Consider the following 144,179-nt stretch of genomic DNA (forward strand, 5'->3'; position numbering starts at 1 on the left):
AGTGCAGAATTGGGTGGAAATGAGATTTTATTTACATAGTACTCTAGGTTGGAAAATTTAAAAGAAAACAGAAAAAATATATGAAGTGATTATCAGTGATAGATTTTTCTGGTTACTTTCTTTATCATTTAAAATTATAATTTCAGTAAGATTCAGTATGTCATTGAGCTAAATGTAAAAACTCTTAAATATTCAAGTAATTGAACACTCTATTCACTCTCTTTGCATGAGTTGAAAAGATTTCCAAATCTAAAGAAGTCATAAGAGAGTGAGAAGCCCACAGAACATGGTCCTATTTTGACAGTTCACTAAATGTAGAGCTAGAACGCTTCTTCTCTTCATGTATGGAGTCCTCTACAAACATTGGTTGAATGAATGAATGGATGTTGAATCAGAGACAAAGACTATTCTTCCAAGAATAGACTGTAACAGAAAAAGATATAGGCTGATATCCAAAAGGAAGATACATTCAAAGTGTTTTTGTTAGACTGTTTATAAAACCAGAAAGGCAACTTGTTATTTCAGAATAAGATTATGTTATTGAGAAGAAAGGATACTCGTGTTTGCTGATCAGCACATTCTTTTCCTGGGGCAAATATGTGTGGGAAGCAATATTATAATCAGATAGTTATTGTGAGCCAAAGACATTAGACGGATGATTATAATGGCTGGTGCCAGCAAGCCTGAAAAACTGATACATAGCTTTTTATCATAAGAATATACTAAACCCACAGAATAGATATGTGCTTTTTATGGGTTCAAGGCAAATCTTCAACTCATCAGTACAAGAGATTTTATTACAATTTGCCCTTTTGATTCTTTTTGTTATTTTTTTCCTTCTTTTGGAGAAAGGCTTAGAGTGGAAGAATGGGTTGAAGGAGGCCAATTCAATTAACAGCCCTTTGTTCCTGTGTGTGTTGTGGGGGAGGCGGGGTGGGTGTCCCAGTTTTGCTGACTCAGGCCTCATTGACACCTACTCAGCATTTATCCAGATTTTTCATTTCTATCAAAGCATTAGTATTAACATTTATATAAAATAATCAGGAATGAGTTTGCTGGATCTACTCTTTGTCTTTGCAGCTTCTGTCATGGTCTATCAGAAACATGGTGATACTTTTAAAATGACCTTTAATAATCACCTACCTTTTCCTGCATCTTTTCAGAGTCAATGTAAATAACACTTCCCTTTCAAGGACAGCATGGGGATGCTCACTGATAAAACCAAGTGCACTTGGACCTGGGTGGCTAGGGACAGTTCCCTCTTTGCAATTTAAGGTGGTGATGGGAAAAGCGTTTGTATTTTTCAGTCTCTGCCAGACAGTCGAAAGACATGAAGCTACTAGTTAACAGTCTATATGGTCAACAGGAAACAGAAAATTAAAGGTTCAGTATACAGAATCCTTCTGTAATATAAAAAGAGTGCTTAATTCTTTTCATTTTTAATTGAAGTATAATTAACATACAATATTACATTAGTTTCAAGTGTACAACATATGAAGTCAACAATTCTACACATTTTTCAGTGCTCACCATGATACGTGTGGTCACCCTTTGTCACCCTGCGACATGATTACAATATTAACAGCTATATTCTCTATCCATCTCATCTCCATTACTTATGTATTTTATAACTGGAAGTTTGTATCTCTTAATTCCCTTTATCTATTTTGCCCATCCCCCTACCCACATCCCCTCTGGCAACCACCAGTTTGTTCTCTGTATTTAAGAATCTGATTTTTTGCTGTTTGTGTTTGTTTGTTTTGTTTTTTAGATTCCACATATAAGTGATATCATATGTTTGTCTTTCTCTGTCTGACTTATTTCACTCAGCATAATGCCCTCTAGGTCCAACCATGCTGTTGCAAATGGCAAGATCTCATTCTTTTTAATGGCTGAATAATATTCCATTGTATATCTATACCATATCTTCTTTATCCCTTCTTTTATTGATGGACACTTGGATTGTTTCCATATCTTGCCTATTGTAAATAATGCTATAATAAACATAGGGGTACATATATCATTTCAAGTTAGTGTTTTTGTTTTCTATGTGTAAAAAAACAGTAGTGGAATCATTGGATCATATGGTATTTCTACTTTTAATGTTTTGAGGAACCTCCATACTATTTTCCACACTGGCTGCACCAATTTACATTTCCACCAACAGTGCATGAGGGTTCGATTTTTCTCCACATCCTTACCAACACTTGTTATTTCTTGTCTTTTTTTTTTTTTTTCTTTTTGCTCTAGCTATTCTGACAGGTGTAAGTGGATTTCTCATTGTGATTTTGATTTACATTTCCCTGATGATTAGTGATGTTGAGCATCTTAACATGTGTCTGTTGGCATCTCTAGGTCTTTGGAAAATGTCTCTTCACATACTCTGCCCATTTTAAAATTAGTTATTTGTTTTTTCATTGTTGTTGTTGAGTTGTATACATTCTTTATATATTTTGGATATTAATCCCTTATCAGAGATACCACTTACAAATATCTTCTCCCATTCATTAGGTTGCCCTTTCATTTTGTTGATGGTTTCTTTTGCTGTGCAAAAGTCTTTTATTTTAGTGTAGTAAAAATAATTTATTTTTGCTTTTGTTTCTCTCACTTCAGGAGACATATCCATAATATGTTGCTAAGGACAATGTCTGAGAGATTACTGCCTATGTTTTTAGAGATAGTACTTTAAAATATCTTGCTATAGAGGTTTGGTAATTTATTGAATACTGTAAATTACGAATGTTTATTTTATTGTTTGGTAAAGCTCTTTTTTTTTTATCTTGCAGTAGACTCGTTTGGCAGCAATGAGATCAAAATATGAAAAAAATATTTAATGAAAACTAGTACTACGTATCTACTTCTCAAATAAGTGAATACTTAATGTGAACTTACCCAAAAACAAACTTATCAGTGCAAACCATTCACTATAGGGGCCTTAGTAAAGCTAGTAGTCACTTCGGAGCCAGAAAACACCTCTCTGAAGAAACAACATGTATGTCAAAAATTAATACTTATTTTAAGAAGAATGTTTCCAAAGACAACGATTTAATACATCTAACTCAAACATTTTATGCTGAGAAGCATGAGTTTTCATTTAGATCAATTGTTTTTGGTTTGTTTGTTTGTTTCATTTAGTTTACTTCAATCCCAATTTTTCTTGACAACATATGAAAAGTGAAGCAATAGTGATGCTTCAAATAAGAATTCATGTAGGTTACTTCTGGGGCACCTGGGAGGCTCAGTCAGTTAACCATCTGACTCATGATTTCAGCTTAGGTCATGATCTCACAATTGTGAGATCCAGCCCCACCTGGAGCTGGCTCCATGCTGGGCTTGGAGCCTGCTTACGATTCTCTCTCTCTCTCTCTCTCTCTCTCTCTCTCTTTCCGTCTCCCTCTGCCCCTCCCCCACTGGTGCATGCACGTGGGCATGCGTGTTCTCTCTCTTTCAAAAAGAAAAAAATAGAATTCATGTAGCTTAATTCCAATAATACTTCAGATTTTTTTCCACCCTATTTATGGAGTCAAAGTGGAAATTTTGGAGAAAGTGAAACATCTGACATTTGCAAATGACATGAAAGTTGCAAATTCAGTTAAAATGTTCAACATTTAAGATGCAATTTTTTATAATGATTATATAAATACGATTTTTGGGTAGAGTAAGCCTTGTGAGAAAAACAATGTTCTAGCTAATTTAAGAAACCTGTTGTGTCCATTGGCCATTGCCACATTAATGCTGCATAATGAATTATACCAAAATTCAACAGCTTGAAACAAACATCCATTCATATGAATGTGTGATTTGCTGACAGCAGGAAAACCAGCTAATAGATGAATGCAATAATCAAGAGTGAAGTGATGGTGGCTCAGGCTGGGATGAGAGGAGTGAGGACTGGGTGGTAACTGGATTTAAATACATAGGTCAGCTTCGCTTCAGACTATAGTAGTTCAGGGTCAGCTAATCTGGGTGACACTCAGCTGACACTCCATGTGTCTCTCATCTTTTTCCTGGGTCCAGCGGGCCACACAAGGACCTGTATGTCTCATGGTGATAGGAAAGGCTCTGGAGCACAAGCAGAAAAACACAGTCCTCTTTCTTTTTTTTTCAGTTCATTTATTTTGAGAGAGAGAGAGAGAGCATGATCAGGGGAGGGGCAGAGAGAGAGGGAGAGAGAATCTCAAGCAGACCCTGAGCTGTCAGTGCAGAGCCCAAGGCAGAGCTCTAACTCAGGAAGCAATAGCTGGACGCTTAACCATTTGAGCCACGCAGGCACCCCTAAACTGCAGACCTCTTACACGTGAAGCTCAGAACTAGCACACTGTTAAATCTATCCATAGGCCACTGGCCTAGGTAAGCCAAGGGGTGGGGAAGTAGACTCTAATCAGAATGACAAGGCTATGCATAGAAAAAATCAATCTGCAAACCCGTTTGGAAGCAATGAGCTCAAAAAGAGATATATTTGAAATTGGTTGTGGTCACAGGTAATTAAGTGAACAAAAGTGCAATGCCCTATAGGCAAAATAGAGGATGCAGATGTCAAATTTCATGCCTTTTAAAGTATGTTCACAGAGTAAACTACAAAATTTGGGAAATAAAGCTGATGTTAAACACATGTAAACATATTTCAGCCTTGAAGGGTGTGTGTGTGTGTGTGTGTGTGTGTGTGTGGTGCTTATCAGCAGTACGATTTTAAGAAATTTTTGATACTTGAAAGAGAATTTGTAAAACAGCTTGAAAGACCTGCAGTGGAATTAAAGTTCCATAAAAACAAGTACATTTTTAAATGTGCTTGTATTTTGTTCAAAATTAAAGTTGAAGATATTTAATGCCAACGTAACAATAAAGAGCTTCAGCTTTTCAAGGTTACATAAAAATAAAATTGAAAACTGTTAAAATCAGGAAGGCATGAAAATGTATTTGTACAAAAGCAAGAGAGAGATTGAATAAGTTAAGGATGAGAGCTCAGACAGGGTCATGATTTATTTTTTTAATTCTACAGTTGCACTTTGGACTACCTCAATTTGTGGAATGAATATTTTGATAAAAGTTTTCATTTTAATGGATAAATTTATAATTTCTATCAAAATTGAATGAAAGTCCTACAATTTCAAAGATGGTGAAATACCAAAAAATAAATAAATAAATAAATAAAAATAAGAAGAAGAAAGAGATAACTTATCTGACAAGTTTTTTCATATAAAATACACATCAAAGAAAGTTTTTTCTAATTGGAGACAAAAAATCAAACCTGTCCAAATATTTAGGTTAAACATTTGCACATTTCAATTGTAAAAATACAAAAAGAATTAACAGTATCCTCCATGTAGCAAAAGATGCTCAAGTCTTACCAAGGAGCTTAACATCTATAAAGAGATTATTTGTTTAATTAAAAATATGTTCTACAGAGAAATAGTAATCTAAATTATTGACAATTTCAAATTTAGTAACTACAAAATACAACATTGAAGAACATTGCAGATAATTATAGGAAAACTGAAAATAATTAAGATATTCTTAAGGAAAAAATGCTGAAAAATACATTCCTAAGAAAAACATCAATGGCATTATATAACAAGCTGATTAAAGAACATGAGTATATTCCAAGAATAATGATTCTGATATTTGTAATATTTGCATAATCAATATAAATAAATGTTAAAATTTTTGCTTTAATGAATGCAGATAGAGGCTACTTTTATTTTTAGAAACCATTGTATGGTTTCAGCATTACAATAAAATAATTTGGGGGGCAGAGAGATAAGCAGTTCAAGAAACTCTGTAATTATTTTGGTACCCTCTTTCATTCTCAAAAGTATCCCAGACTGAGATCTAAAAGAAATGGTCAAACCTCTATTTCAGAGATAGGGACATGACACGATAGTCATCTGAACTAGGTAGATAGATGGTAATTGTCAGAGAGAAATACGGAACTTAATTACATTTAAGAACAGTCAATAGGAGGTGAAATAGATATTTCTAGTTTTCAAATTTTGATTAATGGAACTAGTTGATTCGTGGAACTCCTCAGTTAATAGATGGTGTCGGCTTTCATGGGATTTACAAAACAGAAAAGGCAAAAAGGCATACCATTTGGCAGGAGATCAGTTTTCAAGTGAGAGCATCAAAGACATTGAGGTTCTTGAGAATGGTCTGAAGGCTCAGAGATGAAGTTTTTTTTATTTTTTTTAATTTTTTTAAATGTTTATTTTTGAGAGAGAGTGCATGTGCATGAGAAGGGAAGGGGTAGAAAGACAGGGAGGGAGAGAATCCCAAGCAGGGTCCACACTGAGATGAGGTTTTGATACAGACTGATGGAACAACTTCTTCCTTAAATGACCATCTCAAAGGCATCTCTCCTTTCAAATGCACAGAGGTTTGCTCATTTGAAACCTCTGAATGTACTTATTTTAGGTGTTTTGAAATAAGACAAGGAAAAAGAGAACATTTTCTGTGTTTATGTTGGTATGACAGATTAGTTACAAGGTAATAAAAAAGAAAACACATACTCTTCTACATACTAATCTTCTGTGAGACCTAGGCCAATCAATTAAGAATCCAGTGAGATAATATAAAGATAATTTTATAATTCCATTTACCCAGTAAACATAATGCATAATTCAACTAAGTAATACATCCATTGGAATTCAGTGCACTAAGGAAATTAAAAATTAATATATTTGCACTCTATTGATTTATTTTTTTACTCATGAAAAAAATCTTTGTCATGTACAAACATTCGTGCACATACATATACTGAAATCACAGCCGGCATAATATCCCAGTTGAAAATGCACAGCTACAACCTGTAAAGCTGAGTCCGATCTGGCATTTTAGATGTATTTTTAAAAGGGTTTTACATTTTAACCTGGTTAACTTTATTTATTTAGTATATTTAGTAAGACGGTAGAAATTGCTTTAGCACACATTAGGCTTTTTATGTAATCTCATTTTGATTTTCTAAAATCCATATTTTTGTGAGTTATATCCTTTAAGATCTTAAATTACAGTTTATTTTATTCATTTATTTGGATTTTTTGAAAAGACATTTTCATGCGTATGCCTAAGTGTACATTTTGGAAAAGCCTTGTGGAAAATATGATGCAGACCCTTCAGTAACATAATGCCTGAATTTACAGGACAGTAAGTGATAGTTCTCAGACTTCTCATTATATCTGAGGAATCCTATTTAAATATCACTCTTCACTGAAGATATTTAGACATTGAGTCTAACCATGTGTCAGTATGTATACATAATCAAGGGCTTCCCAGAGTACTAAAGATGGAACAGAAAATAAGTGAGCTAAGCGGAAACAGAATCAGATTCTAACAATTATGAGAAAGCTAATTCTAAAATTAACACTGGGGTTTATTTTTCTGAACCCTTAGAAATATGTCATTCGTATGACTTGATGCACTCCTGTTTCGTGTCTGGAAAAGTAACTTATTCATAATGACATTAAAATATAACAGAACTTTCCTTTCCAGGGCCTGGTGAGAATATCCCCTCCTCCACCCGAGGTCATTACTTATTTCATACTTGCCTCCCCTCTCCCACAGGCGTTAATTCTCAGCTGATGCACTTCTCACCTCATGGTTCACTGAGAAAAGTTACTATAGGGCAACTCCCTCACATTCCCAGCAGCAAATCTATTCATTCTCTCTGCACTTTTCTATTGATACAGAGGAAATGTCCTTTCTAATCTATTCTTATATGTGCTGGATTCCAACTCTTGCCTTTTCAAGGACTTCACTGCCTCAGTCATGCCTCCTCTTTTCTACCTCCTCAATCTCTTCATCTTTTTATCACCCATCCCTTCCTCTCTACTGGAGTAATTTCATCAGCCCGTAGATATTCCATACTATTTCTATTTTCAAATCTCTACCCTAACCCCTCATTTCCCTTAGTTACAGTCTATTTCCCTGCTTCTCTTCCTCGCAAACATTCTCTCTTTAGTTTAGCCTTATCCTCTCCAACGTTTTATTTCTCCAATTCATCCATCAGACTACACATATTTGACTTGTTTCCCCTTTCCACTGACTCTGTTCTTTTCAAGGTCACCAACTACCTCCAGAGTTGCCGATTCCAATAGTAATTTCTCTGTGTTTAACCCACTTGACCTCTTGACAGCATTCAACACATTCGTTAGCAATGTTGTCCTGGAAACCCTCCCTCCTGAATTCCCTGACCTAACAGTTCTGGGCTTTTCCTCTTACTTCACTATTACCTCAAAGTCAGTCTCTCATTTATGTCCTTTCTTTTCCTTCTGGCCCAAGATTCAGTTTGCCTCCTCCTCTTTATTATCCACATCTTCCTAGGTTATTTTTTTTCTTTCTCATAGCTCTAGATAGCATTTCTGGGCTTCCACATCCCAAATTTATTTGTCAGGTCCGACCTATCCCCCAGGTCTGAATTCTAGATCACGCATTCTAGATGCATGTGTTCAACTGCCTATCTGACATCTTCAATCAGGTTCAAAAGGTAGATGAATAATTCTTGTCACTGACCCACGTCACTTCCTATTTTCCCACCTTATGCAAGGACTCTGCCACATAATGAAGGGAAAAAATCTAAAAATTATGCTTGATTTCTGTCTGTTCCACACCATCAGCCGTTGTTTACCAGGTCCTGTTAATGTAACTCTAAAATATGTCTTGAATTTATCTAAAAGTTGTCAGTTGTAATTCTGAACTGCACCTGCCCTGTTCTAAGTTATCTTCCTGTGTTTGCTAAGATGATGCAAAAGCTTTCTAATTCTTCTCCTTGCTGTTTTTGACAATTCTCCCATTCTCCAAAATGTGGCAAGCACGATCTTTGAAAAGAAATAAGGTCACATCACCTCTCTGTTTTCTTCTAATTGTTCCCTCGTTTGTCTTTCCATGATCCAGCTCCTATTTCCTTCTGCAAACAGAACCTGTCAGCCACTTAGCCTCCCTACTGCTCTTGCACTGCCCATGTTCCTGTTCTCTGCTTGACATGGTCTTCCTCCCACCCTTACCCTTCACCTGGATCCCCCTCATCCATCATATTTCAGCTTAAAGTTCTCATTTTTGAAGAATCCTGCCCTCCCCCATACCATTTAAAGCAGCCTCTGCCTACCACTCTTTATCTTCTCTGTTTCTTTTGTCCTACACTTATCACTACCTAAAAACATTCTATTTGGTTTCTTGGTCACTATCTATCTATTTGAATGTCCATGTAAATGGGAGCTAACAGAGAACAGGGACACGATTTCATTATTTCTCTGGATCAGTGTTCTACTTTTTTAGGCCCAGGCCAGTGTCTGCCCTGTACAGCACTTGATAGATAATTATTGAATAAATGTGTGACTAAATGAATAGATAATTTATAAAGCATGTTTGCTATATGATAAAAGGCCAAGGAATGTGAAACTGAATGGCATCCCAGTCTAACTCAAACTAAGTGGCCCAATACCCTCACTTGTCTAGAAAATTCAGAAAAGAAAAATAATCCAAGAAGACATGGAACAACAGCAGAGCTGAGAAAAATAAAAATAAAACAAATGGGGCACCTGGGTGGCTCTGTCAGCTAAGCATTTGACTCTTGATTTGGCTCAGGCCATGATCTTACAGTTGTGAGATTGAGGCCCAGCATGGGGCTCTACACTGAGTGTAGAGCCTGCTTGGGATTCATTCATTCAATCTCTCTCTCTCTCTCTCTCTCTCTCTCTCTCCCCCCTCACTTGCACTCTTTCTCTCTCGAAATAAATTAATAAACTTCAAAAGATTCTATTTCAGACAGTTCCAGTTGAGAAAATATGTTATATGATGAGTTCACCTCTCTGAGAGCACTTTTAGTATAATTTTAGATAAATACTGCTATTTTGAAAAACAGAATATGAGTTCATGGATTTAAGGGGCTAAAGGCTCTGGCCTATACCTATCATTGTTGCCTGTCTCTAAGAAGATGCCCTGGGTACAATTTCAGAAGATAAAGAGCCTGGTACCCTGGTCCTGCCCTCCTGAGAAAGTATGTATTATCTCTATTCTGATGTTTAGCCTCCTATCTAGGATAGTCCTAGGGGTTTGTGGAGGGATGGGGAATGGAATTGTTCTCAGACCATTTCAGGGAGGACTTTACTCTCTGTGTTCCATTCTATTATATCAACTCCAGATAGCCAGAATAATAGTGGTACCTCCAGAGAACTTACAGTGCACTCCACATTAGCTGAAATAAACAGAGTAGGACTATCCGGATTTTCCAAGTATTTTTAGTACACTCTGTGCTTAGTGTTTCTGTATTGTGCGAATTATATAACCCCAGTGTTCCAAGGCCATTCTTTGGTTCCTAGACAGCAAAAGATTCAAGTTTAATACAGAGAAAATTATAGATGCAGGAGAGGAAATATTGTATGGTATTACATAAATTACATATGGTATTACATAAATACTGCAGTTAACATTGCTAGGAAAAAGCCTTTTAAAACTTGAACGAGTTATGCTACATGAGTATAAATGAAATCATGTGATTTTTTTGGATAGGAACAGTACAGTAGTCTTTTTCATTTGTCTCATCAATAAGGGTTTTGCCTTCTATGTCCTACACTGGAATTTTACTACAGTTTCCTTCAATTTAATGTGTAGTAAGTGGGATTTAAGAATTGTTAGATTTCTAACAGTTACAACTTTTATATCAATGTATTATAAATTCAGTTAAAAGCCACTCCTCCCTGCATCATCTCTGGGATGTCATAGAAGTACTCAGAAGCCCTATCCTCTCTTTCTGGCTTGGCTAATTACTATTTTCTTAAGGGTATGCCACTTGATCTCTCTGAAAGTCAATTTCCTCATTTATAATCTGGGACATTAAATCTTATGCTGCCTACATCACAGGGTTGTCATGAGAATCAGATGAGGTAAAACATATAAATACATTTAGAAATCAAGAAGATACTATTCCCGGAAGCTTAGAAAAAAATTAATAGTAATTACAAGTTCTCATTTTGTAAATATTTCTTTTATTAGGAATCGTACCATTGCAGGCAACAGAAATCAACTCAAAGTTGCTTAAGGGGAGCAAAAGATAAAGAAAGAGTTGTATTATAAGGATACAAAAGCATCTCCTGGTATCTGAAACCAGGAGCATATCAAGGTCTCAGGAAATAACTGGAAACAGCGACCTCTCCTTCTCTCTTCTACTTGTACTGTTGCTTTGAAGCATTAAAACAAAACAAAACAAAACAAAAAAAACACCTAAAGATTTCTTCTTCTCCTTGAATGAAAATGTGGCTACCCACACAGCCAGAACATATATTTTATAGATATAGCCACCTAAAGATGTTGATCTCCCATTTCCAACTATAAATTGACAGGGAATCTCCTTATGTTGGGATTATGTGCCAACCCATAATCCTAAATTGTGATGAACGATGAGAGCAAGTTAGAATGCCTGATGAGAACTGCTATTCTCCAATAGATTGGAAATATAGACCCTTATTTCCTCCCAAGAAAATGGATTGTCAAACATAAAATCCCTAAAGTATCCATTACTATCCTAAACTTCCAAAGCACTTTTTCATGTGAATGAAATGAAAAAAAAAAGTATTAATGGATAGAAACAATTTCTCTATGGGATAGAACTATTTTTGTTGGGGGAAAATAGCTTGGCAAGCTATTTGAAAGAGACATGAGATCCTGAGGGTGTGGGTGCCAGCTGAGTTCTAAGAACAAAAGAGTGCTTGAGGGTCCTCTGCTTCACAAAATGAAAGGTGTTAGATTTTTCTCCTAGGAGGATTGGAGAGGAAAAAGAGAGGAGGAGGCAGAGGAACCAAGTTAAGCTGGAAAACAAAGCTGCATGGAATAAAGAACTTGTAAAAATCTCCCTTATGGTGGAATACTCCAGCATTCCCATCCCGCCCCCCAAAAAATACTTTTAAGAAAAGAAATAACCAATATGTGATTTTTAGTGGTTCCTGAGTAAGCTGGGCTATATGTCTGCTCTGTGGACATTATAGGAATGAGGGGTGTGTGTGTGTGTGTGTGTGTGTGTGTGTGTGCGCGCGTGTGTGTGTAAGTTAAGCATGTCTGGACCCAAACAGTAGGAAACAGAGGAAACATGTACAAAAGCAGAAGCAGAGACAGAGCATACACCACCCAGGATTTCAAGGGCAGAGAAGCAGCAGCTGACTCAGGGTTATAAATGTATTATTTCCTATGATCCACCCAACAACTTGTCAAGTAATTACAACAGATATCATTACCTCTTGACAGATGAGGAAACTGAAGATAAACATTTTACCTAATTGCTTAGAGCAAATTAGTTTCAGAGCAGAACTAAAGCCTACATGTCTCCTCACTCCTGGGCTCATGTTACTGCACTGGACTTATTTTGCTTCCTTCAAATGTTAGGACAACAAAACAGTGGGAGCATACTTTATTGGCAAGAAAAGAAGATATTTCTTTTAATAAGATGCCTTTAATGCTTTCAATGAAACCACTAAGATTACCTCTTACCCAGTCATCCATTCATCTAATAGATCTTTGCTGAATTCCTGCTCTGTGACCAGCACCATGATATGTGATAATTCTTATAAGTAAAAAATCGTTTGACCATTGTGAAAGAAAATGACCAAACAGTAATAGAGGATCACGCAATTCATGTTTCAGGTATTCAAACAAATACTTGCACATGAAGGTACTTATCATCCCATTTTGCAATAGTCCCAAAGTGGAAATAACCCAAATATTCACCAACTGATGAATGATAAAACAAAAGGTGGCATATCTAGACAACAGAATAATATTATTTAGCAATTAAAAAGAAATGGAGTGGGGCACCTGGGCGGCTGAGTCGGTTAAGCATCTGACTTCGGCTCAGGTCATGATCTGGTGGTTCACGGGTTTGAGCCCCGCATCAGGCTCTGTGCTGACCGCTCAGAGCCTGGAGACTGCTTCGGATTCTGTGTCTCTCTCTCTCTCAGCCCCTCCCCTGCTCTCTCTCTCTCTCTCTCTCACACACACACACAATCTCTCAAAAACAAATACACTTTAAAAAATTTAAAGAAAAATGGAGTACTGATACATGCAACATCATGGATAAGACTCGAACTGTTATGCTAAGTGAAAGAGGCCAGATACAAAATACACATTGTATGATTCCATTTATATGAAATGTCGACAATAGGCAAATCCATAAAGACAGAATGCAAATTAGTGGTTGCCAAGAGCTGGAGTGAGTAGGGGATTGGGAATAACTGCTAAAGGGTACAGGGTTTCTTTTCTGGATTGATGAAAATGTCCTGGAATTAGGGGTAATGATTGCATAATCCTGTGAATATATTAAAAACCACTGAATTTTCTACTTTAACATGCTGAATTCCATACATGGATTATATCTCAATTAAGAAAAAGCTAATCACATCACATGTCTTTATGTGTACAAACTCAAGACAATAAAATTACTATCAAAATGAACACTAAACCACACTGCAATCACAAGTACTTCTGCTACATTTTTCTTTCCACTGTTTTCCTGTGCTATCCAAAATGCCCTTCAGTGAGTTGCTTCCTGCTAAAGAAAAGTCTCAATTTTATGGAAGGTGGACTTCTAAAAGGAGCTGATTGCCTTTCTTTACCTTTCTCCATATTCCGGCTCTGTCTCAGAATAAACTTTTTGTTGTTGAAAAACCAATTTTTAGTGGCTCAACATAGTATAGGTCAGTTGTCCATTTCTGCCTTGAGAAACTGCTGGAGACTAGGGTAAAGCTTTGAAATTATTTTAAATTTTACTTTCTAGGCGCAAGAAATTCTTGAAAGTGCCTTGCTGGTATAAACTCTCTTCCTCATCTAGGAGTTCCCAAAGAGCTGTTTTCAAAAGGAATTAGAGTACTTTGTGAATCAAAATCCCACACTGTCAGTAGCTGTGCAACCCTGGATATCCCAAGTAGAGCTTTGTAAGAGGATAGGGGACTGAAGTTTGAGGGCTGAGCAGTACCTCTCAGGCAACACATATTAAAAATTCTTGGGCTGATATGCTCAGGCTTCTTGTGAAAAAACAGTGTACTCTGGGCAGGCCTTGAGCCAGTATGTGTATTTTACTCCCGTCTTTTCACAGGACATTTAGAATTTGATCTTCAGTGTCTGACTATTTAACTCTCCATTTTGCATGCTGCTATAATTGGATACATGGAAAAATCTGGAGAGTTCATGTCTTAAAGTACCTCATGTGTGATTTGTCCCCCCCATTCAGTGACCCTGAACTCTCACAAAGAGCTCATTTCTTAATAAAATAAAACTTGTTTTGTCCCATTTAGTCCCTAATCCATACATAACCTCATAAGGTGCTGATATTGAACAAATTTGTGCACAACTCTTTACTACCATTATTTGGAATAATATTGCCAGATAACCGTAATTAGGACAAAAAAGGCACTCAGTGCTTCCCTGAATCCCATTGGCCTGGCTCCTACTCCTAGTCCCTATCAACCCTTCTGTTGCATTTCCTGCTGAGCTGAACAAGAGACACACATGTCAGTTTCACAGCTTAAACAGAGTTAGAGTGAAAGGGAAACAGCTGAGCCAGCAGGAAGCATAAACTGAGGGGGAAGTGTCAATATAGCTCTTTTTTAATCCAATGTAGTAAATAAACACTTAGACTTTAATAAAGCCAGGTAGGTCTCTCCTTGAGACGCTAGCCTTCGCTTCAAGCTTGGCCCAAGGCCTGGTTGATTCTTTATTAGAACAGCATTTTAGGAATTTTGTAAAGTCAAATAAACATGGGAGAAAGAAAAAGCCACTCTTAGGCTTATTCTCAAAAGGAAGAGTAGGAAGCTTGATAACCATGAAAATACAAGGCAGATAGGAATCACAAAACTAGATTCCAAAATGTAGCATTTTCCATCAAGATACAAATGTGTCATGAATTTGACTATGACCTAATCTCTCCTCTTTGGATTTTATGTAAATCCCGGTGTTTTGGCCCTCAAAGACCTGGATTGTCTTCTCTCCTTAATCTCCTCTCTTTCCTATTCTGCTAAAGAGTGAAATAGTTAAACTCTTGGATCTGACAAAGCAGAAAGAAAAGTACTGTAACTCTGAGCGCATGATGTGCCAGGAATTATGTTATACATTATGTTATTTAATCATCACAGCACTTCTGCTTATATATTCAGTTTTGAAGAAAAATTTTGAAGCTTACAAATTCTAATTTAGAATAAAATTAAAATAAATTCTGTCCTCCTTTGAATGGTCTACTCAGCTCTATAGGATCTGGCCCCTGCCTGCCTCAGCTCTATTGGATCCGGCCCCTGCCTACCTTGTAGCCCTATCTGTCTCATCTCCTACCCCCTTATCTTCACTTTTACATTTCAGTTAAACTGCTTTTTGAGTTCCTTGCGTGGGCCAACCTCAGTCTACCCCAGGGACTTTGCACTTGCACTTTGCCAGTGAGAGAGCTTAGAATCCCCTTTCTTCAATCTGGTTTCTTCTTATCATCCACTTCTTAGCTCAAAGGTGTCACCTCCTAAGAATGATCTCTCTAAACAGTTGATTGAAAGTACCTACCTCTTCTCTCAGAGTAACTTCCTGTTGTGGCCATGGAATTGTATCACTCAGATAACCCTTTAGGGGAGTGCCTCCAAGTGCCCCACCTTGAGACCCACCGGAGTGTTCACAGGTATGTCTGAGGCTTTACTCTTTTTGAGGGTAAAGTCACTCCATGACTAAGCAAGGTCAGGGTACGAGACCCAGGCCATTTCTGCCCAAGGCAGGCCTCCTCCCGCGAGCAATATTTCCTAGGGGGTGGGAGAAGGTATCCCCACTGGCCTGCTCAAGATTTTCTCAGAGTTGCACCATAGTCTGAGGCTATTCCTACCCAGTCCTTCCTCTTTTCTTTGCTCCATCTCCAAGTGTCAGAGCTGCATCCCACTTGAAGGAGCATTTCCTGTTCCCCTCTCTCCTTTATTCTCCTCCTACACTTCCCCCCGCTCCATAAATCTCTTGCATATTTAATTCAGTCTTGGTGCCTTCTTCTCAAAAGACCCAAACTAGTGTGCTCTCTTGTAAAACACTTGGTTCCATTATCTTTGTAGCACTTACAACTACTTTTGATTGCATCCCGTTTAATTGATTAGCTTACCTATGTATTTAACATCTCTCTGTGACCACTGTCCCCATTCACAACCCGGTATAATATATTTTATGCACCACCTTATTCCCAGTGCTAAGAACACTGTCTGGCTCATGATGGGCCTGCAATGAATTTTGTTGAATGAATTACTGAATAGCTTAGAAGACTAGATTTATGCTCTAAATCCAGCTTCTCCCCTTTATTCACTTACTATGGGTATTTACTGTTCTAGCTATTGGAGATGAAACAGTAAACAAAAGAGGACAAAGTCTCTGCTTTTTTGAATTTATATTCAAGTGAGGGAAGACAGGCAATAAACAAATAATCACGAAAATAGGTGTGTCGTGTGCAAAGTGGTAGTGCATAGTAAGGGAAAAGGAGAGTGACAGGTGGGCAGTGAGGGAGTCTATTTCCCTGATAAGGTGACATTTGAACAGAGATTTGAAGAAAGAAGGGAGTGAGACAAGCAGAAATCTAGCAGAAGTGTGTTCCATTCAGGGAGAACATTAAGTGCAAAGGCCTAATGATGAAGTGTGTTTGGCAAGTTCAAGGAATAGCCTGGAGGTAATGAGGCTGAACCACAGAAAGCAAGAAGGAATGTGGCAGGAAATAATATCAGGGTGAAAGAGCTGAACTTGATAAATCAGGTGAGTCCTATGTCATCATAAGAATTTTAGATGGGATTTTCCTCTAAGTAAGATGGAAAGTGAATGGATGGTTCTCAGTACAGGAGTGGCAATATCTGATTGACATTTTTAAAGGATGGTTCTGGTTGCCAGCTAAAGAATAGCAGGAGATAGTGGTGGACACAGAGGAAGTAGGAGAGGGCTATTGCAATACTCCATAGATAATTTGAACTAGGGTGTATCAGTTGACGTTGATATTTGGCCATGTCCTGGATTCACTTGGAAGCAGAGTGATATAGGATTTCCTGATAGGCTGGGTATGTTGTGGTTGGAGGAAAGGGAGGAATCAATGTTGACTTCTGATTTTTGGCATGAACAAATGGATGGTTGGAGTTGCTGACTACAGTCTTTTCCTCCAGTCAAGCCCAGTTGTACACATATAGGCAAAGACCTGATTTAACAAAATTTGAGGTTTTCTTCATTGAACACAATGTTCAAGGTGTTTTGAAGGTATGTGGCAAAAGACTGATGATCCTGGTGGAGGATGGAATATAAGTCGCGTAATGAGAGAACTTAGCACATGACGAGTCATGAGGGACAGGGGAAAGGTAAATAGTCTGTGGATGGGAGGCCTCTATGGCATTAAAGAATTGGTGGCACTAAGGTATCACAGGTAATGAGATGGAAAAATCAGAGGCTGAGGTCAACAAGTGGACCAGCTATGTTCTTTCCTTTGCACCATAACCATTTCCTTTCCCACACCTGCATAACGCTTGAGAAGAGGAGTCATGGCCAAAATGAAACAATACATCTCAAACCTACTTCTCCATCCACCATCTCATGTGTCTACCATTCTTCATGATTAAGATTCTTAAAGGTTTCCTCACTAAGGTCTGCATTGTCAGCATTTATTTAACCCTTAATTTTACACACTATGGATTCCACTCATAACAGTACATCAGAGTGTTTTGTATCTTTGGCAACCAGCTTCTGTTGAAATGATAGACTCATAGGTCCTCAGGATTATTGGGACCTTGCAGATGATCTAATTCAACAAACTCACTTTTATAGATAGGGATACTGCAGTTTACAAAGCTTAAGGGACTGCCAAATGTGCGAAAACAGAGCTCTGAACTGCTCTAAAGTTATCTGATCACCTGCCTAGAGCTTCTTCTACCATACCACTATTGCCAATTCTTTTCTTTTTTTTTTTAATTTTTTTTTTAACGTTTATTTATTTTTGAGACAGAGAGAGACAGAGCATGAATGGGGGAGGGTCAGAGAGAGAGGGAGACACAGAATTGAAACAGGCTCCGGGCTCTGAGCTGTCAGCACAGGGGCCCGATGCGGGGCTCGAACTCACGGACCGCGAGATCGTGACCTGAGCCGAAGTCGGCGCTCAACCGACTGAGCCACCCAGGCGCCCCGCCAATTCTTTTCTTTACACTCGTCCCTGGGGATTTTTTCTGATGTATTTGAAATCACATTTTACCCTTTTTCCTGAACCTCTCCCTCCTTCACTTATGTCCTATTACATTCCTCAATGTCCCTTGGCCTCATCAAAAATAACTTCAAGACTTACCTGCTTTAGCAGGAAATCAAGCCTCCTAAAAATGTTCCCCAAATATTTCGCTCTGCTCCTCCCCCACTCACACTGTCTCTCTCTCAAAAATAAATAAGCAGTAAAAAAATATTGGGGTCACCTGGGTGGCTCAGTTGGTTGGGTGTCTGACTTCGGTTCAGGTCATGATCTCACAGTTCATGGGTTCGAGCTCTGCATTGGGCTCTGTGCTGACAGCTCAGAGTCTGGAGCCTGCTTTGGATTCTGTGTCTCCCTCTAGCCCTGGTCCTCCCCCACTCATGCTCTGTCTCTCTCTCAAAAATAAATAGGGGCGCCTGGGTGGCTTGGTCGGTTGAGCGGCCGACTTCGGCTCAGGTCATGATCTCACAGTCTGTGAGTTCGAGCCCCGCGTTGGGCTCTGTGCTGACAGCTCAGAGCCTGGAGCCTGTTTCAGATTCTGTGTCTCCCTCTCTCTCTGCCCCTCCCCTGTTCATGCTCTGTCTCTCTCTGTCTCAAAAATAAATAAATGTTAAAAAAATTAAAATAAATAAATAAGTAAATAAACATAAAAAAAATTTAGAAATGGTTTTGGTTTGGGCCTTTATAACTCTGGCTAAAGAGGGCTACAGATGCCATGCTAGCCCTTCTGTTTTTCTAAATTTTTTTAGCCTCTCCCCAAACCAAACTCTTTCCTTCTCACATAGAAGGCAAAAATCTCAATGTAGGCAATGGAAAAGTGTCTATGTGTCATGTCTGTTCTCAGTGAGCCAAAGATACACACTGCCCTTCTGATCTCCTTCTCTCTCCCTTTGTGTGTGTGTGTGTGTGTGTGTGTGTGTGTGTACACATGTCAGGTTGTCCTGACTCTTCTTTGGTTCCTCCTTACCCCTACACTAATCCATCAATGTACCAAGCAAACACATCTCAGATACACTCCCTTTCCCTACTTTTACACATCTCTCATATAGCAGGATAAGTAGGGAAAAGGTTGGAGGCCAGAAGGAATTTCTGAATTTTAATCTCATTTCTGACACTAATCCCATCTGACTTCTGAATAATATAAAATCTCAAAGTTGGAAGGGATCCTAAGAGTTTATCTATTTCTAGATCTTTCCCAATATGCAGTCACCCAGTCTAGATGTTTCTATCTTCATCAAGAATGAATATGTTTCAGGGAACCTGGATGGCTCAGTCCATTCTCAGTCCAACTCTTGATTTGGCTCAGGTCAGGACCCCAGGATGGTAGCATTGAGCCCTGGGAGGCTCTGTGCTGAGCATCAAACCATCAAACCTGCTTGGGATTCTCTCTCTCTCTCTCTCTCTCTCTCCCTCTCAAAAAAAGTGAATGAATGAATATGTTTCTAAGGTTGCCTATTCTCTTTGTGGGGGATTGTGCATCATTTTTCCTCACATCAAATTCTTCCAATACTTTCTTCCAATACTTCTAAATGTACCACCTTATAGCCAGACAGTTTTGAGTTATAACACAGTTTTGAGACACTTTAAGACCTAAATACTCTCAGCTGAATGTGTCCCAGTTGGTCTTAATAGGTCTCTTTTTAAATTTAATTCTAATATAGGTAACATACAATGTTATATTAGTTTCAGGTGTATAATTAACTCTCTTAACATATGATGCTTATTAGTACTCAGCAGTAAACAGAAATGTAGTCCTGATACATGCTACAACATGGACGAACCTTGAAAACCTTATGCTAAATGAAAAGAAGCCAGTTGCAAGAGACCATATACTATATAGCTTCTTTTATATAAAATGTCCAGAATGGGCAAATCTATAGAGAAAGAAAATATATTAGTGGTTGCCTAGGACTTGGGGTCAGGGATAGAAAAATTGGGGATAATGGCTATGGTTTATGGGATTTATTTGGGGGGTAATTAAAATATAATTGATTGCCATAATGGTTGTGCAACTCTGTTTATATGCTAAAAGCCCTTCGATTGTATACTTTAAATGGATAAATTATATGTACATGAATTATATCTCAATATAGTTGTTTAAAAATATGATGTCCAGAAGGGAAAACAGTATTCTGAAGTAGATTGCTTTAACCTATGTATTTCAATTTCATTCTATAAAATAGATGAGTTAATAATATCTGCTCCACCTCCTTGACAAGGTTATTGAATCACACTTTGCAACCTCATAATTATGTAAGTTATTAGTCTGAGTGACTCTCACCACTTCATATCTGGATTACTAACACTATCCACTTACTGGAAACTCGTGTGTTTTGTAGGGTAAGAGATTATTTTTCTTTTAAACACGTGTTACCCAACTCAGGAGAATGTAAGGAACATTTAGTACCCATTGCATAAAGTCTAACACTTCACCTTAATATTTAAAGGTTTCTTCCAACTTTGTCCCACACTTCCTATCATTCTTCACAGCCAAACTACATTTCAATTATAAAACAATTGGCCTTCTCCAACATGTATTTTACCTATTAACCCTTTTAGCTGGTTATTCATGGCAAACAAAATACATTGTTTTATAGATTGTCTTCCCTTCCCCCTTTCCTCCAAATTCATTTGTTGAAGCCCTGACTCCAATATGATGGTATTTGGAGATGGGCCTTTGGGAGGTGATTAGATTTGGAAGAGGTAATAAGGGTAAGACCTTATGGGATTAGTGTCCTTATAAGAAGAGAAAGGAGAGACTACAGCTCTACATGGAGGGCACCCATGTGGAAGAAGGTGACCACCTGCAAGCCAGGAAGAGAGTCCTCTTGGGAGACCTAAATTGGCTGGTGCTTTGATCTTGGACTTCTCAGCCTCCATAATGGTGAGAAATAAAGTCCTGTTGTTTAAGCCACTCATTTGTCCTATTCTGTTATGGCAGCCTGAGGTGACCAATACTTACCCCTTGAACCCTTCACTAATTCCAGAAATGGCCTCCTTCAATTTTTTTTTTTTTTTTTTTTTTGCAGCTTTGTTTTCTTGGACTTTCCCTCCTTACTGATCACTCTGAATCCTCTAGGAAGTTTAGCTTCATATAAAGCTAATTTTCAATTCTTATTCGCCTGTGTATTTTAACTCATCATCTACTTGACAAGATTGTCAAATGAGAGAAGGAATGTGTATAATTCTGTTGCACCCTCTATTCTCTAAAATATGAGATTTATAGTCATTATCCCCACCATGGTTGCTTCCTCTTTTCCTGCAGTTGTTGGCCCTTCACTTGATATGGCCTGAAGCTTATAGAAAAGACCTAATAACCAATAATCCAAGATGGCTAATACACAAATACTATGTTGAAAGTTCATTCTGTCAAGTTTAGTTCCAGAGTTTCTGATGAACATCACCATTTAAAGTGCCAAGAAAGGGGCGCCTGGGTGGCTCAGTCGGTTAAGCGTCTGACTTCGGCTCAGGTCACGATCTCGCGGTCCGCAGGTTCGAGCCCCGCGTCAGGCTCTGGGCTGATGGCTCAGAGCCTGGAGCCTGCTTCCGATTCTGTGTTTCCCTCTCTCTCTGCCCCTCCCCCGTTCATGCTGTGTCTCTCTCTGTCTGAAAAATAAAAATAAATAAACGTTAAAAAAAAAATAAAAAAAAAAATAAAGTTCCAAGAAAGGGGCACCTGGGTGGCTGAGTTAGTTAAGGGTCCAACTGTTGGTTCCATGCTCAGGCATGATCTCACAGTTCGTGGGTTCAAGCCCTGCTTCTGGCTCTGCGCTGACAGTGCAAAGACTGCTTGGGATTCTGTCTCCCTCCCTTTCTCTCAAAATAAATAAGACTTAAAAAGATAAATTACCGAGAAAAACAAAGGGCATACAAGGTGATTAAGTACAATTTAAAGCTTGCTCCCTTTTGTTATGTTGCGAAACATCATAGGAAAAGTTGAGGCAGTTCTTGAAATTGCATCTCTTGAGCAGAGCAAGTTTGACTATTGTAGAACAGGAGAGGGTATGTCCAATAAGGAGACTGATGATCTCTGCCAGCCAACAAGCCTGGCTTCAGTGACCCACTCTACAGCTGTTCTGCCTACAGCATCCGCTCAGCCTTACCTTCATGGAAAACTAAAGCCAGTTTGTTTGTTTATTTGTTTGTTTAGTTTATTTTTTACAAATACTTTTTAGAAAGGAAGACTTCCAGATGGAAAACAAAGAGCAATTTTCTAATTTTTACTACATCAAAGAAGATATTTTACTTTTTGCTACCAGCCCATCTTCTAATCAACCAACATTTCCGGCGATGTCTGTAAGGGAAAAGTGTAGTGTAACTGACATAAGCCCAGACCTTAAACCTGTGCTCACTCACTCCTGGACGAAATAAATCCCCCGGAGAACCCGAGAGTAGTTAGCACTAGAAGCATGGAGTCATAATATGGATCAATTTCAACTCATTTTGGGGGCAAGTAAGGCCTTTAAAAAAGGAATGATATGCTTAGTGGCTTCATACTTACTAAATTGGTCAAAATTTGGCGTGGAAGCTTACATGCTGCCCCAGAGGAGGTAAGTTATGGTGCAGAGCAGATGTATCTGTGTAGGTGTGTTTTATTGCTCTTGTCATTTTAAAATATACTCTGAATATTGTCTCACATTTCCTCAATCCATTAAAATGTTCCGTGAAAAGAAACGAAAGAATGGATGGGAGGGAAGAGAAGGAAGGAAAGAAAAACCGGAAGGAAGAAAGTTAATCTCTTCACCCCCTCCCAGTCTTGTTCCCCCACTGTCTCCATCTCTGCTTTCGCTGTGGCTCCGTTCCCTTCCCAGCTCCCTCTATTTCCCACAACCCTGAAGGCCAGCCGACAGGGGTTTACATTTTGAACACCCGTGCGTGGCTGCCGGAGCTGGGCATGCTCAAACGCCCAGGACTGGCTTTTTTCAGCTTCCAACTTTGGCAGCTCTCCCACCCGCACCCCGAAGGGGCAGGTCCGCACAGATCCCTTGGTGTGAGTAAGCGGGAAGAAATTATCCCACTCTCGCGGAGGAAGCGAGGTAGGGGAGCCAGCTGGGCACCTCAACGTTCCGGGGTCGCTTCCAAGGGCCGCGCGCGAGGGCGCCGGGCCCTGGGGGCTGCGCAGAGCCGGGGTCCGCGGATGCGCGGGCGCGCGCGCCCGTCCGAGGGGGCGCTGTCCGAGGGCACGTGCGCGGGAGCGCGCCCGGGGAGTGGTCGCGGAGTGGCTGGCTGGCTGGCTGGCTGGCTGGCGGGCGGGGCTGGTAGGGGCGGGGCCGCGGCGGCGCGCGGACGCCGAGCTCCGCCGGGCTTCTTGAGGCTGCGGCGCGGCCACCAGCTGGAGGGCGGCGGACGTTGTACCCAGAGCCTGAAAACCTGGGACTTGGGGGGCGCTGAGGGACGCAAGAGTGGAACCTGGCCGCGAGGAAGATCCGCGCGGTGCAGCTCGCTGCTTAGCAGACGGCGCTTTCCTCGCTCCATTTAGGAAGCGGGTGGGGGTGGTTCGTGGCCAGCGTCGGGAGGTATTCGAACGCCCGCGTCCGGAAAGAAAGAATTCACCTGTGTTTGAAGGCAGCGCGCCGGACGTGGAGGGAGCAGCGGCGAGCTCTCGCTTCTGGCACAATGGGCTGTACGCTGAGCGCCGAGGACAAGGCGGCGGTGGAGCGGAGTAAGATGATCGACCGGAACCTCCGCGAGGATGGCGAGAAGGCGGCGCGCGAGGTCAAGCTGCTGCTGCTCGGTGAGGGCGGCCGGGCGCGTCCCGGGGGGCCCTAGGGTCGGGCGGGTTGCTGGGCGCGGCGCCCCGCGGTGGCCGCTGCGGGCCCCTTGCGTTTGGAAACCCAGAGGGGACGTGTCTGAGCGGCCAAGAACGCGACTTGGAGCGGTGGGGATGGTTTCCGGGCGAGAGCGGGGCTGGTGCGGTGCAGAGCCGAGGCGGGTGCTCCTTTCCCTGGTCTCCTGCTGCTCTCCTCCCTTCTCCCTCTTCCCTGTCCAGTGAGAACCCGCCGGCCCTGGGCTGGCGCTTTACCTCACTCACAGGCGTTGGTGTGGACCCCGCGAGGAGCCGAGGAACGGGTCGCGAGTAAATGCTGTTTCTTTGAAGTTAGCTCAGCCTTCTGAAGATGAAGGGGCATTCGCGGCGCACACACACACACACACCGCCACCTCCACCCCTCCCCCCCCCCCCCCCCCCCGAAAACCCTTCCTATGGGATGTCGTATCGCGGTTGTGGTTTTCCCGTGTCAAGCGTGTCACGTTTTGTGATATTAGTGCATCTTTTGTGGGGTTCCGTGGGATTGAAATGTGTCTTTCCTGTTAACTTCCTGTGGCGACACAGTAAGTGTTAAAGGAGCGCAGATTATATTTACCTTGCCTAAGGAAGTAGGCTATGTTGGATGCTTGATTTTTTTTTATTACTGTGGAGACATGGAAACCATCAAAGTTGGGTAACGTTTGCTCTGGTAGTAGGTAAGACAGATACTCGAGCGGAGAAAACCTATGTGAAAGGTGCGAGAGGGTCACGCGGAAAACAGTTCTCTCCCAGCTGCCACGGTTTCTGATGAATGAGCTTTGCCAGGTACACGCCAGGCTTTTATTTGTTCTTAGTATTGTTCTCATGGTGAAACGCTTTGTGGAAGTCTTTTCCAGGTTTTTGAAAGGAGAGACCAAAAAAGGAGTAAGCCAGGGTTTTGACTGAAGGATACCTTATGAAAATATTAACAGCATAAGACTTGTACATCTATGAGTTAAGATTTTCTTTTGTTTGCTGCCCCCCCCACCGCGTCCACCATACATACACACACTATAGCTATTTATTAGGTAGGTGAAAGATTTCTTAGAATCTTCATCTGCAATTCCAACGATTGCTTTTGTTTTATAACAGTTATAATAAAAGAGAAATATTGCACAGACCTGTTTTCAGTAAGCTTCTGTTTCATTGGTTTAATGACTGCAGGAAAAATGGTGGGTTTTTTTTCTCCATTACTAGTAGGCTTAGAAGCAGCAAACTTGGCATGACTAAAAGTAATAATGATCTGAGTCATTTTGCTAACAAACTGTGAAATAACTTTGCATTTTAAAGACCTGGGTGGCTTTCTTCACCCTTGCCACCAACACAAATCTTTCTCAGTTAATACTCTCCCTAAGTTTTTACGTTAATAAGAAATAATGTATTTTGCCTAGGTCAGTGTATTTTTAGCGTATTGAGCATAGAAGAGATGCACCTTGATGTGGAAACATGTAGATACTCCTCTTAGGAAGTGGATGTGTTTGAGACAAACATGAAACAAAAGGAAGATTACAAAGTTCTTGGAGTTTCTGTACTCCTGCTCTGATGTATTCTTTTAGTGTATTTCGGTGTGACTCTAGTTTGAGCCAGCCATCCACCATGTTTAAAGCAGCTGAAAAAAATGAGTCCTCTGGTGGTGTTTTAGGCTTTAATTAGATGTCTATTAGAGAGCGATGGACTAGGATAAAAGGTCAGAGGAGTTGGTTTTTGCTTATTTTGAGAAGACATCAGTGTTTCTTAACTTTAGCACCATTGGCATTTGAGGCAGGATAATTCTTTGTTGTGCAGGCTGTCTTCTTCATCGTAGGATGTTTAGCATTGTAGGGTGTTCTTTGGCCTTTACCCATAGATGCCAGTAACAGCTCCCTCAGCCTTTGATCCTTGAAAAATGTCTCCAGATAGTCCCCAAAGTCCCCAACCTCCAATGAGAGCCTAGATTAACAGAGTTGAATGTATAATATAAAAGTCAAAGTTGTATCTCTAAAACCAGCTATAGTGAGAGTTATGAGAAAAGTGTAGCAGAGTCATGATTTTTGGAAGAAACTGAGATTTTTGTTTTTCTATACCAGTAACATTAGAAAGATTTCAAAATGATTTTTTAAAAATCTTTAGGTAACTGAGTTCCTTCAGCTGTCTTTTCTAGCTTTGGTGTTTTGCTTTTCCCTACATCTCTCTCTGTAGAAATCCTTTAGCACCCCTGCCTTATTGGCCCAGCTGTCCCTCCCCTTCCTCCTTAGGTCTTACTCCTACTCTACCCTTTTGCCGCAGGGTCCCGGCACTCTAGTTCCTATAAACAAAATGCTGGCTTATTTCATAAATGTTATTCTTGGAATGTTTCAAAACATTTTTCTTTCCCAATTTGCCTTTAGCAGTGAAGTTCTGACCTTTGGTTCGTTTTTGAATGTTTAAAGTCATATGTGTAAACAGCTCGATGAAATAATTCCATATAAAACAACTGAATCAACTAGAAATAGAAAATGATTTCTAGGTAATCTGTAACCACTGTCACTCCATTTATAAAAGGTCATCTTCTTCAATTATTTTGTTTTTTTTCATCAAATGAATTTTTTCCATTTAAGACAAAAGCCTCCAAAGATAAATAGTTCATTATATTGCATTTTTTCTTAAGGCATTTATGCATTGTCTTTTAGACATCTGGGTTGAGAGATTCAGGTATGAGATGAACATCATTAGTAAAAAAAATTTGGTACTGTTACAATTAAAACAATTTTTTTTTTTTTTTAATCAGACATATTTCACTGTCCTTATTAGGAGCAGTGATCAGGCTTTAAAAAGAGAGGACCTAATCTAATCATTGACCTAAAGAAAATTAGGACAGGGTTTGGGTGATTCAGGTCTTTAGGTTAGTTTTCAGGCATTGGTATTAGAATAATAATACTAAATAGTGGAACTTGTTTTTATAATCAAAGTTTTCTTTCCATCATAGATGGCTCATTGTCTCAGGGGAAACATTTTTTTGTTGTCAAACCTTTGAGGAGGTTGCAATTTATCATTTTTTAAATGGCAGCATGATTAGGCTTTGCTGTTTTTTCAGTGAGACTATATTGTACATATGAGCATTTACTGAATATTATTGTATTATAATTTTCAAAGATGTAAAGGGTTAGATTATATGAAAGTAAAATTTTCATTTACATAAGTTAGTCTAAAGGTGAGTTTTAATTCTTTACTCTGCCTCATTATCCTCTCCACTCATCCTCACAGACAAAAATCCACACCCTCTTTCTTTCGCTTGTTTTAAATATTATAGGTTGAGTGAAAATGAGGCGAGGGAATAAGATCTCTACTACTTAGTGAGTTTTTTCCATTGCTACCAGCAAGCAGCTATTTGAGAAGCTACATCATTAATCTTTTTTGTTCCCTGTGAACTTGCTGTGTGACTTCCTTAGTTGAGAAATTCTGGCGTTGCAGGATTTTGGATTTTGCATTGCTTTCACTATTTCTTTAGCATTGGCTCAGGATCCTAAGTGTCAGAAAACCCATTTCCTTGAATAAATGGACCTGATATTTCAACATGGGTTATGTGCTTCTCTCTCCTTCAGCTGCCTTAAGAACAGTTACTTTGATAGACACTGCAGATGACATTAACGAGTGTTTTGAAAAGACTGATTTTTCTGTATCTTACGTTTTTCATTCTTAAAATTTATAGTTCAAGTTCTCTGATGCCTCTGGCAGCTTAATTCCAGAAGGCTTCTGATCTTTTGTTTCTAGGCTGCTCTTCTATCATGCAAATTACTGGCTCTGAAACTTTGTTGATTTCTCCATTGCCTGCTCAATAAAAACTTTCTTCTGGACCTTGCTTCCCTCTATCCTTGTGCTCTTTTCCTCAGGGCACCCTCCTCCTCCAGACAGAACAGTGGGCATATGGCGAAGCATATTGCACTCTGGTTTCTAGTGTTGTTTAGGCTTGTGCCCTGTTTTGCTACTAGTGTGAGCACTTCAGGGGCAGAATCATTGTAAGTTGTACTTGTATCCATCCCTAACAACCTTTAACTTTTTCATGTGCTTAATTAGTTCCTAATTATGTTAATATCTTGTGTAGAATTAGGACTTCCCTAGAATACAAGCCACATACTTTGCCATTCTCAGTGTTAATGGGAATAAATGACTACCTAGCCAAACAGAGTCAACAAAAAAGGAATAATAACAGTATATGATGACCAAAATAAGCACATGGTATCTAAAAGCAGATTGTTTGGTTTAAGAATACTTTTCCATTTTTGTGAGAACTTTTCACAGTCCTTATATTATTTGGTAAAATAGAGAAAATGACAGCAAATATTCATTGGAGGAAGGTCTGCTATGTTGCAGTTGTAGTGTTCTTAATTTTTTTTTCTTTTTTCAAGATCTCATTTTCTAATCTTTATTACTGGCCTATTTTAACCATAAATAAAGACCATGAGTCTTGTTAGATTTGTCAATGATAGGAAATACAATGCCTATGTTAGAGAATTTAATAGAAGATATTAGGAAATATAATGCCTATCTTACAGAGTTTAGTGGGAGATGCTATTGAAACCTGAGAAAGATTCCTATAATTTTTTAAACAAAAAGTGAACATCCAACCATAATCTTAATGTTTTTGTTATGCATGTGTTGGCCTTGGAAAGTTCAAGCTACCACACATTCACATGGGAGGACCTGAATGTATTTGTTGCACTTCTAGGTCACATATTTCTTGGTCACATGTTTTGGCATGCAGTTACCCAATGTGTGACTTCCCGTAGTGTGACATTGGTGAAGCTCAGATCCCAGATGGCATTTGAGCTGTATGAACTAAGGTCAACAGCACCTAATCTTGTAGTGCTGAGGCTGCCTCTGTCATGACTTGTTAAATACTAATTAAAAGCGTTAGCAGAAATAGCGCAAAATAATTTTAAAGTGAACGTTCATTGCCATAAACTTAGTGGTTTAAAACAATGTAAAATTATTAACTTTACATTCCTGGGGGTCAGAAATTCAGAATGGGTTTCACCAGGCTAGAATCAGGAGGTCAGCAGGGCTAATTTTCCTTTAGAGTTTCCAGTGGAGAATCCATTTATTTGTCTTTTCCAGCTTCCATCTAGAGGCTACCTGCTTTCATTGGCTCATGGGACCTTTTTTCATCTTCACAACCCCAGTGGCTGGTAGTCTTTCCATGTAGCATTGCTCTCGGAAGCCTCCTTTCACTTAAAGGACCCTGTGATTACATTGGCCCCACCTGGATAATTCAGGGAACAGCCTCATCTCAAGATCCTTGTCTTAACCACATCTACACAGTTTCTCTTGCCATGTAGGATGGCGTGTTCACAGGTGCCAGGGATTGGGACGTGGGCATCTTTGGGAGCTATTACTCCACCTCCCATAGTCTTCCCTTTGGCTGCTGAAGATGCACGTGCATCTTACCTGCAAAATGCATTTACCAAATTCCACCATCTGCCAAAGTCTCAACCCATTGCCCTATCAACACAATGTCCAAAATCTCACCCACATCTCATAATCTAACTCAGGTATGGGTGAGATTCTCTGTGTAAGTCATCCTGGGACAAAATTCCTCTCTACCTGTGATCCTGTACAACTTGGAAACATGTCATGTGCTCCTATAATACGGCAGTGGAGCAAGCACAGGGTATCAGTTATAGACAAACCTGTTCGAAAAGAAAGTGGAATGAAAAAAGGAGTCATCGGTCCCTTGAGCTTCTCAAACTACATTAGGTTTCAGAGCCTGGGAGTAATCCTCTGTGATCCTGTTCCACCTTCTGGGAGCCGGACTCCGCCCTTCCTTTTTAATGAAAGGTAACACAGGTCTGCCGCTGAGTCATTTTATCAGCCCGTTTCTTGCCTGTGGAATTATTGTGACCTGACAGCATTCTTCCATTTCGGACTCCCTTAATTTATCTTTCTTCTTTCCCATTTTACTGTAACCACAAGAAAGAAAACAGCTTGCACCTTGAACAAAACCAGTTTACTTAGAAATCTCCTTATCTAAATATTCAAGTTTATGGCTTGTAAGTTCTGTTTTCCACATAACCACAGGACATAATTCGCTTAAGCTTTCTGCTGTGAGGTGACAGGGATCCCCTTTCTGCTCGTTTATAATAACATGTTCCTCCTTTCCATCCAAGTCCTCGCCAGCAGCACATTTAATGTCCATATGTCTATTAGCAGACTGTTCATGACAGTGAAAATATTTTCTGAGATCACGTATGTTTCCTCCAACATATACTCACGTAGGTGTTAAATTTTGTATTTCTACTGTGTCAGGCAATTTAGGCTTTTTCTGTCTTATTCCTCAGAATTTTAGCCTCTGCCCATTGCCTGATTCCAAAGCCATTTCTACAGTTTTAGTATTTTTTTGCAGCAGCACCCCACTTCTAGATATCCTTAACATCTCATGTATAACTTAGGGCATACAGAATGATTGTAATTTTATTTTCTCAGTCCTTTGCAATTTATGTGACTATTATCATAACAGCAAAATCACCAGTTTCTAGTGCTCCATATGAACCCATGGTTAGTATTTCACTGCAGTAAGTTAAAGAATAAGACTTTTTTTTTTTTTTTTGGTATGCCTCCTCATCAGTGAAGTTTTTCTTGACCATCTAGTCTAAATTTATCTTCCTTTTCCTCCCTGCCTAATTACACCATTTTGAAATCATCTTGTGCATTTACTTTTTTTTATTGTCTGTTGTGCCTCTCTGTGGGATTGGTTTCCTCTGAGCATGAATCCCGTCTGACTTGTTTATCAGCTAATAGCGCAGAGTAGTCCTTCCATAAATGTTGATTAAATGAATGACTGGTTACATTATTGAACATTAATTTTGACTAGTAATCTTTTAAAGTGAAAAAGTTGATATATTTTCTTGTGCATTGGGCAATTTTTTTTAAGTTTTTTTTTTTTTTTTTATATTTTATTTTTGAGAGAGAGAGTACAAGTGGGGGAAGGGCAGAGAGTGAGGGAGAGAAAGAATCTGAAGCAGGGTCTAGGCTCCTAGCTGTCAGCACAGAGCCTGATGTGGGGCTCGAACTCACAGACTGCGAGATTATGACCTGAGCTGAAGTCAGACGCTTAACCAGCTGAACCACCTAGGTGCCCCTGCATTGGGCAATTTTGGTGAGTTTGGGCCCAATGTATGCTCTTTTATTTTTTTAATATCTTGCTGGTTAGAGTAACTAAAACCTACTGTATTATTACTCACTTCTAAAACCTGGAATTAATTTGAGGTACCTAATTCTTGTTTCAGGATCAGGAAAATATTATAACTCTTGGTAAATTAGGTGTAGAGTGAAATGTGATTTTTATATTTGTGTATTTTGGACAGTATTTTCAGCAGGATTGTTGCATTGCTGTTTCACATGTTATTCAAATACTTTCTTAAAATGCATGCAGTCATTCAACAAGGCATCAAATGTGTTCTCTGAGTCCTATCTACCACTGCAGGACAATGTGATTGTAACTTTGGCTTTCTGGAGCCAGCAGGGTGCTCAGAAATGGACCACAGTCTGTTCTTTATGTCTTGCCTGTCCTCATGTGGCAAGAATCATCATTGGTGACATTTTGCAAAGTGCATTCTATATTTTTGGTGTTGAGTTATGCCTTGGGTTTACCAAATCCTTAAGAAAATTTACAGTTCTTCAGAATGGCAAATAGGGAAGAAAGAAATGGTATAATAATAGATACTGGGGAAGGTGAGCTTTAATGGGGTCTTCATTGTTGACGTTGTGGGATGCGGGGTGGAGGTCACATATCTGTCAGAAATTACTGTGGTTATAAATCTGTTCATTTCTATGCATTTCTGAGGTTATTTTTTTTAAATCATGATTGGCTGTAAGCAGTTTATTGTATAGAAACCTGCATTCTGGAAGAGCCTTTGCTGCCTATAAGTTTTCTTACATTCCCCCACATAGAAGGACTTCTGGTCTTCTGAGGTTTATTTAGCTCTGTCCAGAGACTCTCTACATGGGGAAAGGCAGTTGACCTAGGACTCTGGCAGTAAAATGTTCTCCTTGAGATCTTGGACATGTTATCCCAATTCTTTAAGGTTTAGTTTTCTTTTCCATAAATTCCAGATGACAAATGTACCTACCTCATAGGGGTTGAGGGCACAATAAACTAAAGCATCCAGAGTTCTCAGACTTGTACATGGTGCAGAAATTCTCAATAAATATAAGCTGTTATGATAAATACTTTAGAGCCTCTTTGGGGTCAGCCCTCCCTCTCTGCCTCCTTGCAGTTTGATCCACTTATGGTCATAGACATTAAATCCTTTTGTTGGCTCCTCTTAGCAAGGGGTATGTATATAGGGAAGACATAAGGAAGTATAAAATCAATCTTTTTTAAAAAGTTTATTTTGAGAGAGCACACACTCACAGGGGGAGCAGAGAGAGAGAATCCCAAGCAGGCTTCACGCTGTCAGCCCAGAGCCCAGGGGCTCCACCCCACAAACATGATCATGACCTGAGCCAGAAGGAAGAGTTGGACACCCAATCCGCTAAGCCACCCAGCTGCCCCTAAAATCAATTTGCGTATCTAGTTTTTGATCCTACTATGGCTCCCTTGTGGGACTTGGCTTTATGTTAATAGTTTCCCCATTGGGAATAGACCAGGTAAATACATGTGTTATGTTAGGAATTCTAGAGAGAGTGGATTTTAAGTAATGGGAAAACTTTATAAATGATTTAAAAGTAATTTTGTTCTCCTTTTTATTACCCATTTTTAGAACAAATGGAGTAATTTCCTGCAAACTTTCCTTTTATCTTTCTTGAAAATAAAACAAGGCTGTTAGTATAAGTTATGAAACATTATTTGAGTTGACTCAAATGAATGTGCCATTTCTCAGGGGAATTTACGATTACTTCCCACAAATTTAAAAACCTTTTGAAACTTTCTGCACTGATGACTCAAATTCCTAATAAAACTCCAAAATTATCATGAATTTACTTTTAAGAAAAGCATCTCTCGAAAAGTGGTAGTAACCCTGATAAACAATGAAGCATTGAATCTGTGGTAGTATTTATCTCTTTTAATAATATTTCAAAGGAGTCTTCTTAAGACTTAGCTTTGAATTAACTTGGTGACATTTGCCTTTCTGTTTACTTTGCCTTTGGAAGGCACAGTCTAAAATTTTTTCTAGTAATTTATTTACCTAATCTTTATTGTATTTTTGTTTGTTTGGGCACATGTCTTTTATTTGACAGCCTTTCATGATACTTAAGAAGCATGGGACCTGTGAGTAAACTGCATTTAAGATCAGTGTAATAGGAATTAGAAGATAACTGTCTTCTTATTGGTAGTTCTGAAGTTAACCTAATTTCATGAGTTACATTTATTTCTAGTGCAATTAAAAATTGATCTACTGAGTTTTCACAAACTGAGCAGTCAGTGTTATCAGCAACAAGATGAAGAATTATATGCAAGAGATGTTCTGTGACTGTAATAAGTCATTAGTCTGGTCATTTAAGTTGCTGGAACCGATGAGATGATTCTCCTTGGAACCAGTGCTGTGCACCTGCTTCCACTCGTTCGTCCTCTCTTGCTTCCCAGAACCTTCTTCCGTCCACCCTGGTTCTCTCTGCTATCTTCACATTTCTCCAAAGACTCCTGCATCCTCGTCTATAAACACTGTCAGATCATGCCCAGCATTAAAAGTAATGAAATCTAAGCAGAAGTATCCACACTCTCCTTAAATCATTTTTAATTCCTCATTTTTCACCTAAACATTTTAAAATGTTAGGCTGCATTCCCATTTTTACTTTTTCACTTTCCTTCTGCTATTTAAATTGCTTTTTATTTTAAAATTGTGGACTCTTTCAATTATATAGAAGTATTGAGAAATAAAACGGGCACTCACATAACTCACACAAATATATATATTTTTACAGAGAGCTTATGGTTGATCTCTGTCTTCCGGATTTTCTTCTATAATTAGGTCAGGCTTCTCATTGTAACTTCCTATCTCTTACTTTGTCTCCGTTTTTTTTTTTTTCTTTTATCTCCTTATCTTTTTATGTTCCTTATATATCATTTTACTTCACTTTTATCCATTTAGCCATAACCTCATCTGACTTTTAACATACTGAATTTTTAATTTTATTAGTAATATTTGTATTTCTAGAAACCATTTTTAATCTTTTGGAAATAGTTTATTCTTATATTTTCCACCTTTTTTAAGAAGCCACTTTCATCATTCTGTACTTTTATAGTCTCTTTGTGAAAAATTTATTATTTAAAATTCTTAAGGTTCAGATACTTGTAGTGTCTTGACTATTTCACAGTAGGTAGATTGTATCTTCTAGTAATTTTTTTATTGTGAGCGTATATTAATGAGCACATTGTCTCCATGAATCCTGTGCACCCTGGTATCGTGGCTTGAGAGTAGAGGGCAGGTTTACTTCAAATATACCTTATTAACACAATATTCCAAAGCTGAAGGTGTCATCTCTCACCCACTTAATCACTTTCTTCTTCTCCCTGTTTCCTTTATTTTAGTTGGTGGCAAGAAATCAAGAGATCCTTGATTCCTTATTTGCTTTCACACCCAGGTAGTCCAAAGCTCCATTGAGTTTGTTTTCTAAATATTCCACTTATTTTCCTGTCTTGGTTTTTATCATCCGGCAACAGTGAACTTATGGTTTCGCTTCATTCCTGTGCAGTTTTGTTTGTGTGTTTGTTTTTGCCTCCCTCTACCCTTTACTCATGTGGTCTCTGCTTAGGATGAGAGGTATGTGATTATGTGATTGTGTGTGCATGTGTGCGTGTGCATGTATGGTGGGTTGCATCTCCCAGTACTGTTGTGGAGATCCTCATTAATTCCCATTGTGTCCCTGTCCCTGGCAGTCAGATTTTTTCTTGCCTGCTAGCATCCACTGCTTATTGGTTTATTATGTCTCATTTTGTTCACAGCCAGGGTCATCTCCTCTTCTGTCTTGGCCCTCCTTTGTGTCTCATGGGTATGGTTTTTCCTGGGCAACCCTTTGCTGCAGCCAGTATTGGTAGCCAGACTCTTGGCTACCTTGAGTGCTCTGCCTTCTCTGGTCACACCCAGCACGAGGAAAATCATGTCCTATCAGTGTTGCCGATATGCTGCAGAAAGATGAGCTCAGGTGTTCCCTCTGCTCAGCCGCACTTCTCCACTAGGCTGCTTGGATGTGTTCCTGCCTAGGTGACTTTCTTCTCTTAGGATCCCAAATAGGCCCCTCTGCTGTTAGCAGTCTCTTCATCTTCTCTGACATACTGTTCATCTCTGAAACTATGGCTCAAAGAGGGATATCAAGATACAAGTGACTCTCTGCCTTTCTTATCTGTAGTTGCCTTCAGCAGTTGCCACTGTGCCACTGATTGCCCTGTGGCTGCCAGGCTTACAGTCTCTGCCATGTGATGCCTGCAAAGTAAGCCACTTGTACTCCTCCGTTTTCATCTGATGGCTTTAATACAACCTGTCTGCCTCCTCTCCCATTATTCACGTAAATGCAGAGGAGAAAAAAGGAAACACATCAGTAATTTTCAAAATATTTCTCACATTACTTTCTCCATTGTTCTTTACATTCATGCTCTGAAGTTAGGTTTTTATCACACTTGTCTTTATTGTATGCTCTTGCTGGACCACGTATGTTCACCTTATTTTCATAAAGCAACTCTTCTTAGATTTAAACTTTAATATGCATAAAAAAATAAGTTGGAATCTTTTAAAATGTGGATTTCATTCTAGGTGTGGGATGGGGCCTGAGATTCTACATTTCTCACAGGCCCTTGGGGGCTGCCTTTGCCAATCCCCAGTCCAGTCCATGCCTCGGGAAGCAGAGTCCTAGAGTGGGTGATTCTCCTGGATGATTCCGTTTATCCATTGCATAAGTATTTTTCACGATTTATCCCATCTTTGCCACCTTCATGAAATCTCCCTTAACCTCACCTGTAAAGTTTCTAAAACAGTGTTTTGCACAAAGTAAGTGCTCACTGTAATTTATACACTTGCATGTCTGTACATGTGCATATGTGAAGCCTATCACACTTAGTAGTTAAGCTTTTATGTTACTCTGGAATGGTTTTTTAATAGAGCATTTTGAGAAAAACTATTTGATATTATCTTGCATGGAAACATGCACTTCCTGGAGAGTGATCATAAAGTATAATTAGTCATAGTGAATCTTCTGTGTATTTAGCCATATTTTTTAAAGTGAATTTCTTCTTTTAATGATAGGATTTTTCAGGTCAGGTTGAATGTGACCTTACAAATATGTTTTTATGAACACTCTCATCTGGTAATGTCCATGATGAAATTCCTTTCTCAGAAGTAAATAAAGGATGATTGCAAACTCTGGGAAAGTTTATAGGCATTGGTCTTGAAATAATCATACTATTTTTACATAACCTCAACTAATCTAATCTAAACCTAATCTAGCCGCATATACAACATGATGTCCATTCCCTTTAAAAGGCAATTCTGATCTTAGACAGTATTCTTTACGTTAATATTTACTGGCAAGTATTACAAAATATGTAACATTTTGTGATTAAATATAGCATAAATGATTTACACTTTTTTCATTTGCTGGTTAGGCTCCGCTGTTAGGTAAGTTATGACACCTGGTTCTTATGAAACATGTAAATTCATTCAACAGATGTTTATAGGATGCCAGCTCTGTGGCCTGCATTGTCTAAGTATCTGGAAATGGAACAATGTTTGGGAAGCCGATATTAACTCAAGTAGAGAAAACATTCTTTAAGTGTTTTAACCATAAGATGAAAGCAATACGCTTACTTTGACTTGTTTACTTACAATTTTAAGTATTTAAAACATGGGTTCTGGATTTCTTTTCTCTCTCATTTGTCATACTGTGCCTTTGTAGTAGATCCTTTTAACTTTTTTTTGGATTATTGCATTTATACATCAGGTTGAATTTTACTGCTTTTTGCACAGAGCAAAGAATAAGTAAGAAACTCCAAAGTAATTTACATTGTAAACCTGGTGACGATGCTTAGAATTTTAGAACTAACTTCTTAAAAAGTTATCAACCAACAGTGTGGCCCATGGTACACATCTGAGATAACTTAAACTCTAGTATCAAATGTAAGCAGTATAAAAAGTTCTGAAAAATAGAACACTCTTAACAGACTCTTAACAGTGGCTATCTTTGGAGAACCAGTCAGCAGAACCTTTGCTTTATAATTCATAGACTGTGTAGATTTTTGAATTATATTTGGGTGCATGTGGATGTTTTTGTTCATCAGTAAGAAAATGTTATTTTTTTAAAAAAGGTAGAAACTATAAGCATCAGACTGAGTCTTTCAGATAAAAGACTCATTTTTATATTTTTCTGAATAAAAGTAGAAAATGCTTTATAGTTTTTGTAGAATGAATCCATATACATGGGGGACTCAGTTGAGATCTCAACTTTAATATTTTCAGAATTGCATGATATTCTAGAGATCATTTGGCATAATGGTTTGTGTGGATTTTTGAAAGTTAAGATTAGTTATTTAGATTTATGATAGTTTTAACCATTAAATATTATGTGGATAAGTTTGCAACAGGGTATTCAGTGCATTTGATAGAACATTTTGAGTAAGAATATAGAGATGTCACTTGTCATGTATTTCCTATGTATATAGTCTGATTTAAGAAAGGTTGGTTTTTAATAATGTATCATTTCCGTTTGGGGCATTTTCCAAGTTTAATTTACTGCTATTAAGATTCTAAAGCTTGATATGTGAGTGCCTTAAATTGAAGCATTCAACCAGAGCATTTCTGTTGTTATAGTAAAATTCTGAATGTGTTTCTTCTAATAATGGATTATGTGGTATAGATCCAAGATTGTTTCATACTTTAATGCAATAGTAGTGTGATAACCTCAGTATAGAGCCTTCATGAAAAATGCGTTCTGCAACTTTCTTGGGCATAAAATATTCATAAAGTGTTTTTCTTCCTAATTATCTTTGTTTCTCTTATATTTAATATTCATATATTATTCTCATAAAAATGGCATCTGTGCTGGTAGATAAAGTAAACATTGGCATGGTGAGTGTGTGAAGAGTACTTCTGTTTATAGGCAAGGCTTTTTATGTGCTAGGAAGAGGTACTCCTCAGGCTAGCTCCAGCAAAGAACATATTATGACACAGACAGCTCAGAGGAAACCCAAGGCTGAAACTTTAAAGCTGGTGGGTTGGGAACCAAGACTGTGCCTTTGGCTTTGGAGCTGCGTGGCATTGCAATGGTGTCCTTCCAGCCTCCTAGTTTCCACACTCTGTAAGCTTTATGCTTAGTTTATACCACTCACTGCCTCAAACTCTCATTTAGTTTTCCAAAATCAGACAGCTTTTGATCTGCCCATCTCACCTTTTATCCCCAGCTATGGAGCGCTTGGACTACCTTTTGGTCAAATACTCAATCCTCTCTGGTCCAGGGACCTGTGGTAGGGGAACAGTTCAGAATCATGGAGCCTGCTCCTCAGAAAGCCAAGGAAAGGACTGTTAGGTTCTGTTTAAACAAACAAACAAACAAACAAGTTTGGTGCTCCTTCCTTTGTACATCTAGTATCAAAAAATTATTTATTACCTTCTAAACAACAAAGAAGTGGCTTTTTCACCAGGCTGTTCATCACCAATGGCACATATGTTCACTGTCTCACATGTTTTGTGTTGTTTAGTTTTGAGACTTATGTGAGATGTTACTAGTATCTCTAAGTTGAAAATCTGCAGTTATATACAGCATTATTTTATTATAGGAAGAAAATACAGGCATTGTTCTCTTGTGTTCTCGTTTCTAATTATTTTTGAAGGCTGACTCTAAGTATTGCATGTGTTTTTTGAACATTTGGGAAAATAAACATTTGAGTAAGCTTCTTTTCTGTATGCATTTTGACATGATAGTGTATATGTATATAGCTGTATATTTTTTTGGCTCGTACAGTTACCTATCATTAAGTAGCGCCTGTGTATTCTCATGTTTAGTGTCTACATAGTAATCCGTCTTATAGATGTGCCATAATTTATTGAGTCACACTAATGTTGAAAATTGAGGTCTTCCAGCTTTATAATCAGATATGCTGTGATGACCATCTTTTGTGCATATATCTTTGCCTATATTCCTGATTATTTCCTAAGATTAGTGGCTTAGAATGTTTGAACTGTTTTTAGACTTACAATATGTACAGCTAGATTGCTTTCCCCACATGTTCCATTTTCCACCCCTGCAGGTGGCATGTGAGGCTGCTGTTTCGTCTTACCCTCATTAGCATTGAGGGTTCTTGTAATTATCTGTACTAAACTGGTGAGTAAAAATGCTTCACATTGTTACTTTAATCTGCAATCTGGAATTTGCTGAGGGGTGGTGGAAGGACTGTCTGTTCTAAAGAAGTGAGTCTGGTCCATTTTGAGATTCATCAGAACCTGTCCTGTGATACTTTGCATATTTGTTGCATATTATTTCCCCAGTTGTGTGCTTCTTGATTTTGTAACTTTTGGACATACATTCCTTGTTTTACTTCAAGTTCAGTAAGAAGATTTAGAATTGCTTGAATTGTTGGCTCTGTATCTGTGCCTTGAGTGATTTTGACAAACGACATTTTTGTGTTCGTTATATATGCCTTTTGAATATAAAACCTGCGAACTTTTCTCATCAGTAGAAGAGAAGACCTTCTTAAACAAGAAGGGAAAAATGCAAACTGTAGTAGACAAAATTGATTCATCCATGGTAACTTTGATGAAATAGGTACTATAAACAAAATGGAGCAAAAGCATACTAGGTACCACCTATTATGATGGAAATGCAAATTAAAATGACATGCATTTTACACCTGTCAGAATCAGACAACACCAAATGCCGACTGGGATAACTTTAATATACTATTGGGTGGGAACAGCGGTTGCTAGAACCATTTTGGGTAAAGATACATATCCCTTGGATGTAATAATCCCACTCACAGGTATAGACTCCAGAGAATGTGTTGTATTTTACCAAGAAAAATGTTTCCTGCAATATTGCTAGTAGTAGCAAAATTTTGAAATACCTAACTTATTTACCATCAGGTGTGATTAAATGAGAATGAATAAATACATGTTGAACATTAAATACTATATACAATTACACAAATTAAATATTAGAGAAAATGAATGTGTGATAAATCTCATTGACATTGTTAAATACGCAGTTTGCAAGAATAGTATGTTCTGTGACACGTTCACATAAAGTTAAAAAATCTTCAAAACTGTTTCATGGTTATGTTTGTAGGTAGAGCAAATATAGCAAAAGTATAAGGAAATGCCTGGTGAGGCTACACGTCAAATTGAGTGAGAGTGTTGGTTATATTGAAGAAGGGAAAAAGGGAGGTAGAAGAGGGAGAGGTATCCAGGGTGTTGTAATGTTTTAATTCTTAATTTTTTTAAAGTTTGTTTATTTTTGAGACCGACAGAAAAAGAGTGCCAGTGGGGAGTGGCAGAAAGAGAGGGAGAGACAGAATTAAGAGTAGGCTCCAGGCTCTGGACTGATAGCACAGAGCCCATGTGGGGCTTGAACCCATGAACTGTGATATCATGGCCTGAGCCGAAGTTGGACACTTAACCTACTAAGCCACCCAGGAGCCCCCTGTAATGTTTTAATTCTTTTTTTTTTTTTTTTGTAATGTTTTAATTCTTAAGCAGGGTGCTGAATGCACACGTTTGTTCTCTTATTTTCTGGATACTTTTGTATGATTGAAGTATTTCATAAGTAAACAGAAGTTTTGTTATTGTAGGCTAAATCATGTCAATTTTGGAATCTTCTTTTTCTGTGCTCCCACATCTGGTTATTTCCCATCCCTGTTTACTCTCATTTCCATTGCCTTGTTCATCATCCCCTGCCTTCCATTTTCACATAAATTAATCTGCTGTAATACCCTCCTACCTGGTCATCCTACCTCCACACTTTCCGCCCTTCATTCTAAATTAGTCCTCCTGAATGACGGTTTTGATCTTATCAGTAATTTCTCAGAAGTCTTTAGTAGTTGTGATTATTTACAGAGTATCACCTTGTTTATTAGTATGGTATTCAAGAGCTTCTTTGTTTCGGCTTCCACCCTGCCTTTCCATATTTCCTGTGACTGTCCCTTGGCAATTTCTGAGTATGTCTCATGCTTTCCCATCTTGATACCCTTGCTCCTGCTGTTCTTTCTAGGAATACCTTTCCATCCTTACCAGTGTCCAGTCCTGCCCACTTATGAGCAGAGTTTGGGACAGCGTTTATCAAAGTTGAATAATATCTGGGTCTTTCATAAAGAGGAAGCACTTCTTACAGATTCCTAATATTGATTTACGTTTATTGCAGTATCACTTAAATAGATACAATTATGCAATATATATAAAAATCATACATATCTAACTTCTAAGCACTCACAAAGCCAAAAATATTACAAACAAAAGTACAAACTATACAGTTCTTATGAACTTTACTTTTTCTGTGCTGATTGTGATATGAATGAAGTATTGACTGCTTTTGCATTTGGCATGCCTATACTACCAAATCCCACACGATGTCTCAATTCTCTCCTCCACTTTCTGTAATTGAGCTGTTGCAAAACCCTCATTCCTGTGGTGCTCCCACCTTCCTTGGAATAAATGCCTCATTGAAAAATCATCTGTGAGTATCATGAATCATAAGGCTCAGTAGTGTTCCTACCATGTAGCCTGATTTTATACATGAGGAAAATATCTCTGGACCTTAATGCAGATATCATTCAGTAAATATTACTATGGGCTATGTCAGGTGTGTGGATCCAAACATGACTCAAACGTGGGTCCTGTCCTCAAGGAGTTTAGTGGCAAAATAAGACAAAAGGAAGCATTATTCATGGGAGGAATAAATTCCGGGGGTGGGCTTTGAACTTATAAGGGGAGGCACAGTTTCAAGGTCAGAGCTGTTAACTATTCAGCCCTTTAGCTATTCAAGGGCACAAATAAGAATATTAAGTTGAAATGTTTGTATTGAGTTGATTACTTTTATATTTATGTTCTTCATTCTCCTTTCATTGCTCTCCTCATTTCTTTTTTCATGGACCCTGTTTCTTCGGTTTTTTAGAAGGAGATAGGGAATATTAATGTCATATTGCAAGGTAGGAAATTGTGGCTTAGATAGATAGTAATTTGCCCAAGGTTATGTGACTGGTAAGTGGCCAGGCTAGGTCTTGTCTGTCTCATCTCCTCATCAAATTCCAGGTTCTTAACTCTCTTGGTATTTGTCAAGTACTTTCTTAGGCTTATATCTAAAGTAAGCCCCCATCCTTATGTTATTAAGTGGGCTTTTGCATCTGTGAAAGTAAATGGATTTTTTTAAGGGAAGAATAACTCCTACCTATACATTAAAATAGTGTCAGTGTTTCATTTTTTAAAAATGAGAGAAACCAATTTCAGGGTACAATCTGGGCTTAGTATAGATTCGATCTTCTCTCTTACATCTTCTTTATCTAGGGTGGAAGTATTTCAAGTGAAAAATATGTATATTTTAAAAATACATGTACAATGAAATATCCTGAATCTTTGAAGAAAGAGTTAATTGTACTTACCAACTATATTCACCAAAGAGTAAATGTGGATCATTATATTTTAGAAAGACCTTTTTTGTGTCAATTACTTGCCCATTAACCAAAGTAGCTAAAATATTATATGCTACAATGTGAAAATAACCCTGTCATTGACAAGCTGGCCCCACCAAGCATGATGATGACAGAGACTCTACGTGGGAAGATTACATTAGACATGACAAGCTTGATTAATTTATCTGTTCATTTTAATTTTGCATCCTTTTTCTTTGATATAGGCATAATATACAGTTTTAAATCCCTGGTTTAAGTTTTTTATTTTTTAATTTTATTTTTACAGTTTATTTATTTTGATAGAGAGCACATGTGCACACATGAGCAGGGGAGAAGCATAAAGAAAATCCCAGGCGGGCTTCACACTGTCAGTGTGGAGCCTGATGAGGGGCTTAAACCCACAAACGTTGAGATGATGGCCTGAGCCGAAATCAAGAGTTGGCCGTCTAACCAACTGAGCCACCCAGGTGTCCCGCTGGTTTAAGGTTTTGATTATAATATCTGTATCTTAAAAATTGGGAAGCTGTAGTTAATGCTTGTATAGTATTTTTCTAATAACTTTGGAAGTATATTTGAACACTGATATGTCTAATTATCAAATTGAAGTTAAGACGATTTCCCTTTCTACAGGTTAACCAGGAATATGTTGGGAGTAGTTTTGCTCTGATATAATTGAAGAAAAAGAGTGAGATGGTTAATAACTCAAAGATGCCTGGGATAGATTGTTCCACCCAAACTGCTAAAATATAATAAATGTACAAAGGAGTGCTTCTGGTCAGCTTATTTTGAGGGTTCATATTAGATAATGGTCTTGTCCTGAAACAGAACCCTGGGTACTTTACTTAGAAACTACAAAAAAAAAAAAAACCAAAAACAAAAAACAAAAGAAAAAGAGTTTTTGTGCCATGGGCAAGAAGAAGAAAGAAAAATTAGTGAAATGAAAATAATACTTTCCTTGCATTTAGAAAATTATTTAGTTTTATTAATCTTCTTTTGTGATATCTGTTCTGTTTCCTGTACTGTAATTCCTAGGAAGATTTCATGCAGCCAAACTACATAAGTTTTTATGGAAATCTGGTTTATATACTCATTAAACTGATTTTTTTTTTTTTTAGGAAAGCAATAAAGAGGTATACCTTTATTTGATATTTTTATTATTATAATGTCTTGTGTTTATTTGAGTTTGGGATTGTAAATATTTTGTTAAGGGTGTGTTTTTAAGCACCTGTAAAAATATGGCAAATTTTATATTTGGTACAGTTATGGTAAACTAGGATTGAACTCAGTGCATAGGGACTTCAGAAATAAAGCTTTAATCTTTCCCAAACTCTCAGGAGTTTGCCCTGGAAAGAATGGCAGAGTTGGGGTAATAGAGCTTGATTCTGTTAACTCTAATGTATGTTATTTTCCAGACTGATATTATCTGGGGCATTCATTTTCATTTATTTAGGTTTTTTTTTTTTTTTTAACGTTTGTGTGTGTGTGTGTGTGTGAGAGAGAGAGAGAGAGAGAGAGAGAGAGAGCGCGCGCACGCGCGAGCGAGCGAGCAGGGGAGAGGCAGAGAGTGGGAGACACAGAATCGAAGCAGGCTCTAGACTCTGAGCTGTTAGCATACAGAGCTCGAACTCATGAGCCATGAGATCATGACCTGAGCTGAAGTCTGATGCTTAACCAAATGAGCCACCCAGGTGCCCCTAGGGCATTAATTTTTTATTTGGATAAATACGCTTCTACCATAGTTTATATTCTTTACTAGAGTAGCTTTATTTAGGTTTATGGTTCAATTGCTACATAATTGTTTAGGATTGTTTTCTTTACAGTAAAGCAAATGATGGGTATGTTTTACAGTTGAGAGAAGACTATTAAAACCTCTTGAAAATGGTATTTTCTCTGAGTTGAAGAACTTCGAAAGATTTCAGTTATTGAAACTAGAGCTTTGACCTCAGCATTAGCTTTCTGGGCTGTGCTCCAGAATTATATGTAGGGTCTAATTATGAAAGACTTGGATTTATAGTTTATTAGGCCACAGATACAGTATTTTTAAAAATAAGTTATCTTTATAAAATATAGTTTTATCTTTAGTGAGAAATATTACTGCAGCAAAAATACGTGTCACATATAAAAAAATGAAGTCATAGGTCAGTTATTCTTTATAACATTGTAATATGCTTTTGAAAATTTATTTTTGTATGGATTATCTATAAATGTATTTCTACCCAAAGCGCAGAGATTTTTCAAAATTATTGACTCAATAAGTAGGATTATGAAACTTTTCAACTATTAAGATTTCTTTGGTAAAAAGAAAATTTAATGCTTTGAGTCTCCTTGCATGAATAAGAACAAACCATTCAGGGTTGCTATTAATCAAATAAATTGTTTTGATTTTTTGGATATTTAAGTCATAACTGAATTGTTTTTTCTTACATAGAAATGGAAACAAAATTTCCTTTGATAGTGTTGCCAATTTAAGTTTCGAATTCTGTATTTCTACCAGACAATACATGTATAAAGTGTAAAAATGAATTTTGGGCGGGGTGTGTGTGTGTGCCAAGTCTATGATAAAGGTTTTCATGATTTCAGAATTTGGTTGTTGGAAGTACTGTTTTTGTTTTGAAATCACATGATTTCATCAAGGTTAGACAAAAACTACATGCTTATCTTCTTTGAATATATTTTATGTAGTCTAGTTTTCAAGACTTTGCACTCTTAGTCATTAAGGTGTCAAAGTCAGTGAGTAGGCTGGTGTCTTTATTACTAAAGATCAGTGATTATAATTGAGGTTTTGAAATTTTAAGTAGCAATGGCATTCCAGAAGGAATGATAACAGAGCTATGTAGTTAGATGTTTAAGAAAAAAAATTTCACCGTGTCACTGAGTAGACTATTAGAAAGCTAATGTATGTATGAGCAGGCAATTCTGTTGGAGCTTATCCTTAGCCATCTTTTAACAAATACTGTTGGAGCAGGCCTTAGTTGTTGAGAATGCCATGTTGATTTGCATAATTCTCCCAAACACTTTTCCCCTGTCTTAAATACATATGTTATATTCTGTAAGCACATATTGCATGCTTATCACATGCCATGTATCCTGTTGGAAGAAGTGAAAGCAAGGAAAGAGAAAGTTCTTGTACCCTGGATCTAGTGGTGAGTGAGGGATTTAAGATATCCTCTGTAAGGTGAAATAAATACCCAAGCATATATTATAAGTACACTTATTCCATATCAACATAATAAAGGCCATTTACACAGCTAACACCATACTTAGTGCTGAAAAGCTGAAATGAAAGCTTTTTTTCCTAAGATCATAAATAAGACAAGGGTGCCACTCTTCCCACTTTTATTCAACATTGTATTGAAGTCCTAGCCAGAGCAATGAGGCAGGAAAAAGAAATAAAAGGCATCAGATTAGAAAGGAAGAAATAAAACTCACTATTGTAGATGACCTGATATTATATATAGAAAACTCCATTAAATAAGTATTACAACTAATAAGCAAATTCAGTAAAGTTGCAGGATAAAAAATCAACTTAAAAATAATCTTTTACATTTATCTATACTAATGATGAACTATCAAGAGAGATAATTTAATAGAACAATCCCTTTTACAATTGCATCAAAAAGGATAAAATACCTAGGAATAACTTTAACCAAGGAAATGAAAGACCTATATATTGGAAAGTATTGGACGTTAATGAAAGAAATTGAAAGGATACAAATAGGTTTTCTGTCCTCATGGAATTGTAAGACTTGATAAAGTATCCATATGACCCAAGGCAATCTACAAATTCAGTGCAATTCCTATCAAATTTCCAATGACATTTTTCACAGAACTAGAACAAATAATCTTAAAATTTGTATGGAAGCGCAAAAGACCCCAAATAGCCAGTGATGCTGAGAAAGGAGGACAAAGCTAGAGATACCATGTTGCCTGATTTCCAACTATTTGCAAAGCCATAGTCATCAAAACAATATGGTATCTGCATAAAAACAGACATGTAAATCAGTTGGAACAGGATAGAGAGCCCAGAGATAAACCCACACATAATGATTTATGATAAAAGGAACTGAAAACATACAATGAAAAAAGGCCAGTCTCTTCAATAAATGGTGCTGGGAATATTGGGCAGTCACATACAAAACAAACTGGAGAACTGTCTTATATATAAAAATTAATTCAAAATGGATTAACGACTTGAACCTAACACATAAAACCATAAAACCCCCAGAAGAAAATTTAGGTGAAAGGTCTTGGTGCTAATTATAAGTTTATTTTTGAGAGAGACACAGACAGCATGAGCAGGGGAGTGGCAGAGAGGGAGAGAGAGAAAATCCCAGGCAGGCTCTGCACATCAGGCTTGAATTCATGAAATTTTGAGATCATAACCTGAGCCAAGCCAAAACCAAGAGTCGGACATTCAACCGACTGAGCCACCCATGAACCTTGGTGATATTTTTTTGAATTTGACACCAAAAGCAAAAGTAAACAAATAAGACTACATCAAACTAAAAAGCCTCTGCACAGCAAAGGAAACCATCAACGAAATGAAAAGGCAGCTTAATGAATGGGAGAAAATATATGCAAACCAAATATCTAATAAGGTGCTGATATGCAAAATCCATAAAGAACTCCTACAACTCAGTAGCAGAAAACAAACAAGCTGATTAAAAAATGGGCAAAGGATCTGAACATTTTTCCAAAGAAGACATACAGATCTTTAACAGGTAGTTGAAAAGACACTGTGCATCACTAGTCATTAGGAGAATACAAATTACAACCACAACAATATGTCACCTCACACGAGTCAGAATGGCTAGTATCAAAAAGATTAGAAATAACAACTGTTGGCAAGTATGTGGAGGAAAAGGGCCCTTTGTGTATTTTTGGTAGGAATGTAAATTGATGCAGCCTCTACAGAAAATAGTATGGGGGTTCCTCAAAAAATAAAAATAGAACTACCATATGATCCAGCAATTCTACTTTTGAGTATTTATCCAAGTAAAATGAAAATACTCAGATATATGCACACCCCCATATTCATTGCAGCATTATTTACAATAGCCAAAATATGGAAACAATTTAAATGTCCATCAGTGGATGAAGAAAGAAACTATGATATACACACATGCACTGGAATATTATTAATGCATAAAAAAAAGAATGAAATTTTGCCATTTGGGCAACATGAGGGTATTATGCTAAGAGGTAAATCAGAGAAAGACAAATGCCACATGATTTCTCTTATTTGTAGAACCTAAAAATCAATCAGCCAACCAATCAACTTATCAAGCAACTAAACTCTTAGATACAGATGACAGATTGGTGGTTGTCAGTGTGGGGAGGGGAGAGATGGGTAAACCATTTTTCTTTTTTTTAATTTAAGTAAATTGAATTAAAAACACAAGAGAATGGGTAAATTTTTTTAAAAAGCTGAGAAAGGGTAAAAAGACAATCAAGTTACATAAATTAAACATTGTGTTATATGCTGTTAGATTATGTGGAGAAAAATGAAGCAGGAATGGCAGATAAGTTATTGGGGCCAGGGGTTGAAGTATTAAATATATTGTTGAGTGAGAAGGTAACATTGGAACAAATACCTTAAAAGAGATGATGGAGTAAATTACACAAGTCACTGGGATAAAAGTTCCAAGGATTAGAAACCACGAGTGTCAAGGCCCTAATGTGGAAATATGCCAGGTGTGTTTAGGAATAGTGAGGAGACCGTTATGGTTTGAATGGATCCAACCAGGGGGAAATAGGGCATTGGATGTAAGTGAAAGCCAACATTAGAAGAAAAAGGTTTCTTTTTAAATAAAGATTAAAACTCTTCACCTGAATTACCTGTGAAGCCCTGAAAAGCATTAAAATTCTAAGTTTCCTTATATTACATAATCACTAAACCTTCGCTCAGTGCTATTGATTTCTCCCCCACCCAAATATTTTTATTTTTAAAAAAATTTTTTGGCTAATTAATACTCAGGGATTAGATGTTTAGAAACTCAACTCTCTTACTTATTTTAGGTGGAAATAGATTGGATAATCTAAGTATAGTATTGAATTAATTTGGCTTTCTGGAAGTCCATTAAATCCATGGTGGTTTGTTTTAGAAAATCAAATATACATTGTTTTCATATTTCCATAGCCCTGCTGTATGTCCACCTCAAATTCCTTTATGAAATTATCATAGATTATAAAGGCTAGTAGGTAAAGGACAGAGAAAATAAAGATAACTCTGGAGAACTTCTTGAGAATCAAGTTGAAATTTCTTTTAAGGTATCAAACATTTGAATAACCACCACCCACTGGGGAACTTTCTCCTTACTCAGAACTGAAAGAGGTGTTTATTTCAGTTGAAAACCTATAGAGTTCCCTGAAGAGAAACTCAAGTTGTAGGGTAAACCTAGACTGTTAAACTTTTTGGGTAACTTTTATGCACCGACTAAAATCACTAAAAAAACCCAAAAACCGCTTAACTCTGAAGGAGAGCATTGAGTACTGATATTAAATAATTTCTGTCTAATTTGAAACTCTTAATGGTGGGTTTACATGCTTATCAGTCTGCTAATATTTAACAGTGTTTCTAAATACTAAATTTTTTCTTTGTCAGAGAATGACCTTTAAATAACATGTCACATTGCCAGTGGTGAAATCTATTTTGTCAATATGCACCAAGCTAATCTTGCCAGCCTCAGAAACCCATCCCTTTCAGATTCTTCCCAATCCGTCCTGGAGACTCTTTTAGCCTTGCCTTTGCTCTTGGCTTCCTCACTGACTCTGTCATTTTCTTCCCCTCTTGCTGTGACTCCCCTTAGGGAGGTCTTAGCAAGCCATTGAGATCAGAGGTGGCCTGGCTTCTGCCACTCTATACTACCCACCTCAGACATGCTGGGACTGTTGGTGCCCAGGCTTGAGTTTGCCCTGTCTATCTTGTGACTTCACCATGTCTCTTGTGGGTCAAGTTGAGAGTACTGTCCTGGGCCACAGCTGCTCGTGCCTTGTGCTGTCACAGTCCCATAGACACATTTATGAAGACCCTTTTAGGTTTTACTTGCTCATTTATTGCAGTGCCCTTGTGCTCTTTTCTGGCTCAGATCCAGATGGCTTGGGTTAGTGACACCATAGCTCTGAGTCTGGTCTCCTTTGTGTTTGAGCCAGACTGTGTGACTTGATTCCTCCTCACTTCTCTGTGGTTTTGAAATAGTGTCTTGTAGTGTCTAGAAAAGTCAAAATCTTAGAGGACAGCAGCTTAAGTTCAATTAATACATTCAGTGGGTAGTTCGTTGCAGACACCTGAGACATTTCTATTTGTTGTTTTCATTTCCGGCAAACTGTTGGTATTTTGAAATGTGTTTGTTTCCTTCTTGGATGGCCAAGAATCTTTAGTTGTGGTTGTATCCAGGTAGGTTTTCTCCATTTTAGTTTTCTATACTAAAATATCCCAGTCTTCAAACAGGCAGAATTCAGTTTGAATCTTGACTTAAACACTTTAACTTGGGGGTGGGGGGTGATGACCATGGCACCTTTCTAAATTTCTGAGGAACTCAATCTTCTCATCTGTGAAATTGGCAGAAAACATCTGTCTCATAGGAATTGTTATGAGGATTAGATACGTGTCAAGTGCTGGGCACACGCTAGATGCTCATTACCTGCTAGTTAATGTTGACCTCCCTGAGTTGGTTGGCTCACTCATTAACCATCAGTAAAGAAGTAAATCCCTCCTGTTACTTTGCCTCATAGATCTGTGCTTAGAGACATCCCTGTTGCATGTCTGTTCCCTGCAAGCCTCTCTGGAAGATGGCAGTTTCTCAAATGATCCTACCATTATTCCACAAGTGACTTTTGTATATTATAGGTAGCCTCTCTTTTAGGTTAGCTCACTGGAGACAGTTTTCCTTGAAAATGTGGGGAATGATATTAGAACTGTTTGCACGTGATGTGAGAGCATGTGATAGTCAGCGGAGTGTAGATTAAAACATGAACTCAGAGAGCCCAGTTTCTCTGTAGCTCTCTGGACCTCAATTTAGTTATACGAAAAATGGGAGGAATGAACCAGGTGATTTTTTTAAGAACTTTTATTTGTTGAAAAAAATATGTTGTTTTATAAGATCTACTGTGCTCAACTTTGTATTTTAGGAAGGTGGTTTGCATTTAAGGAGGATGTATTCCGGTATTCTCATCATGGAATAATTAAGTGTCCAGGAGCAACTCAGTAGAAGTCAGAGTTTGGAAATTGATCAGACAGCTTCAAACCTCTTTTGGTTGTTGCCTTCAAAGTTTTTTATTTTAAAATGTATACTTGTGATATTCATTTACAAATCAGAGGCTTCATTTCAAGTTATTTGTCAATGTGTTATATGGAGTGATTTTACCAGTTAATACTTTTAAGATGAAGAATATTACCTTGAATTGTTATAACACATTATATTCTTGAGAGCATTGTGAAAATCTATTAAAGAGGATATTGGTAAAACAACTTCATGTTTCCTAAGAAAGGCAGGGAGTACATTTTTAATATTCTTTACATTTAGTAATATTTTTTTCAGAAAAAATATTTTGATAGCTAATAGTCGATGTTGTATTGTGTGGTATCTTCCAGTTTTCTCCAGAACACTGAATTTCCATAAATCAAGTAAACTGGCTTATCATGTCTAAACAGTACTGAGTTAAAGTTAACAGACTTTTGGGGCACCTGGGTGGCTCAGTGTGTTAAGTGTCCAGCTCTTGGTTTCAGCTCAGGTCATAATCTCAGGGTTTGTGAGTTCGAGCCCTGCATTGGGCTCTACGCTGACAGTGCAGAACCTGCCAGGGATTCTCTCTGTCCTTCTCTCTCTGCCTGTGTGTGTGTGTGTGTGTGTGTGTGTGTGTGTGTGTGTGTCTGTCTCTCTCAAAATAAACTTAAAAAATAAGAATATTTTTTTAAAAAGGTTAACAGATTTTTAAATGTAGGACATTTTTGAATGTTCACTATGCTAATGTGCATTGTGAATTCTCAGAAAGTATAGTGCACACTTTATTGTAATATGTAGCCTGGTATTCACAGAACACCTCTGGCTATTCTTCATAGTATTAGTACTCCAAAGATGCAGTTTGTGAGAAGCTCATTCATATATAGTATTTGGCAGTTTGTAAAGTACTGTTACATTATTACCTCATTTGATTCTCTCAAACCTGTTAGGTATTGTTTTTACTGGTGCAAGTAAATGAGCGTTGGAGAAACTGGCTACATCGTGAAGGCACATATTTATGTATTTGGAGACTGTTTTATGTCGAGAAGGAAACTAGATCTCAAAATAACATGCTATTGCTGATTTAAGAAGTATTTGAGAAGTTAATTGAGTATAGCTTTGGTGATTAAAGAGAAATCTGTTAGAAGACGTTGATTTAGAGAATGAGAGCTTGAGAATGGCAACTATTTATCATTGGCATGCTAGTGAAATTTTCCACTCCTTAATCGTGTTTGTGTCAATAAGAAAGAATTTTTAGGGGCGCCTGGGTGGCTCAGTCGGTTAAGCGTCTTGACTTCAACTCAGGTCATGATCTCACGGTTCATTAGTTCAAGCCCCATGTCAGGCTCTGTGCTGACAACTAGGAGCCTGGAGCCTGCTTCTGATTCTGTGTCTGTCTGTCTGTCTGTCTGTCTCTCTCTCTCTCTCTCTCTCTCTCTCTCTGCCCCTCCCCTGCTCACACTCTCTCTGCCCCTCCCCTGCTCACACTCTCTCTGCCCCTCCCCTGCTCACACACTCTCTCTCTCTCTGTCTCTCAAAAATAAGTAAATGTAAAAAAAACAAAAATAAGGAAGAATTTCTTTAAATGTCACATGTTTTTAGAAATTCATTAAATGACTCTACAATATAACCTCTCTGGGTTCTTAGTAAATTAGATTTAAAAATGTAAGTTAGTCTGTAGTGTTTGTTAAGGCAGGCTGTGTTTGTTTATAAAATGTGAGCTGCACTATCCCAAATACACTGAATCATAGCCTGATAGGAATTTTAGTCCAGAGAGATTTTTGTTGTCTCTTAGTCTGTCCTCTTTTCCAGAGAACTGAAATTGTCCCTGCAACATTCCTTGTGGATTGTGGGATTGTATAGCATGAGCACTGGAAAGGTGCTCAGTTGTTTTATTTATTAACAGGTACTTACACAGTGCTTCCCATTTTACCGTCTCCTATGGGATCTGTAAAAATATCAGTGTATTTCATTAACAGTCATTGAATGTCTGCTGATGTGCCAGATAGTTTGCCTGGATCTTTAAGATATTTTATTAAATTCTACAGCAACTTGCTGAGGAAGCGTGTAGTAGTATACTCATTTTATAGATCAGGAAACTGATACTGTTCTCATGGTGAGATAGGTCAGGAAATACATTCTTCTCAAACTGAGGATACACACCTGCATGCTAAGATTAATCTAAACAGCAGGAAGAGAACTATGCTACATCTTCCAGAATTGGCTTTGTTGATGCACAAGCAAAATCAGAATTCTCTTCAGTTTCATGTTTTCAAAGAGATTTTGCTCTTGGAACTACCATTTCAGTAGCAATGGGAAATCTGTCCACCTAGGAGGAAACTTCTTGGATTGAATGAATACTTTGAAAAGCTCCCCAAGGTAGGTGGAGAGGGGTTTTAAAAAGAAATAGTAAGTGGTCATTATTCAGCCACTGACTAGGATTTGGTGTGGCTGAGCGTTGTGGATGGTTTTTGAGACACTGTGAGAAGAAATGGAAGAGAGCTGGAGTGACTTTCGGTGAATAAAAGCAGGGGAAGGAAGAACGGATATCTGTGGGTAATATTGTTAGGTTTCTGGTATGCATGGTGTGATACAAATCTTATTCCTTATCTTTCCACAAAAATCTTTGTTAAGCTTAAAAAAATTGTGAAGCTGGGCTTCTTTTAATTTTTTAAAAATATTCTATTTATTTTTGAGAGAGAGAGAGAGAGAGAGAGAGAACAGGAGAGGGGTAGTGAGAGAGGGAGACACAGAATCCGATGGAGGCTCCAGACTGTGAGCTGTCAGCACATAGCCCTACGTGGGGCTTGAACTCACGAACTGTGAGATTATGACCTTAGCCAAAGTCGGATGTTTAACCGACTGAGCCACCCAGGCACCCCAAGCTGTACTTCTTTTCGAGAATGTGGCCAAGTACTGGCTGCAGCTTCAAGGCAGGCTCAGGGCTGACTTGAGACTACCCAGGGGAGGCTTACACATCTAAGTGTCCTTGTCTTTGTGGTCCTTGTATTCACTTCCCTCTGGCATCTGAAAGGGTTTTAGATGAAGTACAAAATGGTCTCTACCCTAGAACCCATCAATTTTTTATTTAACATAAGAAATTTTAGCTCAGTAATTATCTTTATACATTACCCCCCGATACCTTAGTGTCCTAGTAGCCCTTCTGTGGGTGGGCCCATACCGTTTGTAAACCCAGGTATACTTGAATGATAGTAGGTACTTAGACCGTGCTTGATCTCCAGATGTCCTCTAGTAGATTCTTCATCATTCTGCTTTGTGTTTAGGAAACTCTTCACCACTGGCACTTTAATACCACTGAAATTCATGATGTAACTTTTTCTCAAACCAGTAACACATTTGAGAAACGAGACATTTTGCATCTAACTTCTATATCTTACATCCATTTTAACATGTGAAAATATTTCTGAATTTTAAGATATTTAGAGATAGAAGTTTTCCTTCTGTTTTCTTGCCCACCTCATGATTAAAGTGTGGGTTTTGTAGCACATGATTAACACACTGATAGTAATTAATTAACATTTTTAAAACAGATTCTAGATTCAAACCCACCTAAATGAACTAGAGTCTAACTCTGTGTTCTTGCTTGTATTGAGCACAAATATATTATGAGATACATTGTTAAAGCTTTGCTGAAATTAAGTTATTTTAGCTCTCAGGTTTGGCCATGCCTTTTTCTCTAGTAATCTTAACAAAACAGGACTGGCTTTTTTTTAGTGAACCTATGCCACTTCCTCATGCCCGCGACTTTTCTGAGTGCTCACAATTTACCTTTTAATAATTTATTTTTATTTTTTATTTATTTTGAGAGAGGGAGAGAGGGGGACAGAGAATCTGAAGCAGGCTGTGTGCTGACAGCAGAGAGCTGGACACAGGGCTCGAACCATGAACCTTGAGGTCATGACCTGACCCAAAGTCAGATGCTTAACTGAGCCACCCAGGTGCCCTCAGTGTTTACCTTTTAATGAGTTGCCTTCAGAGTTGTCAGAAATTGATTCCAGACTCGTTTTCCCACCCCTCCTTGCCCATCTCTTCTCTTAACATTCTCCATAGTGTCTCAGCTTTCATCTTATGATCTTACAAAGATACCAGCAATTAGAGAAGCAAGAATGATGGAGTAGTAATAGCTGATTGACGTTTCAGAGCATGAGAGTACCACCTGCTTGTTCATTTGGCCTCTTAAGAGTAATGGAAAAGCATCAGAGAAAAGGATTTGTAAGAGGTTAGAAAATAAAGCCTATGAGAAAAAGCTAAAGATGGCATATTTGTCCCCCAAAAAGAGAAAGCCGAAGACTTTATACGTGAAGATGTATTCTAACAGCCAACTGCTGTGCACTTTCCACAAAGACTGTACAAAAGGTGATGGGTTTAAGCTGGACTGTTCAGGGATTTATATTGAGTATAAGTAGGAATTTTATGATTCTAAATATTGTTGATCTCTGGGGTGACTTTTTAGGGGGAAGTTGGATTTCTGTCTCTATGGTCTCCAAAAATGGCAGCTTTTTCATTTCTCAGTAATGGTGTAGTCTTATTGCGCTCCCAAAGGCTCACAGAGATGCTGGATGACCTTTCCCAGTCTTTTCTTGCTCAGTGATTTTTGTCTTTTCATAATCTCACTTCACATCTAGAGATCTGTTGTGTTAGAGGCACTTTTATTCTTTTCTTTCTGTCATTTAAAGTGCTGTTAACATTCCATCATGCATCTGCTAATGGAGAAGTGACTGTGCAGTTCAGCATGCTATTCTCAGTATAAAAAGCAAACTATGTTTATATAAAAGAAATACCTCATGTAATTCACTAGTTTAAATGGTACAAGATACTTATTTTTAGTGACAGTTTTTATTTTCAGTTTATCTTTAGAGACTTGGCACAGTATTTTGTGTGTGTGTTTGTTATGAAATTGAATATGCCATGCATTTATTTTCTCCTTCAAATATTTCATTACTAGTTTGCTTTTTTAGCTAAATTGTTCTATAACTGGAGGTATTTCTTACTATAGTACTTTTTGGAAACTGGATTAGTCTTAGGCATGTCATATTATGTATCCCAAAAGAACAGATGCTATTTGGGAATAGCCTCCCAGGTTTTTTGTTTGTTTGTTTGTTTTTGATTTAGAAATAACACAAGGCATGGATATAACCAAAATATTAAAGTAAATGTGGAAAATATTCTCATAACAGTTACTGTGCCATTAAGACAGTGTCAGCTGACTTAACCTTTATTATATTTTATTTCATTGAGAATTAAAGACAGAGAAGGTAAATTAATAAGAAATCTCTGGCTTCTGATTTCTGCTTACAAGTGATATAACCTTGGGCAATTTGATTTTTATTAAGCCTCAGTTTTACCATTTATGATAGACATGGTGATGTCACAGTACTTTTTAAGATTGGTGTTAAAAATGAATGCAAAATGCTTAGCATAGTCCCTGTCACACAGTAAGAACTATAAAGATAGCCATTTTTATGCATTGGCATAAACCGATATGGTTTGCTTACCACTAGGCATTATATTGGACACTGAGTATGTAAGAATGAGAAAATCCATCCTTCCTCTGGGGGAGCTCTCATTCTTAGATGGGAAACATAGGAAGAAACTTGTAATTGTGATAGGAGAGTGATCACAGAAATGGAGTCTTTCAGAAAGTGTAGTTGGATAAATGTCTTAACTGGCTTATTGGGAATAGCAGAGGTTCCAAAGTGTTAAAAAAAAAAAAACGGGGGGGGGGGGCTGCTATTTAAATTGTTTTCCTTTGTGCAAAGTAGATTGATAAATTGTTCTTGTAAATGTAAATAATCATAAGGTTAGTAAGAAAGATACATTTTGCATTTGCTTGACTGTACATGATTATGTGCAGAACACTATTGGAAATGAGGCGTCTCACAGGTAATAACATTGTGAATATTTGCATATTGATAATTTTAGTATTCTAGGTTGACTTTATGATTACTTCTATTCAGTTTTCATTCTAATTTCGTTTCTCTGACTCTACATATTATAATTTAACTTTAGTGCTTTCAAACTATATGGGAGTTTGGCAATAATATATATTTATAAAGTTATTTCAATTTCATTTTCCCCCATTATTACTAATGTCATTGGTTGGTGATGGGTATGGATCCTCTTTTACATGTAATGCTCTATAAAAATGTATACCTGTGATTCTTAAGTGATTTGCTACAGTTGCCCAAACAGGCTTCAGATGTTCCTTTTAGTTGACATGCTCTATAGAGGTTTCATGACAAGTTTGTCATCATTGGTGTTTATCACCTCGGGCATCGTGTTGCATGTGAGAACTGATGAGGTAGATGGCATCATTATAAACAGTAATCAGTGGGAATGAGTGGGTTAATGCATGTGAGTGGGTTAATGGATTGCTTTTTTTCTGGTAGTGTTCCTTAATCTAAAATCACCTAAGAACCATTGATAGTTTCATAGACCTTTTGGAGTTGATCCTTGTCCAGCCTTACATTGAATGTAAGAATGACTTCTAAAAAATAATAATAATAACAATAATAATGGTTTTTTTTTGAGAGAGAGAGAGAGAGAGAAAATGTGAGTGGGGGAGGGGCAGAGAGAGAGGGAGACACAGAATCCGAAGCAGGCTCTAGGCTTTGAGCTGTCAGCACAGAGACTGATGCAGGGCTCGAACCCACGAACCGCCTGAGTGGCTCAGTCAGCTAAGTACTTGATTTGGCTCAGGTCATGGTCTCCTTGTTCGTGGGTTTCAGCCCCACATCAGGCTCTGTGCTGACAACTCAGAGCCTGAAGCCTGCTTTGGATTCCCTCTCCCTCCCTCCCTCCCCCTCCCTCCCTCTCCCCCTCTCTCTCCCTCCCTCTCCCCCCCTCCCCCTCTCTCTCCCTCCCTCCCTCTGCTCACATTCTCTGTCTTTCTCAAAAATAAACATTAAAAAAATTTTTTCAAGTGACCTTTGTCATTCTACATCTTATCTTGACTCTGGGCACTGCCTACAGGTTAGACGAAAGGAAGAGAAGAAAGTTCTTCCTTGCATTGCTTCACATTCTGTGGACAACAGACATTTACAATATCTGTAACATACATCCATTTTGTAGCAAATAGTTTTAATGTTACCCATAATATCCTGAAATAAAATGTATAGATACTAGTAACCTATCTTTATATACTTATTAAAAACAATCAATATAATACCTACTGTAATGTATAGAGAAATAATTTGTCATAGGGTATGCCATATGTGGTTGCTCAGCACCACATTATAAAACTCAAATACATTTTTTTTAATATGTAGAATCATTTGTAGTTTGCTACACATGGAAACTGCAATAGCTGTGCTTCTGAGAATGTCATTGTCAGAAATGGGGCTCCACTTCTGTGAAATTTCTGAGTGATAAGGATATAGTCTTCAGTATATATTTAAGCCATGCCAAAAAAAAAAGTCTTTGTGTTTGTATGGAAAGTGGGTATTTAGACTCAGATTATGAACCTTTCTTTTTTTTTTTTTTAAACCAACAGGGAGGTCCTTAGGGTCATTTGGAAATTGTGCAGAGGAGAGGACAATGTTTCATTGATAGGTTTTGTTTGTATGTTGCATACAGTCACTCTAACAACAAAAATGTTCTCATAAATTGCATTACACTGCCCACGGAGGTACTGTCCTTTTTGAGAATCACTGCCCTACACTGACTCCAGTAGGACATCACATAGCAACTTGAAGCCCTAGGAGCTACATTCAGTCAGAAAACGTAACATGAATCTATACGTGTGAAAGGTGCTCTAGAAATTTCTAATTATCTATTTAACTCCTTTCCACCAATTTACTAGATTTTAAGATTACTGTGAAATTTATTAGAAATAAGCCCTCATGCATACAAAGGCCATGCATACCTACAGCACTAGATACACTCGAAAATTTTTTTCTATTACGATAAAATGTACATAACATAAAATTCACGATTTTAACCATTTTTAAATGTACAGTTCAGTGGCATTAAGAATAGTCACACTGTTGTTCAACTATAACCACTGTCCATCTTTAGAACTTTTACATCATCCCAGACTGAAACTCTGTACCTATTAAAATTAACTCTCCCCATTTCCTCCTCCTCCCAGTCCTTGGCAACTACCATTCTACTTTTTATTTGTATGAATTTGTTCTGTGTATCTCCTAGAAGTGGAATCAAACGGTAATTGACCTTTTGTGTCTGACTTATTTTGCTTAGCATAATGTCTTCAGAGTTCGTCCATGTGGCATGGATGTGTCAGAATTTCCTTCCTTTTTTAAAAAATTTTATTTATTTTGTAAGAGAGAGCATGCATGCACAGGCATGAGCGAGGGAGGGGCAGAGGGAGAGGAAGAGAGAGAATCCCAAGCAGGCTCCACACTGCCAGCACTGAGCTCAGTGCGGAGCTCGGTCTAAGGAAGCATGAGATCGTGACCTGAGCCGAAATTAAGAGTCAGACGCTTAACTGACTGAGCTACCCAGGCATCCCAGAATTTCCTTCCTTTTTAAGGTTAATATTCCATTGTATGTGTTTATCATATTTTTATATGATATGTAAGTATATAAATATTTAATATACATGATACATATATATCAGTATAAACACATACAATGGAATATTATCCACTAATATATTATCCATTTGGCCATTGATACACATTTTAATTCTTTCCACCTTTTGGCTTTTGTGATTAACGCTGCGGTAAACGTAGGTATACAGATATCTCTTTAAGACTCTGTTTTCAATTCTTGTGGGTATGTATCCAGAAATGGAGTTGCTAGATCACACAGTAGTTTTATTTTTTATTTTTATTGTTTAGAATAAAAAATTCTATTTCTTTAAATTTTAAACTGCCAGATTGTTTTCTGTAGTGGCTGTACTATTTCACATTCCCACCAACAGAACACAAGGGTCCTCCTTTCCCCACATCCTTCCCAACATTTGTTATTTTTTCCATTCTTATGATAGCAGCTATCCTAATGAGTGTGAAGTGTATCTCAGGATAGTTTTGACTTGTATTTTCTAGTAATTAGCGATGTAGAGCATCTTTTCATGTGCTGATGGGCCATTTGTATATCTTCTTTGCAGAAGATCCTTAATCAAGTTCTTTGTCCATTTTTTAGTTGGGTTATTTGTCTTTTTGTGTTGAGATGTAGGTTAATATATGTGTGTGTGCCTATTATATATATATATCTATATATCTATATATATAGATATATAGATATATAGATATATAGATAGATAGTCTGAATATTAATCCCTTACCAGGTATATAATTTGAAAACATTTTCTCCATTTGGTGGGCAGCCTTCTCATTTTCCTTTTCGTATTTTTTGATGCACAAGTTTTTAATTTTATGAAATCCTATTTAATTCATTTTATCTTCTGTTATCCTTTTGGTGACATATCCAAGAAATCATTGCCAAATACAAAGTCAAGAAGCTTCCCCCTCTGTTTTCTTCTAAGAGTTTTTTATCCCCTACATTTAGACCTTTGATTCATTTTGAGTTAATTTTAGTATGTGGTGTAAGGTAATGGTCCAGCTTCATTGTTTTGTGTGTGGTTATCTAACTTACTAGGTTTTTAACTTCTAATTTTCAAAATTTTTGTTTATACTCTTACCATTTTAATCTCTTAATATCTTTTCACATGTAACTTTTTTCTACTTAATTTTTAAAATATTCTAATTTTTCTTATTATGAGGTTATTTTTATTCATAAAGATGTGCACATTTTTGTGTGTTTATGAAATTATTTTAGCTCTCTTTTTCTACCTTTCTCTTTAGCCATCATATTTTTTTTTTTTAATTTATTTTGAGAGAGAGAGAGAATCCCAAGCATGCTTTGCGTTGTCAGCGTGGAGCCTGACATGGGCTCGAAGTCTAACTGTGAGATCGTGGATGAGCCAAAGTCAGGAGTCAAACACTTAAACAATAGAGCCACCCAGGCACTCTTAGCCATCATATTTCTTCTCTCTTATCTTTTTGTCTTGCCACTAGATTCTTATTTACTTCATTTCAGTATGTTCCATTGTAAGATTATTACTATTATTAATATTAATGTTTATTTATTATTCAGAGACAGAGACAGAGCATGAGCAGGGGAGGGAGGCTGGGCAGAGAGAGGAGGAGACACAGAATCTGAAGCAGTCTCCAGGCTCTGAGCTGTCAGCACAGAGCCTGATGCAGGGCTCGAACTCACGAACTGCAAGATCATGACCTGAGCCAAAGTCAGACACTTAACCAACTGAGCCATCCAGGCGCTCCTAAGATTATTATTTTTATTACAAGATGATATTTGATTATTATCAAAATAATTTACAATAAGAAATATTAATCAGAAAATTAAAAGCACTTATAATCTTAGCCTCAGAAGGTAACAGGTTAGTGTATATCTTTTCAGATATTGATAATATATGTACATATCCATATATATTTGATCTATTCATATACTTTTGTAGCCTGCTTTTTCCCCTGCATAATGTATTCTGTACATTTTTCTGTGTTGATCCATGTTAAAAACATCACATTAAAATTTAATTTTTTAATTTATTTCTTTTTTGAAAGAGTGGTCAGGTGAGTGAGGGGCAGAGAGAAAGATAATCCCATGAGGGGCACAGAGGGAAAGAGAGAGGGAGGGAGGGAAAGAGAGAGAAGCGGGGTTCACCTGGGCTTGTGTTTTTACCCAAAGTGGGGCTTATCCTCACCTGATGTGGGACTAAAACTCACCAACTGTGAGATCATGACTTGAGCCGAAGTCAGATGCTTAACAACTGAGCCACCCAGGTGCCCCAAAAATATCACATTTCTAATGCTTATATAAAAATATATTCATATGGCTCTATCATCTTATTTAATAAAATCCCTATTCCTGGACATTTAGGTTGACAGTATTCTTCTTTGTATTGTTAAAATGCGTAGTTGTGTTTAGGACAAATATCTAGAAAAGAGCATAATGTTTAGATTTAGGCTATGTTCAAAAGTTTTAAAAAATGCATTGTTTATTGCCTTCTGAAAGCTTGTAACAGTTCTATTCTCAGTAATAGTATGTGAACTTACTCAAACTCCCACACCATTTCCTAAAATTTACTATACTGGTTTGGCTAAAAATATTTTATCACTGTTTTGGATGATCATTGAGATTATTTTTTTATGTTTACAGAGTTTGTATATTTCCTTTGGCCAGTTGTTCTTTGTTTTTTGTTTCTTCACCGTTACTTGTTCTATCCTTATTCTGTGCTTATTGGTTTCATCTTATCTGTTTTAAATAATAATTTTCTCATTATCCTTTTTCCTGCTGCTTTCCCTGATTATTTTTATTTTCATTACTTATTTGTCAGAATTTTAAAAAGTATATTCTTTTTTCTTGGATTTAAACTAGGGAGCAAGAATTGTGAGTTGAGAAATGACAATTGTAGGAAAATTCTGTGTCCTACGTTTGGCAGTTGGGTGACTTTTTCTAGTCACTTCCTTCTTTGTGAGCCCTTCTGGTTCTTTTTATTAAAAGCTTTATTAAGCTTTAAAATTACTATGTGTAAAATGATTGTCTTAAAAGCTTTTAACTTTTTCAAGTCCACAGGCTCAAATTTCCTCCTTCATGAATGTTTTGCTAGTACTAGAATAATACTAAAGTATAGAACTTACATCATTCTCTCATATCAAACACCACCTGTCTGCTTCGGTATAAAATCTTTGTACTTAACGCTTTAGATAAAATCACTAGTCTTCCAGCAAACTGTGCTGTCAGAAATGCTACACCATAGCAGAGGAAGGGGTGTAGAATGAAGGTTCCCTTTAGAAAAATTTTAATCATACTGAGCAAGAAACCAAGTGTTCTTGAAGGTTTGGGGAAGATTTTGTGGAAAGGAGGTAAATGGAATATGTATAATCAGGTTTTTAAAATATTATTCTTAAATTAGTTGTTGATTATTTTACAAAGTTTTTATTTTTTATTAATATTTTTTTGATTTTAGTTATTTATTTTGAGAGAGAGAGAGAGAGAGAGTAGGAGCCAGCCCAAGTAGGGGAGGTACAGAGAGAGAGGGAGAGAAAGAATCCCAGGGAGGCTCTGTGCTTGATGTCACAGTTCATGAGATTATGACCTGAGCTTGAAGTCAACAGTAGGGCACTTAACCAGCTGAACACCGAGACACCCCTTATTAACTTTTAAAAACATCTTCATTGAGGTATGATTCACCAAACACAAAATTTGCCAATTTAAAGTATATGAGTCAGCGATTTTTAGTATATTCACAATGTAGTGCAGCCATTACCGTAGTCCGTTTTAGAACATTTTTATTGGGGTGCCTGGGTGGCTCAGTCAGTTGAGCATCCAGCTGTGGCTCAAGATCATGTTCTTGTCGTTCATGGGTCTGAGCCCAGTGTCAGGCTCTGTGTGGACAGCTCAGAGCCTGGAGCCTATTTCAGATTCTGTGTCTCCCTCTCTGCCCTCTCCTGCTTGTGCTCAGTCTCTCTCAAAAATAAACAAACGTTTAAGAAAAGTAAAAAATAAACATTTTTTATTACCTCAAAAGAAACCTCATATCCTTTGTCAATAACCTTCCATTTCCCCTGAACCCCGCCTTACCCCCAGTTTTAAGCAACCACTAATCGTTTTGTCTCCAGATTTGACATCTTTGAACATTTCATGTAAATGGAATCCTATAATATGTGGTCTCTGTGTTTGACCTCTTTCACCTCTTTCACTCAGAATAATGTTTATAAAGTTCATCCATGTTATAACATCTATTGGTACTTTATTTCTTTTTATGGTGGAGTGATATCTATTGTTTGCATATATGGATTGGCCACATTTTATTTATTTGTTCATCAATTGATGGTAATGCTAAGAATAATGGTGCTAGGGGGCACCTGGGTGGCTTAGTCATTTAAGGGTCTAACTCTTGATTTAGGCTCAGGTTAGATTCAGGCTTCAGGCTTACTCACTGTTAAGAGATTGGGCCCCATGTTGGGCTCTGCTCTGGGTGTAGAGCCTGCTTAAAATTCTCTCTCTCTAGCTCTATCCTGGCCTCTCTCTCTCAAAAAAAAAAAAAAAAAAAAAAAGCTGCTATGAACATTCAAGTATGATTTTTCCTGGTTTTATGTTTCATTTCTCTTGGGTATATATTTAGTAATAGAAATATTGGATCCAATGACAACTCTTTGTTTAACATTTTGAAGAACTGTCAGAATATTTTCCAAAGTGGCTGTCCCATTTTTACATTCCACTAGTGTATGACGAGGGTTCCAATTTCTCCACATCCTCCCCAATACTTATTATGATCTTACTCTTTGATTGTAGCCATTCTAGCAAGTGAGATAGCATCTTAGTGTGATTTTGATTTGCATTTCCCAGATGACTGTTGATGGTGAGTAGTTTTTCATGTTTATTAACTCTTCATGCTTAAGTATACTAAGTCCCTAGCAGAAGCCCTAACCTGGTGTTTAGATCCACTAGTGAGGATGAAACAGGGGACAATCATATCTCTCCTTCATTCGAAGAGACACATTTTTCACATTTAACACCATGGTATCAGTGCATCTTATGCCAAGTGTTAATTAATATGGTTTTAGTGAAAACAGCTTGAAAAAAAAAATCCAGTTTTCATTTAAGAAGTTTACTAATCATGATTCCGTAGCCCTAGAGCAACTAGTTCAACTGGACACTAAAGTAGTCTCAAGTTGGGATCATATAAATTTTTCTCCTGCACTTCATCAGACAACACTTAAATAACTCATGATGTGAAGCCGTTTTGTTTTTATAAACCTTTCTGATTAGTGTGCCACTGCTTGCGAACCTGTTTTGTCATGTCAAAGGCAGTGATTGGGTGCATTATTTATCCTCATTTTTTGAATAAAAAATAGTTCCCTGTTTCCTGGTAAAAAATTAATATTGGGAAGGGGATATTTATGTGAGAATTTTTGCCTTTTTTCTTCTTTATAAGTTTGAGGTCTGTGTGTGTCAACGTGCATGAAGAAGGGCAGGGATTTAGTTAGAGCTGCCCCATCATTTATCATGGTTAGACTTGCTCTTGTTTGGTAGAGACAGCTGATGAGAAAAAACAGTAGAGCCTTGTCTTGTATTGATCTCCATGGAACTTTGACCCTGTATAGAAACTGGGAATGGCCAGAATGTATGAACTCAACCAAGTCTTTTATTAATGTTGTTTATATGAAGCCTACATTTTAACACAACTGCATGAGTCAGGATGGTACAAATAATTTTAATGATTTCCAGCAATGTAATACAGGGTTCTGTTGTGCCCCATTTCCTTCCTTCCTCCCTTCCTCCCTCCACCCCCTCCTTTAATTGTGATAAGAACACCTAACATGAGATTGACCCTCTTAACAAAATATTTAATGTACAATACAGTATTGTTAAGTATGTGGGAAATGTGGGGTTGGCCCATTTCTTCTTAATTTATATCTGCTGTAAAATGACATCTAGCAAAGCCGTGTATATGCCTTCTGTAATAGAGAACTGGGAGAATAACAATCCTATTGACAGATGATATTGTTTTATAGATTCTGACATCACATTATTAATAGATTATTACTTTTACTGAGCCAGATTTGCTTCTTTGTGATTTCTGTTATTGATCTTAATTCAGCCTTCTCTTCAGCCTTCTCTTTCTGCGTGATGGCTCCTCAGCTGTTTATCAGACATCTTCTTTTCCCTGTTTTTCTTCTTTTAACTTTTGCCTTTCTTGGAATGAAGTAGTTATAGACCTGTATGCCACCTCTCTGGACATCGTCGCATTTATCAATGTCCTTTCTAGAAGAGTGGTTAAAAAGAGTATTTCAGATGTTAATGGAGCAATGGGAAAGTAGAATAGGTTATATAGTTCTTATATTTTGGAATTATATGTACTTGTATATATCTTGTTTGTATTAACTTTTCTGTAACTTTCTACTGTCTTTTTATTAATTTAGTTCTTCTAGTGAATTACTAGATATATTCATTTAAGATACCTTTGTAGCACGTGTTGATAAGTGAACACCTTATAAGGTTTTAAGTGGACTGTGTGTATTAATCATTTCCTACTAAGTAGCCTTTCCTTATCACACAATCTGCAGTGTTTCTGCCACCTGTTTCTCCCCCTCATGAAACCAGGGACCACAACTCTCATTTCCACTCACTCTGTCCTGAGTGTCTAGCATCAAGCCTTCTGTATAGAGGGTACTTCATATATGAAAGAAAAAAAATACTGTGATTGTTCATTTCCTTGACTGTCTACTTACATTCTGGATACAACTTCCTAGAATCAGAACCTTTGTCTTACTTAACTGACTTGATTGCCTAACAGTGTTGTTGACATCAAGATGCAAGAATTCTGGTGGTGTGGATTAGATAGATTATTTTGAAGATTTACAAGGCTAGAAAATGGTTGCAGGCATGTACAGAGGTAAGAATAAAAGGCATTTGGGTTCAAATCCTTTGCCAGGAATGCCGCACTGAGAAATTTGCATTGGGAGATTGAGGTAATTAAGTTTTGAATATGTTGATATGCAGGGGGAAATTTCCTCTGCACTGATGGGATTAGAATTTATCTGTCAAAAACTACCTGTCTTAAGAGGAGATCCTTAAAAAAACTGCAAACATACCTTGAGCATTTACTTTTAGTTAAAAATATGTAAGTATATTTTTATACCACAATTTTTTGATGTGGGATTGTATGAAAAACCCACAGCTAACATCATAGTGGTGAAAAATTGAGGGATTATGGCCTTTTTTGAGTGTGATTACAGTTCAGAGTTGTCTCTTTTGCATATCCAAAATGGACCCCTTATTTTCAATTTCTGTTTCTTTCATGTGAGAATTTAAAGATAACTGCAAAGGAATCTGAATGAAAAATTCTACTAGATTTAAAAAATGTTTTCCTCTCTCTATTTAACAGTGTCTCACACTGTTAAGGTAGAACAATAAAGTAAAAGGCACTTGGATCCCTAACATTATCACACTGATCCTGAGCTCCGAACTGCTTACACTTGGACTGCTGTGTGAAAGAGAGGTGGTATTCTTTCTTGTTTAAATCATTTCTTTTGCCTAAACCAAAATTTTTTGAAAACTTTAAATGTTTATATGCCAAAAGTATGGTGTCACATAGAAATGATTTACTTATTTACTTTATTTTTTCATAATGGTAAGTGTAGTCTTCAGTTCCCGTCTCCTATATCCCCATCTCCCCACCCACCTTCCTCTGGTAACTATCATTTTGTTCTCTATAATTAAGTGTGTGTGTGTGTGTGTGTGTGTGTGTGTGTGTGTGTGTGTGTGTCTTTTTCTTTGCTCATTTCTTTTGTTTTTTAAATTCTGCATATGAATGAAATAATCCTATGGTATTTGTCTCTCTCTCACAGATTTATTTATTTCACTTAGTATTATACTCTCTAGCTCCATCAGTGATGTTGCAAATAGCAAGATTTCATTCTTTTCTATGGCTGAATAATACTCCATTCTATGCTATTCCATTCCAGTATACCACTTCTTTATCCATTCATCTATTCTTGGACACTTGGGCTGCTGCCATAGTTTGGCTATTTTACACAATGCTGCATAAACATAGGGGTGCATGTATCCCTTTGAATTAGTGTTTTTGTGTTTTTTGTGTAAATACTTAGTAGTGTGTTTCATGGATAATAGGGTAGTTCTGTTCTTATTTTTTGAGGGAACCTCCATACTGTTTTCTACAATGGCTGTACCAGTTTACATTCCTACCAACAGTGTACTCAGGTTCCTTGTTATCCATATCCATGCCAACACTTGTTGTTTTTTGTGTTTTTTATTTTGGCCATTCTGACAGATGTGAGGTGATATCTCATTGTAGTTTCGATTTGCATTTCCGTGATGGTGATTGATGTTGAGCATCTTTTCACGTGTTTGGCCATCTGGATGTCAGCTTTGGAGAAATATCTGTTCGTGTCTTCTGCCCCTTTTTTAAATTGGATTATTTGTTTTTGGGGTATTGAGCTGTATAAGTTCTTTATATATTTTGCATACTAACCTTTTTTCAAATATGTCATTTGCAAATATCTTCTCTTATTCAGTAGATTGCCTTTTAGTTTAGTTGCTGTTTTTCTTTGCTGTGTAGAAATTTTATCTTGGTGTAGTCCCAGTAGTTTATTTTCGCTTTTATTTCCTTTGCCTTACGAGACCTATGTAGAAAGATGTTGCTATGGCCTATGTCAGAGATTAATGCCTGTGTTGTCTTCGAGGATTTTTATGTTTCCAGGTCTCACACTTAGGTCTTCAGTCCATTTTGTGTTTATTTTTGTGTGTGGTGAAAGAAAGTGGTCTAGTTTCATTCTTTGGCGTATGGTTGTCCAATTTCCCCAGTACCATTTGATGAAGAGATCGTCTTTTTCCCATTGTGTATTCATTCATTTCTCCTTTGTCGGAGATTAAATGACCATATAATTGTGGGTGTATTTCTGGGTTTTTCTGTTCTATTCCATACTACCAAAAGCATGGTGTCACAGAAATGATTTCATTTGAGTTGGTGAAAATACAAAAGTAGAATGGTAGTATATGCATTGGATTACTTTCTAGAGGAAAACTTTTAAAGTGGTGTTATACATCACGTGTATAACAACACATGCTCATCTGTGTCCCTTTTGATAATTTGTCAGAGCAGTCTGTGGTGGTGTTTGGGATACCATTTTTATTTTAGTTTAGCCTAAAATCAACCTTCCTCCTGCTAAACCCCTACCTGCTAATTATAATTAGTAGAGAAAGTTACAAAATGTTCAATGTTGCTTAAGCCTTAGTCCAATATGATTAAACAGCCCATTTATTTTTTTATTGAAGTATTATTAACATGCAGTGTTGTATTAGCTTGAGATGTACAACATTGATTTCACAATTCTATACATTACTCAATGCTAATCACAAAAGTGTGGTCACCATCTGTCATCATACAGTGCGATTACAATATTATTGACTACATCCCTTATGCTGTACTTTTTATTTCCGTGACTTACTAATTTAGAAACTGGAGGATTATACTGCTTAATCCCCTTCACCTGTTTTGTGCATCATTCCCTGCCCTCCATACAAATACACACACCTCTCCTCTGGAAACCATCACCTTGTTCTCTGTATTTATGAGTCTATTTGTTTTTGTTGTTGTTTGGTTTTTTGTTTTTTAGGTTTCACATATAAGTGAAATCATAGGGTATTTGATTAGCATAATACTCTCTAGGTCCATCCATGTTGCATATGGCAAGATTTCATTCTTTTTAATGGCTGAGTAAACAGTCTGTATGGTTTTCCGATGAAAATGTTTTATCACTTGCCATCCTCCCTTCCTGGCTGTTATCCATAATTGGTGTGAGGGTCAGTGTGTGAGTGGGAAGAAAGGGCAGAGTGACTTACTACAACTCATTGTAACGGGGACAAAGTAGTCCCTTAGATGTATTGTGCTCTGTCTCTTCTAGTCATGAACATGATAGCTCTTACCTAGGTGGCCCTGGTATCACAATCAAAGTGTCTGGTGCAATCAGTGATGGTTGCATAGAGCCTTCCTGCTTGAGCTGCCTCTAACTGCGGGCCTCATAATCTCTCACCTAAGTCTGTGTAGGGCTGTGGTCATCCCACCTGCTATAATGGGCCATGTAGTAAACCCAGTGTCTGTCAACTTAGTTTCCACATTTCCTGAAAATAGGATGTGCCTTGGTTGGTAAGGAACAACCTCAGATGCTCCCCCACCTAAACATAGTGTGGTCCTTTTTAGTGTCCATGTTGATAAAGGGCTCCATTTAGGATAAAGTAGGGGGCGGTAGGGATGATCATGAAAGTTTGGGTAGTAAAAGTAATTTGCTGTGATTAGAATGTGAGATTTATATACATGAGTGATGATATGGGGATATGAGTTGAAGCAAAGGAGATTTTAAAAGATAATTTTATTCATATTCAATCGAGAGATATGACCCAAGTTTTTCTAAATAAAGTGCATAATTTTGAGTCAGTATTATTATGTACAATGTAAAAATTTAGAAATTACAGAAATATTTGCAGAATAAAATTGTCTTACTCAGATATAAGCATTTTTTGATGTATTTATTTTAATGTAATTTTTTGCATGAATATATATTTATAGCTTAATACTATATATGTTTCTTTTTATCTACAAATTATTTTTTTCTTGGTCAGTTAATGTTAATTCATTATACATTAAGTCTATACTCATTAATTACTGATTTCTTTGCCTTTCACTTTATTTATGGTGATGTTTTTAAAAAAATGTTCATAGGTTTGGGGAATTCTTTATATGGTTATATATTTGCTTATATATTTAAACTAGACAGCTCTTAAAAAATTTGTCAGCATAGTGGTGCCTAGGTAGCTCAGTTGGTTGAGTGTCCAACTCTTGATTTTAGCTCAGATAATGATCCCAGGGTCATGGGATTGAACCCTGTGCCCTGCACTGTGCTGAGCATGGAGCCTGGCTGATATTCTCTCTCCCCCTCTGCCCGCTCCCCCTCTGCCCTCTCCCCAGCTCATGTGCTCTCTCTCTAAAATTAACTAACTAAATAAATAAGTAAACTCATCAGCCTAAAGGCGGGGAGCCAAGTTTCTGCCTTCTCATTGCCCCAGCATCCCCTGAGCATTGTCTTAATATACATGCTTAGAAGAAGACCATAGGCACACCTAATTTCTGGCTCATACAAAGGATGAGGAGAGAGAATCCAAGTTTACATTTTTCTTTTACACAAATCATTTCCTTTGATGAGAAATGTGTTGATGTGGTTTACACCTAGCAGCAAGTGAGGACGGAAAATATAGTCTTTAGTTGCCATGTTCCCAGCCACTACTCCTGTTACAATAGGTGAGAACCCGTTTTAATGGGCAATCACAAGCTTCCACCACACTTTTCCTTTATTTTTTCCGGTTTTTAACAGAATTCTCCCTTTCCACAGTTCATGGAAATATTGTTACATTTTCTAATACTTTCTTCATGGTGTATTTCCTGCCTGCCTGCCAGCCAGCGAATATGTTTACTTCACTCCTGCCATGTGCTAAGTGTAGGAGAAAACTTGGAGGACATCATGGTGAAAAACATCAGGGCTCCCTTCCTTCATAGCTTATAGTCCAGGGCGTGAGAAAGACATTAAACCAGCAATTCTAGGAGTGACCCATGGGCCTAGGGGTCTCTGGACCGTTTTCATAATTGTACTAAGATGGTATTTGCCTTTTTACTTGTGTTGTTATTTGTTGTGATAGAACCAAGATAATAATAGGTCAAAATACTGAATCATGTCAAAAGCACTAAATTGTACTAATAGTCATTGTATTCTTCACTACTGTGCACTTGTGATAAAAAATGCTCAAGTTGTAAAAATCATTGTTAAATCTTGACCATTAGGTACATACCTCTTCAATATGCTGTGTAACCAAATATGAAATATACCAAAGTATGCTGCCATATTCCAAACCATGTTTGTTATCTTGAGGAAAGATAGTTGTAGGATTAAGTTGTGAATTGAACTAGTTGCTTTTTTCCTGGAATACCATTTATACTTGAAAGAAATTGTGGTATAGTCCTACTTGGGGATTTGGCAGAGTTAGTCTGTCATTGCAAGGAAAATAGCTAACAGTGTTTGTTGCCAATAATAAAATTAAAGGTTTTAAGCAAAAAAAAAATTTTTTTGAAAATTTAAAAAACTTATCCATAGCACTGAGAGCTTGATATCTTTCCAAGACTTAAAGTCTTTTCTGATGATTATGGGTAATATTAATAAGATGATTATATACATATAATATAGATAATATATATTGTTATTATTTGGTATTAAAAATACATCAACATTCAATTCTGCACAGCTCAGTGAACTAATTTTCAAATCAAACATGGGTAAAATACCCATCCAAGTACAAGATAGACCAATGAGCTGTAATGTATCAAAGTACGAAAAGTTTATAGAAATGCGTTATGACCAGTCTTTAAACTACCCTTTTTTATTTATTTTTTAAATCTTTTTAAAAAATGTTTTATTTATTTATTTTTGAGAGAGAAAGAACACAAGCAGGGGAGGGGCAGAGAGAGAGGGAGACACAGAATCTGAAGCAAGCTTCAGGCTCCAAGTTTTCAGTTCAGAGCCTGATGCAGGGCTTGAACCCATGAACTGTGTGTGAGATCATGACCTGAGTCAAAGACCATTAACCAACTGAGCCACCGAGGTACCCCAAAGCTACCCTTTTTAAAATTTTGGTATAGAATCAAAGAAGGCTATCTACAGTTATCTGTAAGTGCTGTTAAATTGCTGTTCCCTTTTCTAATAATTACATAATTATGTGAAAATAGTTTTTTTATGTACCTCAACCAAAGTAAAAAGTAAAAAATAGTTTTTTTTATGTACCTCAACCAAAGTAAAAAGTAATTGCACTATATTAAATGCAGGGAATTGAGAACCCAGCTGCCTTTTAATAACCTATTTGCAGAAATGTAAAGCAATATTACTTATCTCACTTTTTGGAACAGGGGAGACCTAGTCAACAACTAAATGATTACAGTTACTCTGATCACTAATCCAGAAAAAAAAAGGAGGTGACCTTTCTTCTACCTCTTTCGTCTACCTGGTTCTTTGTCTTTAGCTTCCATCAGAATCACTCTGAGGATTTGTTAAAATACAGATTGTTGGGCCCCCTCCCAGAGTGTCTGATTCAGTAAGTTCTGGGTGGGTTCTAGGAATGTATATTTCTTAAGTGTTGGTGATAGTGTTAGTCTTGAAATCATACTTTGAGAACCATTGTTCTGTTCCTTTGGATTTACTGAACAAATGTGTATGAGTTTACCATCTGTGGGAAGAAAAAATTAAGTTTATTTTAAGAGTGTGTGTGCAAGTGGGGGAGGAGCAGAGATAGAGGGAGAGAGAGAATCCCAAGCAGGCTCCACACTCGGCATGGAGCCTGATGCAGGGCTCAGTCTCATGACCTTGAGATCATGACCTAAGCCGAAATCAAGAGTCAGATACTCAACCAACTGAGCCACCTAGGTAACCCAAAAGATCAGAGCTTTTAAAAGGTAAGTAGTACAGATATAGAAACAATGACTGGAAGTGTTTGTAGTTGCCAGACTTGGGGAGTTAATTAAAAATTAAACAATAGGATGTCAAGAACTATTCAATATTTGAGGCTTTACCTTACTTACAAGCTAACACATTAGCTTACTGCAGTTGTATGCTAACTTCTGTCTTCAGAAGACAGGAGTTGCCTGGTTCAGAGATAAAAAGGACTTTATTACAACAATTGTAGTTGCCAGAAGATCTGTATTTATGGCCATTTACCAAACCCCAGTACCTTAAGAGCAACATGAAGAGAGCCACCTGATGACCGCACAAGCATTGGGATATGTTGGGGTAGAGGAAACCTGAATTGACATGGTCTGCCAGGAAAAAGCTTCCTGTGCTGCCCACAGTTGTCTCCTTTTGTCCTACCTTTCTAGAGTAGTCTTGAGTGTGCAGTCATTCTTGCTCAGTGTAGTAGTATGGGACCTATTTCAGGCATGAATGGCTTAGGGATTAGTTTTATGGAGAGTTAACATTGAGAAAGTCCAGGGACTCCTGGCTCATTTGGTTAAACATCTGACTTCAGCTCAGGTCATGATTTCCTGGTTCACATGTTTGAGCCCTGTGTCGGGCTCTCTGCTGACAGCTCAGAGCCTGGAGCCTGCTTCAGATTCTGTATCTCCCTCTTTCTCTGCCCCTCACCTGCTGGTGCTGTCTCTGTCTCTCTGTCTCTCTTAAAAAAATTGAGAGGGGCGCCTGGGTGGCGCAGTCGGTTAAGCGTCCGACTTCAGCCAGGTCACGATCTCGCGGTCTGTGAGTTCGAGCCCCGCGTCAGGCTCTGGGCTGATGGCTCGGAGCCTGGAGCCTGTTTCCGATTCTGTGTCTCCCTCTGTCTCTGCCCCTCCCCCGTTCATGCTCTGTCTCTCTCTGTCCCAAAAATAAATAACAAACGTTGAAAAAAAATTAAAAAAAAAAAAAAAAATTGAGAAAGTTGGTCATTTGGGCAATCTAGATTCTGGTGTTTATAGTCATTATCAAATTGTTATATCTTAGAATGCCAGATATATTCCATAAATATGTATATATTTATTTAAATAGTTCATAGCTTCTTATAGCCAACTTAGAAAGATTTTTAGGTTATGATTCCTGTTGAGGAATGATAATTAGAAACAAAATCTTCTCCCAACCCAGACATCCTCCTTACAAAGGTAGCAGAGAAAGAAAACATTTTTATCAATTTTTGAATAAGCATTGAACCAGAGTTTGGTGTATGTTAGAGGCAGTCAACTAAGAGATTGCAAAGATGGAAAGGAATCTCATTCCATATATAGCCAAATGAATACAATTTAACTACATACATGTTTTCAAGTTAGATTTAACTAGTTTTTAAGTAAGAGGCTTGACAGCCTTATACACATACTTCATCTTAACTTTGTTAGTTGGATAGACCATTTGTGTTAGCTAATTGGCCTTACCCAAAGGAGAAACACATCTCATATCTTTATGACAGGAGGTAGCTTTGCATCTTGGAGCAAGGTACCCACCCAAGTTAGGCTCCTACCCTTCCACAGAAAATGGAAGATAGGGTTGCTATCTCTCTTGATGTTTACATTTCAAAGAAATGGCTGCCAGTCTCTTGAGAAAGACATTCTGGGTCATAAAGCTGACCAAAACAAGGCCTATTTGTTTTTCTTTTCGTTTTTTTTTTTTTTTTTTTTTTAATGTTTATTTGTTTTTGAGAGAGAGACACACACAGAGCATGAATGGGGGAGAGTCAAAGAAAGATGGAGACATAGAATCCGAAGCAGGCTCCAGGCTCCAAGCTGTCAGCACAGAGCCTGATGCGAGGCTCGAACCCTGAGCCAAAGTTGGACACTTAACCGACTGAGCCACCCAGGCTCCCTGGCCTGTTGTTTTTCTGAAGTGTGTGTGTGTGTGTGTGTGTGTGTGTGTGTGTGTGTGTGTCACACACACAAATTTGAAAGAGGAAAAAAGGTACTTACAATTCTAATTTTTCTGAAGTAAATGTTCTAAGGATAAGGAGGGGACCATTATCTCTACCCGTACTTTCAGAGGGTTTAATAAAGCCTCATATCTTTATTTTTATTTTTGTTTTTATTTGATTTATTATCATTTTTTATTTTAGAACATGTGAGTGGAAGAGAGGGGCAGAGGGAGAGAGAGATGCTCAACCGACTGGGTCACCCTTGTGTAGCACCATGATAAACAGAAGTGACTTTAAATGCAACTTGTAATTTGGTTTTATTCTCATTTAAACTAAACTGTAATGTAGTTTTATTCAGTGTAAAATTTTGAAATTGTTAAATTCTACATGAAATTTGCATTTCTTAAAAGTGGAATGTCAGGAATTCAGAATAAAATAACTAAATCACCATTTTAATAGCTGAATCGCATGTGATACTGGGCAGCTTGAATCCTGAACCGAGAAATAAATGTTATAAATGTGACCCTAAGCAGAGAATTGGACAAAGAATATTCTTGGGGGCAGGGGGGAATAATGAGTGTTTGGAAGAGGTTAGAGGTTCTTTGTCTTTAAATTACTTGCAGTTAAAACTTCAGATTTACTATACTGCCCTTTAACAAAATCAGGGGCAGATACTATTTGATTGTTATTTTATAATGGTAAATTATATAATCCTAGTGAAAGAATTAGAATCTAGGCAAGGGTTACTTTACTTAGATCTTGATTTGGTTTTTGGTTCCATCCTCCTGCTTGTCCTAAGTGAATGTGTTTCCCTTTCCCAAATCTCATTGTTAATAGGTGGCTATGCACATGTGACCCCAGACTGCGATGAATTTCCTTCCTCTCAGTGTTACTGTGGTGGTGCTCTTTGCTACCATCTGAATGATGCGTTATCATCAGATGCTGAGCTCCATTTCATACACCTGCTGGGTTTATTACTGTTTGCTCTCAGAGATGCAATTTTCTTTCTTTTTTTTTTAAGTTTATTTTGAGATAGAGCAAAAGCAAGGGAGGGGGTAGAGAAAGAGGCAGAGAGAAAACCCCAAGCAGGCTCCGTACCATCAGTGCAGAACCTGATGTGGGGCTTGAACTCATGAACTGTGAGATCATGACCTGAGCTGAAACCAAGAGTTGGATGCTTAACCAGCTGAGCCACCCAGGTGCCCCAGAGATGCAATTTTCTATTAGCCACTTCCTCCTTAAAGAGAGGCCCGAGGGACCCTCTCAGTGATCCCAACTTTGACTTTATAACTATTGGCTTACTGGCCTACCATGATCATATTGCACACCTCCGTGGCCCTTTGCGAGTTAAAATCTCCCTTCCTAGAACTCTGAAGTCTCTCATTTCACAGTGACCAGCTTGTTCACAGTTACTTCATAAAGTCTCTTAGTCACCTTGACCGGCCTGACCTTGCGACCACAGTGGTCACACACTTTGATCTTTCCATACGTACATAGTGTATATTCCTTGTTTCTCCTTGAAAGAAGGGTGCTCCCAACTCTTTATAATCTGCCTCTGGTTTTAAAGGGAAAAGCAATAGCTGCCTAGTTAGGTATTGCTAGGAAAATTGATCCTTTCCTCCTTTCCCCTGCCCTTCCACTACTTCGGAGATTTTTTTTTTTTTTTCCAGTATCGCTTCATGTCAGTCTCTCAAACACTATTGTGCTAAGATTTGTAAAGAACAACTTTTAACTCTTTCCTGTGTGCTGTGTGGGAAGAATACCAGTATTTAGAATGTTGGAACCCTAAGCAGGCAGCATTTGTAATTTTCCTATTAGGAGAATGTCTGCATGAAAATGAGAACTGAAAACTAATTACATAAATTGCTAAGCTTTGAAAGACTCTTTTCAGCATTTTTCCCTCTAGGATATCTATTCCTCAAAGAGCACCTTGTGACTAACGAAGAAATTAGGTGGATATCCAATTAATAACACTCCCATCCTCAATCTTTAATGGTAAACAGATTTCAGGATATTTTGAACCACAAGCCATTGACCAAGATGCTCCTTGCAAAGTAATCTAAGTGTCCCATGTTATTATTTTAAAAGATATGAAATGAATCAGAAGTTAATATTAGGAAAATTTTTTTTCTTGTTAAGATTATAAAATTCTCATGTTAACTCATAATTTTTTTTTTCTATTTCTGATTTTACCCCACTTGGCTCTCAGACCTCACTGGCTTGTATAATGTGAGCCTTTCTCTGGGCCTTTCAGTTGTTGAGTTTGACTAAGAATGGTCTGTGGTTCATCAAAGCTCACTATGCCAGTGGAATCACCACTTCTGTAGGTGGTTATGGGGATCTGGAAGGTCTCATCTTCACACCATGGCTGCTACTGACTAGCTTGGCAGTGCTCTAGAAACCCAGAGGGCCGTCTTGAAGATAGCCCTGCCGGGAACTGCCTAGGGTATGTTAGGTGGGTGGATCTCTCTTGAATGAGAGAAATGTGTGAGCCATAATGCCTACAATGGTGCTTTTCACAGAGCCAAGTACACTGTTGCTGATTAATAAATAATGGATTGTTTATCTTGGAATTGTTTTTATTGGCAGATGCCCTGAAAGAATCAAAGGCTGTCTATAAATGAAGAATGCCCTCATTATTTATTCAGCTCCCGCTTTTCTACTTAATGTGCTGGTATCTTGAGAAAATTTCTTAAATATTAAATCACAAGTAAAGTTTAAGCAGCTTTTTTCCCCTAGATTTTCAAATACGCCGTTTAACTATGATCTGTTCTCAGATGTCTCTGATTGGGGGTGTGTGTGTGTGTGTGTGTGTGTGTGTGTGTGTGTGTGTGTGTGTGTAGCTGGAGAGGGATGGGAGCAAAAGGAACAGCGCCCAGAAGTTTGACATCTAATTATAATAGGCACAAATAGCTTAAATAAATGCAAGTACATTTTGGGGTTGATTGTGTGTCTAGCACAAGTTAGGGACTGAGACTTCAAGAAATATTCACGGAAACGTGCAGAGTGAGGGGCAGCAGGGATCACAGGGGTAGTGGCTCAGGAAAGGTTGATAAAGGAGGTGAATTTATGGTTGGTGGAGGATAACCAGGGTGGTAATAAGAAGCAGAGTAAATTAAATTTCGGCAGGGGAAACAGTATGTTTGAAGACTTGTGGTGTGGTCACAGTAGGTATTCTCGGAACTGTAAGTTGTTCAGTAATGCTGGATCAGAAAACACTGTAGGAATGGCCGTAGGAAAATGGGGCCCAGATAATAAAAATCCTAGCTGTGTCTCTCAAACCGTGATAAATAGCTCTATGATATGTAGCCCTGGCCAAAGACAACATGAAGGGAAATGATAGACTTGTCTTATCTTCTTTGGTGTCCTTTGCTCAGATGTTCTCTGTATCTAGCAATCAGAACGATCCTGACAAATAGTTGATATGATGTGATGTAAAGGTATCAGCTACTGTTAAGTGTGAAGGATAAAAGGGCTCTACTTTTATGAAGGGCTGTTTCCTTAGTAATATTTTTATGTTATGATGGCATAATGCTAGGAACCCAGATTGTGAAGAGACCTTGCGTATATGTAGAAAGTGAAGGAGCATTTTGAAAATGGATTTTTGACTTGGGTGACAGGAAAGCTGGAAGAACATGGGGGAGAGACATTTCTGTCCTCCATACCATTGGATCACCATGCTAGCACATTATGTTGGCCTTGTGTCAGATGTTTAATAACGGTGGTTGAACATGCATTGCATAGACATAACTTTTAATAATATTTTTAAATTATTTGTTGTATGGTTTGGACACCACTGCCATCTACTTCATATCTGTGATGAAGCAAAGGTTAAAATTAGAATAACTGACCAAACAGAACATCTTCCAAGAAGGAGCAAAATTTTAAATAAAACTAATTTATAGTGCTTAAGTTTAAGTTATAGAATTGAATATTTTTATTGCTTTAGTGAATATACACAGACAGCAATAAAAATATTTTTTAGTTGAGTTTATTGAATTTAAGTATTATGAAGTAATAAACAAAAGGGACTTATTCTTGATAATTTTTCTATATGTTTGGAAACCATTAAAGATTGTTTTGATATCGAATAAAATTCAGCTGTTCAGAGACAGAGAAGGTGTGTATGTGTGCCTGTTTTGGATTGGATATAGCACAAGGATGCAGTTAGAAATCCTTTATTTTACTTTTTTTTAGGTGCTGGTGAATCTGGGAAAAGCACAATTGTGAAGCAAATGAAGTAAGTAGACTTAAAATATTAAATTTGTTTTTTTATGTTTAAGTGTACCCTTCCATCAAAGGAAGTAAGTTGTTTTGTGTTTTTCTTTTTGTCTCATTAGAATTATCCATGAAGCTGGTTATTCGGAGGAGGAATGTAAACAGTACAAAGCGGTGGTCTACAGCAACACCATCCAATCAATTATTGCTATCATTAGGGCCATGGGGAGGTTGAAGATAGACTTCGGTGACTCAGCTCGGGCGGTGAGTTGTTAAATTCATTAGAACAGGCCTGTTGGAGTACAAAGAATAACTTTTACATGATAATACCATACTACATAACGTAGATTTATCCACGGTCTCGGGACCCTTTTATAAAAGGACAGTGGTGAATGAAGTGAGTCAGAAGCTTTACAAGTGAGGACCTAAGAATACACAAGATTGTGTAATCTTCTTTTTATAACTAGAATTTTTTCCTTATCCATCAGGTGATTTTGACAACTCCATAACCATGCAATATTTTCTGTATAACATGAGATACTGGGTACTCATGTATTTCCATGATGATTTTTAGTAGTTACTGTGGAGTTTAGTAAACTTCCTGTGCTGATTCTCTTCAGAATTTTTTTTTTTCATAATTTGGAATGCTGATATAATCTAATTATTTTATTTATGCCCAGCCTAAAAAGCAATCTAATCTCATATAGTGGAAATGGTATAAAATCTTGCCTGTCTTTGAATAGGAAAATATTGGCTGTTAGAAAACATGCATCAGAATTTCAGAGCTAAAGGGATTGAGGACCTTAGGAGACCTGCAAGTTCCACCCCTTTATTTTATTGGTAAAGAAACTGGAAGCCAAGACTTGACAAGATAGGAAGACTGGTAACCAAGGTGAAGATGGTAACCAAGGCACTGGGCCCACACTTACTTCTTTGGCCTGATAACACATTTTGCATTTGATGGCAGCAACCCTGGCCTAATCCATATGACACTTTATTTTTCATTTCACTGCACCCGTTTGCTTGCTTAATCTGTTTATTTAGAGTTTATTATTTGTGTGTTTTTTTAAAACTGATTTGTTTTTAATAACTGATAATAAAAGTTGACCTTCCCATAAAACTTTAACTGAAACTCTAGCTTAAATTTTAACATTTTTTTTTGTGCAGAGTAGGTGTACTATTACTACTACGGCTGCTTTTTATAGTGCTTTGTATTTGTGTGTGTGTGTGTGTGTGTGTGTGTGTGTGTGTGTGTGTGTGCGCGCGCGCGCGCGCATGCCATCTACCTATACTAATACCATGAGGATTTTTTATATTGAGACTTTTTCTTTTTGTCTTCTTAGTGTCTGGTCAATTTTTTTTTAACATTGAGGCTTTGTTCATGCTTATAGAAAAAAATGAAAGAAAACAATATTAGAAAATATGTATTGGGGAAATCTAAAATAAAACTGGTTTATTATTTATAAATTATACTAACATATCTTTGTAAGTTTTTGGTCCATATTAATCTACTAACCATTTCCTTTTAAACAAGAATTTAAAAACTTAGTGTTAATGAACTAAAATGTTCAAGTAGATTACAAGATTATTTTTAATAGTAATTCATTACATTTTCCTGAATCCTTTTTTTATGGAACAAGATTTGATCATATCCAGACATTTATGCCTTATCTACTATTCATTTAATCATTTTTATCTTTATTCATTTATCATTGATTCATTCAACAAATGCTTTTGTTTGTCTTTAACAGTGGGGAACCATCCTTAAAGGAGAAAGAATTGATGTAGATTATAGTTTACATCAGTTCCACTGACAGTGATTTAAATCGTTTATTGTATCACATATAGGGTATTCTGCATTTAGATGTTATATGTGATAATTTAGAAAGATTTTGTAGCCTCCATTTTAGGAGGTGATTGAAGAGTCAGTGCAAGCAGTTTTTTATGAAGTCTATTTTTATTTCATATTTTTCTTTCAAGGACTTAGTGACAGGTCTGACTTGAAGTAACTGCTCTGTCACTACAAACTTTTTTTTTTTTTTAAGTTTCCCTGCCTGCCTCTCCCCCTCACTCCGATCCATCCTTCCTTCCTTCCTTCCATCCTTCCTTCCTTCCTTCCTTCCTTCCTTCCTTCCTCCCTCCCTCCCTCCCTCCCTTCCTCCCTCCCTCCCTTCCTTAGTTCTGATGCTTTGAAAATCTACGTGTGGGACTTTTTTTCTCCTCTTTGTTTCACTTAGTGCTAGTTTGAGTCACTCTTCTTAGACTGTCTAGCTGTAGCCTAGTAACTGTTTCCCTCCTACCCTCAGACTATTCCTTCTGTTTGCTTTAGCCATTATTACTAACTCCTTCACACATATGTCTTCATGTTCTCAGGCTGGTTTTGATTGGTTTTGTGTTCTACTTAAGCTTTAAAATATTTGGAGGCTTTTGGAATTGTGCTAAGAAATACAAAGGTGAACTAAACATGTACATAAGGGACATTGGAACTTGAAACGTGTAAGAGTTTTCTAGACAAAAGCCAGGAAAAAGCATTCTGTGAATAAGAATATATTCAAAGGCTGAATATATTTCTATTTCTCAAATACCAGTTCTTGGACATATTATCCCTGAGTCGAAGGGTAACCAGATATTTAGTTTTGATAGGAACAACAGATGAGCTCTCAGAAAGTGATGTGAATAATGTTTTCTAACAACTGTGTATCAGTGTTTACCAGAGTCTTGCAAACTTAGATATTATCAACATTTTGATTTTTAATGTCTCATGCCTGAAAAATATTGTCTTCCTTTTTTTTTTCTTTTTTAGTTTTTATTTTCCTGTTAGTGAGGTGGGAAATCTTTGTCTTTTAGTATTTCTTCCGTGAATTCCTCTGAGTATTCGTCATTCAGTTCTGTTAAATTACTTGTTCTTTTCACATTGATTCTCTTTAAATATAAGGTATATTAACCTTTCTTTAAGTTTTCCAGATAATTTTGCTCAATATGTTTCTTTCAATTTTTTGAAATAGCAGTAACTTTGTTTTAGAACTCTTAAATTTTTTTGCATTAATTCTGACTTTGCTGTATCTTATTAGAGAGATCTTTCTCAAACTTACAATTACTTAAATACTCTTATTTTTCTAGAATGTTTATAGTTTTATTTTTTAGACGATCACTTCACCCGCCTGGAAAAGTTATTTGTGTCTCTTGGTGGGTGGGATCTAAATATATTTTATAATCTGATCATCCTTTGCCCCTACAGCCATTCCTTAGTGACTTGAAAATTCCTCCTGTAGCAGCAAAATGGATGTTTTTCTGAACCCCATTTTTTTCCATTGATGTATTCTTTCTTTTTTTTTCCAGATCAGTCACTTGTTAAATTACTTAGCCCTTATAAGTGTCTTTTATTACAATAAGATGGAAATAATAACATCTACCTGGGAGGGTTGTGAGAGATAATGACATAATGAACATCAAGCTTTTACCATGTCTTGTTCATAATAGATGCTCACTAAATGTTTATTGCTCCTATTGTTGTCATTTATAATTATTATATTACTGTCATCCTTCTCAGAATCAATGTATTTTAGTTCCTCTTGCCTCATAGGGTTAATTGGTATTTGGTAGGGTAAGAGCACTCATTCCATTGTTTTTTTTGTTGTTGTTACCAAAATATGAAGTTGGTTTTGCGTTTCTCTCCAGGTGAACTTGAGAATCAACTTAATGCCCCACATCCCTGTTGAAACAAAACAAAAACAGTCTGTTGGTATCTTGATTGGAATTACATCTTAATATGTAGGTTAATTTGATGAGAATTGACTAAAAAGATGTAAAACTTACAGAAATGGTACTAATTTGCTGTGGTATGCTTCATATTTGGCAGTTACCAGATTTGCAAAGCAGATTACACATTAGTTATTTAAAATCAGAGGAAACAAAATTGTTTTCAAGGATTGCATAGAGCAATCAGATTTTGTGCTGACTATCCTTTCAAAACTCTCTCAGAATGAGTTACTCAATCTGTGGATGATAAATTATTGTTTTTAATAATGGGGAGTTAGGGAAGCATTATGTAGGAGCCTATTAACATGTCTCAGGCATTGCATCATTTAAAATAGTGTTCTCTTCAAAATGTGGTTCATGAATCTGTGTCTGTCCACAAGCATGCACATGAGTACAGGAATTAAGGAGAATTTACATTTAATGCAATTGGCAGAGTAATTTATATGGTAACTTTGATAGTTTAAGAAAATAGGTTTATATTTTGAGCGATTTAAATTTTATTTTGAAACAGATTGGAAATAAAAGAGAACAAAACATAGGACTGGTCCTTTGTCATGGATAGTTTAAGAAGCACTTACTTGGAGTAATTTAGGAAACTGATTTGAATTGACTGAAAAGACCTCCCTTTCTCCCCCCAGCCTCAGCATGCACCTGCATAATGGCTACTTTTCAGTTTTTCTAATTTTGTAGTGTATTTCATTAGTTAGTTTCTGTCTGTCTGCCTAAATTGCCAGATTGTGTCTGAGAAAGGTTGTAACAATTTACCTTCCAGTCCTGTTTCCTAGAGTGCCTTTTCTTAGCACTCTGGGTAGCCAAAATTTAGAAATCTTAACATTTTAAAAATACTGGCTAATTTATTAGTACCTGTTATCTCATTTTAATGTGCATTTTTAATTTTTAGTGTAATTGCAGTTTTCCATATCTCTACTGACTATATTTTTCTTTCTCTTTGTCAGTGACCTGTTTTATGCCTTAGTCATTTACCACTTGGATTCTTGGTGTGTTGATTATGTATGAAACCTTTGTCCACTAATGTTCTTTCACATGTTGCTTATTGCCTTTAAATCTTAGGGTTTTGTTTTCTTACATCTTCCTCTGTTATTTCTTCCATTATGTTTAAATTTAGAAAATCTCTCCAAGATTTACTAAGTATTCATACTATTGTAAATGTTTTTTTTTTTTAGGGAAGTGAATTTTAACATTATTTCATGTGTTTGTTCTTTAATTACTCTAAAATTTACTCTGTGGTATGCATGAAGTTGAGATCTACATTATTTTTTTCCTCTTCAGGCGGCTATCTAATTATCAAGTAGAGTTGTGTTTTTTTCCTTAATCATATCCTATCTACTAATTTACCTAGCCACCTTTATCATGTAATAAGTTCAGATTTGATCTTTTTCTATTGATCTGCGTTAATACAAGAGTGTTCTACATGTTGTAAGCTTTTAATATCTGATAATTTTAGCCCTCCTTCCCCAGTATTCTTGCTCAAAATGTTCCTAGTCATTTCTACTTGTTATTTCTCCAGGTGAATGTTTGAATTGGTTTTATATTCTGGCTTATGTTTGAGAACTAAGAGGTTGTTATAGGATTATATTATTTTTGATTCTGAGGAAAATTGATTTTTGTATGTGGCTAAGTGGTATTAATCTTCCTTTGAAATGTAATATGTACCTCGAGCACTGTTTTTCTTTTTTCCTCAATTCACATATCAGCACATATTTTTATAGCTCTTGACAACAAGTTTTATTGTCCATCCAGAAAACATTTAAGTATTTTTTTTATTTTATGAACTTGAAAATAAAAAATACACGTATTTATAAGCTTCATAAGTATACGTATACAGGCTAATTTTATGTAGCATATTTATTATAATCTCTTATCTTGATGTAGAGAAGCTCATGTTCACTGCAATTTAATGAGAAATTTTGCTCTCTGCAATTTATTTAAAATTAGATTATTTTATTTTTAGCATTCCCCCATCGTGTTAAGCAGTACTATCGGAAAAAAGAAAAATGACTTCCTATTTCCTTGCCTCAGTCATTTTTACTTTGATTATATGTGTGTTTTGAGAGGAAAAAAATTTAATGCCTATGTATTCTTAAAGCAATTCTTGAAATGTCTGGGATTGGCACCATGGGCCATGGAGTGGTGACTTCCCTATTCTCAGGATTTCTTTAAAGGTATACTAACTTTGATAAAAGCAGTATAGTGGACTTAAATTTATAGGAATGATTATATCCTGTAGAAATTTGGCAGATTAAATATATGAGTAGTTCTCATATGTGGTATTCACTAATGTTATTAATGAAATAACTGAGTTAAGCCATTGGAACAAAAGATTTCCATACTTGTATCAATCATGACATCAATATATTATTGGGGCCAAAAATTTAGAGTTGTCACTATTTTTAAGACTATTTTATCATATTATTTAATCTCTATTATAGAAGGGCTTTCTGATTTTTTCTGTTTAAACTCTTAATCTCATTTATGATTCTGTCTGCTATATTAAAATAATCATCTAGCCTTTGCTTAAAAAACTTAGTCTCTCATTTCCCCTCCTTTTTTTTTTTTTTTTTTTTTTTTTTTTTTTTTTTGGCATGGCTTTGATTGTTAAAAAGTGTTCTTTGTATGGAATTGAAATCTGGTATCTTTTGCCCTAAGAATTCTCTTTTTTATGCTTTATATCTAAATATGAAGTCTACTCTTACCTTTAATAATCCTTACTTCAAATGTCAGAAGACACCTGTCCTGGTCCCTCAGAGTCTTCTCTTCCCCATCCCAAAAGGACTCTTCTGAATTCCCATAAAGTAGGGGACAGCCTCAGATGAAATGTGCTGTCACTAAATAAATACAGCATGCCAAGTTCCTGACCCTCAGTGGGAAAAGCGACCCTGTTCCATGTCCCTTCACACGAAAGCCTTGCGTAACTTCTTCCTGAGTTCCCAGAGCACACAGTTGTATAAAGAGGCACTTACATTCTCTCCGCCATCTTATTTTCATTTAAGTCTTAGTAGCTTGAAAACATATTAAACGTGGCTACATCCAAGGATTTTTCCTTGCTACTCACAAATAATTGCCTGGCAAATAACATTTCTTTCAACACACACAGAAGAATGCCTGTGCTGCTTTACTCACCTGTATCCTTTCTGACTAAACTTCACTCTTTAGCAATCCCAATCTTTTTTCGACCCTATGTCACACGGTTTTGGTACACCCATGTTTAGCGTTCTAAATGTTCTTAGGTAACATTATGTTACATACATTTTGAAAAGACTTCATTCCATGGCCAGGTAGGATTGTTGTTATCATTCTGTAGTTTTAACATTTATCTTGTCTTGGACAATGGCTGTTGACTGATATGTGTGATTGGATGACCGGTTAGCTGTGAAACATCAAATGAGTTGCTTAACCACTCTGTGTTCAGAGTCTTTTTATACAAAACAAAAGTTTAGGTAGAATGATTTCTAAAGTACTTTTAGAATAAGTTTAAGAATAAGATAAGTTTAAGAATAAGAATAAATTTAAATAAGTTTAAATGTATTACCAGAAGGTGTAATTGATAGACTTCTGAATGTCCTCCTAATGACACGGTAGTGAATATTCTAGTTAGTTTTTCAAGGAAAAGAGACTATTTTACATTTTGTGAAGAAGAGACATTTTTGAATGTAACAGTACAGTTTATAAGTACACTTCCAAAGTTTCTCATGTCTTTTTCTTCAGGCTTCTTCCTAGACAGTTTGAAGAGAATGGGATCTTAAGACCCATACCAGAAGGCATTAGTGTTTTCTGTCAAGAAATTTTAATGAAATTGAATAAATATATCATAATGAAAGCTCATTAAAAACTACTTAAGTGAAAAGTGCTTTTCTGAAATGGAGAAAATTCTGTGTGATGTTAATAACAATGGCCAAATTTAGAAATTTCTCATATATAGACAGTTATTTGGAAAACTGAATGTTTACTGTAATTAGGTAAATGGTGCTACGAATGAACTTGAAACCATGTTATATTGGGTTTTATTAAGGTTATTGTACATGTGTTACTTGCTTGCATGCATTTCTCTTGTGATTTACTAAAAAGGGAAACATATGCTTGAATAATATGTTCCCATGCTGAGATACTTAATTATTTTTCAGTATGGGTTCTATCTGGAAAAAAAAAAAAAGAAAAGGTTCACAAATTGGCAGCAGAATGAATTTTACTGTCAGCTAATACGTTTGCTGTCCTGTGTCACCAAATGGCTTCTCTACTGTATACCTTATGTGTGTCATCACTTCATAAACATTTACTGTAGTACTTTGGGAAAATGCCCCTTGTTTAGAAAAACTAGGGATTGTCCACTGACTTAATGTAAAGCTGTAAGTCTTAGGCTACAGAGAATCTCTATGAAGATAGCAATTTCATATCTCCCCTATTTTTAGATTAACTATGTTCTTACCTGAAAACTATAGTTAATCCAGTTTTATACTCTTTTGCTGTTATCCAGCAGTGTAGCCCCCACCCACATATGGTTATTGAGTATTAGAAATGTCTCATCTGAATTGAGATATGCTGTTTGTAAAAATAAATGTCAGATTCTGAACACTAAATATGTATAAAAATGTGAAATATCCCAATAATTTTATTTTGATTTCATGTAGAAATGTCATCTTAGGTAGAGGTTAAACAAAACATCTTATTATATTAATTTCACCTTTCTTTTGCTTTTACAAATATGGCTATTAGAAAATTTAGAAGTACATCAGTGTCTCATGTTGTATTTCCTTTGGACAGCACTAAACTAGTGTGGTTGATTACCTGTGGATCATAATACTAAATATTTGTAGCCTCAAAACGTAAGGAAAATTTAATTAACTTTATACACAGCATTCCTTCACTTAAAATATTTTGCATGCTGTCTTCAGTATGCATTGTATTTCTACTTCATAGCTGTGTTTATTTTGTTTTTTTCTATGCCTGCGTGAGCAAACACCTGCCCCCCACCCCTGGCCCATTGATTTAATACATATATATATATATATATATATATATATATATACACACACACTCACACACACACACATATACATACATATATATATGTATATACATACATATATATATATATATGTCACAAAAAATATATATACACACACACACACACACACACACACACACATATATAAGGTCTCCTGAAAATCTGAGAAAATAGTTCTATGTGAAACTGCCTATTCCACATTGATTTCTCCCTTCTCTGAATTAAATCTGTTCCTTGTGTAAAGAAGATCAGAAAGCTAACATTTAATTAGATTCTATCTTAAAATAATCTTTAATGGTGTTAGTGTGTTTCTTAGAAACATTTTGGGAGGGAGGGGTGACACATATATTATTTCTCTGTTTTCAAAACTGATCATTATCAGTGCACAAAAAAACTGTGAGAGATCATGAATAGTCACTTAATGGATCCCCTCTTGAGTTGTAAGTGTAGTCTGTCATTCTTCCAGTTTTCCTAGTGCCTTGATAGCTGTTACTGATATTGTAAAACATAGACTCATGATTGAAGATTACTCTTTTAGTTAAGCCAGTTTTTTAAGTGGTGCTATTGAGAATTAACTTCTGACCCCAATGAAAAACAAAGGAAGTTCACTGTTGCACTTTTCTTATAATCTGCAATGCCTCCCTTTGTAATTTTACCCTGTAATGTGTCTCTCTTCACTTAAAAAAAAAAAAATGGTCTTTGAATGTTCAGGATGATGCCCGCCAACTGTTTGTGCTTGCTGGAGCCGCTGAAGAAGGCTTTATGACTGCAGAACTTGCCGGAGTTATAAAGAGATTGTGGAAAGATAGTGGTGTACAAGCCTGTTTCAACAGATCCCGAGAGTACCAGCTTAATGATTCCGCAGCATAGTAAGTAATCATAACTTTAGAACTAAACTATCATGAATAATTACTTGGAAGTCAAATATACCTCCAAGTCAATGCTATTGCAGAATTGGCTGACACATTCTTGTAAAACTCAGGATATTCAGGATGACAGTATTTGAAAACTTTATTTTTTATGTGTAGATAGCATTGCAGTTATTTTCTCTGCCTTCAGAAGTGTCGCAAGAGACTCCTGCTTATGTAACTAATTGAAACATGCAGAATGGACTTTTTCCAGTGAATTTCCAAGAAAGTAATTGGAACTTCACAAAGTTCACTCTGAATTTGGGTATATCTCTAGTTTTCCCGGGACTAGCCCAAGGGGAGGGTAACTTATTTTGTTCTTTTTATTATTTTTTAAGTTTCATTTATTTATTTTTAGACAAAGACGGCATGAGTGGGGGAGGGGCAGAGAGAGAGGGAGACAGAGAATCCCACGTAGGCTCCTCATTGTCAGTGTGGAGCCAGACACGGGGCTCAAACTCAACGAAATTGTGAGATGATGACCTGAGCTGAAACCAAGAGTCAGAAAGTTAAATGACTGAGTCACCCAGGCAACCCTGATTTTGTTCTTTTCATTATACTAATAGTGCCTGAGAAGAGTTACTCATCCAGTGACAGGCACTTTGTGTGTATGGTGAAGGGGTATATGGTGATCCCAAGATATCTTCTGTAGCTGTACACTTGAAAATTATCAACTGTATGTTCCCTGTTGCACTAGACATCAGTATTTTGTAAGAAAAATCTACCCTGATTTTTTTGGATGGTGGCCACAGAAAGTTCATAAAGCAAGTTGTGATAAAACCTGGTCAGGGAGCTTTCTGCTTGGTGATCTAGCAGATCACTTGATAAAAAAATCAAGTATTTGTTTCCGTTATTTGGCACACATACTCAGCAGAAATGTCAGATATGAATGGCCTTGATTGGTCTTCAGACATGTGCTCTGCTGCACTCATTTTGCTTCCCAAGGTTGTTCCATTTTCTTGAAAGAGCTATTGGCTTTTAGGGACACAAGTGAGAATAAGATAGAAGATGATGGGTATTAGTAAGATTTAGGTAAATACACATACTTCACAGTGAAAAACAAACTGGGTATGGCTCTTCCTGATTACCACGTCGCATGTCATTGGTTACACATCAGAGTACTCAGTATGTGTCACATGAGTGGTTTAGTGCAGATGAGTAAATAACAGACATTTTTGTGGAACCCATGCCCATTTTTGTCATGCTCTATTTTCTGGTCTGTGTTTTAATGCTTTGCCACTCTATACACCATACATGTTAGTATGTACGTATTTTATACACGTATAAGTCACATGTTACTGAATATGTAGTTCCACTGGTGTCATCTTTGCCTTTGTCATCTTTTCATCAGTGAGTTTGACTCACTGATTAGGTCTTTGCCTCCCTGTTTTATATACTTACAGTACACAAAATTTTTTTTTCAGAACGCTGACAGATTTACATTTACTTTGAATAATTTGATTTGTATTTTTGTTGAAATTATTTACTTCCTGCCTCTGCCACTACACTGTAAATTCAGTAAGTGTCTTCAGTAACATCTACCGTATGTTCTTTCTTCATTGCCTGACACATAATTGTCATTCACTGTGCCTTTGTTTAGTAATGAATGAACTAACAAACCATACTTTACAGAAGGTAGAAGAGAAATTAGAAAAAAAATTATTTACAGAAGAACATAACTGTTACACCATATTATTTGCTTTAGCACCACGAGCACCTGCAGAAAGATCTAAATGGGAATCCCTGTCATGTTGAGAAGAGTGCTCTTAGCCGAGCCCACCAAGGGGAGCTTTTTCAGTAGTAAAGGGGTGCTTCTCGGGGACAATCGACCGAAGTGTGTTTCCCCATATGGTGGTACTTCCTGGACCCCTGCAGTCTAATGGCCAAGGCTTGTCTCCTGTGTACAGTGCACTGAGAAGAATAAGCCATTTTGTCTCCCCAGTAGTTCATTACTAGTGGTTCTGACCTTAAGATGGCAACAATGGAACCATTTTCCAAGAATGAAGGAAGTCACAGAAATTTTCTCCTCCACAGTGGTTACAGTACATCTTGATTTCCGAGTTTTTGACTGGGGGGGGCGGGGCAGGGGGGGGGAGGGGCTGCCAAGTTGCCCATTACGACTGTCCAAGCACCAGTTTACTTTAAATTTGTGATCATTTAAAACAATTGGAGTTTTTCATAGTGCCAGTTTTTCTTATTTGTCACGTTGAAATATAAATGTGCGTTATCTTTAGAGGCAATTCTGAAGCAGTTTTAAGCAAAGAAATGAATCTGAGTAATCAAAGCCCATTTTGAGAGTAACACTACTTAAAAGGGACAATGAGTAAAATCTTGCCATGGCCTGTTTATTAAGTTAGATTTTCTTACAATAATACATAACGTTATATATGTGGAATTAAAAACACAGATAAGTACTGGGGGATTATTACCAGTGCAGTTAGATAATAAGATTCTTTTAAGTTCAGCAAATAATACAGATAACTCAAGGTGTCCTCTCTCGTTGTATTCTAGTATCACATACATATACTTAACTGTCTTTAAAACATTTTTGATTACTCAGTGTTTGGATAGCTTTTGACCTCCATGTCTACAAATCAAATATTTATTAAGCTCCTTTTGTTCGCAAGACCTGTTGTAAATGGCTAAGGAACAGTTTCAGAGGATAACCTCAATTAACATTGCAGTAGTTAGTGCCTCTCTGTAATAAACATAGATGTGTCTTCTAAATCGTCATTGACTGATTACTCTCAGCTATTAGAAGACACTGTAGGGATGGTCCCCACGATCAGCTGACCTTAAGATTAAGTCCAGACTTCTCTTTTGAATTTCTGCATCACCCTTCCTAGGGGCCTTGCTTTCTGAGAAACGAGATGTGACTGTTCCTGTCTCCATACTGTTTTACTCATTCTCCTCATGTGGATGGCATTCTCTTTTTTTTCTGTCCCATCATTCAGATTTCTGTTTAAACCCCTCACCACCCATGAATGCTTCTTTAACCACCGAGGTTCACATTAATCTCTCTATTTGGACATTCTACAATATTATTTACTATATAAAATGGCATGAGATAATTTACACAGAATAATTTCGTGGTATGACACCGCTACATTTGAATAGCACAACATATTTGGCATCATTGGCAGAGAGTTTTGAATGGGTGGGTGACTAAAATCAGTGAGAAGTAAAATACGAATATTGATTTAGAGAGCCAGTAAAATGCAGAGTAAAAGCATGTGTGCTGTTTTCCTATGTGTAACTTAAGGCTGGTTGAAAAGGAACAGTGTTGAATTCAGCCTTCGACTAGAGGTTACTCATTAGTTTCTTTAAAGTGTAAGATTCTCAGAATCCTCAAGAGTAATGTCTGGAAAATAAACACAGTGCTATATAAAAAATGTGTAGTAAAGAATTTTAAGAAACAAACTTGTAGTGTACAGTTGGTTTTGTGTGGTTTTTAAGAAGTTGTTACTCTGTTTTGTTTCCAACAAGGAGAATGACTAGTGTCCTTAGGAAACAAAGAACACAACACTTGAAAAGTGTTAAAAGAGCTTTGTGGCTGGAGACTTATATAAACGTTTTCATTTCAGTGGGAGTTAATAGAACATATAAACTTAAATTGTTTTATTACCGAGAAATGTAACGATTTCCAGTAATTTGAATATTGCATGCATCAAAATGTTTTACTCCTTGATTGAGGAGATCTTTAATGGCTGTATTAACGATTAACTTATTGTCTTGTTTATTTTTTCAGCTATTTGAATGACTTGGACAGAATAGCACAACCAAACTACATTCCAACTCAACAAGATGTTCTCAGAACTAGAGTGAAAACTACAGGAATTGTTGAAACCCATTTTACTTTCAAAGATCTTCATTTTAAGTGAGTAGCTGCAAAGCATAGAATTTACAAATTTAGATATAAAACACCTTGTTTAGTAAAAAAGTGGTAAAAGTATTTAAAAACTGAGCTAAAAATTACAAAAGAAAACTTTTCTTAGGTTATTGGACAAAGCATTTTTGGGTAAAAGAGGGTAACAAACATTCTCAGAAGGAATATTTGTATTTTTATTTGAGAAAAAATGGCCATGCAGTCTCTTTTGCCTAGATTTTTCAAAGTGATTTAAATAAAAATAGTTTTTGACTTTTATTTCTGAATAGAAAATATTACTCTGATATTATAAAGTGTTGTCCTACATTCTTCACAAAAAGTTACTGATTGAATAAATGCTTATTTATGGAAATACTAAAAGTGAAGGGTACCTTTTTAAAAGTCTTCATGAAAATTCTTATTCATGCAAACGTGTGTACTTTTTTAGGTTGAAAAATGTTCGTTTAATGTAGAATGTAATTAATATTGACTTACTGAGGTTTGAGTAGAGAAGCACAGACTTGGAGCCATTGGAAATGCTCACTTTGTCCAGTCCACTCGGGTCGTGACAGACCAGACCCAGGGACTCTCAGTGAAACATTGCATTCAGATTTACAGACCTGTGTTCCTCTTTTTTAAAGCATGAAAAAACCACTTGGACTTTGCTTCAGTTAACTCTAGTGCTCTGAAATAGTAAATAATAAAGCAGAATTTCTGAGAGCATCTAAAAAAGATTTATAGTCAAAGATAAAAAACAAATATATTGGTGAGCTTCTTTATAAATAAGTTGTGGAAAGTAGTTACCTATATGCAACTGTACTTCTGACTCCTTCCCTGAATATCTTAAATACATTTTTTTTATTACCGCTTGTCACTGATTTATTCTACATTCATTGGTTCATGTAATTGAGTTTTCCAGCAAACTAAAATTGAATTTTAATTTTCCATGGCAGCTTCCCTCCAAAAAGAAAAAAACCCAAATCCAAACATCGCCCTGCCTTTTTTAAAGAGAATTGCAGATCATAATTAGTCTGACCATGTAACTTTGTACCTTAATACTTGGTAAAGTTTTGTTGAAGCGGTCACTGGAATTTTTTCCTTACTGGCAATAGCTCTTATCAAAATCATTTACTTTCTTTTCATCTGTTTACTACTTTTAGGATATTAAATGACCAGTCAGGAATAGTAAAACATGAATATTTAAATAGTCTGATATGTCTGATCTGAGAACTATTGTCATATTTATCTTAAAGCTATAAAATAAGGAAGCTCACTGTCAGAATGAGGCTCCAAAGGTTTGTTGTTTTGTTTTTTGTTTACTTTGTTTTAAAGACCATATTTTAAAAGCAAACTTAAGTCATTATGTTCAGATAATGGCTTTGTTCTAACAAATGTAGTTTGAGGAGAAAATGCATGGAGTTGGAAGTTAGCAAGTAAGAATACTTGAATTAAGTTTCCCTATTAGGTAAAGAGGATGATTGGTTAAGAGTCTTACCAGAAGGTATTACACTCTGGCCCACTGTTGGAGGTATAAACATAAATGGGGTGATTGCCTCTCAGGGGAATGTTGTAGAGGGAAGAGCTCTGTCAGTGGGAAGGCACAGTGCTAAATGCGCAGTCTGTCATGTGGCACTTGATGGAATCTGTACAAAATTCACTTTCAGTGTTGGTTAGATTCATCGTAAACATTCGCTTTCCTGACCATGCTCTTCATTCTACCCTCAATTTCTCGAAGTTGTCATTTCATCCTCAAGCAAGTGCTGAGATTCTGTAAATTCTCTCTCACCATGATACCCCCAGGAAGTCCCTTTATCTTTAGTCTCCTTGGGTGAGGTAGAATTTCACAGGATGTGTTTCATTACTGTTTTCACTTGCTGCCTTAAGCATAGGTTTGTCAGGAACTTCAGATAAACTTTGTCTTATTTTGGATTTGGGTTCTGTTAAATTACTATCATTGTAAACATATGGTTCCAACTTTGCTTTTTATATGTTGAGTCTCAGAAGAATGAGGGCAGAAATATACTTAGAATAATTCTACAGGGAACTCTTGAATTTTGTGTGCTTTGTATTATAATTCATCGTCTCATTTTAATGAATGGCTGATGTAAAATTTCAGTTTCATTTAATTTTGGTATGATTGGAATTAAATTCAAAATGAGGCAATAAAGCACAATAATTTTAGAATATATTTATCACCTCTGTGAGTGTGGAAAGTGTCTCTGTGGACTACTATATTGCTTTTAAGGAATCAGCAATTTTACTATTTTTGCCAAATACAGAATTAAAGCATCCCTTCTATTATAAAATTATAAGACAAATTTATGTTACTTTCATATAGTACTGTAAATGTAAAGTGGGTTTTGGAGTGTATTTACAGGGTTGACGTGCACATACGGTCAGCGCTTTGTACCAGTGAGTCTTGATCACTGTGCTATCAGATGACAGTCTGAGAATGTCAGAACATCTCAGGATCTTCTTGGGGGTACCTGGGTAGCTCAGTTGATGAAGTGTCCAATTCTTCATTTCAGCTCAGGTCATGATCTCAGGATTATGGGATTGAGCCCTGCTTTGGGCTCTGTGCTGGGAGTGGAACTTGCTTAAGATTTTCCCTTTCCCTCTGCCCCTCTCCCTGGCTTGCACTCTTTCTTAAAAAAAAAAAAAAAAAAAAAAAGTGGGGGGGATGCGTGGGTAGCTTAGTAGGTTAAGCATCTGACTTCAGCTCAGATCATGATCTCATGGTTTGTGAGTTTGAGCCCCACATCGGGCTCTGTGCTGACAGCTCAGAGCCTGAATGCTGCTTAGGATTCTGTGTCTCCCTCTCTTTCTGCCCTTCCCCACTCACATTCTATCTGTCTCTCCTTCAAAAATAAACAAACATTAAAAAATTAAAAAAAAAAAATCTCATGATCTTCAATATCCCCTTGTACTTTCCCCTCTCTCCCTAAAAGAAACCTGAGAAAAATCAAATCCACTTCCTATTTGATGCTAGAAAAAAGTTTCATCTGTTCATATGAAGGAGAACATATTTTTGTTTTTGATGACTTTTTAAAAAGTTCAGAATTTGAAGATAATTCTAAAGTATGTGTGAAAAAGGAATAATGCCTTATGCACAGTCATTTGTTACATTAGATTTTAGTCATTTTTGTTCCTTGGCTAATGAATTAGACTAGTGATTCTCAAAGTATGGTCCCCGGACCAGCAGAATCAACTTTATGCACCTGGTGAGTCTGATTTATACTGAAGTTTGAGAAGTATCAGTTTATTCATTTCTAAACTGAATAAATTTAGGAGATTTCTTCTGTAAATTACTTGATTATAAGTTAAAAAGCCTTTTTATATGTAACATTCCCACAGCATAACTGGAAGACCTAGATCTTTCTTTTTTTTTTTTTTTAATGTTTGTTTATTTTTGAGAGAAACAGAGATAGAGACAGATCATGAGTTGGGGAAGGGCAGAGAGAGAGAGAGGGAGACACAGAATCCAAAGCAGGCTCCAGGCTCTGAGCTGTCAGCACAGAGCCCGACATGGAGTTTGAATCCATGAACCATGCAATCATGACTTGAGCTGAAGTCAGAAGCATAGCTGACTGAGCCACCCAGGTGCCTTGCAAGACGTGGATCTTTAACGTAGTAAAGCTAGTCTATTATTGCTTGAAGGTGTTTTAAAATATTCTGTAGACATAGTTCATGCATTCATTCAACAAATTTGTGAAGTATGACAAAGTCTTTGTCTTTACATTGTTGGGGGAAGGGAGATAAATGTTCAGATGTTCAGGAGGTGATAATCACTATAACGAAGAATAAAACGAGGTAGGGGGGATATATTACTTTCCTAGGGCTGCTATAACAAATTACCACAAGCTCGGTGGCATAAAACAACAGAAATATATTCTTTCATAATTCTGGGGGCTAGAAGTGTAAAATCAACATGTCTGCACAACTGTGCTCCTTCTGAAGGCTCTTGGGAAGAATCCTCTCTTGCCTCCTCCTGCTTCTTGTAGTGGTTGGAAATCCTTGGTGTTCCTTGGCCTTTGACACATGGGCTTCTTCCCTGGTTCCCGCCTCAGTTTCTCTTTCCTTTTATATTTTACTATAGCCACAAGGTGAACCAAAGCCATACCCTGCACATTTTGCTTGGAAATTTCCTCAGCCAACATTCGAGTTAATTTCTTAACAGCCAGCCCTAGTTTTTGCGACTTTACAACAAGAATTGCCTTTGCTCCAGTGTCCAGTAACACATTTCTCATTTCCTTCTGGAACCTCATCAAAAAATCTCCTAACATCATGTTCATGAATGATATATGTATATCCTCTAAGATCGAAGCTTTTCTGCCATCCTTTCTCTCCCAAGCATCTCCAGAATTATTACCTTAGATGTCTGTTTCGAACCAGCCATCTTTTCAAAACAATCTGGGCTTTTATTGTGTAGTAACTCAAGGTTGTTCCAGTCTCTACATAGTATCCAATTCCATAACCACTTCCCCCATTTTAGGTGTTGGTTACAGTAGCACCCCACTCTGAGCACTAACGTCAGGGTTGTCCATTTCAAGGAATTGACTTACGTGACCACAGGGCCTGGCAAGTGTCAAGTTTGTAGGGCAGGACAGCAGGCTCAGACAGGAACTGATGTTTCAGTCTTGAGGTAGAATTTATTTTCCTTGGGGGAAACCTCAGTTTTTGTTCTTAAGGCCCTCCAACTGATAGGATAAGGTCTCTCCCCTTATCAGGGATAATCTTTGCTGAGAGACTACTGATTTTAGATGTTAAGCACAGCAGTAAAATACCTTCACAGAAGCACCTAGGTTAGTGTTTGACTAAATAACTGCGTTATTTAGTCAAATTGGCCTAGCCAAATTGACACACAAAACCATCACAGAAGGAAAATGTCGGATGGGATGGAAAGGGTTTGCTTGTTATTTTATATTGAGTGGTCAAGATACATGTAACATTGGATCAGAGAAGTTACCTAAAGTAAATAAAGCCTTTTTGGTAAGGTTATTTTCAAATTCTGTTAATGGGTAATCATTTTAATTTCTTTTATTTTGTTCTTATTTAATCTTTATTACCAGCTCTCCTTTTTGTGTGTTAAACCCATTTTAATTTACTGTGTGGTAGAATCATTTTGTTATATATCATACTTAAGGAACAAATCACTAGCTAACCCAGTAGAATGAACGGCATTGAAATAATGATAAAAGTAACAATATTAGTTGATGTACTCCGATTTGCTTTATAGGCCAATACTATTCTGCAGGGAAATTCTTTTTGCCTGAGAATTAAATAGGGACTATTTTAATTAGTGCACCATCTAGATGAATGGAGCCTTTTAAAATGCACCAGTTTGCATAGTGTTTCCATTATATAAGTGGTTATTTCTAGGTTGCATAACACTCTATGTGCATTTCAACCTTTGCTTAACTTCATAAATTCTTATAAGAAAAAAATGAAAAGATCATTTTCTGTATGCTGCTTGTGTTACTACCTTGTACACCAGGCTACAATAGTCTGCAGTTAAACATTGTATAAAAATTGGGTTTTTTCCTCTAACTTTTAAGACTATTCAGTAAGGAAACCCATTTGTCTCCTATTTCTTATTTTTGTTCCTATACCTTGGCTTTGCTTTTTAATTTAGGCCACCTGTTGGCCCCAGCTAAGTGTCACTTGCTCACCCAGCATTTTCTTACCTGGAAATGAGGTTTCCCCTTTATGTCAGAGTCCTACTTTTAGCCTCTGAAAGAATTAAAACATTTTGTGGTGGGAAGAAGGGACCGTGTCCTCTGCCTCTAATGTTCTGTGACTCTGGCAAATTGAATTTACTCTAATCTCTGCGTTCCCTAGTTGCTTCCTGTGACTTGTCAGTGTTTACTCATAGTGCAGTCCACTCATTTGTATCTGCTTTCATGTTCTGATCTAAGTGTTCTCGTATGTTAATGAATGTGTTGTTTTTTGAGGGTATTTTGAGCTTTGTTTTCAATCAAAAATTTTAAAAACCAGACTTTTTTTTCCCTTTGCGAAAACCAATTTGTGACATCATTTTCCTCCCGTGTAATGTCCTTTTCTTTTCTCCCATCCCACATTCCCCCTGCAATTTGGAGCTTTTTTGATGATATTCTAGAACCCCTTTCTAACATTTAAGGTGATGTCCAACTCCTTTTTTCTCTTATAGAATGTTTGATGTGGGAGGACAGAGATCCGAGCGGAAGAAGTGGATTCATTGCTTCGAAGGAGTGACCGCCATCATCTTCTGTGTGGCTCTGAGTGACTATGACCTGGTTCTAGCCGAAGATGAGGAAATGGCAAGTAGAACCACTGTGAAAGATGAAGGGCTGGAGATACTGCCAAGGATTTTTCTGAGAATAATTCTTGAGTAATTCTCGCTAATGGCGTGAGTTATTTGAAAGTTCAGGCTCTTTCCTCTGGCTCTTCTTTGTATATACTGAAAGAGAAGTACACTAAAGAAGCACAGAGGGACCCCAAGAATAAGAAAAGACTGAGAGTTAATCTCCCTTCAACCCGATATGCTTAATTATGCATTTCCTGTATCTGCTATCTAGGAAGTGACTAAAAGTAAACTCCTGTAATAGTCCAAGGCTCATTTTTCTTCACTTGTTACTTCTGCCAGCTCTGTAATCTTTAATCCATGTTATACTTTGCTATTGCCGTGTAATTTTCAGAGGTGTTGCAATGTACCATTAATCTAGGGAAAATATTTTTATATAGAAATTTAAAGTTCTGTCATTTTATTTTTTATCCTTAACATGTTTGTTTATTATTTTTGAGGGAGAGGGGGCAAGAGAGAATCCCAAGCAAGCTCTGCGGGGCCTGAACTCAAACTCATGACCTGCAAGATCAAGACCTGAGCCAAAATCAAGATTCACATGCTCAACCGACTGAGCCACTCAGGCGCTCCTAAAGTGCTGTCATTAAAAAAAAAATGTTTTAAGTCTTTATTTTTGAGAGAGAGAGAGGGAGACACAGAATCCGAAGCAGGCTCCAGGCCCTGAACTATTATCCCAGAGCCCGACGCGGGGCTTGAACCCACAAACTGCGAGATCATGACCTGAGTTGAAGTCAGACACTTGACCAGCTGAGTCACCCAGGCGCCTCAGAGCACTGTCATTCTAAATTAACTTTAGTACAGACTGGGGAAAAAGAGATCAAAATGTCACTTTTGTATTTTTAAAATCAGGCACGTGCAATTATAGTGCAGTTCACCATCACATATTCCTTTCTGTCAGTGTCCTTTTGATACCACGTATACTAGAAGAACAGGAAACTGGGGTGGAGGATTCCGTCCCTCACACACCATTATATTTAGAGGGTTGGGCTAATTGCTCAATTTATTAATTTTTAAAAACATTTACTTATCTTTTAATGGAGAAGCTTCCATTAACTTTGTAACAGTGAGATCTCTTTTTGAATGTTCACACTTGGTGTCTCTAGATTGCAGGGTCCTGCAGCAGGGTGTTCCCAGGTACAGTGACACATAGTGGGCACTGTGCGAGTACGGGTTGAATGCAAAAAGTGATGAGTAGTGTACACATTCATCTCACCTGCAATCAATACTTGTTCTTAAATGGCGGGAATGTATTTCTGTGCTACATTATTTTTCAGCTGACCGAGCTCTCTCTTCTGATAACACTATTTTTTAAAAGTAATACTTTCAAAACCCTTCGTGTTGTGACAAACTGTATTCTTTCCTGTTACAGAATCGAATGCATGAAAGCATGAAGTTGTTTGACAGCATATGTAACAACAAATGGTTTACAGACACGTCTATTATACTTTTTCTAAACAAGAAGGATCTCTTTGAAGAAAAAATCAAAAAGAGCCCTCTCACTATATGCTATCCAGAATATGCAGGTATTTTACTTGTGGATAACTTGTCAAGTCATGTATTTCTAACTGAAGTTCCCCTAAGGCAAGATTTCAGTTGTAGATCACCTTTAATTAAAATTATTAAACTACATTCAAGTACAAGTAGTTCCTTGAGGTGTAGCTAAGATTATTGGAAATAACATATTCAAATGGAAAAGCTGTTAGGTAATTTTTTTATGATGATCTTCTGTCAGGTATGTGTGATGCACAGTAAATAAGACCAGTCTGTGTTCACGGCCTAATCTCAGAGACGGATGTACTCTTACACACAAAAAAAGCTGCATGTTACTATAAGAGAACATGAACCGTAGTTATAAGGGTTATAAATGAAGAAGGAATCCGCGAACCGCTTATTTTTCAGGGGAGTCACACAGTTTCACAAGTAATCCCAACACTGGTAAGGAGACTGTTAATGGTCTTGTAATTCGCCTGCTGTGGACAATGGCCTGAACTTAGAAAAGGAGACCTGAGATGCGGTCCTGGCATTTCCGTAACTAGCTCTTTGATCTTGAACAAGGCAGGTAATTTATCTGGGTCTCAGTACCCCATTTGTAAAATCAGAAGTTGAGCTAAAACTTGGTTTTAGTTTAGCTCCTTAGAGCACCTCCTGGGCTGCTACTGAAAAGTAGGTACAGGGACTAAAGATACTTCCCTCCCTCCCCTATCCATGCACACAGCATCTCTCTTATTAAAGCAGGGTGACTTTGTTTCTCTGTTTTACATATTAGGTTTCTGAATAAGATTTTATTTTAATGAGGAAGAAAGATTCTGTGCCTCAAAGAGAGTTTGACTACCACTGGTTTATATGGTCTCTAAACCCAAATATTCTGAAGAGTCTGGTTAATTTAGCTAATTGAAAACAAGTTGCCCTGACCATATCCTTTATTTTTTTTAAAGTCTCAAGAATTTATTTCATTATAAACACAAAGGTAGTCTTGTATTGAGTATATTAATAGTACACTGAGTATTTACTGCCTTTTCACAGGCCTAAGATAAAACAGCCCTATGATTTCAGTGCTCTTACATCCCACTCATGCAGGTGAGAACACTGGGGCTCAAGGACAGTCTAAATCCAACCCCAGGTCTATGAGCGTGCCTGCACCCAGCCTGTTAACAACCAGACTGCCAGAGTTAAATTCTCATTAGAACCAAAGGGGAAGATTCTTGGATAAATATAATCACACTACTCATTATTGCAGGTCATTTTGTGTACTTCCATACGTTGATTCAAAAAAATTTCACACAGTTGCTTATTTTTAAACTTCCGTGTTCTTTTTGAAAGTCCTCGTATCCTGTCACCTTGTTCAGAAACATTTTAGTGCTCATTAAGAATAAAACTGTAGGCCTGAGTTTGAAGTTATCCAGAGTCAAGGTGGCTCAGTTTTGCCTTTACTTTCATCTGTCTTTCAGTTTATTTTTGTCATTTTCTATTATGAAGTAGCCATTTTTTCTAATATTACCAGAGTTGCCCAAATGAATCCATAAATATCACATACCTACAGGGATTTCAGAGCAGCCAAGAAAGGATATTTCTTATGTTGTCAAGTTACTAAGAATCCGTGATCTCACAATCTTTGAACACAGAGAGCGTTGCATAATGTTTTCACAATGCCAATATCAGGATTAGAATGTAAAGTCCTCACTACATGCTCTAAGTCATGATTCCATTGCTTCTTGCTGCAACCTCCACTTTTAATTCCTGCCTGTGTAGCCTCTAAACTAGGAGCAGGCAGAGGTGGGTTTATCTCCACCTCTGCCTGCTCCTATTGCACCTCTTCTGTTAAAATATCAATATGTTGGCATTTCACCACATTCCATCTGCAACCTGCAATCTTTTAGCGCTCCCTGCTTTCATGGTCATGTTTTTCCTCACCACGTTGAACTCCATTGTCAACTCTAATTTCTCCCTAGAGCCTCAGGCTTGAGTTTCCAGCTGCTTATTGAACATATACGTGTTTTTTTAACACCCGAAACTCCTGTTACTGTTTTCTCAAATATCCTCCATCTCCCTTTCAATTATATTACCAATCCTTCCCAGTTCTTCATTCTTGAACCAGATCATACTTGCCTTTATACATGACGGTTCTATCACATCTAGAAAATACCTATTACCTTCTCACCACATCTTTGCCATTCTTAAGAATTAAAGTCAGATTGAGAAATACGCTCATGAGTTTATTCATGTATCTTAGTTCTTGGCATTTTGCAGTCTAGCTACCCATAATATATACAGCAAGTTAAGCTCTGCACTCTGTTCAAGAAGCTTTTTTCTCAAAACATATTTTTAACTGACAGGTTGCATTAACATCTGTCAATAAGACACAGTTTATTGCTTTAGAATTTCAGAGTACCAATAAACTCAATTTTGATTTGTGAAGTATATGGTTGTCTGCTAGCCACCTAAAGAGTTAAAATATAAACTTATTTGACAGCCTAGAAAAAGTAGAAAAATTCCTAGAAACTTAGAACCTACTAAGACTGAATCATGAAGAAGCAGAAAATCTAAACAGACCAATTGCTTCATGATCAAAATCTCTCAATAAATATGTCCATGACCAGATGGCTTTACTGATGAATTCTACCCGCATTTACAGAATAATTAATACCAGTCCTTCTAAAGCTCTTGCAAAAGAAAAATAGAGAAAGGAACACTTCCAAAATCATTTTATGAGGACAGCATTTTACCCTAATACCAAAACTAGACAAGGATGGCATAAGAAAATTACAAGCCAGTACCCCTGGTGAACTTAAATGCAGAAATCCTCAACAAAATGTTACCAAACCAAATTCAACAATATTTTAAAATAATTATACACCGTGATATAGTGGGATTTATTCCAGGGATACAAGGGTAGTTCAATTTTGTTAAAGTGGTAAAAGTGGTAAAGTGGTTAAACATTTGCAAATGTTAAAGATAAAAATCTTGATCTTCTCAAATGATACAGAAAAACCACTTGACAAAACTCAACATTCATTTATGCTAAAAACTCAAAATAATGTACCTCAAAACAGGCCATTTATTAGCTCACAGTTAACATCATACTTCAACAAAACAAGGAAACCCATCAGAAATAAAACAAGGACTCCCTTTCTTGCCACTTTTATTCAACATAGTATTATTTGATTATAGTATTATATATACATATTATTCAACATCTTTATATATGTATACATATATAAAGACTCCACTAAACTACTGTTAAACTAATCAATGCATTTAGTAGATTTGCAGGATACATGGTATATATGCAAAAATATTTTTCATTTCCATACACTAGTGATGAATGATCAGAAAGAAATTAAGAAAACAATACCATTTACAATTGCATCAAAAAGAAAAAAAATAACTAGGAATAAATGTAAGAAGGGGAGAAAAAAATATCTCTACACTGAAAATTCCAAGACATTGGTGAAATAGAAGAAGAAAAAGTAAGGGTAAGATATTTCATGTTCACGGATTAGAAAAATATTGTTAAAATGACCATACTACCCCAGAGCAACCTACAGATACAGTGCAATCCCTCTCAAAATACTAGTGGCATTCTTTTTCACAGAAATAGCATAAACAATCCTAAAATTTGTTTGGAACCACAAAAGAACCTGAATAGCCAAAGCAATCTTGAGAAAGAACAGAGCTGGGGGCAGCAGGGTCCCTGATTTTCAGCTGTGTTGCAAAGCTATAGTAATCAAAACATTATGGCATTGACACAAAAATAGACACACAGATGTGAGAAATAGCCCAGAAAATAAACCTACACATATGTGATCAAAAAATTACAACATATGAGCAAAGAACATACAATGAAGAAAAGATAGTCTCGTCAATAAATTGTTCTGGGAAAACTGGACCACTATATTAAACCATGCAAACAATTAACTTAAAATGGATCAAAGACCTCAAACCATAAAACTTCTGAAAGAATATAAGCAGTAGCTCCTTCATGTTAGTCTTGGTGATGATTTTTTGGATCAGACATCAAAAGTGAAGACAACAAAAGCAAAAATAAACAAGTAGTACCACATCCAACTATAAAGTTTTTTGCAAAGCCAAGAAAACCAACAACATGAAAAGGCAACCTATGGAATGGAAGATGATACTTGCAAATGATGTATCTGATAAGGGGTTAGTATTGAAAATATATAAAGAAGTCCTACAACTCAATAGCAAAAAACACAATCCACTAAAAAATGGGCTGAGGGTCTGAAGAGCCATTTTTCCAAAAGAAGACCTACAAAGGCCAGCAGGTCCATGAAGAGGTGCTCAGAATCTCTATAATCATCAGGGAAATGCACATCAAAACCACAGTGAACTACCACCTCACTGATTAGAATAGGTATTAGCAAAAAAACAAGTGTGGTGAGGTTATAGAGATAAGGGAACTCTCTTGCCCTGTTGGTGAAAATGTAATTTGGTGTGCAGCCCCTGTGGGAACTGTAAGGAGATTCCAAAAAAATTAGAAATATCCAGCAATTCTACTTCAGGAAATTTCTCCAAAGAAAATGAAAACACTGACTTAAAAAAGATAGGTGCTACCTGCATGTTTATTGCAGCATCATTTGCAGTAGCTGGTGAAGCAGCTCGTAGAGTTCTGTGAGCAGGGTCCCAGGTGGGAGTTGGTTATATAGAGTTCTGCTGACACAGAGTAAGCTACAGGTGTGGACCACAGGATCTCAGAATAGCTTTACGAAGCAGGCTGGGTAACCGAGGACCTTGAAAGCCCAGCAAATACTTTTGTGTTACACTGCAAGAGAGAGATCTAATAATTTTTTTTAAATGGAACAGTTTTTGAAGTATCATGTGTGTACACATATAAAATCTATACATACGTGCACATTTAGGATAAATGTGAAGCTCACTGAAATTTTAAAAAGGGAAAACACAGGTATATGCACTCAGATCAAGAGACAGCATTATTTCCAGGTTCCCAGAAACTCCATCATGCCTCCCAGTCTAAACAAATGCCCCCACCCTCAACACACCGAGTGATTAGGACTTTTGTCTTCATTGATTAATTTGTATTGTTTTCCAACTTCTTTTTCCCAACATCAGTTGAGTCCTACAGTATATACTCTTCTTGTGTCTGGCTTCATTTGTTCAACAGTGTATTTATGGAACACATTCATGTTGTATGTGGCAATAGTCCTTTTATTCTCCTTTCTCATTCCTGTATGGCAGCTCGTTGTATAGATATACCAAAACTTTTGGGTTGTTTCCTAACAAGTTAGTTCTGTTATTAACAGTCTTTATGTGTCTAATGATGAACATAGGTAGGTAGGTCTGTCAAGGGCTTGCCTAGAAACTATTGCTGCATGTGCATGTGATTATCATTAGCTACGGACCATTTCTGGAGTGTTTACTCAGAAGTTTTTAACCTCATGGCCGTAAACCACATTGTAGACCCGTCTACAATTTTTGAATAAAGAAGAGTGACAAATGCTAATTAATGTGTATAGAGGAAAGGGAATAAAAAATACCGATTACCATTCAACCAGGTAATTTCTAGATCATCCACTAGACTGGAAATGAAATAGCATACCACCATCAGGGAAGGGAGTTGGTTTGGTGTTGGGATGTTGAGTATAAAGGGGAAGAAAAAGGAAGATCTGGCATTTGGATTGGGCAGGAACAAAGACCCCGGGGAGCCAAGAATACCATGCTTTTGGTGTGTTGTGTTTTTTTTTTTTTTTTTTTTTTTTTTTTTTAAGGGTAACTTAACAGTCATTGAAAGGTAATTAATATTGGGTATTTTTCATTTAGAGGAACGCCTTCCTCTTGTTCTAGAAGGAAAAATACAGTGACATAATCCACATATTTTATATGTATGGAACTGATTTCAATATTTTCAGGTCCATTTTGTTTAGATGTTTACTCATTTTAACTTTTCGCCTTATGGTTCTTGCCTTCTCCCATCTCAGGCTCAAACACATATGAAGAGGCAGCTGCGTATATTCAGTGTCAGTTTGAAGACCTCAATAAAAGAAAGGACACAAAGGAAATATACACCCACTTCACATGTGCCACAGATACGAAGAATGTGCAGTTTGTTTTTGATGCTGTAACAGATGTCATCATAAAAAATAATCTAAAAGATTGTGGTCTCTTCTAAATTTTGCAGTTAATGGTAAAATGCATTTTCAAACCAAATGAGTACTTCTGTGTGGATCTCTCTAAATTAGAGTCTTGCAGCAACACAATGTAGTATACAGCAGATGTATCTGGGACCTGACCAAAGTTGTTCTGTTGTGTTTTTTTAACTGAAAGTAATAGAAGGACCTTTCTTAAATGTGAGAGGTGGTCCTGCACTGGGAAACTAAGGGCAGTGTTAATGCTCAACTCTAGTGTATTGATGATTTCTGCCTACGTGTAAATATGCAAATGTATGTATACATGTATTTATAACTTTTGTTTTCCACATTACTTTTAGGCTTTAAGAGTGGCAACTTATTCTAGCGTGATGGCTTTGGTAATAAACAGAAATACTAAGTACTTTGTACTGAATGACAGACTATTACCGTGTTTGCCAGTTTTAAACAGCTTTATTTATGTTCATGTCTTGTAAATTTTTAAGTACAGTTATTAATATTAGGAAACATTGCAGCCCTTATCTTGATTATATGTATACTTGTAATCTTAAAGTTATTTGTACAAACATTGCACAGACTATTTTAATAACATGATTTGTTCTTTAAATTTAATGTGTTTTATTGAAATGTTCTTAGGATGAATATACCTGCCTTTGGATCAGTTATATAAACATTGTATGCATTTTATTTTTTCTTCTAAAAGTGCATGCTGATCTAATTCTACATTAGATTTGGTTTGAAAAACTGAAATTTCAGATTTTTGAGGCTATACTCTCAGACTTACTATAAACACTTAATTTTTATTCAGTTGGTTTGTTTTCACTTTGGATTTTAATATTTGGATGGTATTCGTGCATTTCCTTAAAGGTGATGCCAGATTAATTTTTATACACTTTAAATAACTACATTCTTATTTATAACTAAGTTTAGGTGGATTATTGAGAGCATTTTGTGGGTAAAAATATGTCAGCATAATGAATTTTGAGACATTCATTTGTGTATTTCCTTTGGGAAATCCCTTGTACCTAGCATACATGATAGTTCCTTATTTGGAAGATAACAAGAAAGATCTTTGAATATTCAGCTGCTGATCTAATGCAAGCTTTAGATTCCTATATGTAACTACTTTCAAATTTAATTGTCACACTATATATTAAAATTACTTTTTTCTCGTACTCAAATTTCCACCACTTGCTTGAGTTAATATTTCTTTTTAAATTGTGCTATTATTTCTGACAATTAAATGGGCAATTACACTTAGAAAATGAGTAATAGTACTTAATAAAGTCAGTGATTTTATGTATGCTCAAATAAGTGTTACATATCAGCTAGATATTGGACTTTGATAGTCCTTTCTTTTCATGATTCATGATGTGTCTCTGTGACTTCATTTCAACAAAATGAACAGCATTCCCTACCCTACTTCTGTTGTTTTACTCATCTTGAAAAAGGTCCTTCAATAAGCTTTGTGGATAAGTAGTTTCTTAGTTACGTGCTGTCATTTTGTTGAAGTATATTTCTTGAAGTGTGTGTGGGTGTGGGTAACCACAGACTACATTTTCATCTGTTATATTTTTGGGTTTTGTTTTTCTTCTTTGTGATGTAAAGAAATTCAAAGTTATCACAGTTTCTTAAATGTGTTAGTTTAGATTCTTTACGTGCCTTTCATGACAGATGTTTTCATTAATTTTACTGATGGAAGACCTGTAACATCCTTATTGTGAAGCTATGTATGAAATTCACCTATACTATGAATAAATATGAATCCTGAGAAATACTGTTTAAAAAGCCACAAAGAAGCACATCTTGGTGACCATAATTGGTGAATTCCTGAACTTTATTCTGCGTAATTGTGTTACTAATAAATCCTAATAAATTTAAATTTTTAAAATTTTACAAACCTGTTGACTAAACACATGTTTTACATTAGGATTTACTAAGTATCAGTCTATGGAATGCCCATTCTTTATCTTTTTGCAATTTTATCTCCACAAACTTGAGTTTTTCCTGCCTCAAGTTTCTTCAGGAGATATGGTGCCACATTTAGAACTGCCTGGTTGATATCCCCTTCTGAGAATTTACTGCCTGCCCTTAAGTCCATATGTCCCAAACCACGTTCATCACCATTCTCCCAGTTCTTACCAGTTCATTAAACCAGTTCTTACCCCCTAATTTTGCCAGTGTAACCATTCAGTACCATCATTCTTCAGTGCCTCAACAGGCAACTTTTTAGCCACTTATAACTCTCTTTAGCCCTCATCTCCATCTCTGATAAGCCACCATTTTGCTCACAACTCTAGTCTTCCAATGCCTTGCCAGTTTTTATTTTTCCTTTCCATTCCTACTACCACCTACCAAATGCAGGTTTTTGCTTCACTTCTGCGTGAAATGGCTTAATTAAATTCTCCACTTCCCATTTTTCCTTTCTCTCATACAGGCTAGTTATCCTGATTGTGTTATCTTGTGTTATCAGGGCATTGGCTCTGACTTTTCAATAAAACCAAGTTTAACTTTGCCTCCTATTCAGAGCTCATCCACTATCTGATCCCACTTCATTATGTCTCCACTCCTCTTCTACACTATATCCTAAAAGTACTTTGTGCATAGCCTGGGCCTTCCTCCAAGTATTTGTCTACATACTGTGTGAGATATGCTTAAAACAATCCATGGAACATGGGAAGTGTTCATTCATATCTAGTAATGTTACTTTTATTAGGACTTTTGTTTGTGTTACCTTTTTTAGATTCACCTGTCATCTCTTTAGTCTTTTTGGGGAACTACATGGTTCCAGTAGGGCTGCCAATCCTCCCTGGCATAGGATCAAACCTGACCAGTCCTGGTCTCTCATCACTAGGCATGTGACCCAAAATGAACCAGTCATAGTCCCAGTTATCATCCCTAAATTTATGAAAGCTGTTCTGGTTTCTAAAATTCCCTTCATTTCAGTATCCTTTTAAAGGACTCTATATGCTTCATTAAATTCAGATTCAATCACTTTGAAAAAGTCTCAAAATGCGTATGTTCTTACTGAATGTCAAAGGATCTGTAAGATCAGAAAAGGCTCAGAGAGGTTAATTAACTTGACCAAGACCAAATCAAGGTGTCAAACCTATCACTTCAACTTCATGTCTATTGTAGAACTCTTGAGAATGCTACCTTATTTCTAGAAAATATGTAAGTTGTTTATCCCCACTCTTAACCATCTGAGTTTATCTAAACACTTTTTTAGATTATAAATACATAAGACAGAGCAAAGCTGGAGGCATCATGCTGCCTGATTCCAAACTATATGACAGAGTAATTAAAATAGTATGGTATTGACATAAAAATAGATACATGCATCTGAGGAACAGACTAGAGAGCTCAGAAACATGCTCATTTATGCTCCACTGGTTTACAACAAAGGAACCAAGAATATACAATGAGGAAAGGACATTCTATGATAAATGGTGTTGGGAGAACTAGACTGCCATATGTGGTCTAGAATGAAATGACCAGTATTACAAAACATCCACAAAAAATAGGTGGATTGAAGACTTGAATACAAGACATGAAACCTTAAAAGTCCTAGAAGAAACCATAGCTCCTTAACATGGGGCTTGGCAATAGATTTGGATGTGATACCAAACACTAAAGGCAATAAAAACATACAACTAGAACTACAAACTTTTAAAAAGCTACTTACTACAAAGGAAACCATCAACAAAATGAGAAGGCAGCCTATGGAATGAGAGAATACATTCATAAATCTGATGAGGGGTTTATATTGAAAATATATAAAGAAGTCCTAAAACTCCATAGCATAAGCCAAACACTCTGATTTTTAAAAAGGGCAGAGTATCTAAACAGACATTTTTCCAAAGAAGACCTACAGATGGCCAAGTCCATGAATGTGTTCAAAATTGCTAATCAGAAAAAAATGCAAATCTAAACCACAATGAGCTATTGCCTCACACCTGTTAGAATAGCTATCATAAAGGCAAGAAATAATGAGTTGGTGAGAATGTGGAGAAAAAAATGATTATGTGCAGATGGTAAGAATGTAAATTGGTACAAGCCACTATTGAAAACAGTATCAAAGTTCCTGAAAAAATTACAGAGCTATAATATGATCCAGCGATTTCACCTCTGGGTATTTATCTGAAGAAAACAACAGTAATTCAAAAAGATAATATGCATCCCATGTTCAATGCAGCATTATTTACAGTAGCTAAGATATGGAAACAATCTGTGTCTGAACAGATGAATGAATAAAGAAAATATGCTGTATATACATGCAATTGAATATTTTTCAGCCATAAAAAAAGAAATCTTGCCATTTGCAGAACATGGATGGACCTTGAAGCCACTGTGCTAAGTAAAATAAGACAGAAAGATAAATACTTCATGCTCTCACTTATATGTGGATTTTTTTTTTAAAAAAGGAAGAAAGCAGCTCATATATACAGAGAACAGATTGGTGATTGCCAGTAGCAAGGTGGTAGGCTAAATGGGTGAAAGAAGTTGTTAACAAGTACAAACTTCCAGTTATAAGTCATGGGAGGGACAGCCGGGTGGCTCAGTCTGTTAAGCGTGCAACTTCGACTCAGGTCATGATCTCACAGTTCATGAGTTCGAGGCCCGCATTGGACTCTGTGCTGAGAGCTTAGAGCCCGGAGCCTCCTTTGGATTCTGTGTCTCTCTCTGCCCCTCCCTGCTCATTCTCTCTCTCTCAAAATAATAAAAAAAACATGAAAAAATAAAACAAAAATAAAAAAAAGTCATGGGAATATAATGTACAGCATGGTGATAATAGTTAATACTGTGTTGCATACTTGAAAGTCTGAGTAAATCCTAAAAGTTCTCAGCACAAGAAAAAAAAATTTGCAATTATGTAAGGTGGTAGATGTCAACTAAACTTAGTGTGGAGATCATTTTGCAATATGTACAAATATCTAATTATGTTGTACACCCAAAACTAATATAAAGTTTTATGTTACATATCTCAATAAAAATGAACTAAAAACTTAAAAAGTATGATACCTATTATATCTTATACCAAAGCTATTTATGCTATCTTAACATCCATTTGATTTGAAGCTACTTAAAACAATTTTTTTAATGATTATTTACTTTTGAGAGAGAGAGACAGATCATGAGTGGAGGAGGGGCAGAGAGACACACACACACATACACAGAAACCGAAACAGGCTCCAGGCTCTTAGCTGTCATCACAGAGACTGACCAGGGGCTTGAACGCACAAACCATGAGATCATGGCCTGAGCTGAAGTTAAGATGCTTAGCCAACTAAGCCACCCAGGCACCCCAAAGCTACTTAAGAGTATGAACAGTTTTAGATGTTTTAACCCTAACCTGAACCCTAACTCTAACCCCTAACCCCTAACCCTGTCTGTAGAACCAACCCTGGTACCTTGTGTAAATGAATTTCATTAATAATGTAATGAATGTTACAGATGTTACTATTTTCACTGCCTAGTCTTCTATTGTAGAGACAAGTAGAGAGTGGTGGTGGTGGCCTGGACCCTCCCATCCAGTATAGATTCAAATCTGGGCTCTATTTCTTATTCATTGGGTAACCCTGGGCAATTTATTTAACCTTTCTTTGCTTCCTTTTTATCAACCTGAAAACATAAGGATTAACTAACCAAACCACTAATTTGGTTGTCATCATTTAATAAGTTCATCATGCATGTTAAGCACTCAGAAGTGAGCCTAGCACTTGGTAAATAAATTTACTGTTGATTACAAAGACTATTTAATTTGGGGGCAACTTTGGGGTGCCTGGGTGGCTCAGTCGGTTAAGCGGCCGACTTCGGCTCAGGTCATGATCTCACGGTCCGTGAGTTCGAGCCCCACGTCGGGCTCTGTGCTGACAGCTCAGAGCCTGGATCCTGTTTCAGATTCTGTGTCTCCCTCTCTCTGACCCTCCCCCGTTCATGCTCTGTCTCTTTCTGTCTCAAAAATAAATAAACGTTAAAAAAAATTTTAATTTGGGGGCAACTTTAAAATCCTAATCAGTGCTTGACCAATGGTTGTTCCTATGAGCCTTTGATGAAATGCCTCAAAAACAAAATAAACATCATGCTTCATCTTTATAGTTAAAACTTCTGAGTATCTCATGTCGCTATTGATATAATGGAAAATGTGAAGGAGGAGAAAAATTCATCTTTTTTATTTTATATTCTTTATGTTATTCAACTTCAGGATACTTCTCTTGTTTTCATGTAACCAAAGATATGGGATATTTCTGTTATTTTAAAGTTAACTTGGAAAGTTTTTTTTTGTACTTGCTTTTTGAAACTGTACCACGATAGTTAAAATGGCTTTCTATCAAAGTTTTTTTTCTTTTTTTTTTTTAGTTTACTTTTTTTGAGAGCGAGAGAGAGTACAGCAGGGGAGGGGCAAAGAGGTCAGAATCCCAAGCAGGGTCCATCCTGTCAGCACAGAGCCTGATGCAGGGCTTGAACTCATGAACCTTGAGATCATGACCTGAGCTGAGATCAAGAGTCAGTCACTTAACCAAGTGAGCCACCCAGGCGCCCCAACTATTGTTAGTTTTCTATGTCACAAACTCCATTGACCTGTTTCCCAGGCATTTTTCCTTTAACCAATAACTATTGCTTTGGCGTCTGTTGTGATTTCTATTATTTACTTGGATTTTTTAGCTACTTTAAAAGTTGTGAGACACATTTCATCAAGTCCAGGAACACCCAAATGTGCATCGGCAGGAATCTGCTGCAGTCATGCAGACCAGGGCCCTGGGACAGTCCTACTGTGTGAAGAAGCTTCTCAAGCACCATATAGAAAGGCAAATATTTCCAGCTTCCTTGACTTACTGGCCATCCTCCTGAGCTCCCATACCAACAAAGTGGGTGGAAACACTGCCATTGCCAAGAGACAGTTGTTCAAATTAAGAATGTGTTATTCTACTGATTAAAATTAAGGCAACAGTGTTGAGGAAAGCATGTATAGAAGATCAAGGTAGGGGCGCCTGGGTGGCTCAGTTGGTTAAGCAGCCGACTTTGGCTCAGGTCATGATCTCGCGGTCCGTGAGTTCGAGCCCCGCGTCGGGCTCTGTGCTGACAGCTCAGAGCCTGGAGCCTGCTTCAGGTTCTGTGTCTCCCTCTCCCTGACCCTCCCCTGTTCATGCTCTGTCTCTCCCTGTCTCAAAAATAAATTAAAAAACGTTAAAAAAATAAAAAAAGAAGATCAAGGTAGATTTTAACTACTACTTTAGCAGGTGATAGAGTGTCGCTTTTAATAAAAGGATGAGCACTGAGTGTTATATCTAAGTGATGAATCACTAAATTCTACTCCTGAAACCAGTATTACAACATATGTTAACTAACTTGGATTTAAATGAAACTTAATAATAACAATAGTAATAATAATCACAAAGGAGGTGTTGTTTTCTCCTGAATTGCACAGGGCCTCACCTGAAAGAGAGTAGGATAGAGAGTAGGAATGATGATAAGCTAAGAATAAAATCCAAAGAAGTTACTTCTCCAAGTGCAGTATCTATGAAAAGATTCTTAAAATTAATTTTATTCCTGCCCAAACTACGCGTGTATTTCCTATCTTACCAGGATTTTCTTTTATTATTATTATTATTATTATTATTAATTTAGATCTGAAATTTTGGAGCCCATTTATACTAAATTGAGAGACGTTTATACAAATTCAGTGTAAAGCGAGTCTTGAAAATAAGTCATTGTGAAATAAGTCCTTTTATATTAGGTGCTCTTTAATTTTAATTATTTTCTGTGCAACTTCACAGTACAGCTTCAATCCTTCCCTTGGAAATCAAAAAGGAATGAAGTCAAAGCTATTCCCAGACAACTCTGTCCTTCATTTTTATTAAATGGTTCTGGTTCAAGATGGCAAATTAGGAAGATCCCAAACTCCTCTCCTTTCACAGACACACTGAATTTATAGCTACAAAAGAAATAATTTCTTCTGAAAAAAATACAAAAACAAAACAAACTAAACAAAAAGCCCCAAACCAGCTGAGCAACTCCTAAACATTGGGTGACTGAGGGTTAAAAACCCAAACTGCAGTACCTAGGAGAGATGAAGTCACAATCTCACCATACAACCCACTCCGAGCATGGTTCCCCACAATTGGGAAAAATATCAAACCCCTCAAAACCTCTGTTTGAACCTGGCATTGGTCACCACAACTTTTAACCCCTGCACCTGGGAGATGAGCCCCCTAAACATCCAGCTCTGAAAGCCAAAGGGCCTTGCATCCGTGAAACCCACAAGACTACAGTGAACTGAGAAAACACTTCTTAAAGGGCTCAAGTGGACAAACTCCTTCACCCCAGTGCCCAGTGCAGAGGCAGCTGACTGAAAAAGTGCCCAGACTTTTATAAAAGAAGCTTATTTGCTTATCTTCAAGGTTCAGCCTAAGGGCAGGTATTTAATTCAAAACACACCTGGCCTACTGAAATACTCTGTGGGATGGAGGTCAGCAGGCACCATCTTGGCATTCTTCCTCTGGCTCACTCCAGCTTGCTGTTATCTCCTCCCAAGGAGTCCGGGCCCTCATCTGGCGCCCTGACTTTTATGGCTGTGCCCAGGAAACACCTCCAGAACTCTTGGCTGTGGTGGCCAGCAGGGATTAAGCTCACACAGTCACAGGACTGTACCAGAGACAGTGTTCTTAACTGCTACTGCCCCCAGGGCACAGCACGAGGCAACAGACTGAGGCTCCCAGTACTTCAGGGAAAGAAGTTTTTCATCCCTACAGATATTCGTACCTGCAGCTTGAGCATCAGGCTAATTAAACACCCATCTAAGGGCGAAATGTAATCTTCTCCAGAGACCTAAGAAGGTTGGCCCGGTCTTTGTGCTATCCTGCTGTGCTCTTGAGTGGCAGTCTTCCAGATGGGAGCTTGTACATGTGTCTGGTGGCCCAGTTTCTGTGACTGTCACCCAGGGATGCCCCTTGATTACTTGTCTCTGGTAGCTCAGCAGAGGTTGCTTTCATGGGTTCCATGGGACTGGAACAAATGAGGAAACAGTTCTTGGCTCATTTCCACCTTCAGGGCACAGCACCTACAACAGACTGAGACCTACCCCAAGTCTTTCTTTGAAAGTGGCCTCTTTGCTTGTTGTGGAGCTTCAACCTAAGGGACAGGCTTCCCATGTGGCACACATCTAAGGGTCTACTGAACCGTTCTGTAGGGAGAGAGGCCGGTGGACCATCTTTGCCTTCTACTGCCTCACTGCAGGTCATCAGTATCTCCTGGAAAGGAGCTACTACACTCATCTGGCACCCTAATTTTTGCCACTGCCACCCAGAGGACACCTCCGGGATACCTGGATGTGATGGCCAATGAGACTTAGGCTTGAAGTATATATCTTCATATTTTAAAAGCTGCTCCCTGTTAGAACTAACAAATTCTGTTAGGTAGCAGGATATAAACCCCATGTATACAGAAATCTATTTCTATACACTAACAATAAACTATAAGAAATTAAGCAAACAACCCCATTTACAATTGCATCAAAAAGGATAAAATACCTAAGGAATAAACCAAATAATACCAAAGGAATTCCAAAGGAATAACCAAAGAGGGAAAAGACTGTACTCTGAACACCAGGATACTGATGAGAGATATTGAAGAAGACACAAACAAAAGACAATAGTACCCAAAGTAGAAATTGAAGAAGACACAAATAAATGGAAAGACTACCCAATGCAATCTCTAACAAAATGCCAAAATCATTTTTCACATAATATAATGAACAATCCTAAAATTTGTGTGGAACCAAAAAAGACTCCAAATAGCCAAAGCAATCTTAAGAAAGAAGAACAAAGATGGAGGCATCATGCACCCTAATTTCTAACTATATTATAAAGCTATATACAAAACATATGATGTTGACATGAAAATAGACACAAAGATCTGAGGGACAGAATAGGGAGCCCAGAAATAAACCCAGGCATATATGGCCAATTAATCAACAACAAAAGAGGCAATAATATACAATGGAGAAACGACAGTCTTTTTAATAGATGATGTTGGGAAAACTGGATAGCTACATGCAAAAAGAATAAAACTGAACAACCATCTTACCCTATACACACACACACACATACATACACACACACACACAAAACAAACAAAAAAACCCTCAAGATGAATTAAAGACTTGAATGTAAGATTGAAATTATACAACTCCTAGAAGAAAACATAGCCAGTAAGTAACTTGACTTTGGCCTTGATGACTTTTTAGATTTGGCATCAAAAGTAAAGGCAATAAAAGCAAATGTGGACAAGGACTACATTAAACTAAAAAGCTCTGCACAGCAAAGGAAACCATCAATAAAATGAAAAGGCAATCTATAGAATGGAAAAAAAAATTGCAAGCCATATATTTGATGAGTTAGTATCCAAAATATATAAAGAACTCCTAGAACTCAAGAGAAAAAAAAAAAAAAAAAAAAGCCACACAATTCAATTAAACAATGGGAAGAGGATCTGAATAGACACTTTCCCAAAGAAGACATACAAATGGACAAAAGGTCCATGAAAAGGTGTTCAAAGTCATTAATCATCAGGGAAATGCAAATCAAAACCACAATGGCTATTTTCAAAAAGATAAGAAATAACAAGTGTTGGCAGAAGCAACCTAAGCTTCCACCATGGATGAATGGATAAAAGAAATCTGAATGGTCAGTTCTTAAGCCTGTGGAATGTGAACCATCCTGGCCGCAAACTCATTCATCTGATTTGTTCTGGAATCCTTTTGCAGCACTCTACTAGAGAATCACATATGTTTCCTTCTGTTGTTGTTTTAACAAAATTAAGTACCTGTCAATATAAGTGATCATTTCTCAAGCAATTATTTTACAAACCAGTTAACCTCTAATTGAACAGAACATTTTTACAGGCTTGGACATACATTTTACTCCATTCTTAAACTCTCTATTACAGTAGAGTACCGATTAATGTTAGCTGTTTATCTTTTCTTCAAAAGGAAGCTCATCTAAGTCTAGTAATTAATGACTGAAGGTGGGAGGGAAAACTTGGAGCCAGTATAAAGTACCCTTTCTACTCTCTAAGATGACCACCTGTAATCTCCTAAGGCTTCTCGGTGCAGACTCAAAACAACATAGTTCCAAATGGAGTCCCTTGAAAAATTTTACTAGTGTGATAAGATTCACTGAACATCATAAACCTGTACATAGTTTCAAATATATTACAGATAATCTGCCTCCCCTAACATCATAAATATATTAAAAAATACATACATGAGGTATCTCCTCAGTGCCTGTAGTACCAGACCCATCAGGTGCACCACCAATGTTCTCTTTTAGTCATTAGAATAGTCCCGCAAAGTTACTGATGAAAGTTCCATTTTTCAGATAAGGAGACAAACTAAGAAAGGTTAAGTATGTGGTATAATGCTGACTACCTAGTAAAGTGGCAGAAGCAGGCTAAAATCCAGGGCTATAGGTCATTTGTTAGACATGTTTTCAATATCCAGGAGCATAAGGATGTTTTTCCTAAGACTGCCACAAGGTATAGAGTAGCATATCCCAAAAGCTGTTGCCTAAGCAAATGTTAATAAGTGTGCATGGTGCTGCACACCAGCATGCTGATGGCTATGAGAAGTCCTGCAGGAAAGAAGCCTGTTGTGTTATCCGCTGTTTCACAAACAGAGCGGTGCTAACACAGCAACTACAACCCATATGTGACTATAGAGCATTTGAAATACAGCTAGTCCAAACTGAGATGGGCAGCCAGGGAAACATGCACACAGGAATTCAAAGATGTGAACAAAAAAGAATGTACATGTTACACTGATATTGTGGATATAGTGGGTTAAATTAAATGTATCATTAAAATGCCTCCTTCTTTCTTCTTACATCGTTAATGTGGCTACTGGAATATATAAAATATTCAAGCATCTAGGATTATTTTTCTACTTGAAAAGTAAAACACTTTTTTTCTTCCACAACTCAACTTGCATTCCATGGAACAGTTCCCAAATTTCTAGAGAAGCAGATACCATAGATGAAAAGCTAAGATGTGAAGACTATTCCAGTTCTGAAATGCTACAGTTTGATGTAATATAGCCTTTTACTGTGGGCGTAAGGGGGACTATCTCATTCTCACTTCAAATATGTCAGCTGTAATAAAAAAGAGTAATACACATTTTAAAATCCATACTCTCAAACTGAATTTTTAAATTAGCTTCTGTCTTTATTTTTAGTTCCAATACATGGAGTGGATATAGACCCATCAGGGTACCAGAAAATTACTAAGCCCTGGTTTACAAACCCATCTCTTCAGTGTTCTTTAGCCAAATCACAAGATTAGCTGTTGTTGTTGTTTTTTTTAATGTTGTTATTGTATTGTGTTTTGTTTTTTATTATGTTTCAATTCCCTTAGCCAAATTCCTTCTTCCTCCACACCTCCCACAGGACTGGGCTTAGCATAGTCACGCATTAAAAAAGCTTCTGAACTTTTTTCGGAAAGAGTAGCTCCCTGGAGCTGTGGAGGAGGACAGGAATTTCATATTCTGCAGGACTTAAATCATGATAGCATATCAAATATTCCAATGCCTTAGATGTGTATTTTGCTCTCTGATAAAGACAGAAGACAGCAATAAAATCACATCTGTTCTTAAAGTTTCAATAAGATCACATCTGTTTATCTATATAATTGAAGTTTTCTAGATTCTCAAACTTCCCTCGGGATTTGAGCTCATTCATTTAATAGTATTAATCTAAGAAAGATTGTTATATATATGTGCATTGTTTAGTTATACTCCTTTTAAAAATACACATATATAAATCACTCCATGAGAAATATCACCATGTTCTATTTGGCACAATATGTACAAAGAAAGTTAATTATATTGGAATATGTGAAGAATTTCATTTGCAATTAGTTGAAATTATCAAGACACTAGACATTTTAGGAATGTGTATGTGTGTGTGTATTTTTTTTTTTTTAAGTTTGTAAGAGCTTACATGATTAAAGCTTATTTAAGTTGCTCTGGCAGTTATGAAGAAGAAAAAAAAGTTTTATATCAACTTAATTATAATTTGATTAAATGATTATGTAATCTAATAAAGGCATTAAGATTAAAGTAAATTTATATCCACATTTTTATATCAAGCAATATAATGTTTGAAAGAATAAATTTATTTATTTACTTAAGAATACTTTTTTTTTTCAATATATGAAGTTTATTGTCAAATTGGTTTCCATACAACACCCAGTGCTCATCCCAAAAGTGCCCTCCTCAATACCCATCACCCACCCTCCCCTCCCTCCCACTCCCCATCAACCCTCAGTTTGTTCTCAGTTTTTAACAGTCTCTTATGCTTTGGCTCTCTCCCACTCTAACCTCTTTTTTTTTTTTTTTTTTTTTCCTTCCCCTCCCCCATGGGTTTCTGTTAAGTTTCTCAGAATCCACCTAAGAGTGAAACCATATGGTATCTGTCTTTCTCTGTATGGCTTATTTCACTTAGCACAACACTCTCTACTTCCATCCATGTCGCTACAAAGGGCCATATTTCATTCTTTCTCATTGCCACGTAGTACTCCATTGTGTATATAAACCACAATTTCTTTATCCATTCATCAGTTGATGGACATTTAGGCTCTTTCCACAATTTGGCTATTGTTGAGAGTGCTGCTATAAACATTGGGGTACAAGTGCCCCTATGCATCAGTACTCCTGTATCCCTTGGGTAAATTCCTAGCAGTGCTATTGCTGGCTCATAGGGTAGGTCCAGTTTTAATTTTTTGAGGAACCTCCACACTGTTTTCCAGAGTGGCTGCACCAGTTTGCATTCCCACCAACAGTGCAAGAGGGTTCCCATTTCTCCACATCCTCTCCAGCATCTATAGTCTCCTTATTTGTTCATTTTGACCACTCTGACTGGCGTGAGGTGACATCTGAGTGTGGTTTTGATTTGTATTTCCCTGATGAGGAGCGATGTTGAGCATCTTTTCATGTGCCTGTTGTCCATCTAGATGTCTTCTTTAGAGAAGTGTCTATTCATGTTTTCTGCCCATTTCTTCACTGGGTTATTTGTTTTTTGGGTGTGGAGTTTGGTGAGCTCTTTATAGATTTTGGATACTAGCCCTTTGTCTGATATGTCATTTGCAAATATCTTTTCCTATTCCGTTGGTTGCCTTTTAGTTTTGTTGGTTGTTTCCTTTGCTGTGCAGAAGCTTTTTATCTTCATAAGGTCCCAGTAGTTCATTTTTGCTTTTAATTCCCTTGCCTTTGGGGATGTGTCAAGTAAGAGATTGCTACGGCTGAGGTCAGAGAGGTCTTTTCCTGCTTTCTCCTCTAGGGTTTTGATGGTTTCCTGTCTCACATTCAGGTCCTTTATCCATTTTGAGTTTATTTTTGTGAATGGTGTAAGAAGGTGGTCTAGCTTCAATCTTCTGCATGTTGCTGTCCAGTTCTCCCAGCACCATTTGTTAAAGAGACTGTCTTTTTTTCCATTGGATATTCTTTCCTGCTTTGTGAAAGATTAGTTGGCCATACGTTTGTGGGTCTAGTTCTGGGGTTTCTATTCTATTCCATTGGTCTATGTGTCAGTTTTTGTGCCAATACCATGCTGTCTTGATGATTACAGCTTTGTAGTAGAGGCTAAAGTCTGGGATTGTGATGCCTCCTGCTTTGGTCTTCTTCTTCAATATTACTTTGGCTATTCGGGGCCTTTTGTGGTTCCATATGAATTTTAGATTGCTTGTCCTAGTTTCGAGAAGAATGCTGGTGCCATTTTGATTGGGACTGCATTGAATGTGTAAATAGCTTTGGGTAGTATTGACATTTTGACAATATTTATTCTTCCAATCCATGAGCACGGAATGTGTTTCCATTCTTTGTATCTTCTTCAATTACCTTCATTAAGCTTTCTATAGTTTTCAGCATACAGATCTTTTACATCTTTGGTTAGATTTATTCCTAGGTATTTTATGCTTCTTGGTGCAATTGTGAATGGGATCAGTTTCTTTATTTGTCTTTCTGTTGCTTCATTATTAGTGTATAAGAAAGCAACTGATTTCTGTACATTGATTTTGTATCCTGCAACTTTGCTAAATTCATGTATCAGTTCTAGCAGACTTCTGGTGGAGTCTACTGGATTTTCCATGTATAATATCATGTCATCTGCAAAAAGTGAAAGCTTAACTTCATCTTTGCCAATTTTGATGACTTTGATTTCCTTTTGTTGTCAGATTGCCGATGCTAGCACTTCCAAACAACAGCGGTGAGAGTGGACATCCCTGTCGTGTTCCTGATCTCAGGAAAAAGCTCTCAGTTTTTCCCCATTGAGGATGATGTTAGCTGTGGGCTTTTCATAAATGGCTTTTATGATCTTTAAGTATGTTCCTTCTATCCTGACTTTCTCGAGGGTTTTTATTAAGATTGCTGAATTTTGTCAAAGGCCTTTTCTGCATCGATTGACAGGATCATATGGTTGTTATCTTATTTGCGAATGCTGAACCAGCCCTGCATCCCAGGAATGAATCCTACTTGATCATGGTGAATAATTCTTTTTTATGCTGTTGAATTCGATTTGCTAGTATCTTATTGAGAATTATTGCATCTATATTCATCAGGGATATTGGCCTGTAGTTCTCTTTTTTTACTGGGTCTCTGGTTTAGGAATCAAAGTAACACTGGCTTCATAGAATGAGTCTGGAAGTTTTCCTTACCTTTCTATTTTTTTTGGAATAGCTTGAGAAGGATAGGTATTATCTCTGCTTTAAACGTCTGGTAGAACTCCCCTGGGAAGCCATCTGGTCCTGGACTCTTATTTGTTGGGAGATTTTTGATAACTGATTCAATTTCTTCGCTGGTTTATGGGTCTGTTCAAGCTTTCTATTTCCTCCTGATTGAGTTTGGGAAGCGTGTGGGTGTTTAGGAATTTGTCCATTTCTTCCAGGTTGTCCAATTTGTTGGCATATAATTTTTCATAGTATTCCCTGATAATTGCTTGTATCTCTGAGGGATTGGTTGTAATAATTCCATTTTCATTCATGATTTTAACTATTTGGGTCATCTCCCTTTTCTTTTTGAGAAGCCTGGCTAGAGGTTTATCAATGTTGTTTATTTTTTCAAAGAACCAACTCTTGGTTTCGTTGATCTGCTCTACAGCTTTTTTAGATTCTATATTGTTTATTTCTGCTCTGATTTTTATTATTTCTCTTCTTCTGCTAGATTTAGGCTGTCTTTGCTGTTCTGCTTCTATTTCCTTTAGGTGTGCTGTTAGATTTTGTATTTGGGATTTTTCTTGTTTCTTGAGATAGGCCTGGATTGCAATGTATTTTCTTCTCAGGACTGCCTTTGCTGCATCCCAAAGGGTTTGGATTGTTGTATTTTCATTTTCATTTGTTTCCATATATTTTTTAATTTCTTCTCTAATTGCCTGGTTGACCCATTCATTCTTTAGTAGGGTGTTCTTTAACCTCCATGCTTTTGGAGGTTTTTCAGACTTTTTCCTGTGGTTGATTTCAAGCTTCATAGCATTGTGGTCTGAAAGTATGCATGGTATGATTTCAATTCTTGTATACTTATGAAGGGCTGTTTTGTGACCCAGTATGTAATCTATCTTGGAGAATGTTCCATGTGTACTCGAGAAGAAAGTATATTCTGTTGCTTTGGGATGCAGAGTTCTAAATATATCTGTCAAGTCCATCTGATCCAATGTATCATTCAGGGCCCTTGTTTCTTTATTGACCATGTGTCTAGATGATCTATCCATTTCAGTAGGTGGAGTGTTAAAGTCCCCTGCAATCAACACATTCTTATCAATAAGGTTGCTTATGTTTGTGAGTAATTGTTTTATATATTTGGGGGCTCCCATATTCAGCACATAGACATTTGTAATTGTTAGCTCTTCCTGATGGATAGACCCTGTGATTATTATATAAATGCCCTTCTTCATCTCTTATTACAGCCTTTAATTTAAAGTCTAGTTTGTCTGATATAAGTATGGCTACTCCAGCTTTCTTTTGACTTCCAGTAGTATGATAAAAGTTCACCATCCCCTCACTCTCAATCTGAAGGTGTCCTCAGGTCTAAAATGAGTCTCTTGTAGACAGCAAATAGATGGGTCTTGTTTTTTTATCCATTCTGATACCCTGTGTCTTTTGGTTGGCGCATTTAGTCCATTTACATTCAGTGTTATTATAGAAAGATATGGGTTTAGAGTCATTGTGATGTCCATAGGTTTCATGCTTGTAGCGATGTCTCTGGTACTTTGTCTCACAGGATCCCCCTTAGGATCTCTTGTAGGGCTGGTTTAGTGGTGACGAATTCCTTCAGTTTTTGTTTGTTTGGGAAGACCTTTATCTCTCCTTCTATTCTAAATGACAGACTTGCTGGATAAAGGATTCTCGACTGCGTATTTTTTTCTGTTCATCACATTGAAGATCTCCTGCCATTCCTTTCTGGCCTGCCAAGTTTCAGTAGAGAGATTGGTCACGAGTCTTATAGGTCTCCCTTTATATGTTAGAGCACGTTTATCTGTAGCTTCTTTCAGAATTTTCTCTTTATCCTTGTATTTTGCCAGTTTCACTATGATATGTCGTGCAGAAGATTGATTCAAGTTACATCTGAAGGGAGTTCTCTGTGCCTCTTGGATTTCAATGCCTTTTTCCTTCCCCAGATCTGGGAAGTTCTCAGCTATTATTTCTTCAAGTACACCTTCAGCACATTTCCCTCTCTCTTCCTCCTCTGGAATACCAATTATGCATATATTTTTTCTCTTTAGTGCATCACTTAGTTCTCTAATTTTCCCCTCATATTCCTGAATTTTTTTCTCTCTCTTTTTCTCAGCTTCTTCTTTTTCCATAATTTTATCTTCTAGTTCACCTAGTCTCTCCTCTGCCTCTTCAATCCGAGCCGTAGTTGTCTCCATTTTATTTTGCAACTTGTTGATAGCATTTTTTAGCTCCTCCTGTCTGTTCCTTAGTCCCTTGATCTCTGTAGCAAGAGATTCTCTGCTGTCCTTTATACTGTTTTCAAGCTCAGCGATTAATTTTATGACTATTATTCTAAATTCACTTTCTGTTATATTGTTTAAATCATTTTTGATCAGTTCGTTAGCTGTTGTTATTTCCTGGACATTTTTTCTGAGGGGAATTCTTCCGTTTCCTCATTTTGGATAGTCCCTGGAGTGGTGCGGGACTGCGGGGCCCTTCCCCTGTGCTGTCTTAAATAACTTGCGTTGGTGGGCAGGGCCGCAGTCAGACCTGATGTCTGCCCCCAGCCCACCGCTGGGGCCACAGTCAGACTGGTGTGTGCCTTCTCTTCCCCTCTCCTAGGGGCAGGATTCACTGTGGGGTGGCATGGCCCATCTGGGCTACTTGCACACTGCCAGGCTTGTGGTGCTGGGGATCTGGCTTATTAGCTGGGGTGGATCAGCAAGGTGCACGGGGGCGGGAAGGGCAGGCTCAGCTCGCTTCTCCTTTGGTGATCCCCTTCGGGAGGGGCCCTGCGGCACCGGGAGGGAGTCAGACCGCAGGAGGGATGGATCCGCAGAAGCACAGCTTTGGGTGTTTGCGAGGTGCAAGCAAGTTCCCTGGCAGGAACCGGTTCCCTTTGGGATTTTGGCTGGGGAATGGGCGAGGGAGATGTCGCTGGCGAGTGCCTTTGTTTCCCACCAAGCTGAGCTCTTTCATCCGGGGCTCAACAACTCTCCCTCCCGTTGTCCTCCAGCCTTCCGCTCTCTGAGCAGAGTTGTTAGCTTATAACCTTCCAGATGTCAAGGCCCGCTTGCTGTCGGAACACACTCCATTCGGTCCCTCCGCTTTTGCCAGCCAGACTTGGGGGCTTTACTTGGCCAGCGGGCCGCCCCTCTGCCCGGCTCCCTCCCACCAGTCCGTGGAGTGCGCACCACCTCTCTGCCCTTCCTACCCTCCCTACCCTCTTCCGTGGACCTCTCGTCTGCGCTTGGCTCCGGAGACTCCGTTCTGCTAGTCTTCTGGATGTTTTCTGGGTTATTTAGGCAGGTGTAGATTGAATCTAAGTGATCAGCAGGACGCGCGGTGAGCCCAGCGTCCTATGCCACCATCTTCCCAGGATCCCCAAGAATACATTTTTAAGGACGCCTGGGTGGCTCAGTTGGTGAGCGTCCAACTTCGGCTCAGGTCATGATCTCATGGTCTGTGCGTTTGAGTGCCACATTGGGCTCTGTGCTGACAGCTAAGAGCCTGGAGCCTGCTTCAGATTCTGTGTCTCCCTCTCTCTCTGCCCCTCCCTTGCTCATACTCTCTCTCTCTCTCTCTCTCTCTCTCTCTCTCAAAGAATAAATAAACATTTACAAAATTAAAAAAAAAAAGAATACATTTTTAAAAAATCAAATCACTATGCTCATCTGCATTCTGGTAATTCCAAGTGTTTCTACCCTTTGTATCCCTAAAGCAATAAGATGAGCTCACCTTTACTTAAACACACCAGGGTTCACATTGGAAGCAATACTTTTCCATAGAGACGAGCTATCAGTCCTGCAATGTAATTTCTCAGAATCGAACTTCATCTTTTAAGCCTTTCTGTTGTTGTTGTTGTTATTACTGGTCTTTTTTTTTTTTTTTTAATAAGTATGTGGATAATCAATATCATGGTTATTCTGTTTACTAAGCAGCAGAAGACTTCACACACTTGGCTGGTAGTCTCAGCCCGGGACTCTTTCTCAACATGATTTTTTCAAATGTGGCAAGAGTTTATCTAATAAGCCATATAAATGTTCCATATTTTCTAAATAAATGCTATCCTTCTTTTTCCTGAAGCTTTGGCAAAAAGGCCTTTTGTTTAGTTATTGGTAAGGGCAATTGGAAAGCATTTTACCTTTTAAGGAAAATATAGCTGCCAGTTCCACTTACAGATACTGTGGTTAATCTCTAATCAAAAAGCAACTTAAAAATACAGAAGTGAGGTCACCAAAATGACAACATAGGTCATCCATCTCTTTGCTCCTCCTCACAAGAAGGACTAATATCTATTCATGTACAAGACAACGTTGAGAGAATCCTAGAACACAGGGCTGAGACTAAAGGACCCACTCTACAACAGAGACCAACAGAGACCAATAGAGACCATGCACAGAGGTCACCCCTGAGCCTATCATCTTTCCAGTGGCGAAAGAGAACCCAGGGTAGACGTCCAGCTCCCCCAGCCTTGGGGGTCATTTCTTGAGAACTCCCACTCCAGTCCCATCCCACAGAGACTGTGGTGGGATCTTTGGGGTTTGACCACTGGGAATCTGGTTGGGATGGAGAAGGGAGGGAGGAGGTTGCACTAACCAGCATTTAGATCTTGAATGACTGAGTTTATACTTGCAGGACCCAAGTTGCAGTCCCAACCAGCAGCTGTACTAATCTGCAGAGCCAAGACAGTGGTGCAATCTGATCAGGGAGAGGTCTGCCTGATTTGGGTCTTCAAATAAAGACCTTGCTGGCCCTAGCACTGAGTCATAGCCCAGCCCTATGCTAAGTGTAGCTCCTGAAACTGTTTTACCAGAATGCCTGGCCAAAAACATCTGGAACGTTGTATAGCCCAGCAATCATTGAGCAGAGTCCAGCAGGCGGACCCAATTATCCACAGAACAAATGCATTGGCCCTGTTCAACCAGAGAATTTAGGGTGTGGGTCAACTTGAGTCAAGACCACAAAGTGCCCTTCTGGCCTTCAAGCCAGTTTTCCCACCCTGCCCAGGCAGGAAAATTAACTTGTAGCCCCCCCCATAGCCAAATACAGCCTCATCCCACTTAACCACTGAATGTCAATATTGCACACAGAAGCTGCATAGTTCATCCCACATCCATGCTTACACTGGTACTGGAACAAAAAGCATAGACTGGGGCTTTTTCCCCATGTGCAGAACAAAACTGATGGCCCCAATACCAGGGAATTCAGTGATAGTCTTACCTGACTCAGGTTCCCAAACAATGAACCATTCAGACCCTGGGGTCTTTTTGGCTGCCCCACCAGGGCAGGAAAGCTAATTCATATTCCTACTTATTATGCAATATAGTTCCTAATCCTTACCATCTAGTAGGCTCAACTACAGAACCCAGGAAATTGTAGACCCCACCCTACAGCCTCTGCTTGGGCAGCAAACAAAGCCAGGACTTTTATCCAACTATTCTCAGCCAGCAATACCATCCCCACTTCTCCTCAGAGCTTGGGCAGTGGCCTCACTCATAAATAGACCCTGATAAAGCAAGCTCCATCTCACAAAGCACATTATAAGTGGACACATGCAGAAGCCCAAACTGAGCTGACTGGTAAAGAACTGTTTCTGCCATAGTGAATCTTTAAAGTCTGGAAGAGGAGATGGCTTACTCAAATGCACTGATACCAACAGAAGGAATCAAGGATCATGAAAAATCACTTAAACATGAAAACACAAAAGAAACTAATAAAGCTTTAATTGCTCCAACCCTAAAGTAATAGAGATCTATGAACTGTCAGATAAGGAATTCAAAATAATCTTAAAGACGTTTAGTGAACTATAAGAACACAGAGACAACTAAATGAAATTACGAAAATCGTGTATGACAAGTTCAACAAAATAGAAACTATCAAAAGAGATAAAAGAAGCCAAACAGAAATCCTAGAGCTAAAAAAATACAATGACTTAACTGAAGAACATAATAGAGAACTTCAAAAGGAGACTTGATTGTGAAGAAGAATCAGTGACCTCAAAAGTAGAACATTTGAAAATCTCCAGTTAGAAGGGCAAAAAGGAAACAGAATGAAACAAAGCAAAGAGAGCCTACAGGACTTACAATACACAGTCAAAAGAAACAATATCTGCATTATGGGAATTCCAGAAAAAAGATCAAGAGAAAGAGACAGAAAGTATATTCAAAGTAACCTGGGAAAGAACCTGGGAAAGAAATGGACATCCAGATTCATGAGGCCCTAAGAACCCCTAATAGGTTGAACCTTAATATGGCTACACCAAGACACAGTGTAACTCAATTGTCAAAAGTCAAAGACAAAGAAAGAATTTTGAAAACAGCAAGAAGAGAAAAGTTACATATAAGGGAACTCCCATAAATGTACTGATGGCTTTCTCAACAGAAACTATTAGGTCAGGAGAGAATGAGATGATATATTTAAAATATTGAAGGGAAAGAAACTGTCAGCCAAGAATTCTATCCCTGGCAAAGCTGTTCTTCAGAAATGGAGAGATAAAGACTCGCCAGAATAAACAAAAGCTAAAGGAATTCATCACCATTCTCGCCTTACAAGAAATGCTAAAGGGAGTTCTTTGAGTGGAAAGAACTTATACTAATTAACATCATAAAAATATAATAAGGGAGTGTAAATTCATTGGCATTAATAAGTATATAGAGTTCGATTCTGCAATATGGTAAATGGTGGTGCATAGTTTACTTACAACTGTTTTTTAAAAGTTTAAAAACAAATGGAAAAATAATCACAGCTACAATAATCTGTTATTAGATTCACAATATCAAATATGAATGCAGTAATATCAATAAATTAAAATATAAGGGGGAGGAGAAGTAAAGTGTAAACTTTAAGACTTCTACCAAATTAAATTATCTGTTTAAAATAGAGTATTATAATTTTAAGGTATTTTATATAAGGTTCATAAAAACCACAAGGCAAAAACCTATAATAAATACACAAAAGAATATGATAAAGTAGTTAAAGCATATTGAAACCCAAGAGACATGAAAACACACACAAAAAAAGGCAGGACAAGAAATAAAAAAACAAACAAACTCTACAACAGATCTAGAAAAGCTGGAAAACTATTAATAAAATGGCAACAGCAAGTCCTTAACCATCAACATTTACTTAATACCTGAATGGATTAAATTCTCTAGTCAAAAGACACAGAATGTCTGATCTAAGACAAAAGATCCAATGATATGCTGTCTACAAGAGACCACTTTAGCTTTAAAAGACACAGGGACTTAGAGTGAAGGATAGAAAAAGACATTTCAAGCAAATGGTAAACCAAAAGAAAAGTGGCTATATTTATATCACACAAAATAGATTTTAAACTAAAAATGGTAAAAATAAACAAAGAAGGTCATTATATAATGATAAAGGAGTCAAAACTTCTAGAAGATATAACAATTATAATATTTATGTGCCCAACATTGAAGTACCCGTGGATATAAAGCAAAAACTAACAGAGGTATAAGGGAAAAATAACTAACAATATGACAGTTGGAAACATTAAAACCTGATTCTTAACAATGGGCAGATCATCCAGAGAATCAACAAGAAAACAGTGAATATTAACAACACTGTAGGCCAAACGGACCTTCCAGACATATACAGAACATTCTACCTGGGAATAGGAGAAAACATTCTTTTGAAGAGCAGAAGAAATGTTTTCTATGACAGACCATTTTTTAGGTCACACAACAAGTCTTAGTAAATTCAAGAAGACAAAAATTATACCAAGTATCTTCTCTTGCTCTAATGGTATGCAGCTAGAAATCAATAACAGGAGGAAAACAGAAAAACTCAAGAACACATGGGAATTAAACAACACTCTCCTAAATGACCAATTGATAAAAGAAGAGATTAAAGGGAAAATAAGAAACCTTATTGATAACAATGAAAATAGAAAAACATCATACCAAGACTTATGGAATGCAGTGAATATAATTCTAAGAGGGAAGTTCATAACAATAAATGGCTACATTAAGAAATTAGAAAGATTTCAAATTGACACCCTAAATCTATGCCTCAAGGAACTAGTAAAAGTAGAACAAATGGAGCATAAAAGTTAGCAGAATGAAGGAAATAAAGATTGTAAGAAAAATAAATATAATAGAAAGGAAGAAAACCAAAGAAAATATTAACAACACTTGGAGTTATTTCTTTTAAAAAGATAAAATTGGCAAACTTTAGCTAAACTAACCAAAGAGAAAAGAGAAAAGGCTCAAATCAACAAAATATAAAAGATGATGAGGACACTCTAATGACATCATAAGAATACAAAGAGTCATAAGAGGCTTTGATGAACAACGATATGTCAACAAACTGGACAACCTAAAAAAAAAATGGAAAAATTCCTAGAAGCATACCATGTACCAAGACTGAACCAGAAAGAGATAGAAAATCTCTACAGACCAATTACTAGTAAGGATATTGAATCAGCAATAAAAAATATGCCAACTAAGAAGAACCAAGGAGCAGATGGCTTCCTTAGTGAATTTCACCAAACATTTAAGGAAGAATCAATAATAATCCTTCTCAAACTTTTCCAGAAAATCAAAGAGAAGGGAATAGTCTCAAATGCATTTTATGACGCTAGCCCTATCCTGATACTAACGCCAGAAAATGACACCACTAGGAAGAAAAAAATACACTACAGTCCAGTATCTCTGATGAATACAGATATAAAAATTATCAGTGAAATACTAGCAAATCTTATTCAGTAGTACATTTAAAGAATTATTCACCATGATCAGGTGAAATTTATCCTTGGCATGTAAGGATTGTTCAAAATGCACACATCAGTCAGTGTGGTACATCCCATTAATAGAATAAAAGAATCATGTGATCATTTCAGATGCAGAAAAGGCTTTTGATAAAATTCAACATCCATTCAGGATAAAAACTTTTAACAAGTTAGGTGTAAAAGAAATGTGCCTCAACATAATAAAAACCATACATGACAAGCCCACAGCTAACATAATGGTCAAAGGCTGAAAGCTTTTCTCTAAGATTAGGAATAAGGCAAGAATACCCACTCTCCACACCCATCTAACACAGTACTGAAAATCCTAGCCAGGAAACTAGGCAAGAAAAATAAATAAGAGGCATCAGAAATGGAAAGGTAGAAGTAAAATTGTCTTTATTTGCACATGACATGATTTTATATATAGGAAATCTTAGAAGACAGCACCAAAAAGCTGTTAGATTTAATCAACAAGTTCTATAAAGTTTTAGGATACAAATTAACAAGCAAAACAAGCATTTTTATATACTAACAAATTATTTGAAAAGTAAGTAAAGATAATCATCCCATTTATGTTAGCATGAGAAACAATAAAATGCCTAGGAATAAATTTAACTGCAGGGATAAAAGTTCACTATTTTGAAAACTACAAGGCATTGATGCAAGAAATCAAAGAAGACACAAATAAATGGAAAGGATCCTTTGTTCATGGATCAAAAGAATTAATATTGTTAAAATGTCCATATTGCCCAAAGCCATCTATAGATTTAAATCAATCTGTCTTAAGATTCCAATGGCATTTGTTACAGAAGTAGAAAAAGCAACCCTAAAATTTTTCTGGAATCCCAAGGACCCCAAATAGCCAAAGCAATCCTGGTAAGAAGGAGGAGGCATCACATTTCCTGATTTCAAGCTATATTGTAAAGCTATAGTAATCAAAATTATATGTACTGGCATAAAAACAGACATACGGATCTGAGGCACAGAATGGGGAGCCTAGAAATAAACACATTCATATAAAGACAACTAATATTTGAAAGGGAGCCAAGAATACTCCATAAAGAAAAGACAGTCCTGTCAATAAATGGTGCTAGGAATATTAGTATTCATGTATAAAAGAATGAAACTAGACAGCCCATCTTACACTACTCACAAAAATTAACTAAAATGGATTGAAGATTTAAATATAAGACCTGAAACCATAAAACTGTTAGAAAAAATCATAGGCAGTAAGCTCCTTGACATCAGCGTTAGCAATGATTTTTTTTTTTAATATGACACCTAAAACACAAATAACAAAATTAAAAAAAATAACAAGTGGGACTACAAACAAACTAAAAAGTTGATGGAAAGCAAAAAAAATGCATCAACAAAATGAAAGTACACACTACATAATGGGAAACATATTTGCAAGCCATATAACTTATAAAGGCATGATATCCAAAATATATCAAGAACTCAGACAACTCAATAACAACAACAACAACAACAAAAAAACCCAAATAACCCAATTAATGGGCAAAGGACCTGAAAAGACATTTTTCCAAAGAAGATATGAATGACCCACATGAACAAGGAAAAGTGTTCAACATTACTAATCACAAGGGAAAGGCAAATTAAAACCACGATGAGAAATCTGTCATCAAGAAGAGATACCTGCTGGCAAGGATGTTACAGAAAGGTAACCTTTGTGCACTGTTGGTGGGACTGTACATTTTTACAAACACTATGGAAAACAGTATGGGGTTTCCTCAACAATTAAATATTGAACTACCATATGATCCCACAATTCCATTTCTGGAAATTTATATAAAGGAAATTAAAACACTGTGTGAAACAAATGTCTGTGCCCCATGTTACCAGCAGTATTATTTACAATAATCAAGACATGGAAGCAAACTTAACCACTGATGGATGAATGGACAAAGACAATGTGGTGCATGTGTGCAGACACACACACTCACACACACACACACACACACACACACACACACACACACACACGATGGCCTATTATTCACCCATAAAAAAGAAAGAAATCCTGCCATTTGTGATATAACCTTCAGGTTATGATTAGTGAAACAGGTTAGAGAAAGGCAAATACTACATGATCTCACTCAGATCGAGAATCTAAAAAAAAAAAAAAAAAGAAGAGAAAAATAAAAACAACCAACCAAACTTTTTGAAAAAGAGATCAGACTTGTGGTTACTAGACATGAGTGGTGTGGGGAAGGGCAATTGGATGTAGGTGGTCAAAAGGTATAAACTTCCAGTTATAAATAAATACCACGGATATGATGTGCAACATAATGAACATAGTTAACGCTGCTGTCTGGTATATTTGACAGTTGTTAAGGGAGTGGATTCTACTCATCACAAGACTTCTCACACAAAGAAAACAACTTTTTAATTAAAGAAACATGAAATGATGGATGTTAACTAAACCTACCGTGTTAATCATTTCACAATATATTTAAGTCGAATCATTATGCTGTACACTTACACAGTGCTGTATGTCATATGTAGATCTTAACAAAACTGGAAAATAAAATAAAGATGCATCTGATTCTCCCAGTAACTCTTATTTCCCCAAGTTAATTCTAATAATTTTAATTTACTTCTTAAAACATCAGGGACAGCATTTTGTGTGGATATCTGTTTTGCTTCAAATAATTTTTTTAATGTTTATTTATTGATTTTAAGAGAGACCGAGACAGCGCAAGCAGGGGAGGGAGAGAGAGAATCCTAAGCAGGCTCTGCACGGTCAGCACAGAGCTCGACGTGGTGCCTGGTCCCATAAACTGTGAGATCATGACCCGAGCTGAAACCAAGAGACAGGCACTTAACCAACTGAACCGCCCAGGTGCCCCACCACACAAAGTATTATATTGAAATTTTTTGCTTCCTAAATGCCTTTTTCCATTAACATGTACAATTAGGGCTGTACATGTGCAGCTTTTACTTTTCAAATGACTACACACACTGTGTCAGTGAAAAGTTCTACTTGGGAAGGCAATAGTGATTAAGAAGCCAGACTCTCTGAAATGGAATCCTGGTTCTACCACCTTCCATTGTGTGATCTTGAGCATATAACTTAGCCTTGATAACCTCTCTATCAACTGAGGATAGCATTAATGCCATCCTCTATAGTTGTTGTAAGGATTGAGTTATTACACGAGATGTGGACAATCTGCCCGACACATAATAAGTATGATGGGAGTTTTAGTGATTATAAGGATCATGATACTGATGGTAGTGATGATGCTAATGGCAATGATGATGCTAAATATATTATGGAGAATAGAGATGAAGAGGAAGTCTTCCCTTATCTTTGGCAGAAGGAGAAAGGAGATGGGAGGGACAGACAAGTAAGTGTTTAATTGTAATTCAAAGAAAACTGATGAGCACTGTGGTGGAAATATAAGTAGGGTGACCATCTGTCCCAGGAAAGTTCTAGTTTATCCCTGTTTTCCCAGCAGGGCTATTAATGTCACTTACTGCACCTTCATAACTGTCCTATGGCCTCTGCAAATAAAAGCACACTGATATAAGAGGCCAGGGGATGGATGTAAGACCTCATGGAGGAAAGACATTTGAACTGATCCATAAAAGGAACAGTTAGAAAAGAAAAACCATTTCTTTGTTCCTTGCCAAGCTCCTCCTAAAAGGGACCTGAATAGGGGAAAGCTAAGTTTTCTTTGCATTTTCAGCAGAGCAGAAAACAGAAAAAATTGAAACAAGACTGTATTGGTTTCCTCTTGCTGCAGCAAATTACCACCAAATTAGTGGCTTAAAACAATAAAAACATTCTACAATTTTGGAGTCAGAAGTCTAAAATGGGTCCATGGGACTGCATGTCACCTGGACGCTCTAGGGGGGAATCTATTTCCTTGCTTTTTCAAGCCTCTGGAGGTTGCCTGCATTTCTTGCCTCACAGGCCCCTTTCTTCCTACAGCCTAACCTCTCTTCTCTGACCTCAGCTTCCATCCTTATATTTTCCATAAATATTTCGACCCTCCTGCCTCCCTCTGATAGGGACTCTTGTGATTACCTTGGGCCCACCTGGATAAGCCAGGCTACTCTCCCCCGCACTCAATTTCCCTATGCTATATAATGTATCCACTGGTTCCAGGGATTAGATCATAGACATCTTTGGGGAGCCATTATTCTGTCTACCACAGAGACTTATTGTATTCATTGCTTTGGTGTCAAGAACATAGTCCTTGGAGCTAAATACCATCCTATTAAAAATGAAAGGTTCAATATTTTAGCCACCTCAGACACATGGCTAAGTCAGCTAACTGCAATTTCCAAAAGTGGAATTAGGAAGTCATTTACTGAGAAAATAGGGCTCTATACTTTAGTGTGACTTTCAAGTATATGTTTAAACTAGGAGGATACCCAGTGTAGGAAATCTTCCTTATATGAGAATAACTGACAATGGAAAAGCCTTTTAAAGTGAATCCTTTTAAAACAGAGAGAAAAATGTATAATATATAATGATAAAGTTGCCTGGGTATTTTCCTGACAGATGAAACGTAAGATTCTGAAAAATACACATAACTTATATTAAACAGCATTTAGATTACATTTTAATTGTGCTCTAATTTGGTGAACAGAGAGTAAAGCAATATATACTTCTGGTATAGTATTTTCCAAATAAATAGATACATAAATAAATAAATAAATAAATAAATGTGATAGAGTATGACTGCCTTCACATTTTGTTTTTACAGAATGATCTTAAAGAGATATTTTGAAAATACATTACAGGCTTACCAAATTTCTCAAGCATCTATCTTAATAATTCATCCCTGAGTAATTCATGTTGTTATCATTCTTATAAGTATTTTTCTTTATTTTTTTTAATCATGACTTATTCTGCCAGGTCATTATTTCTATCTCAGATTTGATTACAGTATTTTTCCATCATTATTTTCATCAATTATGTTAAATCTTATATTCTCAATGGCATTGATAATTTGACTCCTCAATTGATTTGACTTATATTTACATAAAATTTCAGGTAATAAAAGGCAAATACAATAATTAAAAGCCTAGAGGGATAACAGTGTTTCTGTCCTGGGATGCAATGTACTGCTATTAATAGAAGAGGGATGTTTGAGCAGGGACTAACTAAATCCAAAACTCTAAATAAATGTTTTTCTCATATGATGACTTTTTCTTTCCTGAGCACTATTTTTTACTTTTATTATTTTTTTAATTTTTTAAATGTTTCTTTATTTTTGAGAGAGATTGACAGATTGTGAGCAGGGGAGGGGCAGAGAGAGAAAGGGAGACACAGAATCTGAAGCAGGCTCCAGGCTCTGAGATGTCAGCACAGAGCTGTATGCAGGGCTTGAACTCACAAACCGCGAGATCATAACCTGAGTGGAAGTCAGATGCTCGACCAATTGAGCCACGCAGGCGCCCCGATATTTTTTACTTTTAATTTTTTTCAAATAATGAAATCCAGTAACTAATTCAGGCTATTACTTGAATAGAGTTATAACAAGTTGAAAAAAATATTTGGGGCTAAAAATCACCTTAAATTGGCCTTAAAATTTTATTCCTTATTTTACTATTAGGTGCACTTGATAGAGAGGGGATTAATTTCTAATAATTTATTTTTCTTACATATAAGCTCCATTAGAACAGTAATTATGTCTATACTTTTCACTACTGTGTCCCCAGCACTAACATAGTACCTAATACAGGGCAGACACTCATTCAGTATTGGGAGAGAAAGCATGAGGTAAGTTTTTTTTTTTTTTTTTTTTTTTAAGGTGATTATGTCGAGAAAATATTCACTAAACTGCAGTATTTACCATAGAGAATTGGCTGCACACATATCAACAAAGAATCCATTATAGAAAGTAGGAGAATTCAATTAAAATATTTTAGTGCTAATATTTCATGTAGAAAAAGTGTAATAGATAACTTATTTTCCTTTTATTATGAAAACATTATTGGTCATAATTCAAACTCAGGATTCCCATAATTTCTCCACAGAACATAGTATTATTCAAGAAAGATATGTGGAAAAGGACTTTTTTCAATTTGAAAATAAATAGTGTACTGGCTCCTCCTCTTAGAGTTTTAAAGATTCTGGTAAGTCCTGATGCAAAACAAAACTTGTTTTTACATTTGCTATACTTATTGAGTAAGGGGGGCTCTATCCCTCTCGAACACCTACGGGGACACAATGAGTATATTTAGAACAGTATTTTTGAAGTATTTCCTTTTCTCTTTGTCTTTTTCTCACCCCATTTCTTCTCTATTACCATGTGCCTTAAGAGAGAAAAGAAGCAAGAAGTGAACAAATGTTGAACAAATGTAGAGTAGATGGGTACACAGGTGGACACTCTTGAGCCACGGGCACCTGAAAGGGAGACACCTGGAGGTAAAACTTCTGCAAGAAGATGTGAGTGGTCATTGTCCACAGGAAGGCTTTTGTATAAGGAGGCTCTCCCAGTATCTCATGGTCTGGTCACAAGTATCTGTGGTTGCTTGCAGAGAAGTGCTAGGGAGGAGTTGCTATTTTGGCCCTTCCACTCTCAGAAAGTCCCTGAGACTCTCATGCTAATGATTCTTCACCTCCATAGAGTTTTGCAAACCAGGGAGTCAAGACAGAGCCAAGATTTTTGGACTGGACTTGTACTTAGCTACAGAGCTCACTTAAATGATCAAGAATTGTTTATTTTAATTATGAAATCCTGTATGTGTTTTTATGTAGATAGGTGTGTGCAAAACACAGAGTTTATCTGCATGGTTTAAAGAATAAAACAGACACTGTGTTTTATTCTATGAAGTTAATATCTTTGGAGCCCCCACATGCCTAACCCCGAGCATAGCTCTCTCCATCCTCTCCGGAACTAATCTGGATCCTGAAGTTTGTCTTTATCAATCCTTGTGTTACTTTATTGATTTATCACACATGTACATAGTTTTAAACTATATTTTGCTTAGTTTTTCATATTTTTTGAAACGATATATGATATACGGCCTCAAATTTCATGTGCTGTTACAAATTGCTTCTTTTGTTGTTGCTCAACATTGTGAGATTTATCCATGTTGACATGTGTAATTCTTGTTTATTGTCACTGAACTCTAATCCATTGTAAAACCATATCATAATTTATGTAGTCATTCTTCGTTGTTGAACATTTTGATGTCCCCTTCTTTCATCAATACTGCCATGAACATGCTCAACTTGAGCTTATATTTAGGAAGCAGAATTATGGAGCACAAGCATAGTCACAGCTTGAACTTTGCTAAATGTGAAATTGTTTTTCAAGATGAGTGTAGCAATTTGTACTCCTACCAGCATTGTATAAAACTTGCAGTTTATTCACAATCCCAAGAACACTTGGTATTGTTCAAGTTGTAGCCAATTTGCAGCAGGGCAGCAAAAATGTACTCCATGATCAGTGCTGGGAGGCAGAACTTGTGGAATTTTGAGTTTACCCTCAAAGAACATTCCTCTGCTCTAGCATCCTTGTGAGGCAGCGTGAGTTGAGACCCAGTCCTTGCAGTATATGGTGTCCTGATTTTGGAAATAACATCTGGGAAAATAAATATTTACCTAAGTTCTATACCCTCGAAGCTGAAAACTGGTCACCAGTCCATCCTGTGCAGGTATCTGGACCAGCAAGGGCATTTCCGAAGGACAGGAGCATCATTCAACTGTGTGAGATGCCTGTGACCCAACCAATGGTGGATGTGGGCCCGTCTGACCTTACAGTCGTCTCTCCCTGTGTGGTGTTTGAAGCAGAACTAATCTCCTTTGCACTGAGTAAGCCCTTTAATTCTTCGACAATTCAGTGTGGGGTTGGGGTGGGAGTGCAGCAGGACATCTTAAAAAAGGAAATAAAGTAACTTCTAGAATGAAGCTTGAAAACTCAAACAACTAACTAGAACAGAAAAAGTGTGATTGTATTTATATTGCAAGCAAGTTAAACCGGTGTTGCTGAATTTATACCACTTGGTGATATAAGAACCCTTCTCTTATCCCCTATTATATACTAAATGTGACTTAAACTTCTCTGACAAGCTGCACCATAACACATCCTTCTTATAATTAGCCAGCCTTATTTCTCACAACCTCCTCCAAAATTTTCACCTTGTCTTGTCAGTCTGATGTTCTCATAGTCTTATGAATATGTCAAGATTTCACTGTCAGTATTTCCTTCTCTTTAGAAGGACCTCTCCTAATTTCTTTCTCTATATAAGTAGTCTGAAGTTATACTTAAAACTGTATCTTAAATCATAATTGCTACAAGCCTCCACCAATCTTGATTACAGAAATTCCAGTATTTGTAAGGACTTCCATTTTTTTAGGAATTTCTAACGTTTGTTTGTGATGAATTATCAAATATTTGTCTCTGGACTTACCCTTCAGACTCCAAGGAAGCACTACTTCAGGTCAGGTTCCTAGAGGTCAAACTTCATTTCCAAACCCCTTTCTTTCATTAGTTGAGCATGGCGCATGTGACATCACCAGTGACTGATGGCTGTTCTTCCTAATGGTGAAGCTGGACATAAAACATCACTGCTAACTTTGCTGGAAGCCCTAAGCAATTCTTCAAGTCTGTGGCTCACCTAAACATCAAATATCTCTTCCTGGATCCCTAAAGCCATGCTCCCCAAGATCCTAGTGAAAACTTCTGCCAGTGACCTCATCCATTTCCTGCCTCCTTCTTGTAAAAATGTCTATCCATTAGTAAAAGCCTCTTTCTAAAAGGAACCAAAAGAAAATTCAAGATCCCTTAAATAAGCAAATAAGTAAATAAACATTGATTCATACACCTGGGAAGTGAAAGCATGAGGTAGACTTTGAGTGCACTTCAATCCAGGGTCTCTAACAAAGCTATCTGACTCAGTTTCTTTGTCTCTGGGCTCTGCCTCCCTCTACAAGACAAATTTATTCTTATTTAAGCTTTTCCACATGATAGGAAAGAATAGCTGTCAGCCTCAGGCCATTATCTCCATAGTTTATGAACTGATAGAAAGAGAGCCTCTCTGTTTCCCAATATTTGTCTAATCTCACGAAGGACTCAGATATGTCCTGCTAGGATTACAAGTCTACCCCTTGGAGTATCAAAGTCATTGACTAGATAAGTTATCCTGATGAACTAGGCCAAACTTTGTGGTTAGGAGAGGGTGAGACTATGTGATTGACAGGCCCCCTCAGAACCACGATGAAAGGAAGAGGAACATTTCCTCAGTGGAAAGAGTAATGAATTATGAACACATGTGTGCATGTACATGCACACACACGAGCGCACACACACACACACACGCACAGAGTCCACTAGGCCCTCTAAAATAAGCCCAGTTACAGATACTACACTAAAGACTTCCATGTCTCCACGTATAACAGAAACCTGAAATGGTTCTTATGGCACAAACCTTCAAATTATCAGTCTCTAAGTTTTCCTTCAGTGCCAGAACGGCCACTCAGAAAAGTTACACAATTAGTAGCACAAGGGGCCTGAAAAGACACTTTCCTCTGATCACTTAGACCTTGGCACACTGAAGCGTTGCTCAATGGCCAAGCTTCCCTTACTGAGAGGAATTTCTTTCTGAGGAATTCAAGCCTGAGGAAAGCAAGACTCATTCAGCCAGTTCCATTCTAGACAGTCAGTTAGTGTTTCATGCCTTCAAATCCCAGTCATCAGGTGTCAGTACCTTTTCTCCTGGGAGGATTTTAAGTATAAATGTTGCACACAGGGTAGAGGTACCCACTAAAGCTACCCAGTGACACTCAAAGCCTAACTTTGGAAATGAATGGTGCCTTCCACTGTGTTCAATATAAATTGAACCCTAAGTTCCAAGACTCCCAAAAGGTGTCATACTATTTTCCCTCAGGGCCAATTACATCTTTATGTTTTCCTTGTCTATTTCACCTGACATATTGTTCCTCATCTTTCTCTGAACTGTTATATATTTATAGTCTTTACAATTCAGAACATCTATACACCACAGTGAACTGTATGTCCCACAAGAGTGTAGTTATAGAAAGATGAATATCTTTTATGTATCATATTGTATACTGTACGCACTTAATGCACACTTTTAAATAGCCTTGATAATGTATAAATTTATATATGTAGGCTTTTTTTTTAATCCCACAAAGTTTACATAGTTCAGAACATAACTCTGATGAATTAGTTTCCTGTGGGATGGAAGAAATCTCTCTGCAACACCCCTCTTTTTTCCCCCCAACTTTCTTGGCATAAAAAATCTACTAATACTTTTAAACTAATATTACTCAAGCTGTTTCAATATATTGACAATTAATATTGCAAGATGGCTCTCAAAAAAGATTTTTGGAGATTTACAAAGTAGGTTAGCATAATAGAAATTATGAATGTGCCTGCACTAAAGAAAATTGCTTAATTTAACCTAGTACATTACAAACTTATTTGACCAGAGAACAGTTTTATATGACATGTTTATTACAATTTTGTAAAGCTAAGTGCTTGAGGAACAAAGTATGTAGAATGCTGACAAATGAAGAGATACTAACTTCCTTTAAAAGCATTGCCATCTCTGACATGTTTTTCATGCAAGATGAAAAGAAAAGGATTAAAGTGTCAGGCTGGTGTAGGAAAAAGGCCATTTACCTGGGAGATCAGCCATCTGGGCCTGTTGTCTATCACAGTACAGTTAATGCACAACTTTAACTTCTGAATCTATATCACCTTTTTGGTTTTTTCTTTGGTAAATTTATTGCTTATTTTTATTTATTTTAAAGTTAATTAATTTTTTTAGATAGAGAGAAAGAACACCAGCAGTGGAGGAGCAGAGAAAGAGAAATAAAGACAGAATTCCAAGCAGGCTCTACACTGTGAGCGCAAAGCCCGACATGGGGCTTGAACTCATGAACCACGAGATCATGACCTGAGCCAAAATCAAGAATCAGAGGCTTAGCTGACTGAACCATCCAGGTGTCCCTCTGTTTATTTTTAATTTGCTATTTAGTTGTGTTACCTGTCCTTAGGTTGTTTTACATTCATTTTTTTTCAAATACTTACTAAAATTTTACTGAAAACTTTATGTATAGGGTCTGTGCTAGACGTAGGAATAAAAATTTAATAGTAACTATATGAACAATACCTTCTTTAATTTTTCAGCCCACCAGGAATTTGAGATAAGTAAGCAAGCTATATAACAAAGTATCACATGGCAGATTCTAAGGAAACTCCAAGTGTTATCACAAGTTTGATGATCAGTTAAAGTTTCTTGGAAGGAACCATATCAAAGATTTTGATGAATGAGTGATGCAGTGGCCACGTATCAGGGAGCAGCATTCCAAGTAGGGAGAATAGCATGTGATCTGTTGATAGGAGGAGAGAGAAAACGTGCTGGGTTCAAAGTAACATACTGAACATTTAGCATGGCTGAAGCATAGAAGGAGTTTGGGGAGGAGAATAGAGGGAGCAAGAACTTTGGCACCACCTTGCAAGCCATTTTTAAGAGTTTGGACATGATCTGCCTCTGGAGAGGAAGAAGAAATCTTGTTGAAATGTCTAGACTACCTAAAGCCCTCTACACATTTAATGCAATCCCATCAAAATACCAACAAGATTTTTCATAGAACTTGAGCAAATAATTCTAAAATTAGTATGTAACAACAACAGTCCCTGAATAGCCAAAGTAATCTTAAAGAAGAAAAGCAAAACTGGAAGTATCACAATTCCAGACTTCAAGTTACATTACAAAGCTGTAGAAATCAAAACAATATGGCATAAAAAGAGAGACACAGGTCAAAAGAAAAGAACAGAAAACCCAGAAATAAACCCACCCTTATATGGTCAATTAATCTTCAACTAAGGAGGAAAGAATATACAATGGGAAAAAGACTGTCTCTTCAGCAAATGGTGTCAGGAAATCTGGACAGACACATGTAGAAGAATAATACTGGACCGCTTCCTTATACCATACACAAAAATAAACTCAAAATGGATTAAAGACCTAAATGTGAGACCTGAAATCATGAACATCCTAGAAGAGAGCACAGGCAGAAATTTCTCTGACATCAACCCTAGCAACATTTTTCTAGATAGGTCTGCAGAGGCAAGGGGGAACAAAAGCAAAAATAAACGACTGGGACTACCTCAAAATAAAAAGCTTCTGCACAGTGAAGTAAATAATCAACAAAACTAAAAGGCAACCTACAGAATGGGATAAAATATTTTCAGCTGACATATCTGATAAAGGTCTAGTATTCAAAATATATAAAGAACAAATAATCTAATTAAAGCAAAACAAAAAACCCCCCCAAAAAAATAATCTAATTAAAAATAGGCCGAAGACATGAACAGATACTTCTCCAAAGAAGACATAGATGGCCAACAGACACATTAGAAGAAGTTCAACACCATTCATAATCAGGGAAATGCAGATCAAAACTATATTGAGATTATCACCTCACAACTATCAAAATGGCTAAAACCAAAAACATAAGAAACAAGTGTTGGCAAGGATGTGGAGAAAAAGGAACCCCCTTGCACTGCTGATGAGAATGCAAACTGCTGCAGCCATGGTGGGAAACAGTATAGTGGCTCCTCATAAAGTTAAAAATATAAGTACCCTACAATTCAGGAATTGAGCTACTGGGTATTTACCCAAAAATACAAAAACACTAATTCAAAGGGATACATGCACCTTTATGTTTTTAGCAGCATTATTTGCAATAGCCAAATTATGGAAGCAGCCCAAGTGTCCATTGATAGATGAATGGATAAATGTTACTTACACACACACACACACACACACACACACACACACACACATTGGAATATTACTCGGCCATCAGAAAGAATGAAATCTTGCCATTTGCAACAACATGGATAGAGCTAGAGTGTATATTGTGAAGCAAAGTAAGAACGATAAATACCATATTACTTCATTAATAAGTGGAATTTAAAAAACAAAACAAATAAACAAAGGGAAAAAAGAGACAGAGAGACAAACCAAGAAACGGACTCTTAACTGCAGAGAACAAACTGATGGTTACCAGAGGGGAGGTGGGTGGGGAAATAGGTTTAATAGGTGATGGGGTTTTAAGAGGACACTTTTCATGATGAGCACTGAGTAATGTGTAGAATTGATGAATCACTGTACTGTATACCTGAAAGTAATATAATACTGTGTTAACTGTACTGGAATGAAAGTAAACAATAAAACAAGTTTGGTAATAATTGGATTTCTGTTTTAGAATGATAATGTTGACTATGCTGTGGAGAATGGATTGAAAAGGGTTAAGACTAAAAGCAAGGGTAGC

The 144,179-nt window shown here is 37.2% G+C and overlaps 1 protein-coding gene across 2 annotated transcripts; it reads left to right on the forward strand.

Annotated features, from left to right (window-relative positions):
* Nucleotides 1-23,119: 23,119 nt before the first annotated feature.
* Nucleotides 23,120-108,343, forward strand: GNAI1 (G protein subunit alpha i1). Of its 2 annotated transcripts, XM_060632327.3 has the most exons (9): nucleotides 23,120-23,226; nucleotides 23,756-23,924; nucleotides 78,906-78,948; nucleotides 79,049-79,190; nucleotides 88,420-88,577; nucleotides 92,365-92,493; nucleotides 98,648-98,777; nucleotides 100,191-100,344; nucleotides 106,276-108,343. In XM_060632327.3, exons 2-9 carry the CDS (start codon nucleotides 23,807-23,809, stop codon nucleotides 106,464-106,466), a joined length of 1,065 nt encoding a protein of 354 aa, XP_060488310.1. In that variant the 5' UTR covers nucleotides 23,120-23,226; nucleotides 23,756-23,806; the 3' UTR covers nucleotides 106,467-108,343. The 2 variants fall into 2 exon arrangements, with proteins under 2 accessions (XP_060488310.1, XP_060488311.1); XM_060632328.3 differs by lacking the exons at nucleotides 23,120-23,226; nucleotides 23,756-23,924 and adding an exon at nucleotides 64,098-64,125.
* Nucleotides 108,344-144,179: the final 35,836 nt, after the last annotated feature.

This window comes from Panthera onca, chromosome A2 (genome assembly GCF_046562875.1).
Source record: "Panthera onca isolate mPanOnc1 chromosome A2, mPanOnc1 haplotype 2, whole genome shotgun sequence".
Taxonomy (NCBI): Eukaryota; Metazoa; Chordata; class Mammalia; order Carnivora; family Felidae; genus Panthera; species Panthera onca.

What these genes read in the sequence shown, in the direction of transcription:
- GNAI1 (XM_060632327.3), top strand. Translation starts at nt 23,807, where the DNA reads ATGGGCTGTACGCTGAGCGCCGAGGACAAGGCGGCGGTGGAGCGGAGT. An exon ending in ACAATTGTGAAGCAAATGAA is followed by an intron (nt 78,949 to 79,048) that starts GTAAGTAGACTT and finishes TTGTCTCATTAG; the next exon opens with AATTATCCATGAAGCTGGTT. An exon ending in ATGCTATCCAGAATATGCAG is followed by an intron (nt 100,345 to 106,275) that starts GTATTTTACTTG and finishes CTCCCATCTCAG; the next exon opens with GCTCAAACACATATGAAGAG.